This window comes from Lissotriton helveticus, chromosome 6 (assembly GCF_964261635.1).
Source record: "Lissotriton helveticus chromosome 6, aLisHel1.1, whole genome shotgun sequence".
Lineage (NCBI taxonomy): Eukaryota > Metazoa > Chordata > Amphibia > Caudata > Salamandridae > Lissotriton > Lissotriton helveticus.
Genome location: NC_136067.1, coordinates 1,711,106,655 through 1,711,250,833, shown reverse-complemented (window position 1 = coordinate 1,711,250,833; position 144,179 = coordinate 1,711,106,655).

Genomic DNA, 144,179 nt, shown 5'->3' with positions numbered 1-144,179 from the left:
CTTTCCTTGGGATTTCTTCCGCAATGAAAACTCCCCATATTTCCCTGGAACACTGTATTCTGTTAAACCTGGCAGGGTACCAGTGCTCTCATATGCTAACTTTCCTCATCTTGTTGAGCCATTACCCCAGGATAAACTGGTGATTTACAATGTTTCATGATAATGGAATGAAACACCATTTCAGAAATATAACTAAATTGTCTGCTCCTTTTCCCAAACTGTGGCGTAATGGTGAGACCTAGCAAGGCTATGGAAGATGAGGGTTTGACTGTACATCCTACTCTTAGAGAAATCTGACCAAAAACCTGTACCCAATATTCGGAGACTGCCTTGCACAACCAAAATGTATGCTCCCAATGAGAAATCTGACCAAAAACCTGTACCCAATATTCGGAGACTGCCTTGCACAACCAAAATGTATGCTCCCAATCTCCTAATCTATTGCATCTAGGGCATTTTTGTTCGTAGTTCTAAACATTTTATTAAGCCTCTCTGGTTTGTTATAAAACATCCTACCATTAAAAAACACAATTTTATTGTAATTTGCCTCTCTCAGGAGTGACAACTCATAGTCATATTATCTCAACCAAGTGTCCCTGTTAATCTCGATCCTTGTATGTAGCAGCCATTTTATGTTGATATCCTCAGTAGCCTGAAGATTATCCTAGAAAAATCGTAGACTACCCATTCGTGTAAGTCCTTGAGGTTTATAACCGGTCTCATCTTTTTGTCCTTTTTCTCTACTAAGAAGATGTTGCTGATGAAGCCAACCCCTGGATTGAGTGTCTCCCTGATGGCGCCTTTGGCTTGTAGGTCCTCTACTTCTTTTGTTACTAACTTTGATTGTTCTTGCCAAAAGGTAATTTCCCTTGGAGTTTTTGTTTGACTAGGTGTGTCTATGAATTCTATTTTGTATCCCCTGGCCGTTTGTAACATCCAAGGGTCTTGTATTACTAGGTTCCAGTTCCCACAGAACTGAGCTAGTCTCCTTCCCACCTGTATTGGGGAATCTAAAAGGTCTTTCATATGGCCTACTTGATGATAAGTTTTTTGGTCTCTGTCACCTCTGGTGCTTATAAAACAACCTCGTTGTCTTTGGGGGTAAAAAGTTTGAGTATGAGTTTCAGTATGAACAATATGTTGGTTGGAAAAATCTGTTGCCTCGTGCCATGAAGGATCTTGAGGAAGGTATACCTCAACCGGGGAACCCACCCCTTGTTCGCCCGGCCCTTCCAAAAACTGTGTTATGGAAAACCTCCCTTATCTCATTTTGAGATTTTTGGATTGAACTAAAAATGCCCACATACTTTGCCATCTCTTTTATAAAAAAGTCACCGAAAAGTTGGCCCTGGGAGGATGGCCCTCCTTCCTTATTGACAAGCTTTGGGATCGTGCTTCAGGAGGATACTTTTCCTTCTTTTATTTGAAAGAGCTGTTTTTGCATTTCCAAAAAGGCAAACTGCTCTCTGTGCCCATTTGCGAAATTCCTTTGGATCCACCAGTCTTTTGTTCAGGTAAGGGGTCTCGGCCATCTCGAAGATCTTGGTAAGAGGGCCAATGATGTCTGGCAGGACGTTAAACCTCTCTCTAGGCCTCTTCTAGGGTCTTTTCCCCCTTTGTTAATGAAGGTAACAACCCTTGGGTCTAATTCGGGTGTAACAGTTATTTTATCAGGGAGGGATGGAAGGGGGCATTCGGATCGTGGGTGAGACCTCACTTCTTTAGGAATTTCCCTTCCGAGCCAGAAGGTAATATATTCAGCAACAGCCTGAGAAGGGGTCCATTCAGATGACAGGGGATGCTTTATAAGGAGGGGATCAAACATATCATCCCCTAGTGGGTCTAGAATCCCCATCTTAGACCCAGAGGCCTTAGATGCCTCATCAGATGTCCCTTTTTTGTTCATGGAAGAGTCTTCATAGTCAGAGTCAAACTCTGAAGAGCAGGATATTTCCCGCTCTGGCTCAAATGATTCGTCATTGTCAGACTCAGAAGATATGGGGACAACCAGGCCTCTTTCATGCCCATCCACAGTGTTGTACACACTGGCTCCATCACCGGCTTCATCCGGTAAACCCTCATTTATTCCTTTTGATTTTCTACTTTTTTTGTGAGGGTCGTCACCTGATGATCTTTTTTTCTGGGGTTAGTTTGACCAAGAAGAACACCCAGGTTAATCGTTTCATTTGTTTTGTAAAAGGGTTTCTAATTTCCTATTGATGGTGTCATCCAACGACCCCATCAATTTCCCTAAAGCCCTGTTCACTATCTCCTTTAATTTTCCCTCAACTACAGAGTCTAACTGCTCTTCAGACTTTTTTGTTGTTGTTTTTTAAATGAATTATTAATAGTATAGTAGAAGAATGGGTTAAAAATAGAAATGGGTGTGTAAATTAGTTAATTCTAGGACTTAAGTAAGAATTAGGGTAGCAGGGGGCAGTCTCAGTGATCCTTCATCTAGAAAAGGCTTGGTAACTGTCATTTTATTGAAAAAAATGTATTTAAGGTGTACCAAGTAAATTGAAAGGGACTTTCCTCTAATGATAGGTAACGAGGTTTCACTTCCACGTTGACTTGAAGATTTCCCGGTGCGGTCACGTTTACAATTGCAGCCGCACCAGGATAGAGATCAGAAGTGTGGTGCCCTCCCTTCCAGAGTGAAGGAGTCAAGGAGGTGTGCAGATGAGCCTCCGGTGCCGCGGTAAGTGTTTCTTTGAATGCAGTGAGGCTCACTCGGCCGGCAGGGTTGCTGCCAGTCGCGTGAGCCTCATTGTGGAAGCTGCTAATAGCGTGCGCGATAGTGAGGGCGAGGCCCTGGTGATTTATTTGAATTCGGGCCCGGGCCCGTTGGCGGTGACCTAAAAAGTGATTTTGCGGTCTAAGAGAGACCTTCAGAATCAGGCTTAAAATCAAAGACAAGGACAATGGATAAAGAAATTATAAAAAACAACATGAAGGGAAAAACAGCTTAAATAAATTCATTAGGTAATGAACGGGAAAGGTACTAAGACGATAAAGTTTAACAATTTACATCTGTGGGCTGAAAAAGGGCTACAGATGTTCAAACAGTAATTTAAAGTATAATAGAAATACAATCAACCCGTAGGTCGCAGAAATAACAACTAAACAAGTAATTTTAGAGAAGTAAAATAAAGGATACTTATCTTGTGAGCAGCAGCAACAAAAGAAGGAAGATGGCTGCTTTTTGCTGTACCTTATAGATGATTAGAATGCTTTAAAAGTTCTAAATTCTTTTTAATTGTTGCTGCTGTGAGCTGGCAATAAAAGGAGATTGCATAATATTTCCTCAATATCTTAAATAGAAAATCCCAGTTCACAAGGTCAAAAGCTTTTTCAGCGTCCAACAACACAGTGCCCACTGGGATGTTGTCTGACATGAAAAGATCAATAAACTCATCCAGACAATATGTTCAAGCCCTCGGACTTCAGCCCTTTATAAAACAATTTTGATCAGGGTGGATCAAATTGTTCATACCGCTGATGATGATATTAGTTAACATTTGTCAACTTATAACCCATATTAAAAAGTGTTATAGGTCTTTAGACGACAGTTCAAATTAATTTAAAAAAAGTTTATTAATACTTCCAATAGGTTGGAATGGGTCCACGTGGAAAAATAGAATTAAACAGCTCTGCTAGAGGGATTGCTAGTAGAGAATAAAAAACGTATAAAACTCTGTCCCCTAACCATCTTCTTCTAGGACTTCGGAACCTAGCAATTCCTTTATGGCATTTTTAACTTCTGCGCAACTGATAGGTAATTTTAAAGAAGGGATAGGCTCCCCTTTAAACTCTAGAAGCTGCACTTCACATACGAAGTATTCTGCTAATGCAGGTGATGGAGCAAGGATTCAAGAAAACGAAACTTGCTCAGATCAATCTCTCATTAACAAGTACTAATTACCAGAAATGATAAAGAAGAGAAAAATAACATGGGCAGGACATTAACATATGGGGAAAAGAGCTTTATGCACGCTTAAATAACAAAAAATAGTTTGCAGCGCGACCAAATCCCGATTGAAACTGAAAACCGCTTTTGCGCATGTGCAAACCAGAACTACGTAGATAACCACGTGACTAACCCGTTTTAGAGAGAAAACTCTCACGCATGCGTAAGAGTTACTAACCTTAGGTCTTGAGGCACCGCATGTCTGGCATATGCTTGCCCGACCTTAAAAAGAGCTGTTGCTGCTAATGCTTTTGCTTAAAGAAAGAGAATTTAACATGAGAGTAGAAGTGGGTGGTGAACAGTGACAATCACATATTTGAGAAAGTAACATTTGTTTATGATTCTTTTATTAACAGTGTACGTTTGGGCCTAATGTGGTAGGCCAATGGGAAAGATGACGGTGAAGATGGACGCAAGCTAGAACATGTGCAGTGTGTGCGTAAGCGCAGCGCTCAATAAATGTCCCAATAATAATAATAATAATAATAATGAAGTGATCCACTGACCGTATTGATGACAGGCTGCCAAGAGCCAAGAACAAGCCGCTGTGTGAACCAACTTCTTGACTGTAGAACTGTATTCAAATGCATTTTGAATTGAAACACTGAATGGATGTGAAAATTAAATAAAACAAAATAATGAATGAGCTAAAGGGGAAAGGTTTGTTAGACAATAAGGTTTATCAAAGAAGCGAATATGCCAGCATGAGGTGATGACAAGTCCGCTGACCAATCACAGTCCGTGATCCATTGATATTTGCAACTTTTGAGGGTGGGACATGCAGAAATAAAGAGTATAACTAGAGTGACAAAAGAGTAGTAGAGAATGATTATTGAAGATCGATGCTGAGAGAGAGAGAGAGAGAGAGAGAGAGAGAGGCAAAAGCTGCTGCTAAGGAAAGGAGAGAACAGACTGGGAAGATTTACACCTGAATGACAACCTGATTAGATTGAAGATTCCGGAACAATATCGAGGAGGGAGAGAATGAAAGAGAGGGATGCATCCAGGTGCGTAGGATCTATAGAGAAGCTTAGTAAATATTGCCCTGTCCTGATCTTTGTCTTTGTCTCCTGATTCTTAATCTGGGGACCTCCATCAGTCATTTGGCCAGAGGGCTGATTTTCCCGTTATCACACGTATGAGAGTAGAGTGTGAGTGATAGCAGAGGGCCTGCCTGTGTAACCTTGGCCTTACCTAAAGGAGGAGTATCACTAGAGCAGTAACAGGCCCTCCCCGAGCTTAAGTGAAGGGTAAAAAGTTTTTTTTACTTGTAGTGACAGGAAGTACTTTCTCTGTGAAGCGAGTGAAGAAACTATCTATGGTTTAGAGGAGCCGACAGAGTTGCACTGTTTTTAAGTTGTTACTAACAAGAAATTTATAAAGAAAAGTTAGAAAATACATTGTCGTATTACCTTGCAAAAGGCGGGTCAGTAGCAGGAGCTATACTGATGTCACAGAGAGCTGCGCTGGTATTGGTTGAAGCAGCAGGCGTGAGAAAACTGCAGATTGTAAAGGTAGGGTCAGGAGCAGCACTGATGTCTGGCTCTTATTGGTCAGTAGGCAAGTATCGTGCCGGTATTGGTTGAAGAGAGGATACATAGTAAGTCCTGATTGGACTGTTGGTGTGAGTCACGCTGGTATAGGACGAGTGTTAACGAACAGGGTCTGTGAAAATATGGAAGAGTTTTTGGGATTTAACCGATTGAATTAGTTAAAGAATCGGAAGAATGAAAATGATTAATAAGATCAAGAATTTATTTAAGAAGGACAAGCATATAATAACTAGGGAGGGAGTTCTTATGCCACCTCCTAACACGCCTGCTTCCTTTATAATGATGGAAAGTGGATATCATATGTGTGTATGGTTAGAGAATTGGGTGGAGTATACAAAAGGTGATGGTGTTCTTAGCTTTTCTGGGTAAAAGCGGGGTTCCCTTGAACTGAACTTTAGAGAAATAGCAAAAACAATCTATACCAAAATGAAAAATTCTTAGACAAATCCACAAACTAATTAAGAAAAAAGGATCACAATTTATTATGTATACATACAATAAAATTCAATAAAATACAATGGATACTGGACAAAACAATGCTAGAAGCTAAATAAAAACATTTCAAAATAAATCATAATATTCAAAACATTCAATTATGACCCACATAATTGGTACACAAGGACAGAAACAGTAAGACATAGAAGTTGTACAATACTAATAGTATATTCAGACTCCTGGTTTCTAACATCGATGTTGTGTACTCAAATAATCGATGTATCTACAACGATGACAGAGTCTTGAATTATACAGGACAAGAAAGCGTTGACGCGTTTCGGTGGATTTCACAGATTTTGGCCACCTTTTTCAAGATTTTACACAATGTCTGTCGTAACCAGGGGGTCATTAAATTTTCCCCTTGTGTGAACAGTAATGAATGGGTTCCCAAACTGCGTTCCTCTATCTGCTGGTATATGGCGCAATGCACAGAACCGAGGCCTCTGACCTTAAATATGGTTCAAGGATGCTGCATCTGGTTAGTTTAAAATAGCCTCACCCTGCACGGAACAGTTAAGAATGTCTCGTTATATTTAAAATGAGCCAAGGGGTGACCTGTATAAATGGCTATGGGCGGATGATTTAAGGTGTGGAATCAAGCCGTGGAGATTGCTCCTCTTTCAACTGTTCAGCTATTCCTTCTCTGACACACGTTGCAGAGATCGACCGCTTTTCAATTCGATCTTAGCGCCCAGCTTCTATGTTTTCCGTGGCATGTACCCTTAGCTTTTCTGGAACATTTATTGTGAGGTACATTTATTGTGAGGATACTTCAGAGTTTGAGAACAGGAGGAATTCATTAGAACCAAAATCTAGGTTAACACAGTATGAGGCTTTGGAAGAATGGGAAGTTGAGGCATATGAACGGGAGAAGTACAGAGGGGGCAGAAGAATTAATAGCGGATTTATACACAGATACCCATTTGACACTCGAGTAGATCAGATGAAAAGATGGAGAAAGGCTGAAGTAGCGGAGGGTTTGTATCCTTTGTTAACCAACACAGGTAGAGAGGTTTGTTAGGGTTTCAAAGGTTTTGTTAAAGGATTTGGACGGCTTGTTTGAAATAGTAGTGCCCACGGATTTGTGCACAGAATGTAAAAATTACAGTTGAATGGCCTACTGAAGAGTATCCTAGAGACGCAAAGACATGTGCACCTTCAGAGGAAGTAATGAAAAAATATAATCAAGTGATTATCTCTCTGAAAGGGAAAATTGCCCCTAAAGAAACAGATGGGGTTAAAATAGACAGAACAACTCAAGAACCTAAGGAGTAAGTGCATGCATACTATGAAAGGTTGGTACAGGTGGTTAAGCAGTATAGTGGATTTGAGAACATTGGTGATAAAGATATGGGACATTTTGTATATAGGTTTGTGTATGGGCTAAGATCAGAAATTAGTCAGATGATTCAACAGCATATGCTTTGCTGGCAAAGCAAGCCAATCAATGACATTCTAAAGTACGCAAAGTACTGTAGTGATGACATTGATGCAAAACATAAAAAGTTGAAAGAGAAAATGATGTGGGCACAAGTGAAGTTGGTAGAACACCAAGAGGCAGCTTCTGGTTCTCAAAATGACAAGCAGAGGAATGTGCAGAATCAGAATAGTCAGGTATTGAATAGAAATAAGGGAAGAGGATGAATGAGTAGAGATGAAGCTAAAAAGAAATATCCTTGTCATGGATGCGGAAAGCTTGGACATTGGAAGAATGAGTGTAGAAATATTCAACAGAATAATTGGGTAAGTCAAATTTTAAATCCACAGATGCAGAATGAGGTGGTTGTGAACCAGAACAACCAGCAGCAGGTAGTTACGCCTCAGTTGCAGGTGCCACAAGCCCCTTTGCCCAACAATGTGAACGCTCAGGTACAGAGATACAGTGTGAACACCGGATTTTGTGAGAAGGTCATAAGAATACACTGACTGTTCAACAATATTGGATGCAAGGTAATGCGAGGGATTCAGAGATGTCCCAATGACGGTGCCTGTGGGGGGGGGGAGTGCGTGCTTCGCCCATCCTTGGCAGTACAGCAGTCAGGTCCTTTTGTTGATGGAAAGGTTGAAGGAAATTATAACACATTTCAAGTGGATACTGGCACTACATTTTTGAAAGCCACTTTTCTTTAAAGTGTACGATAAAATACCCCTAAGGTCGTGGTGGGGGGCGCGAACGTGTAGTCACACTTACGCCAAAGTTCAGCGCCCGCAGTTGACCTGCATAATTCCTTTCGCAGGACCCCTCAGATGTTGAAGCCATGATTACGAACCATAAGTGATACTGGTTCCAGACGCCACAGGTTAGGGTGTGCCTTAGAGAGCGCATACCTCCGTGGTGCCTTTTTTTGATTCTTTGGTCCTGAAGAAAGCCTCACAATTAGCGATCAGAGGCAGAAACATATTGACCACCTTTTTTCCTGTCCACTATTTATGCGTCTGGTCAATTTAGCCAGTCTGTGCATCACTCACTACACTGTTGTCAGTAGTGCACAGTTTACCGCAAATAAATTTTGTTTTTGGATGAACTGGTCACTTTTTAAATCACATTTCACTTAATCACGTTTGGATTACACTATAAGCTGCTCCGCTGTAACCATGTGTCGTAGCACACCAGGGAGGCATTAAGCCTCTCTGGTGGGTACCCAATGATGAAGCATGTCACCAACTAGGTTGGTGAGTGAGGGTTCTTTTAATCCACAAGAGTGATCCTTTTGCTATGTTTTAAAAAAAAAAAAATCTTTGTATTTCGGCCTCACTCTTCTGTTGTTTGATTCAGTTTATTGATAGGGTGTCCAAGAGTGACCCGACATCCCTCTCTCTCATGTTGATTATATATATGAAAGAGAATTGAGACCAACTTAAAGAAAAGGCTTTTGTACAAAGGGTAGATTTATTGAGAAATTAACAAGCAAAAAAAAGAAAAGATCGAAAAGGTGTAGGAACTGATTAAAAGCTGAAAGCCTTTGAAGTGTTTGATGACACAAAGATTTAACTTTTTACAAAAAAAATGTATTAAAGAGAAAATACATTTTAGAAATAAATTTTAGATACTAAAATGGCAGAAGTAAAAGTGACTGAACATCTGAAATCTAGCTCAAAACGGAGATATGTTAAATGTGTATGTAGTATTATAATACTATTGTTGATGTGGTTATTGCTAACAGTTGTGATACCTGTATTAAAGGTGACTAATAATCAAAATAACACAAATACTAGTGAACGAATGAATGTGGTTACTTAGAGAACTACTACTACAGATTTAGAATAAATGGATAAGAGCATGTATTATCATGACAAATCATATAGTGGTAGATAGGTAGAAAAGCTTTATTTGATTTCTACAAATGAGAATCTTAAAAGCACCTACGAAATAGTACATTAATATACACAATTTTTTTTTTAATTACAAGATCCCATTTTTTTCACAGCAACATCAAGTTATTAAAAAATCATGCCCACTTATATAATTATTGATTTCCTGCAGTTTACCACATTTTCAGAAAATGTATCAGACACCATATAACAAATTCATTATTTAAAGTTGCAATGTTAAAAACGCTGGTCGGCATCTTTTAAAATCAAATTTCTTTAAAATTGGTATTCGCCATTTTTTCATTTGCAAATTATAAAATGTACAAAAAAATACAGTATGGATTGTAGTCTGCTCTGAAATATCGTCACGGGGCATAATTGCATCACTCGCGTCCAGTCACTAATTTTTAGAAAACTAGTAATGTGATGGAAAATGTCGAGTCTAAATCTTGCTAACAGCAGTCTTTCATATTGGCTGGGTACAAGTATGAGGTAAGGTTGAATGCTACCGGTGTCATTATCATTTGATGGTGCACTACAGTGGGCTTGGCTAGTTCTTTAGATAAATGACGTGATTCTAGTAGTGCCACACATTTTCTTTTCAGCTCTTTCCTAGATATAACTCTCATTGTACTCGGTGCATTATAATAATTAGGGTAGCCTAAGTCATTCGAAAAATCCAAACATATCCTAGCCACTTCATATTCATCACATCTGCCATTCCCATGACATCCTTACATACCTCCTGGTTTACATGGGTTTCCTCATTTGTCCACAGCCTAGGCCAGAGCATGATTGGTTCTGTTTTTATTAAATCTGTTAAAAATGGGACGCCCAGTTCTGCATGGCAGATATATGATGATGTACTTCTAGGAAGGGCCAAAATGTATCTTAAAAATTGATTTTCTATCAACTTGAGTGGTTGAACATTACAATGTCCCCATAATCTTGAACCGTACATTGCTGTGAAAATACATTTGGCCCTATAGATTTGTAATAATATTTGCTGGGGCCTAGTACCCAATTTTTTTGAGAATTTAAACAGGGCTGCTGTTGCTCTTATAAGTGCAAGTATTTTCTTTTGCACCGCCTGGACCCAAGTGGTTTTGTGGTCGAATAGTATGCCTAAATAACTAAAAGTATTAACAAAGTTTATTCTGCGGTTGTCTATAAAGATCTCTCTACATTTTTTTTGCTTCCTAAGCCACATCTCATGATATATGTTTTTGTGGTGTTAACCCTTAAGCCCAGATCACGCATGAATGCCATATAGCCATCAAATAATCTTTGTAATCCCACTTGAGTACAACACATTAAAACAGCATCATCTGCGTACATTAGTGATGTAATAGCACGGCCATTAATTAGTGGAAAATCTTGCCCTGTTTTGATCAGTGCTTTTTATAAGCCATTTGTATAAAGGTTAACCCCCTTTTTTATTGGAAAGGAACCTGTACATTCTCCATTTTTACCATAACATACAGTGTCCTTGGCATTCTGGTAGGTATTTTTCAGAATGTGTATGATGGTATCGTTCACCCCCAGTCGTAAAGGACCCCCCACAGCCTATCATGTATCACACAGTCGAAGCCTGTGGTTAGGTCTACGAAAGCTTAAAATAGCCTTCCTTTTTTTAGGTTAATGTACTTTCCAATTAACATACTCAAGTTGTTCAACGGTTCCCAAATCTTTACAGAAACCGTATTGGAGATCTGACAGAATTTGTTTTTCCTCACCGCAGTCCTCTAATCTCTCTAGTATAATGCGCACTACAATTTCCGATGAAGAATCCAATAAAGATATCGGTCGATAACATTTCGGGTCTTGTCTATTTCCCTTTTTAAAAATTGGGACTAAAGTGGATTCAGTCCAAGTACTTGGAAGAGCAGTTGGCCTTTATTGTTTGAGTCAATATTGGGCCCCATAGGTCTACATTTGCCTTATATAGATCTACGGGAATCCCGTCGGGCCGGGCACCTTACCCCCCTTACTTGCCAGTATTGCCCTGTTACCCTCTTCTATGGTAATTTGGAGGTTATTTACATGTGTTCGTGGTGAAGAGTTACTTTTATCATCTCTCTTGTCTAAAATTTCTGTCAGATTTGTAGGTTCTTGATTGCTAAAAATTGTGATAAAATATGTTGGGAATATCCCCTAAGTCTAAAAAGGGTGCCTGTACAGCCCTCCAGAAAGCCGCCCCATCGTTGGACTTAGCCGCTTCTTGTAGGATTTGCCATAGTTCCTCTTTTAGCTCCCTCTTACGTTCTGTTATTTCATTCGTATAGGCCTTCCTTGACTCCCTTAGTGAAATAGGGTTCGTGGGAATATTATGGATCTCTTTTTTAAGTGCGGAATATGCTTTGGTACATTTAGAATCAAACCATCCTTTGTCTTTTCTTACCGGATTATTGTTGGTTTTCCATAGTGTTTCATTTATTACTCTTGTAATGTCTTGAAAAGATTCCAAGACTATTTTATGTGTTGTGTTTTCCTTTAAAATAGCTTCTATTGATAAAATACTTTTTACCACTACTTTTTTTGTTACTTCTAGAGGGTCTACCATCTGCCATTTTAGGGCATAGCCATTTTTTCTGTTCATTTTCAACAGTTTGGGGGGATGGGCAGTTTTATGATTCTGGTTAGTATTGGTGGTCAACAGACTCAATGATATACTCAGCGGAAAATGATCACTCAGTGTGATATCTTGTGTTACAAGACGGTCCGTCTTTGATGCTAGATTCAAGGAAACTAAAATATAATCTATAATTGTAGAACACCCTCTCCCGTTAAAAGTACTCTTAAAGGACATCGGGTTATTACTTAATTCGTTTGCATAGCCTAAATCAAGCCACACATATCATTTCATGTAGAACATTCCCATATTGCGTATGTGTAAAATGCGTTTCACATTCGCCGTCATCATTTATGATATCACAAACATTTGTTCAGTTTTTTGGGCACAGTGCAAGGTTAAAATCCCCCCCCCAAATGACACTACATAACCCCTCTATCTTCTCTTGACAGTCTTTCAAGAACATGTGATAGGTTTACAAGAATTCCAACTAACTTATCCGGGGTGCGTTATTATAACTATTTATCAATATCACTCTTTCCTTACTTCCCAAACACATCTCCATCAGTTGGTAATTTACATCCTCATATTTCAATGTGATTTTCACAATATTTAACTTATTAGACACATATATAGGTAAACCCCCCTCTGCCCTCACATGATTTCCTCCAACTGCGGGCATGTGATATGTGTGATATTCACTCGAATGTTTGGGCTCCTTCAGCCAGGTTTCTTGCAAACATATGATTTGGTACCCTTCTACAAATTTACACCACTCTGGGTTATCTATCTTAGTTTGTAGGCCTGCTACATTCCAAAAAGTCACATTTAGCAGCTTATTATCATCATTGTATGTTCCTTCTGGAGTGCTTTCCTCTATCACATGGTTGATAGGAATGGTCGTAAGATCAGTCACAGGATAATCCTTTGCCATTGTTATTGGGAAAGGAGCCTGTGTACATTGTATTTGTGAAGGTATATTGTCTACAAGTCAATCCTGCTCTTCCAGGCTAAACAGACTTTCAAACCTATTTGCAGTTTGTACGTTGTAATTCGAATTTATTTTAGTCGGGTAAGCCCAGTTCCTATTTTCTCGTTCATTTGGTGGTTTATAAAAATACCCTAATGGGACAACATTTATACATTGGGGGTTTATCAATGAGCTCCCAAGACGTTCCAATATTATTTGTACTAAGTATGTGGAGGCAAAGGTTAAAACTACACAATCCCCTACCAGAGCATTTTGAGATTTCCGCACCCAGGCCGTTCTTCTAGCCATTTTAAACTCTGAGAACAGCGCTCTGTCCAGGCCTATCCTAATATTTAGCAAATGTAGGGATTTATTTCTCAGGGTCTCCCAAGATTCACTTTCTTGTCCCATTAACTGCAGCACGTTTGTTAAAATTATAATATACGGGGTTGCTTCCAGAGGGAGATCTAGATAGTTAATACTTTATTCCTTTCTAATCTGTATTGGACGTGGGTAAGGTTGGCTTACATGGGGATAATATATAGTGCTTTAGCTCATTTGGGAACTCTGCGGATTGTTCCTTACTTCCCCTTGTCTCTTACTATATTGTGGTAGGAGGTCTAGACCAAGGAATTCCTGAGGCCTTATTACCTGTTGAATTATACTACCTTTCATATCCTGGGTCACCCCTTTCTCTCATATCTGCAGTGTTCTTACATTCCAAAGTGCTTGGTATTGCTACCGAACTCTTAGTTGTTAATTTAAGCGATCTTGATCTTCTCAAAGCCTCATTTTCACTAGTTTTCTGTTCACTGCATACCATATTTTCTCTTGGAGCTTCCCTAGAATTGATTCGATGTTTTTTAACCTATCATTCATCTTACACAGTACTTCATTTATCCTCGTTTCTAGGTCCTTTATAAAGGTAGGATTTTTTTTTGCCTCGCTCTTATTAGGATTTGACTCCTTCTGTGATGTTTTTTTTCCTATTTGTCCTAGTTGAGGCTGATTTATTAACTGTTTTCGCTTTAGCACCTTTTTCTATTGCCTTGAGCTTAGTGTGTTATTCACTAGGGGTTCCCTGTTTTTGGACCTATTTCCACCCTCAGGGTTTCTCACACGCTTTGATGGAGGTTGGTATCCTTCATTATCATCTTCACTAACCCACACTTGATCTGTTATTAACTTTATAAAGCCGTTTCTAAGGGGTGATTTTGCTGTGTGTATATTTTCTGTCCCCGTTATGCCTTGGGTGCTTACCATTGGTATTTGACCCCTAGCTTCTGCATTCAAAGTCTCTTCTACAGTGCTTATCTGCTTCTCTGTTGCCCCCACTGGGTCCATCGGGTAACTCAGCAATGAGGAACGATTTTGTGAGTCCTTTTTTGGATCCGGCTGCTTCCGTTGTGCTTTGCCGGATTCTGCCTTTCTTTTCCCCATTTTGATGTATAATGCAGTAGGTAGTGTAACAGTACTTTCCACAGTTCACCAGTGTAAACGTAACAAAGTTGCCAGAGGAGTTACTATGGATTCGGTGAGTCAAGTGCTCATAGAGCTGCCACGAAAGAACTTTCGGGCTAAGTGCATAAATTCTACTTCAGGTACTCACCGGAACAGCCCATTCACGACCAAGGGAAAGAACAACAGGACCAAGAGGGGTGGCCCAGTCCAGCCTCCTCCGGTCACTGACGGGCACAGACGGGCCCGCCCTTGGCCTTGCACACCTGCGCGCATCCCGCGGTGCGGGAACCCCTGGGCACCTTTAACCATGCCTCCTGGCGCTCCAGTGATGTCGGTGTGTGCGCGACGGCTCGATTTGCTGCAAAGGACCCTGGGGAGTGTGGTCCTCGTACTGGCTACACTCACGTTCCCGGTACCTTGATGGCAGTGGCCGAGAGAAAAGGCTGGCTTGCTTGCTAACTGTAATTGGGCTGGTTTCAGTATCAAAGGGCGTGATTTGTCATTAAATGTATTTACTAAACTCCTTGATCATTATGTAGATACGATGGATCTGAGTGATTGTTATGTCTGTATGTAACCTATCACCATCTTCCATTAACTTATGGCGTGACTTGTAGACCAACTTAAAGAAAAGGCTTTTGTACAAAGGGTAGATTTATTGAGAAATTAACAAGCAAAAAAAAGAAAAGATCGAAAAGGTGTAGGAACTGATTAAAAGCTGAAAGCCTTTGAAGTGTTTGATGACACAAAGATTTAACTTTTTACAAAAAAAATGTATTAAAGAGAAAATACATTTTAGAAATAAATTTTAGATACTAAAATGGCAGAAGTAAAAGTGACTGAACATCTGAAATCTAGCTCAAAACGGAGATATGTTAAATGTGTATGTAGTATTATAATACTATTGTTGATGTGGTTATTGCTAACAGTTGTGATACCTGTATTAAAGGTGACTAATAATCAAAATAACACAAATACTAGTGAACGAATGAATGTGGTTACTTAGAGAACTACTACTACAGATTTAGAATAAATGGATAAGAGCATGTATTATCATGACAAATCATATAGTGGTAGATAGGTAGAAAAGCTTTATTTGATTTCTACAAATGAGAATCTTAAAAGCACCTACGAAATAGTACATTAATATACACAATTTTTTTTTTAATTACAAGATCCCATTTTTTTCACAGCAACATCAAGTTATTAAAAAATCATGCCCACTTATATAATTATTGATTTCCTGCAGTTTACCACATTTTCAGAAAATGTATCAGACACCATATAACAAATTCATTATTTAAAGTTGCAATGTTAAAAACGCTGGTCGGCATCTTTTAAAATCAAATTTCTTTAAAATTGGTATTCGCCATTTTTTCATTTGCAAATTATAAAATGTACAAAAAAATACAGTATGGATTGTAGTCTGCTCTGAAATATCGTCACGGGGCATAATTGCATCACTCGCGTCCAGTCACTAATTTTTAGAAAACTAGTAATGTGATGGAAAATGTCGAGTCTAAATCTTGCTAACAGCAGTCTTTCATATTGGCTGGGTACAAGTATGAGGTAAGGTTGAATGCTACCGGTGTCATTATCATTTGATGGTGCACTACAGTGGGCTTGGCTAGTTCTTTAGATAAATGACGTGATTCTAGTAGTGCCACACATTTTCTTTTCAGCTCTTTCCTAGATATAACTCTCATTGTACTCGGTGCATTATAATAATTAGGGTAGCCTAAGTCATTCGAAAAATCCAAACATATCCTAGCCACTTCATATTCATCACATCTGCCATTCCCATGACATCCTTACATACCTCCTGGTTTACATGGGTTTCCTCATTTGTCCACAGCCTAGGCCAGAGCATGATTGGTTCTGTTTTTATTAAATCTGTTAAAAATGGGACGCCCAGTTCTGCATGGCAGATATATGATGATGTACTTCTAGGAAGGGCCAAAATGTATCTTAAAAATTGATTTTCTATCAACTTGAGTGGTTGAACATTACAATGTCCCCATAATCTTGAACCGTACATTGCTGTGAAAATACATTTGGCCCTATAGATTTGTAATAATATTTGCTGGGGCCTAGTACCCAATTTTTTTGAGAATTTAAACAGGGCTGCTGTTGCTCTTATAAGTGCAAGTATTTTCTTTTGCACCGCCTGGACCCAAGTGGTTTTGTGGTCGAATAGTATGCCTAAATAACTAAAAGTATTAACAAAGTTTATTCTGCGGTTGTCTATAAAGATCTCTCTACATTTTTTTTGCTTCCTAAGCCACATCTCATGATATATGTTTTTGTGGTGTTAACCCTTAAGCCCAGATCACGCATGAATGCCATATAGCCATCAAATAATCTTTGTAATCCCACTTGAGTACAACACATTAAAACAGCATCATCTGCGTACATTAGTGATGTAATAGCACGGCCATTAATTAGTGGAAAATCTTGCCCTGTTTTGATCAGTGCTTTTTATAAGCCATTTGTATAAAGGTTAACCCCCTTTTTTATTGGAAAGGAACCTGTACATTCTCCATTTTTACCATAACATACAGTGTCCTTGGCATTCTGGTAGGTATTTTTCAGAATGTGTATGATGGTATCGTTCACCCCCAGTCGTAAAGGACCCCCCACAGCCTATCATGTATCACACAGTCGAAGCCTGTGGTTAGGTCTACGAAAGCTTAAAATAGCCTTCCTTTTTTTAGGTTAATGTACTTTCCAATTAACATACTCAAGTTGTTCAACGGTTCCCAAATCTTTACAGAAACCGTATTGGAGATCTGACAGAATTTGTTTTTCCTCACCGCAGTCCTCTAATCTCTCTAGTATAATGCGCACTACAATTTCCGATGAAGAATCCAATAAAGATATCGGTCGATAACATTTCGGGTCTTGTCTATTTCCCTTTTTAAAAATTGGGACTAAAGTGGATTCAGTCCAAGTACTTGGAAGAACAGTTGGCCTTTATTGTTTGAGTCAATATTGGGCCCCATAGGTCTACATTTGCCTTATATAGATCTACGGGAATCCCGTCGGGCCGGGCACCTTACCCCCCTTACTTGCCAGTATTGCCCTGTTACCCTCTTCTATGGTAATTTGGAGGTTATTTACATGTGTTCGTGGTGAAGAGTTACTTTTATCATCTCTCTTGTCTAAAATTTCTGTCAGATTTGTAGGTTCTTGATTGCTAAAAATTGTGATAAAATATGTTGGGAATATCCCCTAAGTCTAAAAAGGGTGCCTGTACAGCCCTCCAGAAAGCCGCCCCATCGTTGGACTTAGCCGCTTCTTGTAGGATTTGCCATAGTTCCTCTTTTAGCTCCCTCTTACGTTCTGTTATTTCATTCGTATAGGCCTTCCTTGACTCCCTTAGTGAAATAGGGTTCGTGGGAATATTATGGATCTCTTTTTTAAGTGCGGAATATGCTTTGGTACATTTAGAATCAAACCATCCTTTGTCTTTTCTTACCGGATTATTGTTGGTTTTCCATAGTGTTTCATTTATTACTCTTGTAATCTCTTGAAAAGATTCCAAGACTATTTTATGTGTTGTGTTTTCCTTTAAAATAGCTTCTATTGATAAAATACTTTTTACCACTACTTTTTTTGTTACTTCTAGAGGGTCTACCATCTGCCATTTTAGGGCATAGCCATTTTTTCTGTTCATTTTCAACAGTTTGGGGGGATGGGCAGTTTTATGATTCTGGTTAGTATTGGTGGTCAACAGACTCAATGATATACTCAGCGGAAAATGATCACTCAGTGTGATATCTTGTGTTACAAGACGGTCCGTCTTTGATGCTAGATTCAAGGAAACTAAAATATAATCTATAATTGTAGAACACCCTCTCCCGTTAAAAGTACTCTTAAAGGACATCGGGTTATTACTTAATTCGTTTGCATAGCCTAAATCAAGCCACACATATCATTTCATGTAGAACATTCCCATATTGCGTATGTGTAAAATGCGTTTCACATTCGCCGTCATCATTTATGATATCACAAACATTTGTTCAGTTTTTTGGGCACAGTGCAAGGTTAAAATCCCCCCCCCAAATGACACTACATAACCCCTCTATCTTCTCTTGACAGTCTTTCAAGAACATGTGATAGGTTTACAAGAATTCCAACTAACTTATCCGGGGTGCGTTATTATAACTATTTATCAATATCACTCTTTCCTTACTTCCCAAACACATCTCCATCAGTTGGTAATTTACATCCTCATATTTCAATGTGATTTTCACAATATTTAACTTATTAGACACATATATAGGTAAACCCCCCTCTGCCCTCACATGATTTCCTCCAACTGCGGGCATGTGATATGTGTGATATTCACTCGAATGTTTGGGCTCCTTTAGCCAGGTTTCTTGCAAACATATGATTTGGTACCCTTCTACAAATTTACACCACTCTGGGTTATCTATCTTAGTTTGTAGGCCTGCTACATTCCAAAAAGTCACATTTAGCAGCTTATTATCATCATTGTATGTTCCTTCTGGAGTGCTTTCCTCTATCACATGGTTGATAGGAATGGTCGTAAGATCAGTCACAGGATAATCCTTTGCCATTGTTATTGGGAAAGGAGCCTGTGTACATTGTATTTGTGAAGGTATATTGTCTACAAGTCAATCCTGCTCTTCCAGGCTAAACAGACTTTCAAACCTATTTGCAGTTTGTACGTTGTAATTCGAATTTATTTTAGTCGGGTAAGCCCAGTTCCTATTTTCTCGTTCATTTGGTGGTTTATAAAAATACCCTAATGGGACAACATTTATACATTGGGGGTTTATCAATGAGCTCCCAAGACGTTCCAATATTATTTGTACTAAGTATGTGGAGGCAAAGGTTAAAACTACACAATCCCCTACCAGAGCATTTTGAGATTTCCGCACCCAGGCCGTTCTTCTAGCCATTTTAAACTCTGAGAACAGCGCTCTGTCCAGGCCTATCCTAATATTTAGCAAATGTAGGGATTTATTTCTCAGGGTCTCCCAAGATTCACTTTCTTGTCCCATTAACTGCAGCACGTTTGTTAAAATTATAATATACGGGGTTGCTTCCAGAGGGAGATCTAGATAGTTAATACTTTATTCCTTTCTAATCTGTATTGGACGTGGGTAAGGTTGGCTTACATGGGGATAATATATAGTGCTTTAGCTCATTTGGGAACTCTGCGGATTGTTCCTTACTTCCCCTTGTCTCTTACTATATTGTGGTAGGAGGTCTAGACCAAGGAATTCCTGAGGCCTTATTACCTGTTGAATTATACTACCTTTCATATCCTGGGTCACCCCTTTCTCTCATATCTGCAGTGTTCTTACATTCCAAAGTGCTTGGTATTGCTACCGAACTCTTAGTTGTTAATTTAAGCGATCTTGATCTTCTCAAAGCCTCATTTTCACTAGTTTTCTGTTCACTGCATACCATATTTTCTCTTGGAGCTTCCCTAGAATTGATTCGATGTTTTTTAACCTATCATTCATCTTACACAGTACTTCCTTTATCCTCGTTTCTAGGTCCTTTATAAAGGTAGGATTTTTTTTTGCCTCGCTCTTATTAGGATTTGACTCCTTCTGTGATGTTTTTTTTCCTATTTGTCCTAGTTGAGGCTGATTTATTAACTGTTTTCGCTTTAGCACCTTTTTCTATTGCCTTGAGCTTAGTGTGTTATTCACTAGGGGTTCCCTGTTTTTGGACCTATTTCCACCCTCAGGGTTTCTCACACGCTTTGATGGAGGTTGGTATCCTTCATTATCATCTTCACTAACCCACACTTGATCTGTTATTAACTTTATAAAGCCGTTTCTAAGGGGTGATTTTGCTGTGTGTATATTTTCTGTCCCCGTTATGCCTTGGGTGCTTACCATTGGTATTTGACCCCTAGCTTCTGCATTCAAAGTCTCTTCTACAGTGCTTATCTGCTTCTCTGTTGCCCCCACTGGGTCCATCGGGTAACTCAGCAATGAGGAACGATTTTGTGAGTCCTTTTTTGGATCCGGCTGCTTCCGTTGTGCTTTGCCGGATTCTGCCTTTCTTTTCCCCATTTTGATGTATAATGCAGTAGGTAGTGTAACAGTACTTTCCACAGTTCACCAGTGTAAACGTAACAAAGTTGCCAGAGGAGTTACTATGGATTCGGTGAGTCAAGTGCTCATAGAGCTGCCACGAAAGAACTTTCGGGCTAAGTGCATAAATTCTACTTCAGGTACTCACCGGAACAGCCCATTCACGACCAAGGGAAAGAACAACAGGACCAAGAGGGGTGGCCCAGTCCAGCCTCCTCCGGTTACTGACGGGCACAGACGGGCCCGCCCTTGGCCTTGCACACCTGCGCGCATCCCGCGGTGCGGGAACCCCTGGGCACCTTTAACCATGCCTCCTGGCGCTCCAGTGATGTCGGTGTGTGCGCGACGGCTCGATTTGCTGCAAAGGACCCTGGGGAGTGTGGTCCTCGTACTGGCTACACTCACGTTCCCGGTACCTTGATGGCAGTGGCCGAGAGAAAAGGCTGGCTTGCTTGCTAACTGTAATTGGGCTGGTTTCAGTATCAAAGGGCGTGATTTGTCATTAAATGTATTTACTAAACTCCTTGATCATTATGTAGATACGATGGATCTGAGTGATTGTTATGTCTGTATGTAACCTATCACCATCTTCCATTAACTTATGGCGTGACTTGTAGTGTCGTGTCTAGTTTGTTTTATGTTGCCGATAAGTTGTAGCACTACTATACTAACATGAATTTAGTCTTTTCAGAAATCCCTATTCGGAGAAATTTAAATCCTGTACTTAGTAGTAAGAATGCAGAGTTTATTGGTGGATTTTTCCTAACAATGAATCCAATAGACATAACACATGCTCATAAAATAACTTGACATGTCTTTTGCGTGATGAAGACAAAGATTTCCTAAACTAAGTAGAAGAAAGAAGGCAGGATTTCCAAAAGAAAGCTGTTGAGCAGAAGTCACATGTACCTCCATGGGCTACTTTAGAAGGGGACTATAAAAAAGGAGAGACTCATGCTGTAATGTCCCTAGACTTGTCAAAATTGGGGAAATTCTGTCTGCATAGACTGAAAACAGAGTATAACAGTATCTCCATTGGTACTAGTGAATGTGAACATACCTTCCTAATAATGGGGTGATGGGGACTAAAAGGAGGAACTGATCCTGTTTTCCCAAGGATGTATTATGTGTGTGCTACAAAATGCCTAGTATAGGTTGCCTTCACAATGGTATGGCAGTTTTTATATTGCCGTTGTATTTCCAAAGGTATACCACATCACTAAAATCAATGAAAGGGATGAAATAAGTAAGGGACTAACAAGAAACAAAAGAGCAAGTTTTTCAGAAATAGTAGGTGATATATTTGGTGCACTGATACTGTCAGTTGGGGTCGTATTGAATTCGCATTAGATACGTCAATTATTCACAGTAGTTGATCGGTTATCAACAGATAATGCTGGAGGGTTCTTAATGATGAACACCAAAATGGTTGCACTCAGATCTGTGGTTTGGCAAAATAGACTTGCCCTTGATATTTTATTAGCAAAAGAGGGTGGAGTCTATGGCATGTTGAAAGTTCAACACTGCTGTACATATATCCCAGACAAAAGTAAAGGTATTGAGGGATATATCAAGAATATTACGAAGATTCATAAAGATTTGACCCAACTGGAGATTGACGGTGTTTGGAAAAGACTCAGTAAAAGTATTTTGACAATAGGTAGCTGGTTTATCCCTGTTGGAAGTAGTTTATTAGGAAAAATAGTAATCCCTGTAATTTCAATAGCATTGGTAATATTGATGATAATAATGACCTTTAGATGTTGCAAGGGAAAATTGAGAACTGGATCAATGATTGAAATCAAAAATAGAAGGATGTGAAGAAAGAGAAAAAGGGATGGAATAGAGCTAGAAGAAATGAGAGACAATCTATATGGCAAAATGAAAGAAATGAACATAAAAGAGAGAAATAAAGAATGTGTAGACAATAAAGTAGATACCAAGATTAAATGATAAAGTTGGCACTTGGTAATGATGGGTATTCTATCATGGCTCTAAAATGCCATCAGAGTGGGGATTGATGGAGGAAGGATTCAAGAAAACGAAACTTGCTGCTCGAATCAATCTCTCATTAACAAGTATTAATCACTAGACATCAATCATCAATCAAAATAACCTTTATTCGGATATTACATTATCCATAAAAGTATACACATAATTACGTACATGGTCAAAGTTAAAATAAAGTAACTGTACTACATTTTCCTAAAATAAAAACCATAACAATAAAAGGTACAGGGCATCTGTCCATCAATTCTTATCTATTTCTATAACTCAATCTGATAAATATACATATACAAAGATCATTGTTAAGCTAGCAGCAGGATATACATAGAGCAAGCGATTAGCAGCATTATTTTAATCATAATTTTCTAAAGTGCATAGGGCATATGTCCAAATTATTGGACTATCTAGATAAAGTGCATTGTGTAATAGCAGCCATAAGTCAAGAGTGAACTATTATCTATGTCTCCATATTTACCGGATTACAGACAAAGAGAAAGGTAATTGACATATTTACAAATAAATTTAAAGTGCAAATGTGCAAAATACAAAAAGGCCTCCTTCCGATCTATTAAGGTGACATAGTGCATTAGAATAAAAATTAGTTCATAGAAATACGAGATCGAGTGGCCATTTTTAAAAAAGTACACACACGATATATTAATTCATCATCATTAAGCTGTAAAATAGATTTAAATGCCACATTAAAATCTTTTATGCCTTTAGCTCTAAAAAATGATATCAGGAGGGGCTTACTATATTTATGGTAGTAAGAGCAAAAGAATAAATAGTGCATTATTGTTTGCTTCCCAGAATTCTGACATGGGCAAACCAGATTCTCAATTCTATAATGGTAGCCCAGGGGAAAACACAGTAAATACTTTATGGATCCTGCTCGTAGGCGAAACAGAAAACTGCGCTCCCAGCAAGTAATTTCTTTAAGGAGGTAGCTAGCTGGTGTGGGCGTAGTAGATACAGTTTCGCCTTCTATTTGAATGTAGCCTTTCACAGAGGATTTTGCTATTTCAACATTCTATCTAGACTCCCCATAATGCCTATAGAGGGTATTCCGTATTAACTTCCCATTAATCCCCTCTAGTCCATTTGGGTTGTCAAATATGTGTTCGAGATTGATTGCTGCCAGGCTTTCCCGAACTTGGGCTAGCCATGGGATTTTAAGACCCTGATCGCATTTTAGGCAGTCATACAGGATTTCCCTTGTTAATGATGCTTATGGGTTTTTCCAAACTTTAATCCAAAATAACAGAGGGCGTGCCTTAATGTAATCCTCCAAGTAAAACAATTTAAATTCATTATGGCTTATAAAAGTGGAGGATGAGATTGGTAGACCCAAAAGCCTTCTGCAGAATCTGTTTTCTTCTGCCTGGGCATTTTTTAAGTTTGAGTATCCCCAGATTTCGGCCCCATAAGTCATGACAGAGGCGCATTGTGTCTTATAAATTTTTAATAAAGACTGGACCACCATAAATCTCTTAGGCTTCAGGAGAGACAATATGGAATTTATGGCCTTGATGAACTTAGACCGACCATAAGCCAAATGGGCGGTCCATGAGCCGTTATCGGCAAATTGTAAGCCCAGATATGGAAAAGAAATCTGATTTTTTATGCCTGCAAATAGTTCGATAAATGCTGTGACAACCGCAGGATTGGGGTCTGCCAAAACCAGGCACGTCTCCCATAAGGTTGGATATGTTTTTACCATTTTCGCAAAGATCTCCCTATAGTCCAGACCTCTCCATTTGACTCTCAAGGTGTCAGTGGAGAGCTGTAGATTGCTAGCACCAGGTTCTTTCCTAAAATTTGTAGGACGGGCCACCTTTAACAAAACAACTATGGGGTTATGGTCTCCAAAGGTAGACCGCTTTACCTCTGCCCCGAGGAGAAAACTTTGTAGTGAGGGTGATAAAATCACATAATCAATGACTGACCCTCATCCTGATCCTCTGTATGTGGGTATTAAATTCCCATTAATATTAATTGGGGCAATGTCCATTACATTCAGGAGGCTGGTGTTTACTAAGTGATCTATTAGCTCATACCCCCTTTTACATGGATTATGGGTATTGGGATCGGAAGGGAGTCCATTGACACCTCTTCCAATCTTTGCATTAAAATCACCCCCCAAGAAAATACCCGTCAAATTATATTTCCCTAATCGGTTATCTTGATCCATATGAAATCAAAAAGTTGAACAAAATTGGGATTCGGAGTTCTTAAAAATTCATTATTATAGAAGTTAATAAAACAAATAGAAGGTCCCCGTGTGTAAATTAGAGCTTGGAAGTTGGTATGACCGGTGGAGATTAATTTTGTTCTACCTCCTGAGGTGATTCTAATCCATATTGATAGTCCCCCTATCGGTCTACCATAACTCGGAGTGGCGGGGATGATATTAAAACATTCAAGATATAGCTCTTTAGGGGCCCAAGTCTCTTGAAACAAGAGAACATCATATTCTCTAATCATATTCACACACTCTATTGATTTTAACTTTGGAGCTAATCCTGCCACATTCCAACTTAAGACATTCAATGTGGAATCAGGAGTATCGGTTTTGCAGATGGGGGTGTTTTGGGGTTGGCAGAAGCAATCGCATCCTCATTTCCACACACAAGTGAACTATTAGAAATAGGTCGCTCAGAGGGTCAATCAAGTGTATCCAAATCAGAGAGGGGCAGATATAGGTTAGTGAGCTGGAGAGCAGGGGGGACTGAAGGTTGTGTTGATGGACGTTTATAAAAGAACCCAAGGGGTAAGGCACAGATGTTAGTTTGGGTAGGATTGATAGTTTCCCTGACTTCAAGTATTGATCCAGCAATCCTTGGGTGTGAAAAATTGATGACAATACAGTCCCCTGTGACAGTTTTTGGTGAGGGTCCTACCCAACCCACCCTACGGACCATTAGGATTTCACTCATGTCGGGCCTTTTGAACCTCTTGTGTTTAGCCAACCAATCCATACATTTGTTTCTAAGCTGAACCCAAGACTCAGATTTATTTTTCTGCAGGGTAGGGACCCCTGCAAGAACTAGAACATATGGGCATGATGGAGGTAGCAGGTTCAGAATATCTTTATTAGGTTCGTCAGGCCCTTTATCCGCAGCCACAGTTGTACTGGCATTATCTAACGACCTACTGTAGGTGGGGTTTGGACTGGGATTGCATGGTAAGCCAGGGCATGTAGGTTTATTGCAATCAATGGTAACTGACAAAGGTTTTGCTGCTTGAGTTGCTAAGGGTGCAGGGGTAGGCATTAATGTCTCTGATGGCTTGGGTACTACAACTTTAGGTACTAAGGGTTGAGGGATAGATAGTTGTTTTCCAGGCATAGGGGTTCTCGAGATGTTAGCAGGATTGGTATGTACATTATTTACCTTTTGTGGTGGTGGAGGTTTCAAGGTTAGACTTTCCAATCGATCTAATCGTTTCCACAACCTGTCAAAACTTAAATCTATCAACCTTTTAATACGATTGCAAACTGTATCAACAATAATATCGATTGCAGTATTCCCCAAAATAAAATCTGAAAAGCCGGTTTGTGTAAATTGTGATTCCTTAGAATTACATTGTATATCCTCCTCCAGTACAATGATTGGGACAGTACTATCGCTACATCTATTGTCAGTTGGAATTTGATCTGTGGAAGGTTCAGGATCAATGATAGTGGAATTGCTCTCAAGCCATCTATTTAAGGTTGCACATTTGGGTTTCAAGCAAGATGGCTGCTTTCTTTTAGGTTTTGGACAGGGCTGTTTTGATGCCTTCCTCTTCTTTTTGGTTCCACATATTTCTGGGTCAGGCGAGGTGGGTACATTCACTGTGGGTAAGTGATCAATTTGGCTTAGATCAGCTACAACATGCATAACCGGGCTAGTCAAATCCAGTCCTTCCAGGTCCAAGGATGTTTCTCCCATTACTGTCAGGGGTGCATGTACAGTTACTGTGTGGGACAATGATTGGGCAGTGCTAATGTCAGAGGTATCATGTAAGTCTATACCTAATTGTTTAGTGGGACCCACAGACAATCTCCTCTTTGCCATCTGAATTTCATTGCTTACCAAAGTCATAGCATGCTCCAGTGCGGTGTCAATGGCATTTAAATTGGTCGCAGTAGCTATTGCACCATTCTTCCCCATATCATGCAGCAGATGGGGGTATGAGCCCAGAACAAAATATGAGGGCACTCACCGGCCGTTTATCACAAGGTAGATGTCAGGGATATGGCCCAGCCCAGCCTCGTCCAGCCCCGGACGGCCACAGACGGCCCGCCCTTTGCCCGGGCTCAGCCCGGCGTCGCCCGCGCACGCGTCCCGCGACACGGAAGGTGCTGCTTTGTTTTATGCGCTTTCGTGCGCGGAAGTTCCCGGAAGCTGTCGGCGTCCCACGTCCAGCAGGGGTTGCTGGGAGTTGAAGTCCGCTGCCCGCCCTACTCGGCGACCGCGTTGGCTGTTGCGGTGGCGGGGGAGAGCTGCGAGGTCCAAGGAGCTCCCTCAGGTCGGTGACACTGCCGCTGTAATTTGCCCCCCGAGAGTGTTGTTAGCCTTGCTCCACCGGAGGTGCTGCTTTGTTTTATGCGCCTTCGTGCGCGGAAGTTCCCGGAAGCTGTCGGCGTCCCAAGTCCAGCAGGGGTTGCTGGGAGTTGAAGTCCACTGCTCGCCCCACTCGGCGACCGCGTTGGCTGTTGCAGTGGCGGGGGAGAGCTGCGAGGTCCAAGGAGCTCCCTCAGGTCGGTGACACTGCTGCTGAAATTTGCCCCCCGAGAGTGTTGTTATCACTAGACATGATAAAGAAGAGAAAAATAACACGTGTACAACATTCACATATGGGGAAAAGAGCTTTATGCATGCTTAAATAACAAAGAATAACTTGCCGCGCGACCATATCCCGCTTGAAACTGAAATCCGCTTTTGCGCATGTGCAAACCAGAACTACGTAGTTAACCACGTGACTAACCCGTTTGAGAGGGAAAACTCTCACGTATGCGTAAGAGTTACTAACCATTGGTCTTGAGGCACCGCATGTCTAGCATATGCATGCCCGAACTTTAAAAGAGCAGTTGCTGCTAATGCTTTTGCTTAAAGAAAGAGAATTTAACATGGGATAGAGTAGAAGTGGGTGGTGAACAGTGACAATCACATATTTGAGAAAGTAACATTTGTTTATGATTCCTTCATTAATAGTGTACGTTTGGGCCTAATGTGGTAGGCCAATGGAAAAGATGGCGGTGAAGATGGAAGCATGCTAGAACATGCGTATTGGGTGTTTAAGATGTGACCCGCTGACCATATTGCTGACAGGCTGCCAAGAGCCAAGGACAAGCCGCTGTGTGAATCATCTTCTTGACTGTAGAATTGTATTCAAATGCATTTTGAATTGAATGGATGTGAAAATGAAATAAAACAAAATAATGAATGAGCTAAAGGGGAAGGGTTTGTTAGGCAATAAGGTTTATTAAAGAAGCGAATATGACAACTCCCCTGCCCATGCCCAATCACAGTCCATGATTCACTGATATTTGCAACTTTTGAAGGTGGGGCATGCAGAAATAAAGAGTATAACTAGAGTGACAAAAGAGTAGTAGAGAATGATTATTGAAGATCGATGCTGAGAGAGAGAGAGAAAGAGAGGCGAGAGCTGCTGCTAAGGAAAGGAGAGAACAGACTGGGAAGATACACACCTGAATGACAACCTGATTAGATTGAAGATTCCGGAAGAAAATAGAGGAGGGAGAGAGTGGAAGAGAGGGATGCGTCCCGGTGCGTCGGGTCATACAGAAGCTTAGTAAGTATTGCCCTGTCCTGATCTTGTCCTATAATCTTTGTCTCCCGATTCTTAATCAGGGAACCTCCATCAGTCCTTTGGCCAGGGTCGATTTTCCCATTATCACCCTTGGGAAAATGTTATTCTGTCTTTAAATTTGCATATCTTTTGCAAATGAATGATTTATTATGCCTATTGTCTCTTTATCTATCCACTCCTAATGCATTGAATGGTTGAATGAGTCTCTGAATTGAATGTATTCGTTAAATGAAATTTTTATCTCCATGAAAGTTGATGGAGTTTGCACTGTGAATTTGTACTAATGAGCGTTCATTCATGTCTGAAATTTAAATAAAATGTATTGAATCCTACCCTAAGTCTGTGGTTATTTCATAAAGATCTGTAAGTTAGTTAGTTAATTGTTAATATCACCATCAACTACTCAACTCATGGTCCATTGACCAAAGCAAGAGTGTTGATCTGTGAAAGTTAGTTAGACATTGACATTGACTAATCAAGATCAAAGGGAACATAAAACGTGACCCCCAGCGAAACAGCCCGGGAAACTTGAATGTGTTCATGAGGCCATTTGAAATTATTTTTGACTGTGAAGTGTTTATCCCTGGCCTTTCACTGGATCACAGAATCCTGTGTCTCTACTCCCCCCTTATATAATGAGGCATAGTAGTCCAGAAACATTTTCCCAATATCTACACTTTATCTTTTGATTTTTGTATGGGGATCCCTGTGATCCTGTTTCGATTTCTTTTTTTCTTTGAACATCAACCCAAAAAGTGCCCCATCTTCATACACCTGACTGTTATAAGTGTGGCTATTAAGAACCTGCTTTTTCAGAAAGAAATCTTTAAATGCTTCCTTTTTATCCTGCCACTCATTTATGGCTTGATTAGATTGCTCTGCCTGAACCTTGTTTTAGTGTTCATCTGCTCTGTAGCTGTTTGCAAATGATCTTATTCTTCTTTACCTTTTGTTCATCGAAAATCAGACATCTATATCATACAACTTCTGATTGAGGCCTTAAAGACCTGCCATAATATTGCCTCATCCACCTCATATCGTTGATTATAAAAACATGCCTAATCTCCATTGATAGTGACTGAATGTGCATTTCTTGGTCCAAAAATGACCTATCCATAATCCACTTAACTGTACTTGGGTGAAGTAATGGAAAATTTAAAACAACAACTGTGTGATCTGAAAAAACCTTGCAAGATACTTATAAGACATTTTAGAGCTAGTTAAGGAAGCTAAAAATAATATCTATAATTAAAGCTAATCTATATTTCTTTGAATAACACAAATACTCTCTTGCAGTTGGATTTAATCTATGCCATGTATCTTGTACGCCTAGCCGAGTGCATAGATCATGAAAGATCTGTTCTACATATTTCTTATAATACGTTCAAGGTGAATTTAAGGAATCCAGACTTGGAGAAGCAAAATAAATGAAATATCCACCCAAAATTGGCATCCATGGGAGATTACACAACTCCTATTGCAGTGACTAAAGCGGTTAATGTTGTCAGGAATAGGACCGTAAGAGGAGATAATGTTGTATCTCACAATATGAGCCAATACAGGGACTATAACCCATAAACACCCACCTTCATCCATCACCAGCGGCAGACAGCTGAGCAATACTTTCTTACAAATAACCGCTGCAGTACCTCTATGCAATGTACTTGTTGATGGAAAAAAAACTGTTTCACTGAAGAATAGTCAACTTTGTTTCCATCTTTACCCCAGATAAATTGCGTCTCTTGCAAAAGAGTAATTGAAAGGTCATTTTGTAGCAAGCTCAAAAGAGCAGTATCGGTGTGGCATCGAGTATTCAAACCATTTATATTATGGCTAACTATACCTAATTCCATTTCACTCCTCCCGTTTTCCCTTTCTCTGAGTGTTTCAAAGCACAAAAGACAGTAAACATAAAACATTAAAAATGTCAACTCTACCTTCCCCTGCTTGAAATTACTGTATCCTTTTGCTGTACTCAAGCACACTTTCCCCATGTGATGGCCCCCCCAAACACCCAACACCCCCTTCCATAGCCCCCAACCTTCACCCGCCACACTATAATTTTCCCCTTCCTTTCCCACGTCACATGCTCCTAACTCCCATAAGTTAAGATCAGTCAATCCTGGATGGTGAGTTCTTCTTTCACTAACAGTGGTCCAAAGCTATCATTTCTCACCATTAGGGCTACCCCCATATGGCAGTAATTTCTCAGCATCAGCTTAGTTAGTAAGAATATAGAACTGTCCTCCCCCCTCCACAAAACCTTCAACTAGGCTGGATGTCACAGTTGTCACAGTTGTGACTGTGCACTCTTGGCTCTAAAGGTCCTGGATAAATGCTTCAGATCCCATCGACTTCCGAGGGTTTCATATGCTGAATCAGGAAGGATTTAAGGGAGCTTTTTTGAGGATCTACTCTCGAATTCTGAAATCATGCAACAAGACTAAAATAGTCTGTAGCTTTGCACCACACTTTGTTGAGTGAATGCTATGTGCTCTGGCAATTGAGAGATCTGAGTGTGAACCTTTCATTACATGTTTAGACAAGAGCTAAGGGACATATTCAAGGGCTTTTTCGCCCCTTTTTTGGCTTACAAAGCCAGAAAAGCTGAGATAAAACCAGTTCCCTATTTACAAGAGGGTGCTAACATGCAAAGTGGGCGTTACTGGGCGTACCCAAGATGGACTACCTTGCAAATATCGCTGATGTTTACATCACAATATTTACAAGGCAGCCCACATGATTTTAGCACACATTACATTTTGGCGAAAACTGCAGTTTTCACCAAAACCTAACGTCTGCTAAAATCCTGACTTACCCGTCCCTAACATAGGGGGTGGACTATGCTGATACGACCCTGTGGGTCAGATCAGCAAGGTTATCGCCCTTTTACAGGGAACATCGCTAGAAAACCAACGGTGTTCCCTGCAAAAGGGCGACAACCTCGCTATTTCTGGAATTTTTATCGCTCTGGAGTAACGCGTGGTTAATAACGCGCTACCAGGGCGATCAATACCAGGGATAGCCTGCGATAATATAATTATCGCTAAGCATGGCCAGCAATAATTATTGCTAGCTGTTGTTAATATAAGTAAGTCCTTGTTTTGGACAAAGTTTCCGGAAACCAGACGAGTCTTAAATTTCCTTGTCTGTATCTATTTTCTAAGTACTCTAATTTGGCTTTAACTTGCTGCATGTCCTTAAGAAGCTAAGATTTGGTTTCAGAGTGGGACTGCTGCGCTCCTCCAAATTGAAATCTTTTGTTCAACTTCTAAGCATCTAATGCTCAGGTTTTTCAAAGGTTTTTCAAGGTTTTTGAATCCAATTTACTTTCCATTTTTTCTACCATTTCCTTGTGTCCCATTTAATTTTTTGGATCTCCACCAGTAGCTGCTTGAGCAGGGCACAACTTGGAGAATTAGATTCCTCTAAAGCTTGCTCTGATGCCCCATTCTCCGCTTCCAACTCAAGGGTGTTTCCGTGTGACCTTTCAGTACATGTTTCCTTAATCAGGCTCTGGGCTCCATGTTGATCTATAATCAAGGGCATCACAATTTCAGAACCAAGCTCTGCTCCATAATCACTCTCAGCATTGCTTAATAATGTCAGGGCAGTCGCATGTCCACATGCAGTTTGTTTATTACTATATGTTGCTTTATTGCCCTTCTCAAGGGAGTGAACAAATTCCACTCCCTCGCTTTGGAGATCCAGAGGCAAATGCCTCACAAAAATTGGATATTGTGACAAGCTTGTTCAGTTACAATTTAAGGGAACACCAGGAATGGTTGAGTTCATATGTATGCCAGAGTGGACTTGAGCCCTCAATAAATTGTGATATGCAGCTATGAGGTTGTTTAGAAATATCCAGAATTACCAGGCGCACAACCAGAGTATCCGTTAAGTGAGTGTGGACAGTTATAAGTAGTGGGTATAGGCAATGAGGCGAACGGTAAATCCTCACAACCGTTCGGGGATGGACCAATACTGACCCATATAAAGCATGAAAACACAGCAATGCCCCTGCACTATACAAGTGGGTATTTGAAATATAAGGATGTTAGTATTGTCAATCAAACAAACATATAGAGCACCACTAAGAACAGTAAATATTGTCAGTATGCCATGAACAAGTTGACAAAAATAAAGTGGTAATGCGTTCCGTAGTTGGTGTGTTGATTCGGTTTATTGTTCCTACATATGGGCCAACACGTGTTTCATCGCAGGGAAACAGTCTGCGAATCTTCAGGGCTGGATAGAAACATAAGGATTACATTTGTGATCTTGTTTGTGTCGCAATTATATCAGAAGGTGACTTTGAAGTGTCACCCGTTGTGTAAAAAGCATGCCATTATGTGCCTATGTGGTAAAGTGCATCGAGAACATTGTTTTATTGACATTTGTGCGCTAGAGTTTCATCTAACTATTTTGGTTCAATACGTAGACAAAAGGACGTAAGATATAATACTAGTGACGTGTAAAGAAAGTGAAGAGTGTAGAAAGAAAACGAAATCCCACGTGACTGATAAAGTGTGTACTACGTCTCTGATAGCATTACAACATCATTATTCAGCGAGATATCACGATGGTCTACATCTGTATGACAGCGCTAATGCATATGTATTGGTACATTCGATTTAACTCAGGGGATTTAGAAGGAACCTAATTTTTTCTTGGCTCTCATTATATCGGTCTAAGGCGATCAAGAATAAAATGTTGTCTTCCTTGCTGTCCTTGTTTTGGTCTATTTAGTTGTCTATGTGTATTATTCGTTTTAAGTATGGCCTCTCATATTAGGGCTGAAAAATTGTTTGTAACATTTGTTATGTATTTGTAGGTCCATAAATCCAATTTAAAATTTGTCTACATTGAAGAGTAGCAATAAACTAAAGAAATAATTTTTTTTTTTTTTTTTAGAGATATAAACAAAACATTCTATTTCTGAGTACAAAAAACTCTGTCAAAAATTAGTGCTGATAATCACAAGAGAGGTCATTGGGAGTGAGAGATGTAATATATGAGGCAGCATCAGTGAAGTGAATGAAAGGTTGAAAGAAAGAATTGTTATTAAGACGTAAAAAACAAACGAAAACGAAAAAACGAAAAAATCAGTGGACTCACCCTCAAAGGTGAGGGGCATAAACTCATTGGTTTAGCCGTGATACGCGGTCATATTTCCTGAATTTTACCGCAGTAATCTTAGAGGAGACTTCGTAGACTTGATGAGTCTACAAGAAAATACAATTAAATTCATATTAAAGTATCTTAAGCTCATTAGATAAGTTGCTAACTGTTTTAGGAACCGTAACGACTATAAGGGAAACATACCTCTTAGTCACTTTTACGTAGTTTCTACCGGGAGGAGAGAAAACAGGTCGCACAGTAGTCACAACACTGTTTAATAAGAGGCAAGGCGGGTGCACCTATGTAAACAAAAGTGAGGGAGGAAATAGAGAGATATATTCAGAGGACTTGTTGGGCCAGAGTAATAAGTCTCTGAAGTACGTAGTTAAAGCTAACATGGAGCGCCGAACACGCATACCTTCTCTATGTTGAACTCCCTCTTGAGTTTCCCGGCGCCGTTTTCCATGGACGGTCACATGACCGGAAACTCAGCCGGAATATATACCGGTGAGCTTTTTCCTCTCATGAAAACGACTAGAACGTTAACAGACTGGAAGTCTATTAATTCTTCGGCCAGATCTAGAAGAAATATTACGTACTGACGAGTATTGTCAAGTATTTGGGCAAAAATCTCATATTTTCCTTAAAATGATAATTTATCCTTGTTATTATCTTCGTCTTCGCGTTTTGGAAGTGGGTGATCTCCAGTACCACAAATAGTCGATATTTGGTTTCTAAAGAAAAAATTGCGAGTTTCTTTGTTTCGTTAGGTCGATGGATGACAAAATATTCTGATTTATAAGCCGATATTAGGGGCAAATTATTAGCAAAAATGGTTTATGTGAATTTTTTCAGCTTTTAAATATCCATTTCAGGAGCAATTATTGGTAGTGTCTGAGATGGTGTTGTTCTGAAATCCTCTCATATAAGACACGTATGTCAAATATAAAGCCTATGTTACTCTCATTGTTAGGTTGATACCTGATGGTAGGAACCTAGTAGAGAATCTGTAAACAGGGGTCATACATAGTCTAGTTAATTTTCTTGGTTCTTTTTTTAAGGAATACTACCTCATATTAGCCTAGGGTATAAATTCTGGGAATTTTGCTGAGTGATAGTATTATTGACCATGGAACACAGATGATTGTATATTTACATATATAAGCAATTCGACATATGGCTAGAGAAAAAAAATCATTTGTTATTTGTTATGGTAAATTTCACTCTACACATAATTTATCATTTGTAATCAATACTTGATCAGTCCTTGCTAACTGTCGTACATAGATCATAGGAATACATTGAAAGAAAACCAATACCACGCAGTGAGAATACACCTAGTAGTTAATTTCCTAGAAAGAATTGCATCTCGGGATCATAATTCAAACCATGCTCAATACTTTGAAGACGCATAATACAAGTCGCTTCTTTGCGTCTAAGTATCAACTCTCTATTACCACCTCTAACATGCATAGGTACAGTCTCAATTCCGAAGAAAGAAACTGAGAAGTCCTCTGTGTCAGTTTGGCAGGCGGCCACATGTAAGGCCACTGGGTATTTTGGATCTTGCTTTTGTATGGCTCTCATGTGCTCGGAAATTCTTTCTTTCAGTGCTCTGATTGTGCTTCCGATGTATTGTTTGCCACAACGGCATTCTATTATGTATATCACATATTTCGTGACACAGTTAATGTTCACTCGTATGTCATATGTCTCTTGGTTTGGTCCATTGAAGTGTTTTGTTTTGTGCTTTGCCCATTTGCACATGGTGCAAGAGCCACATTTAAAAAAACCATTACTGCGTTGTGTTAGCCAGTTGGAGGTCATATCGCTGCGTGGAACTGTCGGACTGAGTCTATTTCTCAAGGTCCTCCCTTTGCGGAAGGTGATTTGTGGATATACAGGTATTATCTCCTTTAGTGTTGAATCGTCTCTTAGCAGACCCCAGTGTTTGGTCATACTGTGTCTGAGTGAACGATGAAGTGCATTGTATTCAGTGATCATTCTCACTGTTGAGTCTTTCGCCAGAGGTGAGTCTTTGGGTTTCAGCGTGTCACTTCTCTTTATTTTGGAGATTTTCTTTTTGGCTTGCGAAAGGATGACTTTAGGATACCCACCGATATAATGAGAGCCAAGAAAAAATTAGGTTCCTTCTAAATCCCCTGAGTTAAATCGAATGTACCAATACATATGCAATAGCGCTGTCATACAGATGTAGACCATCGTGATATCTCGCTGAATAATGATGTTGTAATGCTATCAGAGACGTAGTACACACTTTATCAGTCACGTGGGATTTCGTTTTCTTTCTACACTCTTCACTTTCTTTACACGTCACTAGTATTATATCTTACGTCCTTTTGTCTACGTATTGAACCAAAATAGTTAGATGAAACTCTAGCGCACAAATGTCACTAAAACAATGTTCTCGATGCACTTTACCACATAGGCACATAATGGCATGCTTTTTACACAAAGGGTGACACTTCAAAGTCACCTTCTGATATAATTGCGACACAAACAAGATCACAAATGTAATCCTTATGTTTCTATCCAGCCCTGAAGATTTGCAGACTGTTTCCCTGCGATGAAACACGTGTTGGCCCATATGTAGGAACAATAAACCGAATCAACACACCAACTACGGAACGCATTACCACTTTATTTTTGTCAACTTGTTCATGGCATACTGACAATATTTACTGTTCTTAGTGGTGCTCTATATGTTTGTTTGATTGACAATACTAACATCCTTATATTTCAAATACCCACTTGTATAGTGCAGGGGCATTGCTGTGTTTTCATGCTTTATATGGGTCAGTATTGGTCCATCCCCGAACGGTTGTGAGGATTTACTGTTCGCCTCATTGCCTATACCCACTACTTATAACTGTCCACACTCACTTAACGGATACTCTGGTTGTGCGCCTGGTAATTCTGGATATTTCTAAACAACCTCATAGCTGCATATCACTAATACTGGTTCCAGAGAAGGCTGCCCCACCATTTTATAAATTCTTGAGCTAGAGCTGCACATAGACCTTGGAGCACCTTATTCCACTACAAACTACTTCATCATGAACAGGGATAAAATAGCGGCAGATCTTTTTGAAAATCTAGCCAAGGGCATGCCGACACACACTGCCACGGCCATTTCTGGTCCCCCTCGTACTGAGGGCCTTAAAGACAAGTTTAAAAGATTAGAAAGACTAAAAAAGCAAGAGAGCTCGCGATGGAGGGATGCCACCACGCTCAAACAATACATGCGACTCAAACAGATCCCCAGAGGCTTACGCTCCCAAATTTTTCCCACCTACGACAACCTGGATGTTGATCTCCTTAAGAAATGGGAGGACTCTGTCACTAACAATTCTTTTGCGCTTATGGACATTCTAATAGAGAGTGCAGATCGCAAATCTACCAAACTACTAGAAGAAATTGCGATCCTCGAAAAGGAAATCACAGACCTCAATCTGCCAGAACTCACAGTGAAAAACTACACCATCTTAGATGAGTTTCTAGCTAAGCATCAGGATGAAATAAAAGAAAGGAAAGCTAGACCGATAAAGAGAGACGATGCAGACTACCGCAATGGTAGAATTTTTACTTATGATCGCAAATACGATGCGATGATTCGATCTACTAATCCCAAAAACTCCGGAGATAAAGCATCTGCCCCTAGCTCTGTCTCATCTAGCAATACTTCCCTGAACACTGCTAGTACAAGCGAACCAGAACTGGAAACAGGTGACACCCCAGACCCTAATAGCATTCCTTTTTTAGTGGAAATGGAACGCATTCGGAAAGGATACAGGGCCCTACCCCCAAGAGTCACCCCAAATCAAAGACCCACAGAGGTAGCAGGGGCGGCAAAAGAAGACTATCGCAAAAAACTCAGATCAGGAACAACAAAGAGGCAATGAACGAAAATACTGAGGTCCAAGTAATAAACCTTTCCTCTTTTCCACTAACTCCTGATATGACTAATCTTCTCTCGAAAGGCCTTAACTTCAACCCTTACTCCACAGGTGACATCTGTCAAATGAAAATAGACCTCTTTAAGTTTGTTCGTAATCTAAAACTCAAAAAACATTTTGCAGGCAAAACTCCTAGCAGTAAAAATGTAAAGAATATTCCTGATGTCTTGTCTAACGAAGAATTGACAATAAAAGATGTTCAAGCAATCCACTTATTGTTGTCCATTACTGAACGGGAAGACAGTCCCATGGAAATGGGGCAACTTCTAGAGGAAATGAATATTGACACAGACTTGGATGTTGTAAGTGGACTCAAAAGCAAATCTACATGGACACCGACATTACCAGGTGGGAATAGTATAGACACATTTTATAGACAAGTTCTAGAAGACCTAAACAAAATCAACACTAAAAAACACAATGACGTTTTCATATATAAAGACAACTTAACTAAAGGAGAGCGTCAGGCCCTCAGCACACTCACGCTAACTCCCTCCATCATCATTCGCGAAGCGGACAAGGGAGGAAATATTGTGGTTATGAACACAGAAGATTATAACAGAGAAATATTGAATCAATTAGCAGACAATTCTTGCTATGAACCAGTCACAAACAACCCTATGGGTGCTTTGACAATAACCATTAATGACCATCTACGCAAATGGAAAGAAGATGGTCTTCTAAATGACGATGAATTTTTGTATCTCAAAGTACTGAAACCAACATACCCATGGCTTTACACCCTCCCAAAAATTCACAAAGATCTCCCCTTTCCTCCAGGCAGACCAATTGTTTCTGGAATTGGAGGTCCCACCGAGAGACTGGCAGAATACGTGGATATGTTTCTTAACCCACTCGTAAAAAATCTGCCTTCTTACATACAAGATTCAAAGCATATACTTAGCATATTAAGCAACTTAGAATGGCAATCTAACACTATCCTGGTCACAATGGATGTTGTCGCACTTTATACCAGCATTAATCCTGCTCTAGGTATGAATGCATTAACTCGCATTCTCTCTAATCGACCAGCTTCTCTCTGGGCACATACACAAATGCTAATTACAATGATGAATCTAATCCTATCCAACAATTTTTTCATCTTCCACAAACAATGGTACCGCCAGAAACGTGGCGTAGCCATGGGTTCAAAATTTTCACCATCTTTCGCCAACCTTTTTATGGGTGCTTTTGAGGATGACCACATCTGGGGTAGCAAAGGCAGTCGATATACTGACTCCATTTTATTCTGGGGTCGCTATATAGATGACGCATTTTACTTTGGACTGGCACAGAGGAACTACTACAGACTTTTATGAACATCTCAACCATAACGATTGGGAATTAAATTTTACCATGAAATCTAGCAAGACACGCATAGAATTCTTAGACCTCGAATTCTATGTGAAGGACAATACAATACAAAGCGATTTGTACAGAAAGCCAACATCTTGCAACGCAATCTTGAGAGCAGATAGTTTCCATCCCTTACACCAAATTAGGTCAATACCTTTTGGTGAATTCCTCCGAGCCAGGCGTAATTGTAGTGATGACAAAAGCCTCGAAGCAACTATACAAGACATGGAAACAAGATTTGAGAAACGTGGGTATCCTAAAGTCATCCTTTCGCAAGCCAAAAAGAAAATCTCCAAAATAAAGAGAAGTGACACGCTGAAACCCAAAGACTCACCTCTGGCGAAAGACTCAACAGTGAGAATGATCACTGAATACAATGCACTTCATCGTTCACTCAGACACAGTATGACCAAACACTGGGGTTTGTTAAGAGACGATTCAACACTAAAGGAGATAATACCTGTATATCCACAAATCACCTTCCGCAAAGGGAGGACCTTGAGAAATAGACTCAATCCGACAGTTCCACGCAGCGATATGACCTCCAACTGGCTAACACAACGCAGTAATGGTTTTTTTAAATGTGGCTTTTGCACCATGTGCAAATGGGCAAAGCACAAAACAAAACACTTCAATGGACCAAACCAAGAGACATATGACATACGAGTGAACATTAACTGTGTCACGAAATATGTGATATACATAATAGAATGCCGTTGTGGCAAACAATACATCGGAAGCACAATCAGAGCACTGAAAGAAAGAATTTCCGAGCACATGAGAGCCATACAAAAGCAAGATCCAAAATACCCAGTGGCCTTACATGTGGCCGCCTGCCAAACTGACACAGAGGACTTCTCAGTTTCTTTCTTCGGAATTGAGACTGTACCTATGCATGTTAGAGGTGGTAATAGAGAGTTGATACTTAGACGCAAAGAAGCGACTTGGATTATGCGTCTTCAAAGTATTGAGCATGGTTTGAATTATGATCCCGAGATGCAATTCTTTCTAGGAAATTAACTACTAGGTGTATTCTCACTGCGTGGTATTGGTTTTCTTTCAATGTATTCCTATGATCTATGTACGACAGTTAGCAAGGACTGATCAAGTATTGATTACAAATGATAAATTATGTGTAGAGTGAAATTTACCATAACAAATAACAAATGATTTTTTTTCTCTAGCCATATGTCGAATTGCTTATATATGTAAATATACAATCATCTGTGTTCCATGGTCAATAATACTATCACTCAGCAAAATTCCCAGAATTTATACCCTAGGCTAATATGAGGTAGTATTCCTTAAAAAAAGAACCAAGAAAATTAACTAGACTATGTATGACCCCTGTTTACAGATTCTCTACTAGGTTCCTACCATCAGGTATCAACCTAACAATGAGAGTAACATAGGCTTTATATTTGACATACGTGTCTTATATGAGAGGATTTCAGAACAACACCATCTCAGACACTACCAATAACTGCTCCTGAAATGGATATTTAAAAGCTGAAAAAATTCACATAAACCATTTTTGCTAATAATTTGCCCCTAATATCGGCTTATAAATCAGAATATTTTGTCATCCATCGACCTAACGAAACAAAGAAACTCACAATTTTTTCTTTAGAAACCAAATATCGACTATTTGTGGTACTGGAGATCACCCACTTCCAAAACGCGAAGACGAAGATAATAACAAGGATAAATTATCATTTTAAGGAAAATATGAGATTTTTGCCCAAATACTTGACAATACTCGTCAGTACGTAATATTTCTTCTAGATCTGGCCGAAGAATTAATAGACTTCCAGTCTGTTAACGTTCTAGTCGTTTTCATGAGAGGAAAAAGCTCACCGGTATATATTCCGGCTGAGTTTCCGGTCATGTGACCGTCCATGGAAAACGGCGCCGGGAAACTCAAGAGGGAGTTCAACATAGAGAAGGTATGCGTGTTCGGCGCTCCATGTTAGCTTTAACTACGTACTTCAGAGACTTATTACTCTGGCCCAACAAGTCCTCTGAATATATCTCTCTATTTCCTCCCTCACTTTTGTTTACATAGGTGCACCCGCCTTGCCTCTTATTAAACAGTGTTGTGACTACTGTGCGACCTGTTTTCTCTCCTCCCGGTAGAAACTACGTAAAAGTGACTAAGAGGTATGTTTCCCTTATAGTCGTTACGGTTCCTAAAACAGTTAGCAACTTATCTAATGAGCTTAAGATACTTTAATATGAATTTAATTGTATTTTCTTGTAGACTCATCAAGTCTACGAAGTCTCCTCTAAGATTACTGCGGTAAAATTCAGGAAATATGACCGCGTATCACGGCTAAACCAATGAGTTTATGCCCCTCACCTTTGAGGGTGAGTCCACTGATTTTTTCGTTTTTTCGTTTTCGTTTGTTTTTTACGTCTTAATAACAATTCTTTCTTTCAACCTTTCATTCACTTCACTGATGCTGCCTCATATATTACATCTCTCACTCCCAATGACCTCTCTTGTGATTATCAGCACTAATTTTTGACAGAGTTTTTTGTACTCAGAAATAGAATGTTTTGTTTATATCTCTAAAAAAAAGAAAAAAAAAATTATTTCTTTAGTTTATTGCTACTCTTCAATGTAGACAAATTTTAAATTGGATTTATGGACCTACAAATACATAACAAATGTTACAAACAATTTTTCAGCCCTAATATGAGAGGCCATACTTAAAACGAATAATACACATAGACAACTAAATAGACCAAAACAAGGACAGCAAGGAAGACAACATTTTATTCTTGATCGCCTTAGACCGATATAATGAGAGCCAAGAAAAAATTAGGTTCCTTCTAAATCCCCTGAGTTAAATCGAATGTACCAATACATATGCAATAGCGCTGTCATACAGATGTAGACCATCGTGATATCTCGCTGAATAATGATGTTGTAATGCTATCAGAGACGTAGTACACACTTTATCAGTCACGTGGGATTTCGTTTTCTTTCTACACTCTTCACTTTCTTTACACGTCACTAGTATTATATCTTACGTCCTTTTGTCTACGTATTGAACCAAAATAGTTAGATGAAACTCTAGCGCACAAATGTCACTAAAACAATGTTCTCGATGCACTTTACCACATAGGCACATAATGGCATGCTTTTTACACAACGGGTGACACTTCAAAGTCACCTTCTGATATAATTGCGACACAAACAAGATCACAAATGTAATCCTTATGTTTCTATCCAGCCCTGAAGATTCGCAGACTGTTTCCCTGCGATGAAACACGTGTTGGCCCATATGTAGGAACAATAAACCGAATCAACACACCAACTACGGAACGCATTACCACTTTATTTTTGTCAACTTGTTCATGGCATACTGACAATATTTACTGTTCTTAGTGGTGCTCTATATGTTTGTTTGATTGACAATACTAACATCCTTATATTTCAAATACCCACTTGTATAGTGCAGGGGCATTGCTGTGTTTTCACCCTCAATAAATTGTCACTGGCACTTGTGCCCGTCCTGTTGCTCTACTCCAGAGACCATAGAACATTTCCTTTTCTTCTGTCCCGCGTATGTAAACTCAAGGAAATTATTGATCATTCCGGCTTGAAGACTGCTTTCCTTCTCACGCCTCTCTGATGCTTTACGCATATTAAGTTCAGACACAACAAAGTGGCTTGTCTTTGCAATATCAAGATAAATGCTCTATGCCTGGTGGCAGAGACTAAAAGTTGCAAGAATAACACTGTGAAAAAGGTTCACCTAAAAAGCAGGCCAAGTCGTTGGCATGGCTGTTCAATGGGTCATTGGGAAATGATGGGCACAGACTGTTTTAATAAATGAGCTTTTTAATTGATTGTATTGGTACATGGTGAAAACAAAAACTGTAATACTGTTTTAAATGCTGATATGACCAGTAAGGCCAATGCTGTTTTAAATTTGTGTTTAATGTTTTTATACAATACTGTGCACTGTGATTTCCCTCTGTATGATCATGTTATTGATCGAACAATAAATTATTATTAATTGTCACTGGCAATAACCTTACATTTACTATCTAAAGTTGACCTAGTTTGCGGCGGAGCAGACCTTTCAGTCCCCAGATGTTCAGAATGCTCAGAGTGCTCAATTTGATCCTCCACAGTCTTGATTGCCCTTTCAAAGGGCCCCTTTCAACCCTGTGATGGTGGTGGAGGTTCATCACAAGGCTGCTGTGACTTAACCATTCCTGATGCTGAGTGATGTTCCACCATCTTTTTTTCTGCATCTGCACCTTCTGGGTGTATTAAATGCAGTAGAAAAGTTAGGTGTCACCTCCCCCCTGAGTTGTAATCACTTTGCTGCAGTTCCACAAATTCATTTTTCCTTGCTTAAGGGGGTCTTGGCTCCCTCCCGGCTTGGTCTAGTATGTGGATTGGTAAGTGTTTTCAAACCACTCAATCCTCTGACTTTTCGCCCAGAATATGGCTTCATATTTCTATTTCCAAGTGCATGAAATAGTCCATCCAGACTCTGGAGAGGTCTATGGGTCTGCTATGCGGCAGTACCCCGAATAGCCACACTTCAGATAAATCCTTTATGGATACCTTACGAATTACGCTGAGAAGGCTGCTTAAATTGTGAGGGACTCACCCTTCATACTATTCACAGAAACCTTTAGTTATGATCTGTCATTTAACTCAATTATTCTGCAGCGTGCAATAGTTCCAAGACAACAATCCATAAAGAGAGCCAATCTTTCTCTTGTGCAGCCTGGCAAAATAAAGCATGGGAAAAAGGTCACAATGCTTTGTGCTCCCAATTCAGCTCAATGCCTCATGTCCATGTTCAGAATAGTAGCATATAATCATAGCACTGGAGAAGCTGCTGAAAGGATGATTGACAAAGCGCCTTCCTTTCCTCTCACGCCTCAGTCTCACCTCGCACCATGTCTCTCCTCGTTTTGCTGCAGCAGAGAAGACCCATGATGAAGGATGTGCGGTTTTGAGTTACCACTGAGCCTTTGAGATGCTGAGGTGTCTTTTTCAGAAATCACGAGTTGCACGTCTCAGAGAACCTAGTCGACCCCGACCTGAACTGCCAATCTATCGATCTTCTGCTCTCCCGGTTCGCCTGCTCTCCTGCTTTGGTTAATTGGTAGTTGCTCGCAAGATGGTGAGGGGATCCGTTAGCGTCTCTCGTCGGTTAGCTTCAGGCCGCCATGACGGGTGCAGCTGCCAGGTAGCTCTAAGCTCTCCCATTTTACTCCTCCTTGGACAACAATTTGTGATTAATGAAAATTAGGTTTTATATGTCAAATGTATACTCTAAAAAATGAATGGGTTTTTGCACTGGGCGATTTGTATATTTCTTTTATCGAAACACAGTAATGTATATATTTTACATCAATTTCTATATGAGAGCAACTAGCACAAAGCACGAGAAGCAGCAATGCCTGTATGATATTAATGTCTTAGATACTGCATATAATCTAATACCGCTGTAACTTATGACATTCTAGTGATGCAGATTCAATTCACCCAAGATACCAATATTGCTAGTCTTATTTTGGTCCAACTCAGAAATCTATTTCCAGATACACCACTCTGCGCGAGAATCACATGATGAATTAAAGGAGGGTTGGAATGTGTGGGACAAGCATTTCGATCAAAGGAACCAGACTGGGACAGAAAGAAATGTGCTCCTTGTTTCCCATGTTTATACAAGAGAATTCAGACCGTGGTTTGAAGATGTTTTTGTATCAGTATAAAGTCAGAGTGACAATCTCTAAAGCATATTTGCTCATAAAAATATCTTTACAGTCGAAAAAGTCAGGCTTTACAACTGCTAGGCATTCACAAAAGATGACCTAGTTGTTGTCACTACATTTATTCCTCTGTAATATTGCCTATAAATCCTCCACAATTGGTGTTGAGTGGGCTGTTTAAGGTGTGGTCTGTGAGCGAGCAGCCACAAACTCTTCTCGAACCATTTAACTATGAATAGACATCGTTTTACACTAATCAAGGGCTCTAATAAATCCCTTTTTGCGATAAGAAGGGACCCACAGACCTCGTGTATAAGGATATGAGTTTTTACATTGGTAACATCTTTTCCAAAAGAGAAAAAAAGGAGCAAAAAAAATACATAGGGAATGATGTTCCTCCACCCCCAATGCAGAAGTGTACTATGTCTGCAAGATAGGCCCGGAGGAGGGGAGGTACCACCCTACCAAGCCTTTGATGGATAGATGGAGGTTTCCCACATTTCAGGTCTGCGTGTCGGGCGTGTAACGTAAAGAGAGAGATAGTGCAGGACAGAGTGATAAAAGAAGTGATCTATGGGCGCATTGCAGAAGCATTAGCCACCCATATGGTAATGTTGATAATTTCACTACCAGTGCCTAACAAAGTGGGGCGCAAACTGAGTCACCGTTTGTCCTGTCCAGAAGAGGGGTCTCTGAATTATTTCACTGATTAGAGAAAATGCTTTGCACCCTATTCCAATTTAGAAAAGACCATGAAACAGTTGAAGGGTGCAGAAAAGAAGACCAAATGGGAATGGTGTACATTAGGTCAGAATTACACCTATTAACTGTACACGTAGGTGATTTGGGCATCCAATTTAAGGTCAGGTCTTTATAGGCAAGGTAATACATATGGGTTATTCCCTGACTTGCTCAGTTTTAAAATTCACTACGGTCTTGGAATGACTGGTGATAAAATACTGAGGTCTCAGCAGGTGCAGCACTATCTTGATTACTTTTTGATGTGTTGATGGTAGTGGGGGCAGGAGTAGAGAGAGAGTATAAACTACTGATGATATGTAAGGAAGTGGCTATGGTATTAGGTATTCTAGAGGTGTCAAAATAGAAAGTAAGAACCTGTACATGCTTAAGTTATTCGGGTTTTGAACTGAACTCATTGACTGTTGTTTCATGCCTTACACCTGACATACTGGGGAACCCAAAAGCTTTATTTCTGGAGGCAACTGAGTAACTGCAGTTCATGCATCAGACACTTGGCTGCCTGAATTTTGTAAAGTTGTGGACAAACTGGCCATTGTGCAGGCAATAGCATTTGCAATTCTAGGGCATTGAAAGCATACTGCAAGATTAGCATGACAGGCAGAGTGAGGAGGGGCACGGAGGTCTGATTGAGATTTTTAGACAATCGCAATGGAGTGACTTTGTTTGTAGTTCGAGCCTGGGCAGCGCATGCGCTGCTGCGAGGCATTCAGTAGTGTGTATGGATTTGAAGCCCCACCCACTCTCTGCCCATATTTTTAATTGGCTTGTGTCATTGTTTTACATAAACGCTGGCTTTTGAGTCATTATTAGGCTTGTTAGAACCTCCTTGGTACCGCCTTGTCTGCATTTGTTACCTCCCATAACGACTGGACCTTATACTGGTGTTGTTACATGGTCTGCTTTATAAGTCGGTGAGCACTATTTTATTTAATGCTCTTCCCCTATTCCACCCACTACCTCGCAGCACACACTGCTCGCTTTAAATTTTTAAATAATGGCGGTCCGCTTCAACTATAGTGGCTGCATTTTTATTTATTTATTTTAGTAGCATGGTCCACATTTAGCGGCTGTGCTTACTTATTTATTTTGTTTACTAGACAAACAACTTGACAAACAAACACTTTTTTTTGTCAAAGCCCCCATGCCGCGGTTTCCCTTTAATGTTCGACACACCCCTTTCTTTAGACGCAGCTTGTCTACACGACCTTCATGAATGTGAAAGTGCTGCATGGGCGCTAGTGAAAAAAAAAAATATTTGCAATGCAATAGGTCTCGCATTTGCGAGAATTTAAGATATTGCATTGCCAATAGCTTAAACTCTTATTAATGCAGGTTCTATTGCATTGCAAATGCTTGCTATTTCCTGATGTGTTGGGAACTGGACGTTTGTGGTTTTACTAGAAGGGATATTGGTGCAGCAAGAAGGGGCCCAGAGCATTAAGAGAAGAAGTAAAAGCAGCATAGTATAGATTTTTGGAATTTATTTTCTTGTGGTGCTGGCATTGAGTTGTTGGGATGAGAAACTCCAGAATAAGAATTCGATATTTGTAGTGGACCATAGAGTGGTGGTGCCTGTTGTGAATACTTTTTCTGTGATCAGAATGTGCCGTGCTTACTGCAGCTATTGGTATTATGGTGCGGGTTGTAATATTCTGTTTCAAGCATGGCACATATCTCTATTTAGCAAGAAAGTGGCAGATTCGCTCTCTCATTCAAATTGGGAAAGGCTCAGTGGTTTGGAACCAGAAGCAGGTTTGACAACAACAGAAGAGCCACATTGGATGTGGACAGTGAGGACATGACAGCTGGTTGTGAAGTCATTGGCAGCATCAACTAATAATTCATATTAACAGGCATGGAAATATTATTTGGACTCCGGAGTGCAGAAAAAGGAGAAGACAGATAGTTTGCTTGGAGAACAGGAGAAACAATATGGTCAGCTTTTTGATAAAACAGATTGAGAGGGGGTTACCGCCAGTTATGATATCAGAGAAACTGTCAGGCACTGTGTTCTATGGAAAACGCCTCTGGGGTTACGAGCTGAGTGTGAGTGGGGTAATGGATTGGCAGAAGGATTTTGGACGATTGGCCAGAGAAATCTATCAGAAACAGGCAAGATCTATGTATGCTTCAACCCGGGAATTTACGCTATTGATAGAGCGCGCAGGTCTCCCGACTATAATTTTATCAATGCACACTTGGGCCCATTATTCAGTTCTCCATATTTACTCAATCGGGTAACCTACACTCTACTACCAGTCTATTAAATACTACCGATTCCTATACCATTAACTTACCAATCCTTGTCACTGGTACCTATGACCTCAATGGATCAGGGAGCTAGTTGTAAAGATAAGCAAACCAATCAAAATTTACCGTAACATTTGCACTCTTTATAATAACCACAGACTCGAGAAGTTTTGAAAACCCTTTATCTAATATTCATCAAGCGTTGAGAGCCAAAAGTTTACAGCAAGCAAGGTATCAATAACCAGAATCATGAAAAGAGTATAACTATGCAAAAGATATATTATGCCAACCATTTAGAATTCTAAAGGGAAGGTAGGAACAGGGAACATACTGTAATGTACTCACAGAAATCAGACTTGAGATGTGTCTTCTAAAGGACGGGGTAAATAAGGGACATGCTATAAATCACAGTTTGATCGCTAATAACGAGGTGGGTAAGAAAAGGAACACAATTTATTATGGCGACACTGATTTAACCATGAAGCTAAGGGAAAGGTAAGAAATAGGAACACGCTAATAATTCAGATCAACCACTTTAGTTCGGCTAAAGGAGGGTAAAGAAAAGGAACATCTATATTTTCATGAACAGTTCTTTTTCTTTAATTCTAAAGGATAGGAGAAAAATGGGTCATGTTAAAAAGAGCCAGAATCACGATTTTATTTATTATACCAAAGGAGGGGGGGGGGGGAGAAAATGAACATATGCAATTATGATTTTAGGAAGATTAAAGGAGGGTAAGAAAAAGGACGCAAAAGTACTATTTGTTTCCCACGCAGATTTATATTTACCTAGAACGGTGTGAATACCAATCCTGGCCACGGGTCAGTGGAAAGGACAGAAGGAACCCCAAGGAATGCAGTTGCCTGTAGGCCAGCAGGTGCAGTATGGAAACCAGGACAGGGTAGACCAGATTTGATCAGAACAGGACCTCTGAAAGTTGAGACCAGCACCCGCAGTTCAGTTGCAACGCCTGCGCTACTCCCTTTCTGCAGCTATCATTCAAAACCCCGATTGGGTTATCGATTTCCCCAGCAAAGTGCTTCACCAGCACTTCAGGTCCCAAAACCCCAATTGGGTCAGCGAGTCTTCTGACAGAGTGCTCCGCAGCACCTCTGTTCTCAATCAGCTATTGAGTGCGTTAATAGTGAGTGAATGTGCATTTCTTGTTCCAAAAATGACCTATCCATAATCCACTTAACTGTTCTTGGGAGAAGCACAACAGAACAGTAAACATAAAACATAAAAAATTTCAACTCTACCTTCCCCTGCTTGAAATGACTGTATCCTTTTGCTGTACTCAAGCACACTTTCCCCATGTGAAGGTCACCCAAACACCCAATACCCCCTTCCATAGCCCCCGATCTTCACCCGCCACACTATAATTTTCCTAACTCCCATAAGTTAAGATCAGTCAATCCTGGATGGTGAGTTCTTCTTTCACTAACAGTGGTCCAAAGCTATCATTTCTCACCATTAAGGCTTCCCCCCATATGGCAGTAATTTCTCAGCATCAGCTTAGTTAGTAAGAATATAGAACTGTCCTCCCCCCTCCACAAAACCTTCAACTAGGCTGGATGTCACAGTTGTGACTGTGCACTCTTGGCTCTAAAGGTCATGGACAAATGCTTCAGTTCCCATCGACTTCCAAGGGTTTCATATGCTAAATCTGGAAGGATTTAAGGGAGCTTTTTTGAGGATCTACTCTCGAATTCTGAAATCATGAAAAAAGACTAAAATAGTCTGTGGCTTTGCACCATCTTTAGGAGTTGTTGAGGGAATGCTATGTGCTCTGGCAATTGAGAGATCAAACTGTGAACCTTTCAAAACATGTTTAGACAAGAGCTAAGGGGCATATTACAGCCAAAAAGCGGAGATAAAACCAGTGCCCTATGTACAAGAGGGTGCTAACATGCATAATCGCATGTTAGCACCCTTTATCCTTTATCAGCGCCAGGATACCCTTTGGGTGGCAGCCGCGCTTAATAAATAAATAAATACATACATACATACATACATTATCCCAACGCCTCACTTTGCATCTCCAATGAGATGCAAAGTGGGCGTTACTGGGCGTACCCAAGATGGACTACCTTGCAAATATCGCTGAAGTTTACATCGCGATATTTACAAGGCAGCCCACATGATTTTAGCACACATTAAATTTTGGCGAAAACTGCAGTTTTCACCAAAACCTAACGTCTGCTAAAATCCTGACTTACCCATCCCTAACATAGGGGGTGGACTATGCTGATACGACCGTGTGGGTCAGATCAGCAAGGTTATCGCCCTTTTGCAGGGAACATCGCTGGAAAACCAGCAGTGTTCCCTGCAAAAGGGCGATAACCTCGCTATCTCTGGAATTTTTATCGCACTGGAGTGACGCGTTGTTAATAACGCGCTACCAGGACGATCAATACCAGGGATAGCCTGCGATAACATAATTATCGCTAAGCACGGCCAGCGATAATTATTGCTAGCGGTTGTTAATATGCCCCTAAGTGACTTTTCAAGTAAGTCCTTGTTTTGGACAAAGTTTCCGGAAACCAGACGAGTCTTAAATTTCCTTGTCTGTATCTATTTTCTACGTACTCTAATTTGGCTTTAACTTGCTGCATGTCCTTAAGAAGCTCAGATTTGGTTTCAGAGTGGGAGTGCGCCTCCAAATTGAAATCATTTGTTCAACTTATGAGCATCTAATGCTCAGGTTTTTCAAAGGTTTTTCAAGGTTTTTGAATCCAATTTACTTTCCATTTTTTCCACCATTTCCTTGTGTCCAATTTAATTTCTTGGATCTCCACTAGCACCTGCTTGAGCAGGGCACAACGTGGAGATTTAGATTCCTCTGAAGCTTGCTCTGATGCCCCATTCTCCGCTTCCAACTCAAGGGTGTTTCCGTGTGACCTTTCAGTACATGTTTCCTTAATCAGGCTCTGGGCTCCATGTTGATCTATAATCAAGGGAATCACAATTTCAGAACCAAGCTTTGCTCCATAATCACTCTCAGCATTGCTTAATAATGTCAGGGCAGTCGCATGTCCACGTGCAGTTTGCTTATTACTATATGTTGCTTTATTGCCCTTCTCAAGGGAGTGAACAAATTCCACTCCCTCGCTTTGGAGATCCAGGGGCAAATGCCTCACAGAAATTGGATATTGTGGCAAGCTTGTTCATCTACAATTTAAGGGAACACCAGGCATGGTTGAGTTCATATCTATGCCAGAGTGGACTTGAGCCCTCAATGAATTGTCACTGGCACTTGTGCCCGTCCTGTTGCTCTACCCTAGAGACCATAGAACATTTCCTTTTCTTCTGTCCCGCGTATGTAAACTCAAGGAAATTATTGATCATTCTGGCTTGAAGACTGCTTTCTTTCTCACGCCTCTCTGATGCTTTACGCATATTTAGGTCAGACACAACAAAGTGGCTTGTCTTTGCAATATCAAGATAAATGCTCTATGCCTGGTGGCAGAGACTAAAAGTTGCAAGAATAACACTGTGAAAAAACGTTCACCTAAAAAGCAGGGCAAGTCGTTGGCATAGCTGTTCAATGGGTCATTGGGAAATGATGGGCACAGACTGTTTTAATAGATTAGCTTTTTAATTGATTTTATTGGTACATGGTGAAAACAAAAACTGTAATACTGTTTAACATGCTGATATGACCAGTAAGGCCAATGCTGTTTTAAATTTGTGTGATTTCCTGTGTATGATCATGTTATTGATCGAACAATAAATTATTATTAATTGTCACTGGCAATAACCTTACACTTATTATCTAAAGTTGACCTAGTTTGCGGCGGAGCAGACCTTTCAGACCCCAGATGTTCAGAATGCTCAGAGTGCTTGATCCTCCACAGTCTTGATTGCCCTTTCAAAGGGCCCCCTTTCCCCCTGTGATGGTGGTGGAGGTTCATCACAAGGCTGCTGTGACTTAACCATTCCTGATGCTGAGTAATGTACCACCATCTTTTTTTTCTGCATCTGCACCTTCTGGGTGTATTAAATGCAGTAGAAAAGTTAGGTGTCACCTCCCCCCTGAGTTGTAATCACTTTGCTGCAGTTCCACAATTTCATTTTTCCTTGCTTAGGGAGGTCTTGGCTCCCTCCCGGCTTGGTCTAGTATGTGGATCGGTAAGGGTTTTCAAACCACTCTGATTGATTTATTTATTTGTTGAATAATTAAAACCATTACAACAAAGAACAAAAATAAATACAAAGACAACACATTACCAGAATAAATATTCCAGGATACAATGCATATTGTTGACCACAATCAATTAACTTTTTCCAGATCGAGATAATTTAAAATTATTATTTCATTTTTAAAATAGACTATAGGGCGTGGCATTTTTCAGGGATAAAGTGCACGTGTATCGTTCAATAAAAATAATTATCATAATAAATAGAACATTATCTAAAAAGTAGTACTCTAAAAGCAAACTATTAATACATTAAAAAGAGCCATAGAATTAATTCATCATAACCTAAAAAAAAGCAGCATCCTCATTTCACAGCCGTAATAAATTTAACATATACTTTGGGTGTCAACCTTACATAATTTCATTTCCACTGTAAGCATAAATTTTACAAATTGGTGTATTGTATGGATGTTGACACCACTTAAGCAAAATATTAATGCCGATCTACATGTCCTAATTCCCATTTCTATAAAAATAGGTTTTAAAATTGTTTTCCGTTCCTTCATCATTTTTGGGCATAATGTTACCATATGCAGTAAGGTTTCATCATATTGCCCACATAGCCGACAAATATTTGATTCCCATTTGGACTTCCATTTGGGGGTTCCATCTTTGGTTGGATAAATTCCAAACCTTAATAACATGAATTTGTACTTAATTAAGGGTTTTTGATGAAAAAGTAAATAGGGTTGGACCATCATTTTGTCGAAGCCATTGGCAATGGTCCAAAAGTGTTTTTTTCCCCCAACTCATATTTATCCAACACTTCTGACAGCAAGGCAACGGTTGAATTAATACATTTTTTATAAACCATTTTACTCCTTGTTTCGTCTTCCAATTTGGGACATTTGAATTTTAGGAGACACTCGGCTAAATAGTCCTGCCAGCTTCTAGAATATTCGCTTGTTGAAATCTCGATCCAACACATATTGGCCAACGTGCCCTCCTCGGCTCGAGATAATGCCAATAGAGTTTTAACAAATGCAGCTTTACGTACCAGGAGCTGTTGCCGTAAGCCAAATTCCAATCTTAAATTGGCACGTGAAATCTGCCTAGGTATCCTAAATACTGATTTATATGTCCTTGCAACTATGTCCTCCGAAACTTTCACGTCTCTACCCTTAGAAATAATGGATCCATAGTCCAGGGAGGGGATAAGTTTTGCCTTCATGACTTTAAGTAGGTGGTCATAATTGGGGCATGCTAATTTATCTCTTAATTTACGAAATGCGAAAGCAAGTGAGGTACCTTTAGCCTGTAAGTTATTAAAATGCTGTCTAAATGATAGTCGATCATCAAATGTTATTCCCAAATATTTATAGGTTTTTACACAGTCCACAGACAAACCATTGATATTCAATTCCTTTACTCCAAGTTTGCCTTTCCCTATTAACATTATTTTTGTTTTTTTAATATTAATTGTTAAACCATTTTGGGTTACATATATATTAAAAGAATGTATTAATCTTTTTAGACCTATCATAGTTTGGCTAAGTAAAATAGTATCATCCGCATACTGTAAGTATTTGATTTCTTTACCCATTACGGAAGGGGAATGTGAATTTACATCATTAAAATGACTTGGGAGATCAGACATAAATAAAGTAAAAAGACAAGGGGCAAGCACACATCCTTGTTTTAAGCCTAGATTTGTTTTAAGGCGGCGGGTAGTATGTCTACCATCGCCTATTTTGACCTGAACCCAAGTATTTGAATACAATAATTTAATCATTTTTATTAGGGTTTCTGATATACCCCAATTCATTAGCTTTTTCCAAAGAATATTTCTGGGTACAGAATCAAATGCGGCTTTTAAATCAATAAAACAGATGTACAATTTTTGTTTCCTACATATGGCTCTTTCTCCTAATAAAGACAATAAAATCAGATTGGTAAGAGTCGATTCTCCCTTCCTAAATCCTGTTTGAAAGATTGGGATCAATTCTTCTCTTTCCGCCCAAGACTCTAACTCCTCTAACAGACAACTTGCGAATATTTTAGCATCTACGTCTGTTAGGGTAATTAATCGATAATTTGCAGGGTTCTCCTGGGGCCCACTTTTATAGATCGGCTGTATAATACTTCCCCTCCATGAATCCGGGATACAGCCAGTATTAAGAATTTCATTAAATAGGGCCGTTAATACCTCTGGCCAATGCTCAATTTTAGCTTTAAAAATAGCGTTCGGCATTCCGTTAGGACCAGGTGCTCCATTTGATCTAATTTTATATAAAACTTTTTTAACTTTGTCTACCAACCATAACTTAGTAGTCCTAGAGCCTGATGTATCCCTTGGGCCTGATGTATTCCTTGTGCTGGGAGGGCCGCACTCTTCACCTGGCTCCAATTCACACTTGGTGTCAGAACATTCAAGCTCCTTTATCATGTGGCTTTGGGAAGTTAATTTATTATTAAAAAAATGTATCCAACTTAATTCGTCTATATTAGCGCTTGTATGTCTAAAGTTACCATTTTCTAAGTTGTTAATTATACTCCAAAACATTCTTAAATTCTTAGACTTACATGCGAAATGGAGTTTGGCCCAGGTCGCTTCATAATACAATTGTTTAGCCCTCCAGATTTCATTCTTATAACTCCTCTTTAGATTTCTAATTTTAAGCGACGTTAAAAAGTAGGAAGATCCCTTTGCTTTTTTGTACACTAATCTTATTGATTTGTTAAGAGACCGTTTCAAATACAGTAAGTGGTGGGAGAACCAACCTGGGTTCCTAGGATTCAAAATTACAGCCCCAGATGGTTCCCTATTGGGAAATGTATTCAATAGGGAGCCGCATAAGGTGGGCCAAAGGGCAATCATTGGAGTTCCGTCAGAGTATTTGACCTGCGCATCAAGGATTAGAAGAGAGAAAAAGTCAATAATATCTTTCTCTGTTTTCTCATTCCAAATTAACCTTTTTAAATTAAAAGTGACCGGGCCCATTCCCAATATTTTAGTCTCTGGTAAATACTCGAAGGATAAATTGATCGCAATAACTTGCGGATTGTGGTCGCTCTCCATCCTTGGCACAATCTCATAACTTTGAACTTGTTCTGAGAGTTTATCTGACAATATCGTATAGTCGATTATAGAAAGACAGTCAGCTTTATTAAATGTTGGAAGGTGCTCTCTATCATATAACATCGTTAGATTGTATTTAATAAATTCACAATTAGACCATTGGGATAAAAGACCTGAATGGGTTGCCTGCTTTTTATACGATAAAAGATGAGTGTTAAAATCTCCCGAAATAATAATCTGGGCGTCCCTATTATCATAATATAGCACTTTCACCATTTCCCATAACTGGGTAAGTTGGAGTGATCGCACCTTTTTTTTCGAACTTAAATAAACATTTAAGATGATCAACGATTGACTAGCTATTAATGTAACACATTGAATCCATTTAACTTGGAGGTCTACTTCATAATGTTCAACATTAAGACTTAAAGAAACATAAATTGATAGTCCCCCACTAGGTCGACCATATGCAGCGTCCCTGCATGCTGCATTCAAATATTCGTAGTAGCCGATAAGCGGAGTGCTGATCAAATTCCACGTTTCTTGCAAAAGTAACAAATCAAACAATTTTAAAAAACCTACAACATTTACATCTTCTACAAGGGTGTTAAAACCATTAGTATTCCAAGAGCAAATTCTAACTGCTGTCGGTGCATTGGACGAAGTACCCCAGCATCAGTCCATCTTTGCTGTCGTTTTTCCAGATAGCGTAGCCGGGAGCCAACTCCAATCATCCGCTGCCGCATGAATCTCTTTTAGCTCCTCACACACTCGAGACCCTGGCTGACAGCTTTTGATTTTAATGCCACCTAGCCTATTTACAGCTAAAGATGGACCTGAAGCGCCTTTCAATACTCTAAATTGATTAGCATCGGTTTGTTTTGGAGTCTCCTTCTTCACTATGGGTATTAGTGGGGTCGGATATTGCAGACCGTGAAGTCTCCATACTTTAATTCCCCAACTTTCAAATTTGTTAGAGTTTGCTAATATTTTCTTTACAATATCATCCTTTAACCACGTCGTGATGGTTATCTCCCTATTATCACCCTCTAATTTAAACTCTACAGAGTCTAGGTCCTCAGTTGTAACATCTTTAAGATCAGGGGTTGCTTTTAGTAATTTCAAAATGTTCCCTCTGTTCAAAATATCATGTAAACCACGGGACGAGTATTGGGGACAGAAAGCCTCTTTTAGATTTTCAACCTGCAGTTTGGGGGATTCAATAATACTCCTAGGCCCTTCACTGGCTCAATCAGTATTATTCCTAAGCCCTGAATACGATCGATCCATATTCCCGGCAGACACCGACAGGGAGTTATCTTGCAGTTTGGGGGATTCAATATTACTCCTACGCCCTGGACCAGATCGATCAGTATAACTCCTAGGCCCTGAGTCAGATCGATCCATATTCCCAGCAGTCACCAGCAAGGGGTTATCCAGGCGATTAAAACGATCAGGTTGCTCTGATTTAGGTTGAGCCAGAATACTGGAATCCTTAACCTGTTCATTCTTGTTAGGATGGAAAGGGGAGGGATTTACTAATTTTCCATGAGACAGCTTCTGGTCTTGTACACAGAGCTGTGCTCCCTGACTAATTTGATCCTTATGTATAAGGGAAGGGTTTACAATTGTATCATTGGACATATATTGCTCTCCTTTTGAGACCACTCCATCATATCTAGACCTGACGGACCCTATTTTTTTAAATTCGGTGTGTTTATTATTATTGGACCCTATTAATTCTTGAACTGGGATAATCTCATTCTGGGAAAAGTTTTCGTTAAACTGATAAGAGTATAGATCTTGCATTGGCTTTTCCTGTTCTACCCTGTTTTCTCGGATCGGCTGAATCTGGTTTATTGGCCCCACATTAAGAATAGGCTCTTCCTTTGGCCCTTCACTTCCGGCTTTACCGCATGGCACAACCTTTTTATTAACTTGAGGTACAATCGAAGGTCTAAAAATTGGGAAAAGAGCTACTGGACCAGAATTCAAGTTTAATGGGCCGCTATTGTTTACTACCACGGTAACTATTTTTTTATCCCGGGCTGCCTTGTTATGAGCTTTTCTCAATCTTTTTCTCGCCCTTTTTGTTAAGACTTCAGGTACTCCTATTTCTTCAGTGGCCAGTGTTACTGTTGAGCTACTCGTATTTAACTCCCGATTTATCTTTAATTTAGGGGAGTGAGATGGCTCTAAAGGTACAAGGACCAGAGGATTTTTTTCTATAGTTCCAGTATTTCTTAATTCTTCACTCCTCCCAACTTCCCTAACGGATAATAGTTTTACTTCGTGGACCATAGAACCAACAATTGATGCCAGATCAGAGATTTTATCAATCAATTGAGCACACGTGCAGGATATTAACTGATTTTCTTTATCAGCTTGAACTTTAGAAATCAAATTAGTCAGTTGGAGAAGCTTCGCGTCAATTCCTGCAACGTGTGTTGATAAAGTATTTAGAATGTCTACCTGAATGTCTAACTTATCAGAATGGAAATTAAGAGCTTTTGTTATAGAATCCATTGTATTAAGCAAACAATCCAATACCCCATGCTCAGAATTACTACCAATATTTTCCAAGGTGTCTGGTTTTACCTGAAAATTTCCATGAAACTTTGTTAGAAAAGATAGATCTGCGGAGTTAAAGGAATTACAACGCTCATTAATATCCAACTTAACATTATTTCTCCTACTAGCCGCCCCTGGAATCAATACAGATTTATTGATACCAAAGCTATTTTCCAAAATTATACTAGATTTATCCAGATTAATAGGACGAGCCTCCCCAGTTGGGGAAAGATGATCAATCGGGCTTAATACTAAGTCGTCTCCGCCACTCTTAATAAGTGGCTTAAAAACATTATAATCAGCCTCTACGGCCCCATCACTGACATTATAATTCGAACCCGAAGAAATTTCAATTACCGAGCAGACAACAGATCTACTCTCTTTAGATCTTTTGTTCGCCTCTTCCATTCCTAGATTTTGTTGATTCTCCATCACAATTAAATCAGTAGGCTGGTCAGTTTGCTGATCCACCGTATTAGGACGGTGAATTTGTGCCTGCGTCTGCAACTTTCCGATGTATACTGGTAAGTTTTCCGACGGGTTAAGCGCTGGGTCTTGTATGTCTTTAACCTGCTTTGGAAGCTTTTCCTTAGGGCTACTCACTTCCGACGCCTTAATTTGACCCAAAATAGTTTGAGGATTTTTCAATGGGGATGAATGGCCAACAATTAGGTTTGGAACCAGAGAGATCGGCTCATCGCGGGGCCTTGGAAAAGACGAGGCAGATTTAGGCTCAGGGTCTTCCCCCAGTTGAGCACTATTTAAACCTGGTGACGATACAAAAGAAGTAAATGAAGATGATCTACACTCAACGCCAGAGTTGCCATTATCCTTCTTAAATTGAATTCTATTTTGCTTTTGGATATGGTACTTAAAAAAATAACTCTTAATTGACGGTTGAGCGTCGACGTTGGAAATCTTCTGCATCTTCCCAGGGGCTGCGGTGGGTAACGGTGATATACTCAGCTCAGCTGATTCAGTCAAGCAGTCCCTTGATGTAATAACCCCCTCATCTTTTCCATCTGACTTAGACTGTGATCCTGCTTTAGTTGAAGCATCAGGTCTCTGACGCTGTTTTAACTTCGGTGGAGCAACACGTTGGAGACCTGATCTCATCGTCAACCAGCACCTTAACGTAACTTCAGTAAGCTCAGTAGGATTTAACAACGTAGTAGATGAAGATTAAGTTATAATTAAGGATTAAAGAGTTAGGGGATCCTCACGCCCCCCCAAACAGGACCGGTTATTCCTTTGTTGCTCTTTGATGGTCTTTGCCCCCTCCTGTAAGTGACCAACACACAATTGCCGTTATTGACAGAACCTCCAATATGAAACAGGCAGGGCAAATTGCAATGGGCCGGGCACTGCGAACAGCAACCGTCGGAGGATGACGGATAAAGGCCTGCGGGCACTAATCTGGATATCCTAATCAGGAGGGCCAGGGTGATGTAGTGGATTTAAGCGCAAGTTTTTGTAGATGGGAAGAGAGGACAAAATGCAGCGTACTTGTGCTCTACTCTGCCCAGCTCTAGATAGCAAATCACTGGGCCCCTCTCTCTGGCTGGGCTCCCAGCCAGTCCCGTCGCATCCCCCAGTCCCTTCCGCAATGTAGAGATCAAATTTTGGTCAAAATGATCAAAACGCGAGAAAAGCGCCTTTATGCGCTGTTCCGACTCGCGTGATTCAAATAAAGAAAGCGGCTTGCAGGGAAGTTTTAATTCTGGAGCCCAAGAACTCGCTCCACGCCATGCACCACTCACCGCGCTCTGCTGCCAGCTGCTCCCGGTCCTGTGGGTGGGTGGCTGATGAGTTGAGGCAGCGACCGCTCGCCCTGAAGAGCGAGAAAGTGCGAGAAAAGCCCCTGGTGCCGGTATTTGCCGATATTTTGGCAGGATTTGTTGCCGATAAGCCGCCGCTTTCCCTTGCTCTGCTGCGTGTGCAGGTGCGGATGTGGGTGCGGCTGCAGTACTGCTTTCAGCTTCCCGAGTTTCGGCATCTCCGCTCTCTGATGAGTGGTAAGTCTGAGAAGTAATCTCTTCACCTCATTTCACCCAGCAGCTGTTGCTCCTGTTGCTGTTGCTCCTTTTTTTTTTTTTCACCCCTTTGCCCCTTTCAGAGGACGTACTTCCCCCAGCCTTCACCTCCGCCTTGGCCGCTTCGTCACCACTCCGCAATCGACGTATTGCCTCCCAGCCTGACTGCTCAGCTCAGCTCCCAAAGAGTGGAGGGAGAGCCGCAAAAACCGTCAAGCCGCCAGCCGCCAACCGCAACACAGGTGATGCAACGTTACGGTGACACGGCGGGGGCGGTCAGTGCCGGAGCACCAGAGCAGCAGCCATCAGGGAAGGCAGCCGTCGGCGCGGGAAGGCAGCCGTCGGCGCAGCAAGGAAGCAGCAGCGGCAGCGGGAGGTCTGGGGTGTCCGGGGGGTCCGTCAGCCGATGGTCCGCTGGTCTGATGGTCCGTTTGTCCAATAACTGCACGCAGGACTCGGACTCGGCTTACAGCGCGGCTCGGCTCGGCTCACAGTTCGCAGCCTGCTGCTGTGATACGTAGCTCCTCCTCCTCAAACCACTCAATCCTCTGACTTTTCTCCAAGAATATGGCTTCATATTTCTATTTCCAAGTCCATGAAATAGTCCATCCAGACTCTAGAGAGGTCTATGGGTCTGCTATGCGGCAGTACCCCGAATAGCCACACTTCAGATAAATCCTTTATGGATCCCTTACGAATTACATTGAGAAGGCTGCTTAAATTGTGAGGGACTCACCCATCATACTATTCACAGAAGCCTTTAGTTGTGATCTGTAATTTAACTCAATTATTCTGCAGCGTGCAATAGTTCCAAGACAACAATCCATAACGAGAGGCAATCTTTCTCTTGTGCAGCCTGGCAAAATAAAGCAGGGGAAAAAGGCCCCAATGCTTTGTGCTCCCAATTCAACTCAATGCCTCATGTCCATGTTCAGAATAGCACCATAGAACCATAGCACTGGAGAAGCTGCTGAAAGGATGATTGCCAAGGCGCCTTCCTCTCGTCTCACGCCTCCCTCTCACCTCACACCATGTCTCTCCTCGCTTTGCTGCAGCAGAGAAGACCCATGGTGGAGGATGTGCGGTTTTGAGTTACCACTGAGCCTTTGAGCTGCTGAGGTGTCTTTTTCAGAAATCACGAGTTGCACGTCTCAGGGAACCTAGTCGACCCCGACCTGAACTGCCAATCTATCGATCCTTCTGCTCTTCCGGTTCGCCTGCTCTCCTGCTTTGGTCCTGGGCGGCTCTAGGCTCATGGCAGCCCTGTGCTGGCAGCGCAGGAGGGGGCCCCCGGAAGAGGGGGTCCGGGCAGGGCGGAGCGTGGAGGCCAGTGAAGAGGTCAGGGTGTTTGGAAGTGAAACAGAGCCGGAGGCCGCCAAATCCCTGCCAGGGGCCGCCACGCATATATGTATCCATCCTCAGAGGATTATTATATTAAGAATATATTGTGGTGGTGGCCCTTGGGGTTTGGTAGTCCTGTGCAGGTGCACAGCTTGCACATGCCTAAGGCTGCCCCTGCTTTGGTTAATTGGTAGTTGCTCGCAAGGGGGTGAGGGGATCCGTAAGCGTCTCTCCTCTGTTAGCTTCAGGCCGCCATGACGGGTGCAGACAGTGTGCCTGCCAGGTAGCTCTCCCATTTTTACTCCTCCTTTGACAACTATTTGTGATTAATGAAAATTAGGTTTTATATGTCAAATGTATACTCTTAAAAATGAATGGGTTTTTGCACTGGGTGATTTGTATATTTCTTTTATCGAAACGCAGTAATGTATATATTTTACATCAATTTCTATATGAGAGCAACTAGCACAAAGCACGAGAAGCAGCAATGCCTGTATGATATTAATGTCTTAGATACTGCATATAATCTAATACCGCTGTAACTTATGACATTCTAGTGATGCAGATTCAATTCACCCAAGATACCAATATTGCTAGTCTTATTTTGGTCCAACTCAGAAATCTATTTCCAGATACACCACTCTGCGCGAAAATCACATGATGAATTAAAGGAGGGTTGGAATGTATGGGGCAAGCATTTCGATCAAAGAAACCAGACTGAGACAGAAAGAAATGTGCTCCTTGTTTCCCATGTTTACACAAGAGAATTCAGACCGTGGTTTGAAGATGTTTTTGGATCCATATAAAGTCAGAGTGACAATCTCTAAAGCATATTTGCTCATAAAAATATCTTTACAGTCGAAAAAGTCAGTCTTTACAACTGCTAGGCATTCACAAAAGATGATCTAGTTGTTGTCACTACATTTATTCCTCTGTAATATTGCCTATAAATCCTGCACAATTGGTGTTGAGTGGGCTGTTCAAGGCGTGGTCTGTGAGCGAGCAGCCACAAACTCTTCTCGAACCATTTAACTATGAATAGACATCGTTTTACACTAATCAAGGGCTCTAATAAATCCCTTTTTGCGATAAGAAGGGACCCACAGACCTCGTGTATAAGGATATGAGTTTTTACATTGGTAACATCTTTTCCAAAAGAGAAAAAAAGGAGCAAAGAAAATACATAGGAAATGATTTTTCTCCACCCCCAATGCAGAAGTGTACTATGTCTGCAAGATAGGCCCCGGAGGAGGGGAGGTACCATCCTCCCAGCCTTTGAAGGATAGATGGAGGCAGGTGATGTGTTGTCACTATGGTTATGTCCCAGTTTCCCCACATTTCAGGTCTGCGTGTAGGGCGTGTAACACAAAGAGAGAGATAGTGCAGGACAGAGTGATAAAAGAAGGGATCTATGGGCGCATTGCAGAAGCATTAGCCACCCCATATGGTAATGTTGATAATTTCACTACCAGCGCCTAACAAAGTGGGGCGCAAACTGAGTCACCGTTTGTCCTGGCCAGAAGAGGGGTCTCTGAATTATTTCACTGATTAGAGAAAATGCTTTGCACCCTATTCCAATTTAGAAAAGACCATGAAACAGTTGAAGGGTGCAGAAAAGAAGACCAAACGGGAATGGTGTACATTAGGTCAGAATTACACCTATTAACTGTACACGTAGGTGATTTGGGCATCCAATTTAAGGTCAGGTCTTTATAGGCAAGGTAATACATATGGGTTATTCCCTGACTTGCTCAGTTTTAAAATTCACTACGGTCTTGGAATGACTGGTGATAAAATACTGAGGTCTCAGCAGGTGCAGCACTATCTTGATTACTTTTTGATGTGTTGATGGTAGTGGGGGCAGGAGTAGAGAGAGAGTGTAAACTACTGATGATATGTAAGGAAGGGGCTATGGTATTAGGTATTCTAGAGGTGTCAAAATAGAAAGTAAGAACCTGAACATGCTTAAGTTATTCGGGTTTTGAACTGAACTCATTGACTGTTGTTTCATGCATTACACCTGACATACTGGGGAACCCAAAAGCTTTATTTCTGGAGGCAACTGAGTAACTGCAGTTCATGCATCAGACACTTGGCTGCCTGAACTTTGTAAAGTTGTGGTGCAACGCTGGCCATTCTGCAGGCAATAGCATTTGCAATTCTAGGGCATTGAAAGCATACTGCAAGATTAGCATTACAGGCAGAGTGAGGAGGGGCACGGAGGTCTGATTGAGATTTTTAGACAATTGCAATGGAGTGACTTTGTAGTTCGAGCCTGGGCAGCGCATGCGCTGCTGCGAGGCATGCAGTAGTGTGTATGGATTTGATGCCCCACCCACTCTCTGCCCATATTTTTAATTGGCTTGTGTCATTGTTTTACATAAACGCTGGCTTTTGAGTCATTATGAGGCTTGTTAGTACCTCCTTGGTACTGCTTTGCCTGCATTTGTTACCTCCCATAACGACTGGACCTTTTACTGGTGTTGTTACATGGTCTGCATTATAAGTCGGTGAGCACTATTTTATTTAATGCTCTTCCCCTATTCCACCCACTACCTCGCAGCACACACTGCTCGCTTTAAATTTTTAACCCCTTCGGCGCTGAGTTGCGCCGCTCGCACGCTGATGACGAGCTGAGCTCGTGCTGTAACGCGGCTTTTGGAAAAAAGCAGCGTAGCGCAAAAATAGCCGCAGCGCGCATGCGGTTAAATAATGGTGGTCTGCTTCAACTACAGTGGCTGTATTTTTATTTATTTATTTTAGTAGCATGGTCCACATTTAGCGGATGTGCTTACTTATTTATTTTGTTTGCTAGACAAACAACTTGCCAAACAAATGCTTTTTTTTGTCAAAGCCCCCATGCCGCGGTTTCACTTTAATGTTCAACACACCCCTTTCTTTAGAAGCAGCTTGTCTACACGACCTTCATGAATGTGAAAGTGCTGCATGGGCGCTAGTAAAAAAATGAATATTTGCAATGCAATAGGTCTCGCATTTGCGAGAATTTAAGATATTGCATAGCCAATAGCTTAAACTCTTGTTAATGCAGGTTCTATTGCATTGCAAATGCTTGCTATTTCCTGATGTGTTGGAAACTGGAAGTTTGTGGTTTTACTAGAGGGGATGCTGGTGTAGCAAGAAGGGGCCCAGAGCATTAAAAGCAGAAGTAAAAGCAGCATAGTATAGATTTTTGGAATTTATTTTCTTGTGGTGCTGGCATTGAGTTATTGGGATGAGAAACTACAGAATAAGGGGTTGATTAGGATGCGGAAAATCCGCTGCGGACCCACCAAAGACCCACCGCCAAATTAGGATGGCTGGTGGGTCTTGGTTTCAGTCCGCCGCTTTTCCGTCGCGGTCGGCTTACATCCACGGCGGAAAAGCTCTAATATGGTGGCGGTGTCTCTCAGACACCGCCAGACATATTAGGATGGCTTCCCAGACATGCTTTTCCGCCGTGCAAAAGCATACGGATCTTCTGGGTGAAGAGAGGTGGGGGATGCACATGGGGGGTACCTATGGTGCCTGCCGCTTTGTGCATGTAAATGTAATGCATGCGTTTTTAACATTGCGGCGGGTGCAGCTTGAAGCCGCACCCGCCGTAATGTTAAAAATAGAGGATGTGACCGCCAGGGTGGCGTTCACATCCTAATTGCGTAGGAGAGAACGCCGCAGCACATGCGGACGTTCCCTCCTACTCAGGGCTCGCGATCGTAATGAGCCCCTAAGAATTTGATGTTTGTAGTGGACCATGGAGTGGTGGTGCCTGTTGTGAATACGTTTTCTGTGATCAGAATGTGCTGTGCTTACTGGAGCTATTGGTATTATGGTGCGGGTTGTAATATTCTGTTTCAAGCATGGCACATATCTCTATTTAGCAAGAAAGTGGCAGATTCGCTCTCTTATTCAAATTGGGAAAGGCTCAGTGGTTTGGAACCAGAAGCAGGTTTGACAGCAACAGAGGAGCCACATTGGATGTGGACAGTGAGGACATGACAGCTGGTTGTGAAGTCATTGGCAGCATCAACTAATAATTCATATTAACAGGCATGGAAATATTATTTGGACTCCGGAGTGCAGAAAAAGGAGAAGACAGATAGTTGGCTTGGAGAACAGGAGAAACAATATGGTCAGCTTTTTGATAAAACAGATTGAGAGGGGGTTAGCGTGGGTGGGGTAATGGATTGGCAGAAGGATTTTGGACGATTGGCTAGAGAAATTTATCAGAAACAGGCAAGATCTGTGTATGCTTCAACCCGGGAAGTTACGCTATTTAGGGTGATTTTCACAGTTTTCTTTTTGAGACATTTTAGGTGTCATAAGTTTTCAGTGCAAAGGAGTGTGGAAGTTTTAAGGCTGAGAAATTCTGGATAAGAGGTGGCAGGATGTGAGTGTGGGTACTGAAATGTAAAACAGATCAAAGGACAATGAGCACTGGAGGTTGTATCAGATCATCGAGCCAGGCAGCAGTGTGCTAAATTAGGTCTGGTAGACATTTTTTGTTTGTGAAAGGTGAGAAAAGTGGGTTTGTTGCTGCACAGGCTGCACAAGGACAGGAGGACATGACAGCTACACAGGTAGTGCTGTTGCTTAGGTTGCACCTAAACAAGTGACCTGGGAAGCAAACAGATTTGGCACCCATTCCTTCAGGATTGGGTTGGCCACTGGAGGGTTTAGGCTAGGTTTGAAAGGAAGCAACTTGAAACCTCTGTGGAGATGGACGAATGACTGTATTTAGGGTTATGTGTGCCCTGAAGTTTGGACTGCAAGAGATAGAAAATGATAATTAACTTTTGTTTGATATATTATGTAGCTAAGAGTGATAGGAAGGGGGAAAATGGCTTTGTGGTCATTTTGTTGCTAGAGTATGAATTTACCTTGAAAAAACTAAAGACAAGAGGCACTTGTCACAAAAGGAACAGTTGGTGTAATTAAACTCTTCGGCCGGGAAGTATCCACAGAAACAGATCTGAGGACTATCTCAACATAGATTAATTCTGAGTGCCATTACATACAATCTTTGGAGCATCATAAAGTAATTTAGATCCTATTTCAGAGAAAGGAATGCAGACCCAGTCATGGGGTTGTAAATCAGGCAGCCTGATATTGAATGCAGGTGGGTCTCAACCATGCGTGGACACAATTAGGGCCAGTGGGTGGTGTCCAGATGTCTGGTATGAAGAGCACGTGATCGCTGTGTGTACTGTGAGGGCTGTGCTCTGACTGGCTGAGTGTTCCTAACTTCACGTGGCATCTAACTTTCTGGTGTTTTGGAAACGGATGTAGCCCTCGGGCCATGTGTGATATATTGGGCCAATTGCCTGGGAACATTGTGGTGTTGCTGCCTATCTGTGGGACTAATCTGTGTTTTTCCGGTTTGCGTGTTTGTCTGGCTGGTTACATGCCACTCCACCTGTGATCTGTCAATCACTCGCCTCAGACCTAGGCCACAGGGCCTGCTTGACTACGTATTTCTTACTCAGGGTAGATGGATAGGTAATCTCGAGAGATTTCGACAATAGTGTCTTGATCTTGTTTTTGAATACACATGTATCATTGCGTAAATTGACATCAATATTATCATTTTCATCATGAAGTAGGCTAGTGGCAGGCACACGGCCAATGTTTTTGGACGCAACTGTGGCAAGACTTTGATAAGGTAGGTGGTCCATTGGTTTTGTTTGGGAGGTATTAGGTCAAGACAGTTGATGCTCACCTTGTGGGTACTTAGAGGGAAGTGGCTGCATCCAGTGTTAGAGAAAATTACCTGGTACAATCCAATAGGATACAATTAATTAAGATGACAAATCAAGACTTGGTGGCAGTGAGAGAAAGGTGGGGTAATGTGTCACTAATTCAGCAATGGTCAACAGGGAGCTGTCTGGTTATTGCATAACAAAGGGAATTCAAGCGATTAGGCACAAAGATGTTGCTTTTGATTGTCTGGTGATTTGACATTGTACAGTACATCTGTCCTTACTTGGGGAATGGGTTTAGAGCAGACAATTAAGGTTCCAGAGGGTTGGTGGGACAAGCAAGAATTCATTGGCCATGGAGGGAGAGAAAGAATCTCATAAGAGAGTTTTTCTGGGGCTCGTGCGCAGAATCAAATAGAGTATTGGTTAAAAGGTAAAGGGAAGAACAGGAGTTATATGGAGAGGGAGAGAGGGATAGGTGAACTGGGAGGGTGATCTGCTACTGAAGAAGGTAGGCCCAGCAAGCAATGAGAGGCCTTGCGAAGCAAGAGTAGGTTTAAGGGGGTAGTACGGCAAGAGGTTTAATTGGACTTTGTGATGGATAAGGGAAGGGGGTTGGTTGGAGCTTTGGGGATATGATTTCTATTGGAGTGGCAATATGTTATTGCTTATTTGTATAGCGCCTATCACCGCCGGTCTCTAAGCGCTTAGAAACAGAACAACACAACACACTGTTAACCCAAGTCCCTCAGGCTACCCAGCGACTATGCTGGAGTCATTGCCCTTTTAAATAGATGCATATGCAAATATGTATCTTTCTTCATTGTTATGATGCTGTGTAGAACATTATAGAGTGTGTTACAGCTGAAGGTCTGTAAATGTGAATTCAAAATGTTCCCTATCAAAAGTGACCTTTTACATAATTCCAGGTGCTCCTGTGGTATCTACTATTCCAATTTCGCTTTGAGAGAATATCAACCTGTAAAAATGTTGCACAAATTGCAGGAGTATGCCTGGAAAATGGCAACTATGCAGCTTCCCAGACATTTCGTGTCTCGGGTACATAATTTATATGCATAGACATAACGTGTGTATAATATATGTCAAAGCGTTTTGCAAATCCTTTTGTGAATCAAATCGTGTGTTATCGGCAGAAAGCATAATCAGTAAAGATGAACAAGAGACAAGTCATAACAGGTAAATATACCCGTCAGTTTTATATCAGATTGGCTTCTGAATTAAGTGCAATATGGGATCCTGACACTTTCATTCTATTATCTTGTAAAATCGAAGAATGAATTATTAAATTCTGTGATCAAGCATTTAAATCGAAATATGATTGAAAAAAAGTATATCCGTAAAGACTGTTCCGCCTAATGTTAATTTTTAAATCACTAATACCTCAGTGACACGTTGATATCTTTTGGCATCTGCTTCTTCGGTAAGCACTGATTGTATGAAGTCTGTCTTTCAACTGTCCAATGAAGTTTTTCACAGTATTCAATGTGTTTTCTGACTGTTTCTGCATTAAAGTGTGTTAAGCTGAGTTATATTTAAAGTGTCCGAATACTAATTTGGGCGAGAAATACATACTTTTTAAAAATATATTTGTTTAACCTTTATTGCGCATTCACTAATGAATCATTAGTGCAATGAATAATAACGTATTTCTGGATTATTATCATAAAGTAGAGGCAATCCATAGCAGAAGCGTGCAGGCTCTGAGAAACGTAGCCCTTTTCCAGCTTTTTACCATCAGACCGTTCAACATGTATCAAATACCAAAGACATCACAAGGTCTTAAACCTTGAGGCCCAGATAAAACAGCCCACGGTTTGGGCACCCTGATCTCATTAAGTGCTCACCAATGGCCTGATTTACAAAATGTCTGAAAACTTCTGAGATCCATCCTAAATATGAGTCTATTTCGGAAATTTCCGAAATTCACAAAGAATCCCTGGGGCATGTACAGAAATTACCGGAAGTTGTATATTTCTATGCACACTAATATTTCACCATGAGCACTCTGGACAACCTACCGGAGTATGTTTGTCGGAAATGCCCGTTAGTGCAAATTCGTTTTACGTTTTTTCTCTGTAAAGAAACGCAACTCCCCACACTCATGTGGCTTATGAGGATTTTCCCTTACCACCCTGGAAAAGAAAGCTAGTAAGATCAAGTCGTAGCAACATTTTCTATGTTTGTACTTTGTTTAGATAGTCCATAAGGTTTTACTAGAAGAAAGACACTGGGCCTTATTTATGAAGCCATGCGTCAGTTTTGCGGTGCTGTTGCGTCACTTTTTGTGACGCAACGGCAGCGCAAAACATCCCCCCTGTTGCATTCTATTTACAAAGTGACGCATCTAAGCAGATGCGTCACTTTGTTAACCCCTGCGCTACATTATTCCTGCGGTATAATGTATGCAAGGGGGGTGTTTCCACGCAAGTAAGCCTCGTAGAAGTGACGCAGTGAAATTTATGAGATTTTACTGCGTCACTTCTAGGACGCCATTGCGTAAATATCTTACGCCTGCCTCACAGCAGGCATAAGACTGAGTCAGACCCTTTCACATGGGGCTTGCCCCATGTGGAAAGACACATTGCTGAAGTTGCTGCACTTTTGTGACACACTCCAGCAATGCGTCATTTTTGCACCTACAGAAACGTCATATCTGTAACTCGACGCATATACTGTAAATATGACGCATCCAGCATGTCACAAGGACGGCGCAATGAAAAGTTACGCAGGGCTGTTTTCACGCAGCGATGCGTCACTTTTCATAAATGAGGCCCTTTATTCCTAGTCACCAACAGGGCCCGACTGGCCATAGCGGGCATTGGGCAATACCCCAGTGCGCCGCACGGAGGGGGCCATTTTTGTTACAGGGCCGTTTTTGCAGCATAGCTGCAAAATCGGCCATGTACAAAAATCGGCCGAAAACCGGCCCCGGCAAAGAGTTCGGCGGCACCTCCAAACCCCCCCCCCCACCGAGTGGGTAGGGGGGGCCGGCCAAGCACTTTGCCAGAACCGGTTTGTGGTTCCCAGTCCGGCCCTGCTCACCAAGGTAAATCGGTCGTAAAATCGAATTACGACATACAATACCTCAGGAGTTTACAAAGGCAGCTATACATGAATTTTCTACTACTGCTGTTTCTGCCATCAACGAGGAGACATCCACATTAGTAAATCCCCCCCTCACAGATCTGCCGGTGGTGTAGAGGAAGGGCTTTCTCCATAGGGGAAATTGTTTCCTGCAGAAAATTGCATTTGCACAGGAGACTCCATTCCTCCTGTGTAGAGTTCTACGCTGTGTAGAACTGAGCACAGAGGTATGGTAGCCCATGGGGCTTGTCTCGTGACATTCGCAGTGGAATGCTGGGATACCTCCTGCAGTTTCCTGCTGGGAATGTTTGTGAATAACTTAAAGACATACAAGTATGTCCATGTAGAGATGTAAATCTACAATCTTACTTTTATGTTTTTTTTATGAATAATGCCAATGAAGTGCATTGAGATGTCAGAAGGAGAGCAACATGCTACAATTGCTCTCGCTCTGTCAGTACTGTAATGATATTTTTTTAAAGGTGAAATGTGACAAATAAACATATAATAGTGTAGAATTCACTTTCGATGTGTGGCCAGAAATTGTTACTTCAAGAGTGTTGCTAATATACCAATATTTACAATGTTCACACTGAGAGTTATTCCTTCTTTGAAATATTACATTCTAGCTCTGCAATTGTGTAGCGTAAATGCAGCTGATAATTATGAAATATATTATTGTTGAAATATACCTTTTACTAGAGAGGGCTAGGCGTCTAAAACAGCACAGTGTGTTCCACTTACCTTGCAAGAAATATATAATCATTTGTTTCTGCAACGATACTTTTAAATATTTTATTGGGAACACGTCCATGTATTTCCCTGGTCACTGAAATATTTATCTGAATGGTCCTTCTGGTGTAATATCACATTCACATATTTCTCGATAGTCTAATTTCATGTTGACATGGCAATACATTATTTATGTACATGTATTTACAAGTGCAATGTTTTATACATTTAATATAAATTATTTTAACAATATAACAAAGCATTTGCAAAGCCAATAGGTGTGGCTTGCATTTTGAGTCCCGAATAAAACTTTACAAAATCCTGCTGCAATGTAAAAACAAAACAAAAAACAATTGCTCTCTGTATACATTGAAGCTGTGAGATTTAATGTGTGATGACCAATGTTCCCTCTAATGTTATTCCTCTGTTTGCAGCAATGACTGATCTGTGTGCACCACAGCCACGGTTGTGTGCACCGAAGGCGTTTTAAAACCCAATTGTGCTTGGGATGAGTCAGTCGCATATGAGGCTATGCCTAGCACTGTATCTGTGGTACAAAAGGGGGTGGTGATGGACGGAGCATCTGAACCAATCAAACACTCACACCCAGTCAACAGATCTGGGTTTAATCTATCACCATTCTTTAGCCCACTCTGTCACCCCAGTTCAGACATGGCCATATGCAAATCAGCCTGACCCTGTGCCTCATGGGAACAGTCCAGACCGAACTGCCAAGCCATGCCTTCCCTGGACCGGAAACAAGCTTCCGAGGACCGGTTTCTGGCATTTCAGCCGTCTTCAGGCCAGCTTGCTTGAATCCAGTGGCAAAGTGAGCAAGGGACTCACGTCTGAGCATACCCTGCCAACTTATGGCGAACAAAGTGGTACAAAAGGGGGTGGTGATGGACGAAGCATCTGAACCAATCAAACACTCACACCCAGTCAACAGATCTGGGTTAATCCATCAACATTCTTTAGCCCACTCTGCCACCCCAGTTCAGACATAGCCATATGCAAATCAGCCTGACCCTGTGCCCCTATTCGCAAGGACTTAACTCTGATTTATCTCCACCTAAACGCATCAAAAGTGGAGATAGATTTAACACCCCATTCACAATCTGGTGCAAACTGCAGACATCTCCTGTATTCCCGCGATAGCTGCCCCAAATGTATCTCCTCGGTGGATACCACCAACTCACCCGAATGAGATGCAGAGTAAGCGTTCCCGTGCAAAAACACACGAAAAAAACAAAACAACACATTCACAACGAACTGCAAGATCTGCGAAGCGCCACAAAAACATGCGATAAGCCGCAATAGCACCAGGGATTTAACACCTGCCTATTGCTGGTGCTAAGCAGGATGACTACCCACATCATGAAAGGGAGCCCAGCCAAGAGCCACACCTGAAGACCCACAGATGCCATAGAGACAATGATCATGCAGCTTCGACCTCCATGAAGGCCACAACATCCCCCACCACCACCCCCAGCCCCCCTGCCTCCCTGCAGACATGCACATACTGTGCACAACACAAGAGCCACAAAAAACATATTATGACGCACATTGCCAAAATAAATACACACATGTGTGGCCAGAAGAACGAGAAACAGTCACACAGCACCGAAGTAACACTCAAAAACTTTATTGAAACACAACACAAAGCACCAATGCGGAAGACACCTGTCGGGTCCGTCAGGGACAATCTCGAGGTCACAACCTGGAAAATAAAGCACAAAATCAGGACGTGTGTCTTGCGCACTTCAAAGGAGCGAGACACAGAGAAGCAGAGAAGGAAAGTGAGCAAGAGAGAGAAAGTGAGGGAAGGGAAGGAAGAGAGAGAGAGAGAGAGAGAGAGAGAGAGAGAGAGAGAGGGAAGGGAGAGAGAGTGAGTGAGTGAGAGAAAAGGAAATGAAGGGAGCGAGAGAGAGAGAGAAGTGAGAGAGAGTGTGTGAGAGAGAAGGAAAGGAAGGGAGAGCGAGAGAGACACCACAGCCCCCGCGCACACAGGCCCTACTGTTCACCTGCTGCTAATGGTGTGTCCATCAGTAGGCACACCACGTGCCCGTGCAAGCTACAGGCCCCGGTCACGCCACCATGACATGGTCCACATCATGCGGGCCCACCCAGCGGCCCAGCAGGTCCCACACATGACGCTGAGTCCTGAGTCATCAATGGCGGAGATCACCTCAGTGCACACATCATCATCGCAGGCTGCACACCCGCTCAGCTATTTCTAGTGCCACTAACCTTGTGCAATGCCAGTCAGCGCCACGTGGTGGTAGGCCTGTGACAGCTGCAAGGCTTCGGGTGCCACTAACCCTGTGCGCAACAACTCATGGGCCCTTTATGATTGAGCACCGTGGAGCATCCGTCATCCAGTCACCACCAGCAGAGGGGAATGTGACATTGTCGCTCCCTTATATTTGCGGGGTCACATGGCCTGTGACACCTGTGCCGGATGGGTGTGGTGTGTGTGCAAACCTGCCCTCAGGGAGAGACCGTGTCATGCTGACAACTAGACCAGTGACCCGCACACCACCAGCGAATACGCCTGCGACAGGTAGCTATGTGGGCCCCACTCAGACATAAGCAGAGTGGTCTGGCCTGGCGTACGCCGGACCAGAGCAGGGCTTGCAACAATGACTCAGGGGCTCGGTGCGTGGTTCAGTCCATGTCCGGACAAGGAAGTGACTAATGCGTGTGTCCCTGTGTTAGTGTCCTCAGCACGCGGAACACAATAGGCAATGTAGCATACGGTGACTGGCATCCCACTAGATCAGCATCATTGATGCAAGGGAAATCACTGTCCCTACATTCATCCACACATTCATATATGAATGATGAAAGACATGACACAGCAATGTGTTACTGGATTTTTATTGCACATACAGTGGAGTTTTGCAGCTGGAGCATTACAGGGCCATGCCAAGCACACCACACAATATGGACCAGTGGAGGGCCAGCCAGAGTCCATCCGGGGATGACAACTACTGCGGAAGAGGAAGGGTACAGTCCGCAGTATAGTCGCCGTGTCATTGGTCATCAAACAGCATATCAGCAACAGAAAAGAAAACCCTGCCGCTTTTCAAATGGCCCTGTTAAGGGTCCTTAATATATATATATATACACACCCTAGTAGACCAGTGTTCACAACCCAGTCGAAAATCACAGCATAGTTGTTATATTTATTTACTTTTATTTATTCATTTTCTTAGGTATAAATTTTAAAACATGTACATATATTTTGTTCTTTTTTTCAAGACAATTAGATATAACTTATTTCATATAAAGCTGTATTTCTTATTCTGCGTCATGATTCACTACAGTAAGGTCCCACACATAACCCACACATTTCTCATAAACTCTCAGTCACATTCCATTCATTTATCATCATTCATACTTCTCTTGCACACATATAAATACAATGACACCAGGGTACAATAACAGCCCGAAAAGAAGAAAGTGTGGAAATCGCTTCTTTCGACGGGAAAGGGGGAGATCAGATGGAAAGTAATAATCCTAATTGGTGGAAGAAGGATCGCTGTCTCCAATGCTTGTAACGCCTACTCGCGTTTCGGTGAGAAGGCCAGGTCAGGCCACACCTTCGTCAGGGCGAAGAGGTACCATGCGAGTGACGTCCTCGAACGAATCCGTACATGGCATGGCGACCGCTTGAATTCCCAACTTAAACCTAATTAATTGCACCCCCACGGCCTTGTGCAGGGGGGTGAAAAAGAGAAGAGGAATCCTGAACCTTCGGCTTCCCGTCTATTTCGGAGAGGAACCCTATGCGTTGCAGTACATACAGATCGTATTTCCCCTGATACCGAGAAAAAGAGAAGAAGAATTTTGGATTAACGACCTCCCTTTCACCCCAGAGAGCTTCTCTCTGCTGTGCATTTCAAACAGAACCCGCGACCACTGGACATACGATGCTTTGAAACCCCTACTCCAGCTAATGACAGAGGATCCCGATAAAGCTATCTATTTCGCAGACCGGAAGCGCTATACTTAAAGAAAGCCCCGGTGAAGCTTTGAAGCTCGGTTAGTCCAGCCTGCCTAATCCAGAATACTCCTGTGCTCCCCTGAGAATAGGTCCAGAGGAAAACGTCCACCTATAGTGCTGTCCCCCACCCCACGGTACCTCTTCGCCCTGACGAAGGTGTGGCCTGACCTGGCCTTCTCACCGAAACGCGCGTAGGTGTTACAAGCATTGGAGAAAGCGATCCTTCTTCCACCATTTAGGATTATTACTTTCCATCTGATCTCCCCCTTCCCTTCGAAAGAAGCAATTTCCACACTGTCTTCTTTTCGGGCTGTTTATGTACCCTGGTGTCATTGTATTTATATGTGTGCAAGAGAAGTATGAATGATGATAAATGGATGGAATGTGACTGAGAGTTTATGAGAAATGTGTGGGTTATGTGTGGGACCTCACTGTAGTGAATCATGACGCAGAATAAGAAATACAGCTTTATATGAAATAAGTTATATCTAATTGTCTTGAAGAAAAGAAGAAACTATATGTACATGTTTTAAAATGTATACCTAAGAAAAAGATAAAAATGAATAAATAAAAGTTTCTACTGGGTTGTAAACACTGGTCTACTAGGGTGTGTATATATATATATTAAGGACCCTTAACAGGGCCATTTGAAAAGCGGCAGGGTTTTCTTTTCTGTTGCTGTTCTAACCCCTTCTTTCCTGCCTTTATCCTAGTGTCCCACGGGGAACCCCCTTCTATTTTGTTGTGTTGTCATCAAACAGGATATGACAGTCCATGTCGCGCTCCAGGGTGAGTGCAGAGAAGTGTATCGGGGGTCAGTGGAAGGTCAAGAGGCCATGTGCGGCACCAAGCAGAAACAGGCCAGGTAGCGGAAATGAATGCTTGTGTCTCCTTCTGACAACAATCCCATCCACATCCTCGGATGTGTTCTCTGCCCACCTGTGGTTGTTGCAGTACCGGCTGCGGCACTGTGTGCTACTGACAAATCGGGGCAGGAGGAGGATTGTCGGCCGCACGGTGTGGCAGTGACACATCAGGTGCCTGAGTGGATATGCCTTCCGCACTGTGAGGCACTGACACACCAGGGGGCGGAGATGTGGATGGTGTGGGGGCAGCAGCATTCATCAGCGCCACGCCTTGGGGCAGCAATGCCATGATGAGGATCTGAAGGGCATGGTAGATCCCAGCAACATTTCGCTGATGTGCAGTAGTGGCTTCCATCCTTTCCGCCTCCATCTGCACCTTGTCCTCCATGAGCCTCCGCATGTGTGCCAGCTCACGGCTAGAATTGCTGGAGCCGGTCTGAGCGGACAGGTGTTCTTCTCTCCACATCATGACTCCAGCGATGTCAGTCAGGGTCCGTTGGAGAACATGGAGCGGGCAGTGGGTGTCCGTTAGGGACTGGAGCTGGTCCCTGATGGGACCTAGACACCCATGGATGGCGTCTAGTTTGGTAGCCATGAGGCTGAACCCCACCCGCACCTGCTCAGCCGTCTCCCTCTGGCCCTCCAGCACACGGCGTTGGAAGGCCATGGTTTGTTACTGGGGGTCTTGGGTGACTGCCAGGGCTGTAGGCGCCTCCTGCTGGGTGGTTTGGGTAGTGGGTGGGGTCTCCTTGATGCAGCTGGGTTGCCCTGATCCTGAAGGTGAGTTGCGGATAATGTCCATGATGTGCTAGAGAGCTTGGGTGTCGATGCTGGTGGTGTCCTCCTTGTCATCAGTGAAGAGTGGCTGGGACTGCTGTGCAGAAGGTGGTGACGGTGCCGCTGCAATGTGATGGGGCGATGGTGTATTACAATGTGTCCACATGTATGTAGCCGCATGGTACATGTTGGCATACAGACAGCATGGCATTGTACATTGTGACAGTGTGTAGATCAGGGCCATGACCTAGAGTCATTGTGGGTGTGCACTGTGCTCTGCTTGATTGTGTATGTGTGCCATTGCGGCCCTCTCCACCCTTCCCGCCAGTACCTGGTGGTCACTCACGCTGTTGCGGTTGTGTTGTGTCCTGTCGAGCAGTGTCTGGTCCCCTGACTCCGGCCACAGTCTCCAAATTGATGACTGTCGACACAAGCTCCTCCATGTCATCCAGCACAAGGTGTGGGCTGGGCTCCCACCTCCAGTCTGCATTGCTGCCTTCTGGTTCGCTGCGAGTTTCTCCTTGGTCTTTTGCTTGATGTCAATCCATCGCCTGTTGGCCTCATCCTTTGACCTCTTGTGCTCTCCGACGGCATTCACCTTGTCCACGATGTCCCGCCAAATCCCATTTTCGGTTCCCAATGACACGTTGGAGATGACGAACAGTTGTTGATGGTGTTCCATTACCTCCGTAATCAGGATCCTGTTTTCCTGCGGACTGAACTTTGTCTTCCTCTTCTTCTTGTCCTTCCCTGTCCCCGAGGTCCCAGGCTGGTCGTCCGGGGTGCTTTTGGGGTTGCACCCGTCCTCTGCACCTGCTCCATCTGCCTCTACGGTGCTGGGGTGTTGGTCAGTTTGTGTTTGGTTGTTTTTTCTACTTTTATAGTGATTTTTCCCGCCTGCCATGTGTGTATTGGAGGCCTGGCGCTGCTTATCGCTAATTTCCTCATCGCGCTTTGACCCATTGCATGTTTTTTCGCATTGAGGTTTGTGTTTTTATCTCCGTCGAGGTGGTTGTATCGCGGACATTGGCCGCGGTTTCGCATGGTACCCCCTTGTTGTGAATTCCACGTTAACACAGGGTTATTTTCCCGCGGTAGGCTGCAATGTGTAAAGGTGCATTAGCATTTTTGGTGATGTTTAGCACACGTTCTTGTGATATACCCCCTAGAGTCCAACACCTCAGGACTGTGGCGGGTCGGGGGAGCAGAGGGGGAAGGGGGTTGATGGCAATGAGAAGGCAAGCATCAGAAAAATAACCCCAGGCTATTTGTGAATGAAGTGGCATTAGTTGGGAGTAGCCTTTCCAATCTCTCACAAGACCCATGCATATTCATCTCCTCGACTTTCGAACCACAGCAGGTGTAACTCCAGATGATATGCAGGGTCATATCACACCGCTTTAAACAATTTTTCAATTGGGACCAGATGTGCAGCAAGATAGTTACCGTAAATGTCAGTCATACCAAGGTAGCCATCAAAGGGAGACTTCCATGCTGAGGCGAAGGCCATCCAGTGCCACACGCCTGCCTAAACAAAGGACGTCAGTTTTGATGTCAGGAAGCGGAACCACCTTTGAGGAATCAGATATGGAAAATTTGTTAGAATATGTAAGTACTGGGGCAGGCACAATATTTTAAAAACTTCAATGTGTCCCATCGCATTAAAGGGCTGACGACTCCACTTACGCAAGTCCCTGTCTAGAGCTGTTGCAAGAGGATGAAGTTGAGGAACTAGGCCAATTCCGGAAACCATAAGATTTTGATGAACTGGAATTTCGGGGCACCAGTGGTGTGCCGTAGCTTCTACAACCACCGCCACCAAGATGGACTCATGTGCATTGACCTGCAGACTGGAGTCCTTTTTATAGAGGTTGAGATTTTTCAGACACCTGGGGTCTCAGACCTATGGGCCACTAAGGAAGAGTAGTACATCATCTGCATAAATGGAAATGTGGTCTTCAACACCCCCTCCCAGTGACAGCCCCAAATCAGATCTGCCAGGGGAGATAAAGGGTATTCCTGATGTGTACCTATGCGGATCCGAAAGTATGAAGACAGAACTCCATTGACCCGGACCTGGGCCGTGAGGGTGTTATACAAGAGGCTCACCATTTTCCAGTAGGATAGTCAAAAGCCTAATCAATGGAGCACAGCCTCGCAAAATGACCATGAGACAGAGTTGAATGGCTCTGGCAATGAACCAGTAGAAGGCCTAGGTCATGATTCAGGCAATGTGATTGAGAGATTGCAAGTTGACCTCTACGAATGCAGTTTTGGTTTCTTCTACCCGGCATTAAACCGCATTGATCAGGATGTATAGATGGGACAATATCCTATTCAACCTAGTCGCCAAGGCTTTAGCGAAGATTTTGATGTCAACATTGATAAGAGAGATCGGTTAGTAGAAGGAGCATCTGTCTGGTAGGAAGAAACCTTGGGTCAACGCCTCCTTATAGAGAGCCAACAGGTGGGGTACCAGCAAATAACAAAAGCATTTAAAGTGTTCGGTGCGAAAGCCATATGGGCCCAAAGTCCTGCCTGACCGGAGACCAGGCTAGAGTGGGAGGGATTGAAGGTACAGGTATATCCCAAGAAAGGGATTCTCGATGTATAGGGAGGACGTATTGTCTTATAAAGATCTTGGTACAATGTTGTCAATGTTTGAGCAATCCCAGATGATTCCTCACAGAGATTTTCCAGAGGAATCTCTATTGGCTGGCAAAATCCTGTTGGAGATATCCCGGGTTGCCAGCGATTGTATTAGCTTGCCTGATTTATCTTCTGATTCCTAAACCCTTTGGGTCAACACTCTCCAACACTGTTTTGCCTCTTCCAGGGAGACCTCCCTTCATTTACGATCTCCCTTCATTTAGACCATACCGTCGCTAATATACGACCTACTTCGCCCTGGTCAGGAGCACCTACCCTACGTTCCAATGTGAGAATCTTGGCTTCCAATTCCATTATTTGTGCCTGCTGCATTAGTTTCTTCTGGCACACATACCCCTTGAGGAGGCCCCATTGAGTACGCTTACTCGCCTGCCACAACTTCTCGGCCAAAGACACCTATTTTGCATTGATCTGGAAGAAGGTTTGTGTTTCCTCCTCTGCAAATTCGGCACATTCCTGATCCAGGAGATGCCATGCGTAGAACCTCCACATCGGATTAAGGGCACGCGGTTGAGCACCCCACACAAAAATAAGGGGGGCATGATTGGATATACCCTCCAGTGGGATTTGAACGTACTATAGTGATAGAAGCCTCACCAGCTGGTATCTTGAAGAGGTCAATTCTAATTAGGTGTGTTGGCTGCATACAGCTGGGTATAGGATCATTGCGAGGGGTTCCATACATGCTACGCATCCGCGAGGCCCATGAAGTCTGCCAAGGAGACTAAGCACGTGGAATGCACCCATCACCCGGGATGTGGCCTATCAGAGGTGTCTCTCACAGGATTTGGGAACACATTAAAGTCTTCACCTATCAGGGTCATTCCCGGGGGAGGACCACTATTAGGCATTGGATCACCTGTAAAGTTGGTTGTAGGAGCTGTTGAGGAACGTAGCAGGTGATACACATATAGTGCTTGCTGCCATGTGCCCTTCAATCCCCACATACTTCCCTTGAGGGTCTTCAAACACTGTAACTGTCATTGGAAGGGTTTTGTGCAACAAGATCACAACTCCCCTCAAGCCCCTGGTGAATCCTGCATGGTAGATACAACCATACCGAAACAAACCCAGGAAGGGGCACTGAGAACCCAAGAGATACATTTCATGAAATAGGACCACATCCGGTTGGTATCATTTGATATGACACAACACTGCCGATCTTTTAATACAGTACAGGAGACTGCTCATATATCAGGAAAATATTTAAACCATTGGAGAGGATTGTTAGATAGGGGTGTGGTAGAGTTAGGTCCCACAGTGGAGGGGGTCGGTCAGTATGTGGCACCCAGAGCTGAACCCAGAAGATACGATAAACACAGTGGGGAGTTTGTACAGGGAATAGCTGAAAGAAAACACATCAGAACAACAAAAACATGAGATAACAAACTCTGCGGTAAAACTCAGACGGTATCTTCCGTCACTCATGTAAAGGACCACTGTGCCTGACAGCAGTATTAAGTATAGATATTGAGGAAAAAGGCAAAACAAAGGGAGGGGGAGACAGAGAGAGAGAGAGAGAGGGGAAAGATGAGCCAACAAACACATAGATCATCAAGAAAGGAACCAATATGCTCTCCCCTCCCCCTACAATCGAAGAGTTTGGCAGTGGGGCATATTTACCACTCCTCGTAAACATGTTTAGGTATGGCCCCTTAAGTCATGGGTACTGCCGTCCACTCAGAGCAGCGAGGATTGGATCAAGTCAGAGTATCGGGCGCACTGTCCGAGGATCCGAATAGCTGTGGGGTATCAGTGAGATGTATGTCCGGCTCTGCTTTAAATGGGTTCTCCTCGGTACTCCAATGCCTGTCTCCCTCCCCGGCCCAATCTGAGCAGCTTTGTTCTGCAATGTTTCCCCCGGGGCCCTTGGCTGGGGAGGTGCAGGGGGCACCTCCCCAGCTACAAATTCACCTGAACCTCCACTTCAGGGAGTCGCAGCAGCCACCGCTCTATCGCGAATCCCAGGCCTGCTCAGGGTGTCAAAAAAGTGGGTTGCTGAATAAAAAATGACCTTGAGACAGGCTGGGAACAGAAGCATATAGATGATGTTAAGTATATGGAGCTTCTATTTAACGTCCTCAAAGGAGCGCCTCTTCTGCTGGATTGCCCTTGTTTATCCTTGGAAACTCAGGATTTTAGTGTTAACGTGTCATATATCTTGATGGTTCCGAGCTTTACGCAAGATAGTATCACGTCTCGGAAATTCAGGTTGCGCACTATGACAGGATGAGAAGGCGCCCCAAGTAGAGGTCTCTTATGGCGAGATGTGCCCTCTCCACTACAAAGCAGCACAACAATTTATCCATTGGGTTCCAGGAATGGAACCTATCTTCCAGAGAGTCACTAACCCCAGAGCCTTCCACCCCAGCCGGGAGTTCAATTAGGTGTAGGTTATTACACCTGGAGCAGTTTTCAGCATCCTCCGCCCTCCCATCTCGGGTTTGTCACTGTGGACATCAGTTTAGATGCCTGGTGCCTAAGAGATACCACATCATCTTCCTTTGCTGAGATTTTATTTCAGTCTAAGTCACTTTTTCGGCAACTTTGTGTAGGTCGTGACGCAGGAGGGAGAGGCCAATTCGGATACCATAAACCTTGGCTTCCACCACCTCCCTAGAATCCTGAATCACTTTAAGGACACCCTATAAGTCTGTGGGTGGCTGAAGTGGAATTGCAGATGGGATTCCCGTCACCCCCTCTATTGTCAGATGTTGGGATAGTGTATTGGCCCATTTTAGTCTGAGTCTTCATTCGCGGGGGTGGTCTGCCATGTCCCATCTCCGGATTGAGGATGGTGAAAGAGGACAGGAAGTAGGAAACCAGGGAGCAGGTCCGCTTGCCCTAAGCCAGCACAAGCAGTCTGTCTCAGTGAGTCTCAAGTCCTTCAGAAGAGTGCTGTCGCGATGTACAGGATGGCAGCAAGGCCAAGGGAACTCATAGATGGGGCAGGCCTGGCAGTCCAGTGGCTCTGTCCCACTTACCTCCTGGCAGCACAAGAAGTCGGCAGCCCAACTCCACCCAGGAGGGATAAGATAACCCACACAATGGGATCAGGGGCCGGCTACTATATATCGGCCGGAGTAGATGTGTTTCCCACACCCCTTTAGGTCCCCCAGCAGCTCTAGAGACAATAGTATTTGAGTCACAGACTGCCAGAGGGGCTCCCTTCGAGTCAACAGTGGTTTACAAACAAATACGAATCTACAGCAAGTGAATCCAAGGAGGTCGAGGACAGTACACTAATATCAAGGTCACTGCACAGTTTGCCAGTGTTCACCACCAAGGATGGATTCTGGCCTGCTGTCCTTTAGATCCCCAAAGTGCGCACTCTTCAGAGTGCAGAGATGATTTGTATGGTGGGGGAACCACAGAACCCTCTCAACGGGCCCTCAAAGGTCACCACAGGGGTCCCACACACCCTCCATTGCTCAAGGGAATATATCCAACATCAGTGCGGCAGGTATTATCAATGAGCCCTGTGGCCCACAGCCGCAACACCTCCTCCATCACCAGACAGCCCTTTTGGGCCCAGTTAGTCCTCGTGCAATCCATACCATTAGGCAGGGAAGACCAGGCCCATCACACCACCCGCAGAAAAAGGAGCTCAGGTGAGCCAGGCAAGTGTTGCTGCAAACACAGAGAATGCCCTACCTCCTCAGGTTCATTTATTCCCCGGAGCAGGCTCCTTAAGTTGTGCAGTCCCGCACACCAATCCTCACCTCTTAGGGTTAAGCATAAACCAGGCCACTGCCTCCGTCCAGTGCCGCCCGGGTCTCTCCGCCTCCAATCGCATCCAATTTGCTTGTACACCACACCTCACCACTCGAGGCTCAAGCAAGCCGTATTGCTGCCTCTGTCCAGTTTGACCCAGGCACTACTGCCACCGATCATGACCAATCTGCGTGTGCACTGGCTTCAGCTCCTCATCTCCGGTGCTTCCTTGCCAGCCTCATTGCCAGAACTTTGATGGAGCTTTACTACCATCTTCAGGGCACGTACAGGGGACTCTGCTCACTACACCAGCCCCCTGAGTCGCAGGAGGAACTTGGACACCTTAAGGCGGGGCAGACTTCACGAGCCATCTTGGGCCCACAATTAAAATCCCCTCAGCCACCATTTGCTGAGGCAAAGCCCAGCCTAGAGAAACGCCATCTGTAGTTTGTCGGGCACAAAATGGAGGGTTCAAAAGGGGGTACTCCCTAAGCACCAGGGGACAGCGGGCCGCCATGGTGCACCATATTCACACTTTCACGCAGGATGAAGAAAGGTCCCGGTCGGGCACACAGCTAAAGCTCGACTGCCAAGTTGGCCTCCTAGGCCACGCCCCACAAGTACCCGTTTTTAAGGATTGAGCACAAACAGTAGTAACTGGGGTTTATTTAGAAGAAAGGTAAATTGAAAAATTGTTTTCAATAATTGTAAGTGAGATTTGTTTATAGACAAAGGCATCTTGTTTTACAATGAAGAGCAATACACCCTTCATGCTTTGCAACCTTACTAGAATGGGATTTGGCGAGCACTAAGAGCATCTTCTCTGTTGGCAGATTTACTTTTTATATATTCAGCTGTGATTAGAAGTGAAAAGACTAAAAACCAAACCCAGGATTCGATTAGTAGACATTGGTGGTTTCTCTGGAACAGTGAAATGCAACCATATCTCCACTAGCATCAAATGAAATAAATATGTAAGGCCCAAGAAAAGAAGGTGGGAGTTTATAATGTTGTAGGAAGCTGGCTCTGTATATACTATGCCAAAATGAGGTATAGTGTGTACAGAGTCCAGTGGAACCCCAAAGGTATGCAGAGGTAAAAGTAGATTGCACCTTACTCTCTATTTGTGATAGTGTGGGCGAGCAGTAAGGCTTTATCAGAGGGTAGTGTTAACCATTTGTTGTACACACTCAAGCAGCAAATGATGTCACCCACTCAAAGACTGAACTCAGACCAATTGGTTTGTATCAAAAATATTATTTTCTTATTTTATTTCTAGAACCAAGCCAAGCCTGATGCAGGTAAGTGAAATAAATGCTTTGCAAAATCTTAAGCAGAGTTTTACAAGTGAATGCAGGTTCAAATGAAGATAGTTAAATTACAGGTAAGTCAACATTTCGGAATTACTTTTTAGTTACTTTACAGATTACTATGCACGTTACTTTTCAGATTAATTTTGCAAATTAGTGTGATAGGCCTCTCCTAGACAAAAGGTGAGCAATTCACTTTTAGTACATATGCAGTTTTTCAATATTCCATACAAACCATCTCCACACTTTTTCAAGAAAAGCAGTCAATGCAATCCTATGGGAGGAAAAAAGAATTACTGGTTTACAGGTAAGTAGTTATTTGTAGGAGTTTGTATTCTAGAGTTAGAACCAGGGTTCCCCCAGGGTCAAGGATGCACTCTTGAAACACCCTCAGCGGCACTAGGGCGGCCGGATCCAGGTTGCTGAGGCCCAATGTTATCCAATTGGGGATAGGGGGCCTCCGGTTGGTGGCTGCTCACAAGCAGGCCACAGGGTTGTGGGAGCAAAGTGTTAGCTCAGGACAAAGGGGGTCTGAGTTAGCACCCACAGTATACCCGCAGCAACGCAGGGGCAGCTAGGTGCAGGGTGATGTTTTGGCATTAGGTGCCCGTTGATTTAAATGGGGATTCTTTGGTTGCAACCAAGACTGCAGGCTTGGGGATGAAGATCTTCTGGAGGTGACCACTGGTTGGAGAGGTAAGTTGGGTTGACTGGGATGCTGGGACACCGTCAGTTGGGCCTCCCAAGGCTGTGGGACGTTGTGTGCAGGAGTGTCTTTAGGCATCGGGTTTTCTTACTAGCTCCGGTCGCGGTCGGGGGGATCCTTCATAAAGAGGCTGCAGGCTTTGCTTGGAGATTCGAGGCAGGTCATAAATCACCAGACCTCAGATCAGGATTGCTGGGAAGACCTCCTTGTGGTGTTAGACCACTTGAACTCGGGCCCTGGGCGTTGGTTGCAGAGTGGTGCAGACTCGCAGTTTTGACTGGGGCCTGAGTCTGTGGGTGAGCAAATCCAGTGCTCAGGGGAGACAAAGTCTTTGCCTTGGAAGGCAGGGCAGGTCCTTTGGGTTCTTGAGGCTGCTGGCTGCAGGACACACCCGGATGTTGCTGGAGCAGGTTCCAGGTGGAGACAGGCCGGTAGGGCTGGGGCCAAGTCATTGGGCGTCCTCCTCTTCTTAGTTTCAGCATGTCTTCTTCAGTCCTTCTTCTTCTCTTCTTCTTGTCAATTCTTGTTTGAAAAGACAAGGTTCAGGGCTGCCCCTAAATACTAGATTTACAGGAAAGTAAAGGTTGGGACCAATAGGTCCCTTCCTTGGGGTGGGTGCAACCCCTTTCATGCCACCCTCCAGTGGGAGGGGGGCATTTGCCTCTCTCTGGTTGGCTAGTACCCCCATCTGCAAGATGGCGGGGACTGAGAGTTGTGATTCACCTCGCCTCCCCCACCTGAGGGGTGGGATTGGCAAAGGTGGGCACACCTCCATTCCTCACTTAGTTTTTACGACAATAGTACCTCCCAAAGTAGAGGACAGAACTGGTGAGGGCCAGTTCCTGGAAGCAGAAAAGGCCTGGAGTAGCCCACAAAAGTGGCAATCCTATCAAGCTTCCCCTTTGTTGGCCCTGCCCAGCCTGGTGAAGGAGGCTTGGCACCTCATTTTAGGATGTGCATTGTTTCAGACCCCCGAGAGCAGCAGTCTCTCGACCCAAGGGTCCTGAAACATGTCTTGTGGTGGCAACTGGCGAGCAGCCACTCAGCCAGGACACTAGAGTTAGGTTGTTTTTCAGAGGGCATCTATAAGATGCCCTCAATCTATGAGGATAGGATCTATAAGATGGCCTCTGAGTGCATTTTTCATTAAATCCCACACTGGCATCAGTGCTGAGACGTTTGATACCAAACTTCCCAGTTTTCAGTAACGCCATTGTGGTGCTGTGGAGTTAGTAATGACAACTCCCAGCACCATGTACTCTTAATGACATTACTGCACTTCCAATGTCTAAGAATTGGCTTACAATGTAAAGGTAAACACCCAGGCTATCAGTTCAACACAAACCAGCTATGTATTCGACTAAAAAATTCCCAAAGTTGGAAACTTAAACCATAACACAAACAAACATAATGATATCAAAAATAGTATTTTTTAATAAAAACAAAGATAAATTTATACAATGCAAATATACACTTATAATAGATTATTGGTGCAAAAATGATGAGTTTCCTAGTTGAAGAAAACATAAATTTAAAACATATTTGGATAGACACTGATACATATCCTTTCTACAGTTATCATGGCTGTTGAGTTCGAGTCAACGCGTTTCGACACGTCGTGGTGTCTTCCTCAGGACAGTTTTATACGTTCAGCCAATATGTCTACAAAGAACAAAATACTATTAGTTCTTGTATATTTGTTTAAAAATCCAATGTTATAGTTTACAGTTTCATATTAGAATATAAAAATTAATGATTGATAGCAGTAAGCCTAAAAGTCATTATCCATTTAATTTTATCATATCTGGTTCATTTCAACTTAACATGGGAATATTGATTGCATTCACTGTTTGGCTTTCAGTACGTTTTAATACATAGCATAGCACGGTACATTTTAATCTATATTTGTACATCGAGGGTAACGTTGGGAGAAACAGCCTAGACAATTGCAATTTTCATGATATTGAGTGTTTTGTCTAAGATTTATAATTATTTTGTTGTTGATACTCAGAGAGCTGATTCCCATTTTGATTTGATGACAATGATTTTTTCCTTCTATTTCAGGTAGGCAAGAGGTGCCCAAATTCAAATTTAGGAAAAGAATAGATAAGTAAAAGAAACCTATAGAGAGAAGGTAACCACAAGAATTAATCATTTATTTCTTATAAGGGTTTCAGTATTAATTTGGACCACATTTAAGGACTGGTGTCCTAGTTTCTCTGCGCTCATGCATCTGGTACTTCATCCCTATCTACAATAGTACCTTTTTATGTCTCAACTCCTCAAGAGTGGATACCTCTTTTCTTTCGCCTAGATAATAGATGTACTATAGTTTTACCTGACTGCGATCTTTCTTCAGGATTTGTCAGCCAAAACTTTCATTTAAAACCAGAATGATTGAGGCACCGTTATTTTCATTTCCTAAAATTCGGCATGTGTAACCTGCAAGAGAGATAATTGCATATTTCTTAAACACCCTTTTATTTAATACTTTATGTCTTGAGCAACCTAAAGAGCCACATATGCTCCTTACAGGGTATTTTATCTACCTTATTTTTGAGGGTTCACTGCTTCCATCTCAATCAGGCTGTTTTCCTATACCCCTATATGATTATCTTCATAAAATCGAGTCCGCTCCAAGCTATAAATAAAACCAACTAGTCGTCATAATACGTCATAGAGGTTTCCTAGTGGTACAAAACTTAACTAACAGTCACATCTTTCCTCACCTTATTTGTGAAAAGAAGGCATTGAAAGTGCAGTTAAAAGTCCATCTCGTAGTTGCTTGGTAATTATAAGCCCAGAACTGACATGTGTTCAGGAGATTCGCGCTTTCAGCGTCAAGCGGCAACTATTTGAAGCAGATGAGATCATGATAATCATTATCTCCAACAGCAGGAACCTTCAATGGTCCGCTTGTAGGAAACAAGAGTCCTTTAAGGTACGAAAGTATGGATATAGGCCATGCTCCCTGACCCAATCAGATTTTATTAATGGAGGGCTGTAAAAATACCTGTTTCAAAATACAACTAAGTGTAATTTCTCATCTGCTTCAAATAGTTGCCGCTCGACGCTGAAAGCGCGAATCTCCTGAACACATGTCAGTTCTGGGCTTATAATTACCAAGCAACTACGAGATGGACTTTTAACTGCACTTTCAATGCCTTCTTTTCACAAATAAGGTGAGGAAAGATGTGACTGTTAGTTAAGTTTTGTACCACTAGGAAACCTCTATGACGTATTATGACGACTAGTTGGTTTTATTTATAGCTTGGAGCGGACTCGATTTTATGAATATAATCATATAGGGGTATAGGAAAACAGCCTGATTGAGATGGAAGCAGTGAACCCTCAAAAATAAGGTAGATAAAATACCCTGTAAGGAGCATATGTGGCTCTTTAGGTTGCTCAAGACATAAAGTATTAAATAAAAGGGTGTTTAAGAAATATGCAATTATCTCTCTTGCAGGTTACACATGCCGAATTTTAGGAAATGAAAATAACGGTGCCTCAATCATTCTGGTTTTAAATGAAAGTTTTGGCTGACAAATCCTGAAGAAAGATCGCAGTCAGGTAAAACTATAGTACATCTATTATCTAGGCGAAAGAAAAGAGGTATCCACTCTTGAGGAGTTGAGACATAAAAAGGTACTATTGTAGATAGGGATGAAGTACCAGATGCATGAGCGCAGAGAAACTAGGACACCAGTCCTTAAATGTGGTCCAAATTAATACTGAAACCCTTATAAGAAATAAATGATTAATTCTTGTGGTTACCTTCTCTCTATAGGTTTCTTTTACTTATCTATTCTTTTCCTAAATTTGAATTTGGGCACCTCTTGCCTACCTGAAATAGAAGGAAAAAATCATTGTCATCAAATCAAAATGGGAATCAGCTCTCTGAGTATCAACAACAAAATAATTATAAATCTTAGACAAAACACTCAATATCATGAAAATTGCAATTGTCTAGGCTGTTTCTCCCAACGTTACCCTCGATGTACAAATATAGATTAAAATGTACCGTGCTATGCTATGTATTAAAACGTACTGAAAGCCAAACAGTGAATGCAATCAATATTCCCATGTTAAGTTGAAATGAACCAGATATGATAAAATTAAATGGATAATGACTTTTAGGCTTACTGCTATCAATCATTAATTTTTATATTCTAATATGAAACTGTAAACTATAACATTGGATTTTTAAACAAATATACAAGAACTAATAGTATTTTGTTCTTTGTAGACATATTGGCTGAACGTATAAAACTGTCCTGAGGAAGACACCACGACGTGTCGAAACGCGTTGACTCGAACTCAACAGCCATGATAACTGTAGAAAGGATATGTATCAGTGTCTATCCAAATATGTTTTAAATTTATGTTTTCTTCAACTAGGAAACTCATCATTTTTGCACCAATAATCTATTATAAGTGTATATTTGCATTGTATAAATGTATCTTTGTTTTTATTAAAAAATACTATTTTTGATATCATTATGTTTGTTTGTGTTATGGTTTAAGTTTCCAACTTTGGGAATTTTTTAGTCGAATACATAGCTGGTTTGTGTTGAACTGATAGCCTGGGTGTTTACCTTTACATTGTTTGTTTTCCCTGACCCAGGATCTCTATCCTAACCAGGGGGCCCTTGTTACTTTACAAAATAAGAATTGGCTTAGACACTTTGGTGAAACTTGTTGACACGCCTGGTGTGTGTGTCACTGTAAGAACAACTCGTGCAAATAGTATGGAAAGGCCACCTGCACTGTTGTGGATATTTGAGTTGAAATTAATTGACCGGCCAGGTGTGCGTGTCACCGTTAAATCCACCACTTTGTGACACTTTGATTTATGCTGATTGACTGTGTGCTTTACCTGCTTCACGTACGCTTCCAGTCCGCAGGTCAGACAGCGCACCAGTCTTTGTTGTAAGCTCATGCGTGGGGGGCCTCCAGGATTCAGATTTGCGGTGCGAGGACAACGCATAGGATTCCAAGTGCAAGGTACACCGATGAACTGGCAAAAATGCACAAAAATTATCAGAGTCTCACTGCAACCTTCGACAAGGATGCAGTTTTGAGGATGGCACTCTCAATCTTCAGCAGGCAGATCGGAGACACTTGGGAAATTCACTTCACGAGGTTCACCAAACATCATGGGGTTCAGACGTCGCCTCGAAGTGGCAGAACAAACACAACATCCAGCAACATGCGGTGAGGAAGACTGGGAACCAGACAACTTGTCCCCACTGAAAAGAAGACGACAAGCAGGTAGGTTTGCTAAGCTTCTTTAATCCAGTCCAGTCACACAGATGCCCCGGCAGCAACTGCCGAAACCCCGCATTCCATGTTCCACGCAAGGAACACACAGAGAGAAATGCACACAAGAGATCCCAAGGAATGTGCACGAGAGATCCCAACAACATTGTAGGGATACAGGGCTCATGCACCGGTACCCTCACCCCTGGTATGTGCACCCAGCTAGAGAGATGGCTGACCTATGCCAGGGCAGTGGGTTGTAGTCATGGCACACATGGGCAACCATGCAATAAGAGGGCACTTTCTTACAAACGTCATTGCAAGTATTTTTGTGGCTTGGTGAAGAATGAATTAATACCTAAAGAGGCTGCATTCTCTCATCTAATGACAGTCCAACTATTTCTTCTGTTACTGTGACGAGCCACAACAGACGTCTAAAATCTCCTTATTGCAGCAGTAACTTTCCTTTCAGAAGATATATTTCAATGCAACTGGCACCCAAAAGTAAAGTGCGTCTGCTTTAGGTGTCCAACCATTGCTCAGCCTTCTACATCCAGTCACACATTTTCGGGGTTTCAAATTTATGATGTATATATCAAACCAGTATTTGAAATCTGCCTTCTTGGTTTGAGGAAACTGGACTTGAGGAAGTTGTTGCTCATTTCTCTTAGGCACACTGGAAGTACATACAGACAAAGATACACATCTTTTGCTGTCAATTTACAACAGCCTTTTCTACCTTCGGTTGGAGGTTTAAAGTGCAATTATACAGATGAGGTTTCAGTGAGCTTTTAATTGCTTTTGTTATATAGTGTGTCATTGCGTGGTGTGGCCTCTAGTTATTTCATTTTTGTCAATGCCTCCACTCCTAAAGATAAATAAAAGTCCTGTCCCAATGCGTTGGTGACCAAAATTCTATGTTTAATTTAAAATAACTTATTCGAAGCAAATAAAACCACATATAAATGCATCAATTTAAATCATTTAAATTGTAGGTTGTTTTACTTTCAGATATCACTAGGGTTCTCATGTATTACATATCCTGTTGTGCAGTGGTCATGTAGTATACCTTGCTTATCATCTCAAATATGAAGTGCCTTTACCAGGGGAGTAACACAGGCCCAAAGCCAATGCATATTTGTGAGATATGGGAGACTCAGGGGTCCCTCTTCACATTCTACAGGGGAGACTTTCAGGATTATATTCTTTGAATGTCCAATCACACTTGGCGTTGGGTACGACTCACACTTCAGCGAAATTGTCTTGCAAGTGTTACTCTGCATATCAGCCTTTATTAGGAGCTTAGGCAATGCCTAATGTGTGAGTAAGGGCATCACTGTTTCATGGTTATACTGCAGAGAGCCTCAAATAAGACAGTTATATTTTCCTGGACACCTGGGATATTCCAATTCGTTGAAGAATGAAACATAGGTATCCACCATCCTATTTATACTTTACACTAAGCCCCTGGTTTGCATTGTAATCAATTGTCTCTTTCCTGAGAAAGGAAGAAAAATATATCTATCACTCAAATGCTCCTCTCCCCCGTAAATAAGTGTTGCTCATTCCTGTTGACCATTAAGAATAAAATTATGGATACGACTAAATTACTTATTTATTAATGTCACTTTATATAGCCTGAACACGGCCTAAGGGTGTTAGAGCGCTTTACAATAATAGCCCAGAATTGCCAGAATGGAAAAGAAATTATACATTAGCTATTAAGTGATATCAGAACAAAGTAATACAATCAAAAAACAATTACTATTGAAGAAGGAGAAGGAATGTTAAGCACTGAATAAGCATACTTCTGAGAAACAGCTGCAGGAATCATCAGGATGCAACAGAAACCAATGAAATCAACAATTAAAGCCAGACATTACAGCATTAATAGCTGAACAGGCGTTTTTAGATAAATGCAAAACAATATAGTTAAAATATATTTGTGATATTCACGTGCAGACTTAAAATGAACGAGATGCATATTTTGTAATAGCAAATGTAATAACTAGCCATACTTACACATACCAGGCCTTAAAACTCTTTAAAGTAACATTGCTTTGAAAGTGGTTTGACTAAAATGTTCTGATGTCGCTTTGAATATGTAATTCTTGACCTTTCATGATCATGTTTTATTAAATAAATGTTACAGATAGCCCTGCAAAATATTTCTTATTATACCAAGAAGAGTTGAAAATGCCTGTTTTGAATGTATCATTTGGAAGAATTATGACGAATAATCACATAGAATGTAGAACATACATTAAATGTACTTTCTTTCTAAGGATAAAATCTTGAAGAAAATGTTCTTTAGTTATTGTAGATGTTTTTGTTTTTTACAGCCTATTGTTAGCTAACACCTCGCTTGCATCATTAGAAGAAAAGAAATGTAAACCCATTCATGGGAAAGGATGTTTAGAATAAAGAAGCCTTATGTCTAGTTGGATTTGAAATAACATAGTTGCATACTCGAAGGTTACTCTCTGAGCACTATTGTGTTCTGTGTGAGAAGATGAAGAGTGAACTTGTTCCCAGGAATATCCTGAAAGATGACTGGACGAGAAGAGAAGATGAAACATTAACTGCTACATTGTTTCACCTGTTGATAATATTATGTGTTCCTAGAGTAGGCAGAGACGCCAGACTCCCCGACTCTTCTGCCATCCTATTGATTGTGGTTGCTTCGTCTACTGCACATTTTCACCTGCTTTATTTTCTTTGTTTTGCGACTCTACGGAGTTGCGTGAACGTCTGGGAAGTTCTGCTTTGATTGATTGATGACCTTTGGATATATTTTTGAGCTTGATGCATGATCCCATTCTCTTTTGAGCTTGAACTCTTTATGGATACCAACTGACACCTTTCACCCCATTCTTAGAATAGGGATTTTCTTCATTTATGGAACATGCTTGATGTATTGTTTTTTAATTGAATTAACCATTATTTCTTTATCAATTCTGTAAAAGATTATTTGCGACTAATATGAGTAAAACTTATGAATTTGAATAAAGACGATTTACTTGATCTTGAAATCATAAAGCCCTTAAAAAATCCTAAATAACTCTCATTATTGAGTGAACTTAGACAGAAATTGTAAATAATACTTATATAATGATCTGCTCCTGATCTTCCCAACCACAGTAAAGCCCTAAAAACATGGCACCTCTCTTCTTGCTAATTTTCCTTTCCTGTTGGTGGTTTCCTTTGATAACTCAGCTAGTGCCAAGACGCCTTTTGGTATTTGAGCACTCTATAAAAATATATACCATAACATAACAATGGCCAAGGTCTGTCAAGCTGTTGGGTCGCAGCTTTGTGTGCTTGTGGTGGTAAACCAGAGTTTTATTTAACTGGTTCCTGCTTTAGCATAGGAAAGTAGGAATCATCAATGTATGTAATAAAATATAAAATATGTTTTAGAATGTCCGCTTAGGACACAAGAGACAGAGAAGAAGAAGAAGACGGAAAAGCCACTTGTAAGTGTAAAAGAAGTGAGAATGGTGTGGAGTGTCAAAGATCATAAGAAAACTGCTGAGGCCAGATTGGAAGTGACTTTAGAAAAGAAGGATTTAAGGTCTGCCGTGAACATTGCCAGTGACTAAGTTACAAATCAGGAGGTGCCAGGAGAAATGTTTCTGCGCTGTGTAAAACCTATTGAACTTCTGACAATCTCAGCTTGTTATTTTAGCAAAGAGGGAATATCTGAGTGAATAACATTGTGAGTGATGCAGAATGTCTTTGAGAAGGATCTAGCTTCAATGGGAACCCACTGAAGCATTAATCAGATAGGTTAACTATAATCAAATGCTTAATTTCCAGTGACAATATGAGTGACCACATTCAGAACTGCTTTCAGACAGACAGGTATGCTTTCACCTTCGTTTTATCGATAAGGTTAATTTGTTTGGCATCCAGAAGGTGAGGCAAGCCAGTTCAACACGTTTCACTTCCTGTTCAAATAATTTAACAGTTCTTCTGATTGATTACTGGTAGGATCTGAGAATGTGCAAGATGAAGGAGGATCACTGAGAGCTGTGTCCACTGATTTTTGTGGAATCAATAAGTGATTTAATGTGGGTGGCCTTTGCAATAAATACAGGTCTCAAACATCGCTTTCTTTCTGACACATGGAGGTTCTGGTTAGAGAGGGAGGGAGAATGTTTCCGTTTACTCTTCTGTGATCTTAATAATTTTCTTTCCAGAGAGATTTCTGTGGAAGATGAAGGAGAAGCATGTCTTTTCTTTTATTTTTGAGATAAGCTACAGCTTGAAAGGATTTTCAGGCAAGCATTCATTGTAGTGGTAGGGTTAGATGTTGACATTTTGGCTGAGAATTATGGGAGAGAGTTTAGTCAAATCAGGTACCACCAGGGTAAAAATATCAATGTTATTGATGTTGTGATTTCAAGTTATCTCCTTATTTAGGTTGTCTATTTAGGCTGTATAAAGGAACTGCTGTGTGTAAAGATCAGAGAGGGAAATAATTGTAAATGATCTGACCAATCTATGAGCATAGAGTCTTCAAAAGTGAGCAAGTCATCTTTGGAGATAACTATGTCCAGGATGCCAATTTTACACAAAGGAATTAGAAAACAATTCCTGAAAGCGTAACCCTATTAATCAAGAACCTCTCACAACTTCAAAGTTACTCATGATAAGGGCAAAAACAGGGACTGTGATATCCCCCGTCTCAGGAAAAGTCTGCATAAATAAACCTATCACTCTTAATCAGTGATGTAGTTCAAATGCCAAAATGAAGACCGACCGAATCTAAACCCACGAATCAAGAACCCTTTTCTCCATCACAACCCAATACCATGTTAGCTGTCAAATATGCTTCGACTCTATGCTGCATAGTATCAATGTCTAAAGGCTTTGATTGCACATTGAACAATGAGCCATCTAAATACCTTCTGGACAAGGTCAATGTAACTACATCCACTCAGCCATAACGTCACAAGGACAGACACCTGACCTATGTAGCCAGTGTAAGGCGGGACTACTTACCTTGCATCAGCTGGCTCACTCATTGTAACTGACAGATCATGTACCTATCAAATGCTACTACCGTTGCTCTTACATGCTCATGCTATGTCCATTATCAGCAGTAATTACCCTTTGCAGTGTGTGCAATATAAACAAAATTAACATAACTATTGTGAGAGAAGGTGTAGCTTTGTCTATAAACGTTTTTAAAATGTTTGAATCTTGGGTATGTTTAAAAGAGGGTGGGCCTGCAGCACTGACAGTGCCAGCCACTTACGTAGACCTTTAAACATATCTCGGGTCTGCTATTGCAGAATGTATGCACAGTTTTAAACTGCCATTTTGACTTGTCAAAGTGAACTTCTTGCCAGAACGAAACCTTCCTTTTAAATATATATAGGTTAACCCCTCGGGTAGGTCCTGGATAGCCCAGAGAAAAGAGTGATAAGTATTTAAAAATTAGGGCATAAACTTGTATGTTCCACATGTCCTGATAGTGAAAAACTCTTACATTTGTTTTTCAATATTGCAATCCTACCTCTCCCATAGAATAACATAGGAGTACCTTATTGCATTTAATAAGCTGTAATTTCCCAATGGGAATCATGTTTGGTGTCTTTGGATTGTAATAAAAAATCCTCGCTTATGGTAAAGATAGATTTTAAATGAAAATTTTGAAAATGTATGTACATGGCCTCTTTTGAAGAGGACTTCATTTTAAACGACTCCAAACCATACCATGAAAATCTATGCTTCTGTAAGAGGTTTTATAAATGATGTAATCATCTTCTGGCGAGGCAATGTGGATACATGTAACAATTTCTGCGTGTGGATTAATACTTTGAATCCATACCTCAAATTCACAAGTTCCATTTCAGACAACCAAATTCCGTTCCTTAATCTCTTGATAAGGCTAGATAAGAATGGTACCTTGAGCACAACAGTATATAGGAAGCCAACGGATCGCAACAGCCTTCTACTGTTGAGTAGTTGCCATCCGTGTGCCCTTAAAGAGAATCTCCCTGTGGGACAGTTTCGGAGACTCCGCAGAAATTGTAGCCAACTGGAGGACTATAAAACAGAAGCAGAAACATTGGCAAAAGTCTTGCGCAACGTGAATATCCCGCATGCAGAATTGCCCTTTCAAACAAACGCGCAAGACACAATAACAGGGAGGCTCTATTAGAACCTAGACAAAAAGCAGAAACAGAGATGTTGAGATGTGTAACAACATATACTCCAGCCTTTAATAGGATAAAAAATGTCATCAGGAAACATTGGGTCATATTAAATACTGGGAGCATGACCCTTGAACAACCGCACTTTGCCTTCAAACAATCAAAGAATCTGAAAGACGTACTGATTCATACCAGGCCTCAGACATCAACGGTCAACACACAAAGATAGTTGTGGGACCTTCCGCCTGTTCAGGGTCACTACCCGTGCAGCACTTATACAGTCTGCGCCCTCACAACTGTGACTAAGAGTATCATCTTCAATGCAACCTTCACATGGGAATTGCATAAACAAGACAAATTGCATTTATATGATTACGTGTCCCTGCAATCTTAGATACATAGGGATGACGACACGTCCGGTCAAAGTAAGAATCACGGAACATCACAGTAATTTACGGTGTCATAAAGTGAATACCAAAATGTGCACACATTTCTTCAACACGAAACATTCACCAGACTCTTTTTGTTGGATTATTCCTGAAACATTCACTAAAATCAGCAAAGAAGCTTTGCTTTACAAAGAACATAGATGGGCGCATCGTCTGTCTTATGACAGACAAGGACTAAATGAGGACATTCCTTGGAGCGCTTTACGCACTTAAAAACTACCTTGGAATAGCATCTTATCACTGCATCACTGACACCAATTGCCCTTCATTAGACCCAGAACACTAAGACTCACATTTATGTGATATTACATATTGTGACCTTTACTCCACTCCAAAATGGCCCCAAGCTTTCCAAAGATTACAAAATGGCCCCCATCCTCCTTTTCTTCTCTTCACCATGAATGGAGGACGTTCCAATCTCCTGATGGTTGCCAACCAAGATTACCCTTATAAACTTGACACATAACTTATTAGGTTACTCTCCTATCTGCATTTCTCATAGTGCGGGGCAGAACAATATATATTTTTAGTAGCCTCACATCCGCCTACCATGTATATACTTTTTATTTAAAATAAGGTGGCGGCTCGGGCGGTTGAGTGCTTTATTAATTCCACAACCTCCAAAACCCTGTACCTGATTGGGGTTATTTCCATAGCCTTAAGATGTAAATACTGACTACCTGCTCAAGTTAGGGTACCCACTCCAAGATGGCGCCTGCAGTAGAGAGAACAGCACAATGGCTGTCCTCACTCACGCAAGCGATCCAGCTGGTAGCAATCAGGAGTTAACGAGGAGGAGCAGCGGGCATATAAACCTGGCTTTTTCACTACACCATACCTCCCGGTCACGGCAGGAGTGGGTAGGTCCTTGGACACATTGCATACTGCGCAAACGTGAGTACTGTGTTAACCTTCATGGTCTGTTAATGTTCCGCACCCAACCCCTGTTAATGGGTTTCCCAGCCAGTTTAAAACATTCAACTAGGTAGATACACTTTCCCTATCGCCTCTCCCTTTTTTTTAGCCCAACTTCAGTAACAAATATGAAGCCTGTGTTATTCCACCATAGCTGTGGGCAATGTTAATGAACTACCCCTGAATGATGTGCAGATGGCGTGATGTAGGAGCATGTCACTATGGGCTAGATGTAGGTAAATTCAATTTACCGACTCATAAATACCGAATTTTACCGATTCGGTATTTATGAATCGGTGAATTAGAAGGAGGGAGATGTAGGTAAATTCTTTATTTGAATTACCGATTCTGTAAAAATCGGTATTTACCGAATCGGTAAATACCGATTCGGTATTGCCCATTGATTCCTATGGGCCTTGAAGCCCATAGGAATCAAAGGGCAATACCGAATCGGTATTTACCGATTCGGTAAATACCGATTTCTGCAAGGGTTCATGGGGTGTCACTTTGACACCCTCTAGCACCCCAAATACAGGCATGTGTAACATGTGGCACACATACATGCCCTAAGGGCATGTCTGTGTGTCACATTGCACAGGTGTGCATGCACAGATGTGCATGCACACCTGTATTCGGTATTTTACCATCCAATAAGATTGGGTGGTAAAATACCGACTCTTAAGGGCCTGTGGCACTCTGTGAAGTGCCACCTACATCTCATTTACAGAATCGGTAAATTTACCAATTCGGTATTTTACCGATTCTGTATATTTACAGAATCGGTAAATTTACCGATTCTGTAAATGAGATGTCCCCTACATGCCAAATCCTAAATACCGGTCAGTAACGGCCGAAATCGGCCGTTACCGACCGGTATTTGGGCTCCTACATCTGGCCCTATATGTTCTAAGGAGACCCACATATCCAATCCTCTAGTTTAGTCAATTAAAATGCTACTAACTTTGAAAGCTGGCAGCTTTTACCTGTTCCTTTTTATCTGCACACCCCTGTAGGATATGGGTAAGTTCCTCATATTTTGATCTGCCGGGAATTGATGAAGCAGTAGTATATCCCAATTAGGGTGAGTCTTGTGCTCTTTCTGCAGTTTTTGTTTTTTAATACACAGATTTGGTCACTACACACATGAGCAATAATGTGACCACTTCAATATGTGGCACCTGGTGCTTATATGCTGTAACACCTCACCACTGTGTGCTGTGATTTAGACACAGAGATAATAGGACAGTAGTGTTTGATACTGTGATATTTGTTTGACATTATACATTAATATGTGATTTTCTCTCCATAATAGGTAGAACCAGTACTACCAGCCATTAGACAGAGTAAGTCAAGGTGGCTTAAATTCCAAACATTAATTCATTATTGTTTTCCAGTCCACCTTAGTGTAGATGGTTTTTTAACTGTAGGTCCTGACGAATCGCCTCTAGACTTGTAGAATTGCAAAGAAACATGTTGACCAAGCACACGGAAGAGCGCCACACCTGAGACATTAACTTATCATTGCGCCTTTCCTCTTTATTTTGATCAGGGTAAGAGACCCCACATTGAAGTGATTTTTGCTGGTGCTCCCAACCCTGTTTTGACTCACATAAACATCACACACCATTTATTAATCTACACCCACTAAACTTCTCACCCCCACAGCACCAACCGGCTATTTTTAAAAGATCTCAGCCAAAGTTTCCTTCACCGGGGGCCTGTCAGGCATTGCAGTGGCGGCTAGACGAGGAGCAGCCCGATGATGAAGCATGACACTCAACTGGGTGTGTTAGGGCAAAGAATGGATTCCCATCTCTTTGATTCTGTAGCCTACTGTCCTTTGTATAGTGCTAAATTCTAGATCATTCAGGAACAGCACCCTTTTAATTTTCATATTTCAAGTTTGAAAATGTCCCTTTTAGAAAGTTGGCATTTTTCTGCTTCAGCCGTTTAGCGCTTGTAGCCTGTCTCTGTGTCACATGACTGGCTGCATCTGACAGTTAGGCTTTGTATATTATACAATACAATACAATACGTTTTTATTGTTGAATTAATAAAAATCCTTACAATAAGAAAAGTGAAATTAGCCAAGATTTACATCACAAATTATAAAAAACAACACAAAGACTATCAAAATTAAAAGAAGTTAAAACTGGAGCTCTATTCGGAACCCACCCCATCTTACAACATAGGGATTTAGAAAGTATACTTGGGATCAGTGACTAAAAGGATGGGGACATGGCAATACATTGGATGACCATTGGGAGACCTCTAACTGCTTACTAATTTCCTTCATAAATTTGAGGCCCCGACAGGTCAGGATTGGGGATGAACCTCCCAGCCAGAAAATAACGGCCTGGCGACATGATCTTATATTCAAATTGTTCAATATGTCCCGTATTAGCCGTCTTCTGGATACCATGAGGGCTGGGCATACACAAAACAAATGAACTAGAGATTCAGTTTGATATCCACAGAGTCTGCATTTTGGACAATCGTCGTGGGGTTTTCAGGAAGATCTTAAATCCTTGGATTCATGAAGGCCCATACGAAGATTGATAAGGTTTTTTTTTAAATGCTGGCTAAAATGAATTGCCAAGTAAGCCTGAGGTTGTTGGAGTGAATAGGAAGAAATGACTGTCCAGGCATGACGTCGGTGGGACAATGTTTGTTTTTCTTCTAGTAAAGACTTCCTTTTGGCATTAGAATTTACAATTTTGCAGAAACTAAGTTGATCAATTTTTTTAATCCATGCTACTGGCAAATCGAGGTCCGTAAGGCATTTCTCCAAATGGGTGGCCAGGGGCTGAGTTGGTTCTGTATTAATTGCTTGCCAACAAAGGTTATTTAAAGAGTCTGGGTCGGCGGCACGAAGTTTATGGCAAAATTTAAAGAATATTGACTTGGACCTAAAGATTTGATTTTGGAGTCCGAATTCTAATCTCACCTGGGCTAGTGAGGAGCATTTAGGCAGTTTGAATACTTCTTTGTAAATTTTGTTTTGTAGAGTGTTTAGCATACCAGCCTCCCCTCCAAGCCATGTTACCAGCCCGTACGATAGTGTAGGTAGAACCTGAGCGGCCATTACTTTTAATAGATGGATGTAATTTGGACCGTCCAGTTTTTTCAAGAGTCGCCTGTATCCGTAAACTAGCATCTGGGACTTGGATTTTAACACCGCAGAGTGTTCTTTTTTTGAATTTTCTTTGCCGATGGTTATCCCCAGATACCGATAATGCGGCTGATCCCCTATTGCGAGATGGTTACATGTCCAACTGTATTTGATTGGTTTACGCTCTATAAGACGGATTACTTTTGTCTTTTCTCTATTCAGTTCCAGATGTACTTTGTCTAAGTAGAGTTCGAGAGCATTTATCAGCCTTTGCAGCCCGATTGGAGTTTGGCTCAAGAGGACAATGTCGTCTGCAAACTGAATGATTGTCTTTGGGGTGTTGCAGAGATTCGGAGCGTGACTTACAACTTGGCCGAGTTTTTTCCCCAGATGGGCGAGGTATAGATTAAATAAGCATGGAGCCAGGACACAGCCCTGTTTCGGTCCGTCCTCAGTTGGAATTTTTGACGTGAGGCTTGAGCCCTGTCCTTGTTTAACCCTTGCCCAAGTATCCGTGTAGAGGAGCATTAGTGAGTTGAGAAGGTTTGGAGACAGCCCCCACTCCTTGAGTTTTGCCCAAAGTCTCCCCCTACTGACTCGGTCAAAGGCGGCTCTGATGTCAATAAAGCAGCCATATAACCGGGTGTTCTTTGTTTTGGCTCTTTCCATCAGGAGTGCCAGGGCTGTGAGATTTGTTATTGTCCCTGACCCTTTTCGAAAACCTGTTTGGTAACTGGGGATTAGATTGTTATTATCCACCCATTCCTGTATCTCCTCCAGAATACATGAAGCGTATAGTTTGGCTTCCACATCTATCAAAGATATTACACGATAGTTCTGTGGCAATCTCCTGTCTCCCTTTTTAAAAATAGGGTGGATGATATTACCATTCCATGATGGAAGCTGCTGTTTACGGGCAAAAACTTTGTTAAACAGGGCAGAGAGCTGAAGGGCCCAAAAATCAGCGTCATATTTAAATACTGCGTTGGGAAGACCGTTAGGTCCTGGTGCCCCTTCTGTTTTAAGTTTGTTAATGAACCTATTCACTCTGTCGCTGGAGAATAGGTCCGGCTGTATCGATAGGTAATTGGTCCTTCCAGTATCTAGATGATTTGTTTGATTTTCTACTGTTCCTTTCAGGTGGATTAAGTTCGGAGTTGGATTGGAACAACAAGGATTATCAGAAGAGGATGAATCCATTTTGAAATAGAGTTTTTTTACATCGTCTTCTCAGCTTTGTTTGCTAATGCCTGGGTCCTGCGATATTATTTCTGCGTTGTTTAGTTTATTAATAATTCCCCAAAAGTCCCTTGTGTTACGCTTTTTACTGGCTAGTAGCAATTTCGCCCCCGTCTCTTCCTTCTGTTTGGTCTTTGCTTTCCACACCATTTTACGATACTTTTTTCTCATACTCCTAACGAGAGAGTAGATTAGTGAGGAGCGGTGGATGTTATTCCTTATTACCTTCCGTTGTACCTGGGCTAATTTTTTCTTTTCCTGTCTTATTTTGTTGTTAAACCATGGTTCCCGTGTAACTGATGAGACTTTGTGCAGAGCAAGGGGATCCGAGTGTTCAATGAACAGGTTCTCTAATAGATTTTCCCAGGTTGAAAGCTGGTCTTCATTTTGATCGTTTTCGTATAGAGCAAAGAAATCACTTCCGGATTCGTGGATGGCTTTAGTTCCGCTGCCCCTCCAACGCAATCTTTGTAAATTAAACTTCTCTGTGTGGTGAGAGAGGGCAGTTAGTTGGGCGGACTCCCGCGCCCCTATATGAATCCAAGCGATTTGAGGAAAATGATCACTTTCAGTTCTCATTACTGTTTCGTAGCCCTCCATTGAGTCAAGCAATTTGTTAGTAATTAAGGTAAAATCAATCGTTGAAAAAACCTTGCCACTCATATATGTTGGAGCAGGTGTCGATCCGCCTGAAGTTTCGTGCTTTAAGATTGTTAGTCCCAGCGTTGTCAGTTGTCTCAAGATTGATATGGTGGGCTCTGCCCGAGTGTTTTGTCTTGAGATATGAATATTTGGATCATCGTGAATTAGGTTAAGGTTAAAGTCTCCTGATAGTATCAGTAAACTTTGAGAATTTGTTTTCTGAAGAGTTTCTATGAGTTCAGTAAGCACGGCCAATTTCTCTTTTTTTTTAGTTCGATCAGGGTGAATGTAAATATTTATTAGTAGCAGTTGGTGGCGGGGTTTTATAGAGATCTTGGTTACCTGGACCCAGCTTAGACCCACATCCTGTATTTCCGACTCTCAATTGAATTTCTGCGAGATATATGTGGATAACCCACCACTGGGATGCCCAAACTTAGATGTTCTCTCGGCAAGGATATGATACTCGGTGAAGCCAGGAATGGCGGGGGATACCAGATTCCAGGTCTCTTGTAATAGTAGGATGCCATGTTTAAGATCAAACAATTGGGTCTCGCTGTCTTGGTCCAAGCTGCTAAATACATGAATGTTCCAACTGCAAATGCCTATTTTGGGCATTTTGACCCGTCATTGAATACGTGTTTTGGCCGTGTGCATTGGTTATGAAAGTTCATTATTCTTAGGTATACTTTAGGTTAAGGGTTAACGGAATCCATGACCAGTCCTGGATTGGGGACCCACCGAGACAAGGTTGCGTTTGGAATGCGTCCCGACCACCGTCCTCTTGGGCTAGCGTAGCTGAGAGGGCACCGTGGAGGCACGAAGTTTGCTTGCGGCTTTGTTTATTCTTCCTAGACAGCCACACACAATAATGACCTTAGGTTTGCCTGGATGTGCCATTAACCAGCAGGATGGGAGGGCGGAGCTGAAGATAGCCCTATTTACACTAGAATAGGCTGTGTCCTGCCTCCACACAAAGGGCTGCAACCCCCAATAGTTAGTCTGGAGCCAAAATAGGAAAGGCAGGAAGCCTGGGCACTTCAAAGATAATTTTTAAAAGCTTCTCCCAGCTTCTAGAGTAAGAGCACAAGGTATAAATATTGAACCTTAGAAACCCCTTCTTTGATAAACTTCGGGCCTTTGGATACTTTGCTAGGAAGAAGGTCTGGTGTGATGCTGAAAGGACTGACACTCTGCTGGACTGTTGCCATGCTGTACTCACTTAGTGCCTCTTGTCTGGGTGAGAAGGACTGGACCTGCTTCTGTTAAACTCTGGACCCGAAAGTGATTCTAAGGGCTATTTGTCAGACCTCGTGACTAGAGCCTCAGGGACGGGAGGCTCCAACGACCTTGAACCCAGCACCTGGACTCTGCTATCTGTGAGTCCTACCCTACCATATGGTATCACCTCAGTCATGAACCCTCGGAAGTGGGCCTGAAGGCTCACTGCCAGGCCATCTGTGGACCAAGAAAAACGGACACATTCCCTTTGCTGTGTGGTGCAAACCCAAGAAGAACTGACGCACTCCTCTGCTGCCCAGATTTTCATGATGCAAATGACTCCCAAATGACCTTACAATCTGTATCAGAACCACTGCTTCTGCAAAGCTTTCCTTATGCAGGCCCTCGCATCGCAAATCTCTTGTAGACGATAGCCTCGACAGCGATGCAGGTTCTCAAATCGCAGCTTCACAGTTCTTCTGAACCGACACATCATCTCAACTGTGCGACCCATCCTTGACACTGGACTTTGTATCTCAAGCTGTCGTCGACAGGATCCTTGGCGATGATGCAGGACCTCGCTTAGCAGCCCCTCGGAACCCACACATCACCTTGGAGCGGGACCTTGGTTTCACAACTGTGATCTGTGTTCCTGTGTTCAGCAGGCCTAACCGAGACCCTATAGCTGTCCCATGCTCCATTGCAGTCGGCCTGAACTTGTGACTTTGATCCAGTCGGGTGCGACCAGATAGCCACAGCTTATGCTTTGTGCTTTTTGGCGCCATTTTCACGGAAATCTTCAAAATAGCATATCTCCAATTCCACAGAATTGATTTTTGTTGTTTTGTTCTTGTTCTGGTGTGGATCTTTTGGTGGTATGTTTTCATTGCGTTACTGTTTGAGGTGTTGCACAAATACTTTAAAGATTGCCAGTAATGCCTGACTTCTCTGTGCCAAACTACCCAGGGGTTGAGCACACGTTAATTTAGGGCTTGCTTGTGACCTCACCCTGACAAGGATTGTGGTTTATACTTGAACCCTCTTCAACCAGCAACCCAATTTCTTACTCTACTCACTCCTTACACTGTGCTTCTTCACTTTTACTGGCGGTTTCTAGAATTCACTGGCTGAAGGTCATGAATTCTCCTACCTTGGAATTAAATACTGGAATTACCTCCATCTTTACTTCCATGTACAAGACAACCACCGTGTTTTATGAAACATCTCTATACATTTTTCTCCCTATTCTACTCTTTTTTCTTTTATTATAACCTATATTGGGCTAGCACCAGCAACCCTTCGGGGATAATCACGTGCTTTACAAAACCCCTTCATCATCATCACCTCCGGAAGTTGCTTGTCAATTTTAATAGAATGGGGAGCTTTTAGGAGGAATGAAGGAGCATATCAAATCTGATATTACTATACGTTGGAGAGTTTTCCCAATTTGTAATTCTCCTAAGATGCAGAGTAGGGTAGGACAGTCCGTGAGCAGATCCTTGCACAGTATAGAAGGTGGGATGATGTGGTAAAACAAATATGAAGGGATCCACCAGGGTAGAAATCTCCACCGCCCTTAAAGAAGAGATGAAGACGGAAAATTTCCAAAGATTTGGGAAGGGAGAAAGACCAGTTCTGGTATGCGCACCTGCCAGGAGTTTGAGTGGCCCCTAACTTACATTTCTGTAAGTCTCTCTTTTGTGGTCTGCTCCAAAGGACCACTTTCAAGGGACCAATGAGTAATTGACCTGTTGGGCCTGTTGTGTAGGTGGGCTAACCCTGCTGCACCTTTTGGACCTGTAGTGTTGTAAATTGACAGCGATCAATGTTAGCATTTAGCTGAAGCCATCTTGGTTCCGGCAGCCCTCTTGTCTGCCATGTGCTCTGTCCTTCTTTACTGTCTTTTACCCTTGTGTTCTGCTCATGGAAGTACTATATTTAGGCTTGGCTACTCTGCACTTGTGCAGAAGACACTGTAACTGTTCGTACACATGTTTTAGTTTGTAACTGTCAGGATATTTTTACCGGAATTAGCAAACTGCTAAGCTCCTCCCTACTGTTGACTGTGCATTTCTGTATGACCTTTTATGTATGTAAACCTTCTTCTGTGTACTTGTACCACCTTCTTTGAGGCCCTGTGTGGGTATAAAAGGTCCATGTTCCTTCTATTCAGTGTGCTACTTCATACACTACCGAAGGGTGTTGTGTGAATGTATTTCCACTTCATGTGGTTTAATAAAGTACTCTGTTTTATATTCCAATTTCCGTGCCAACTTCTATTCTATTGGTCTAAGGACTTGTGCAGAGAAGGGCGAACCCTTAGCACTGGTAGGTCTAGCTGAGGCCCACCACGACAAATTGGCGCCCAACCAGTGGGGCTCATCGGCGACTCGGATGCCCGAAGGAGTGGTCGAAACGAAGGATTGGAATCTCGCTGCGGACGATCAATGCCCGAGGAGACCCGTGACTTGGCACCCACTGCGTTTTTCCTCTCTTTCTGATCTGACACTCCAGGTGGTGCCAGTCCTAGACTGAGATCTCTCCTGTTGTTCGCTGTGCAGTGACCATTTGGTCGATTCAGGACTTGGCAGTTGGAATCTGGAGACTTGTAATTGGTAAGGTCGATTGATGCGACGCTTTTGGAATTGTATATGCATTGGCCAATGATTTGGATTTGACAATATATAAATTGCAATTTATATAGGCAGGTAATGAGGAGAATTTGTTCTACTTTGTAAAAGAATTGAACAGCACATCGTGATTTAAGTGCTACTTTGCATCTAAAATTGCATATATTGCACTATTTTCGGCATGCCTGTTTTTAGCACACTTCGTAGAATGTGTTGCTTTTGTAGTGGTAACTAACACAAAAGTGTCTATGGGTCTAGCATGGATATAATGCCATTTAGTGATACAAATCAAGTCAATAAACAAGAATGAAAGCAGAAGAGAATAAAGGAGATGGAATCATGTGATCCTGGCCTAGCCTAAACAGTTAAGGATACCCATCAGTCACCACTCAGATCCGCCCTTCATCATTTGGGACTCCTTCTGGACCATATATTGACGAGCCACAAGTGATACATGAGGATAAGGTGGAACATCCTCCATCATCTTGATAACCTGCTCGATGGTCTAAGTACTGTTGGTCAGTAGTCTATATGATAATGGGTGACTGATTTGCAAAGCAAGTGAAGGTGAAAATGTGTATTAAAATTGGGTGAGGGAGCAACATGTAATTTTATTCTTGTTTCTGCTCACTCCTCCAATGTTAAAAACAGAACAAAGCAAAGCAGTTTTAAACAAATAACTGCCTAGATGAAAATATAGGTCAACATGTTTCAGCAAATATCATGGACAGAGAAGTCCTTGCCTTCTTCAGGACCTAGAAAATGCTCGTGCTACTGCAAAGTGCAAACTCAGATGTGCAAACAGAAAGTGCCAATGAAGTGCAAAATCATAATATAAAAAGGAACATGATCACCTGTACTCCTAGGTGTCTGCTATCTTCCTGTGTGTGGTTCTTACGTGCCACTAATAATAAACAAGGAAACAAAAATGTAGACAGACAAGTATGCATCAACACTGGTATCCAAGCACAGTCAACGTTGAAAACTAAACCAGACGCTAAATATCAGATTGTAATATTGAAACCAAATCAAGGGTAGACTAATTGTTTGGTACATAAAGGGAACACACTATCACTTTAATGTAAGTATACTCCAGCTTACCAGTTGCACAGGAGAAATTGGCCTCACCCCACCTGGCAGCAGCGCAGGAAATAAGGAAAGCACCTCTCTAAAAAGAAGAAGAGCAGAAACACGAACCAACAGGTCAATGTTACCTGTCCTAGTTTAAAACAGTGTACACTTTCGAAAAAGAAAAATATGTATGTAGTAGAAGAAAGGGGGAGTTCCTATTGATAAAGCCGAGAAAAGATGTTACAGCTATAGATTTTGCTTCATCCTATGGGCTATATAAGCGCTCGTATATTAGAGGAATAGGTTAAGTTTGTCTCATGTAGGGTGAGATGACTAAAACACAACAGTGACCGTGTATTAGCGCTAGTTGTTTGAAAAATAAAACTCTAAGTTGTCAACGCCATCTCGAGCAAAACTTGCTTTCAAAATCCGGCAAGATGCGGTAATCGAGTAGGAGAACTAACTCAATCTAACAACTGACAAGTGGAGAACAGCTCACCTTTCCATCGGTACTTCTTGCCGGCATTCGTGCCAACTGGGGAGGTACCGATGCGGAATACGAGCCTCCATTTTATGCAGCTCAATGATTAGCTGCCCTAGCGTCATGTGGTCAGGGTCACATGGTTGCAATGTTGTCACTGTATCCACATAACCACGAAGGATAGAGAGGCACCAATAGTTCTTGAGTAGGTGCTCCCCCAAGGTATACAACGTTTACAACGCAATTTTTACAACGCACTACCATTACAACAAAACTTTTACAACGCAACATCCATTACAACGCATACATTTACAACACAGTCATTACAACGCATGACACTACAACGCACACCACTACCATGCATACCATTACAACGCAGTCATTACAACGCATACTATTACAACGCAAAACTTACCATCCAACACTTACCCTACTGTTGCACCCCCTGGAGTTAGAATAGTAATTTTAACCCCTACACTATCCAAAACTTTCCCTACTGTTGCACCCCCTGGAGTTAGAATAGTAATTTTAACCCCTACACTATCCAACACTTACCTTATATGCAATGTAATGTAATGCGTTGTAATGGTATGCGTTGTAAATGTAGTATGCGTTGTAGTGGAATGCGTTGTAAAGGTATTTTTTAAGAATTTGTTGTAATGGTATGCGTTGTAATGGTGTGCGTTGTAATGGATGTTGCGGTGTAAAAAATGCGTTGTAAAGGTATGCGTTGTAAAAGTGTGCGTTGTAACGTCATACATCCCTCCCCCAAGCCTGATTCGTGATACTGGTTGATTTGAAAAAGGTTATTTGTCATTGAACGAGTCCTGCGTAACAACCCGCAAAAACGGTATGGCAACCCAAAAGATCATGCGGGTGGTCTTACGCACAGTATGATGGGGGTTGTAGTCAGGAGTACAAAGGCTAAACGCAGTCAAGTAGAGACAGGACTTCATTACACCAAGACCCCATGAGGAGTCAAATGAAGGGCTCACGTGATCGTTATTGTCAAGCGAGAGGATGCATTTGAAAACCAACTATGCGGCAGCCTGCGCGAGTGATGGGCAGTGAGCCCTGGTGAGAAGAAGTGAATCATGGGAGTAGTAGTTGTGCGCAGACCACTGACGCACTGGAGCTCACAGAATTATTCAAAGGATTTTGGTAACAGAGTACGAGCAACCACTCATTACGCATAGTTCAATTATTTAGCTAATTTAACAGTGGAACCTGCATGATGCTTGCTAACATGCAGAGATGTTAACAAAAGATTGTAGTATAAAAGGACCGTCGCGCATCACATCGCGCACAAAGTCACTAATGGCCCATGAATAAAAGGGGTAATAGTTTTAAGAAAAACAACAGACCACTGGGGCAGAAATGAACAGACTCTAACACGACAATAAGGACTTAGCACCACAACAGAGCTACCTAACCCAAAATACAGTGAGGAAATGTGATGTGACTCACATAGTGCAATATGACTCACATAGTATGGGGAGTCATCATAGGAGGTGGATTCATTGTTGGGGATTAGGACTCATATGGGTACTACTGGTAAAGATCAGTTAAAGAGCATTTGGACATAAGGCCTGCGTGTAAGGCTAGTCATCTCATTACTCAGGCAAAGAAATAGCATTGTTAATGTATAGCCCATAGGATGAAGCAATATCTATAGCTGTAACATCTTTTCCTGGCTTTATCAATGGGAACTCCCCCTTTCTTCCACTACATACATATTGTACACTGTTTTAAACTAGGACAGGTAACATTGACCTGTTGGTTCGTGTTTCTGCTCTTCTTCTTTTTAGAGCAGTGCTTCCCTAATTTCCTGAGCTGCTGCCAGGTGGGGTGAGGCCAATTTCTCCTGTGCAACTGGTAAGATGGGGTATACTTACAGTGGCGTAATGAACCTTGAGGGGGCCCCCTGCAGGGTAAGTGAAGGGGCCCCTCCAGACTCAATCTAGAGCACCCCAGCAGAAGTGCGGAGCTGACGGGGCCCCCTGAAGGGTGAGGGCCCCCCTGCACTGCGGGGGCTGCAGGGGCCTGTGTTACGCCCCTGTATACTTACATTAAAGTGATAGTGTGTTCCCTTAATGTACCAAACAATTAGTCTACCCATGATTTGGTTTCAATATTACAATCTGATATTTAGCGTCTGGTTTAGTTTTCAACGCCGACTGTGCTTGGATACCAGTGTTGATGCATGCTTGTCTGTCTACATTTTTGTTTCCTTGTTTATTATTAGTGGCACGTAAGAATCACACACAGGAAGATAGCAGACACCTAGGAGTACAGGTGATCATGTTCCTTTTTATATTATGATTTTGCACTTCATTGGCACTTTCTGTTTGTACATTTGAGTTTGCACCTTGCAGTAGCACAAGCATTTTCTAGGTCCTGAAGAAGGCAAGGACTACTCTGTCCATTATATTTGCTGAAACATGTTGACCTATATTTCCATCTAGGCAGTTATTTGTTTAAAACTGCTTTGCTTTTGTTCTGTTTCTAACATTGGAGGAGTGAGCAGAAACAAGAATAAAATTACTTGTTGCTCCCTCACCCAATTTTAATACACATTTTCACCTTCACTTGCACTGCAAATCAGTCACCCATTATCATATAGACTACTGACCAACAGTACTTAGACCATCGAGTGGGTTATCAAGATGATGGAGGTTGTTCCACCTTATCCTAATGCATCACTTGTGGCTCGTCAATATATGGTCCAGAAGGAGTCCCAAATGATGAAGGGCGGATCGGAGTGGTGACTGATGGGTATCCTTAACTGTTTAGGCTAGGCTAGGATCACATGATTCCACCTCCTTTATTCTCTTCTGGTTTCATTCTTGTTTATTGACTTGGTTTGTATCACTAAATGGCATTATATCCACGCTAGACCCATAGACAATTTTGTGTTAGTTACTACAGTTAGGGAGTGTGTGGTAATCAACCTTTACAATTAAACTTTTACAACGCACTACCATTACAACGCGGTCATTACAACGCAAACCATTACAACGCATTGCGCTGGAGGGCGCTCTAGGATAGGGAATAGGTTAATTTACTATCCAATAACCTTCCCTAGTGTCCACGGGGACTGGAGTTGGAATAGTAAATTAAACTATTCACTATCCAACCCCCAAAAGCACTATGCGTTGTAATGGATTGCGATGTAAAAACCGCGTTGTAAAGGCAGGCGTTGTAATAGCCTGCGTTGTAACATCATACATCCGAGTGTGTCTATGCTTGGTCTCTTAAATTTTCCCTAGGGCTCCCATCCACCTTAGTGTTGTTGTTGCTTTTGAAGTGGTACCAGTTTGGAACTTGACAAGAATCAACCGGCTCCCCCGGAGGGAACGCCTAATAGGGATATGTATATTAAACATGGTATTGCTTCTATAATGTACAGCACGTTCTGGAATAAATATACTAGCAACGATCCTGAGTTGAGTTGGCCTATGCATGGGTCATTTGATCTTCAAAAGGTTCAGTATGTGGAACAATGTATGTTTAAGCGAAAGACTAGGCAAGACATGTTTGACTGTGTACGAATGTGGGAGAAAGAAGTGCGTGAACGAATGAGACGAAAGCAAGCTTTGCTCGATAAGGAACAACAAAAAAGTATTCATGCCAAAGCTTTAGATTGAAAAAATAAAGAAATGACGGAAATAAAAGAGAGAGAAGATAGGGGGCGTCATTTACAGGTAACTTCCCAATACCCTTTCGGCGGCCCCTCTATCCTATCCTTAATAAACCACAGGTTGATTCCCTTTTGCTAGACCTTTCTCCGCCTCCATATACTTTTCCCTCTTCTCCTGCCCATGATTCAGGGGATGAAGATTCTTCTTCAGATCAGGACAAGTTGCGAGAAACTCGCTCAATGCTGACCGCTTAGCGTGGGGATAATCTTAGATCTCTTGCCGGTAAAGTTGCCCGTAATAATGTCATCTCTGCTCCTGATCTCTTAGATGACGTGCAAAAATGGCAGGACAAAGAGCAAATATATTTTACAGACGTACTTCCCACAGAGGTAATTGAACGGTTTCGGAAGCATTCTGAAGAGTTGGAACCTGATGATATAGCAAAGGATTATAAACAATTGCGTGACGGTCTTTTTCCCTCCTCTCAGGTGACTGACTCAATCAGACGTTTGGTTAAACTGCGTACTGATGCAGTCCGTTAGCGGGAAGAGAAAAAGGCAGCTGCCGCAGCTGGACAAGCACCACAGATTGTCGAGTTGCATGCTGACGTGTCCAGAACAGATAAGAATGTTGTAGTTCATGCGAAACCTATGCAGGAAGCCGCACCTTTGTATGTCCCTCCTAAATGTAGGGGAACGGATGATGATAAGACCTTGACTGACGCGAAGGGTTATTTTATTTATAATTGGGTTTACACTCCTTGGAATAGAGTGGATGTTATGGCTCTTAAAGCTGCTTTGCCCGATCCACGGAAAACTCCAGCCACTTTTTATGAGGAAGATGAGGGAGCCATTATTCTTGTACAATGACTGTGCCTGATATCAATGTGTTTTTCGGGTTGATATTACCCCCTGATATGTGGAGAACTTTGGGGTGGTATGGAAAGATTTAGAACAGATGGATGTAGAAAGGGAACCCGCAAAGAAACCATGCCAGCTAATTTTAGACCTTCCCGCAGCTATATTAGTTAAGTTGAAAACAATTATTCCTCCAATCCTGGTAAAGGGACATGAACTCCTACAGGAGGGTTTGCTACACTAACCACAACTTTTGAAGTTTTGCAAATGGATTATATTCAACTTGAATGCTGTAACAACTTGAAGTATGTTCTAGTGGTGGTATGCATAACACACAACATGATGGACGGAATGTTGCACAATGGCAAAACATTCACCCCCAGTCAGAGATCTGGGTTTAATCCGTCGTTATTTTGATCACCTAGCCACCCCAGTTCAGACATGGCCATATGCAAATCAGTCTTGATCCTGTACCTCATGGGAACAGTCCAGCCCGAACTGCCAAGTCATGTCTTCCCTGGACCAGAATCAAGCATCCTAGGACTGGTTTCTGGCTATCAGCCGTCTTCAGCCAGGATAGCTTGACTCCAGTGGTGTAGTGAGCATGGTACCCACGTCTGGGGATACCCTTCCCACGTAAGGTGAACAGCAAAACACACAACATGATGGAAGGAATGTTGCACAATGGCAAAACATTCACCCCCAGTCACAGATCTGGGTTTAATCCATTGTTTTTTTGCTCTCCAAGCCACCCCAGTTCAGACATGGGTATATGCAAATCAGTCTTGACCTAGTGCCTCATGGCAACCGTCCAGCCCGTACTGCCAAGCCATGTCTTCCCTGGACCGGAATCAAGCATCCTAGGACCGGTTTCAGGCTATCAGCCATCTTCAGCCAGGATAACTTGACTCCAGTGACGTAGTGAGCACGGGACTCACGTCTGGGCATACCATTCCCACATAGGGTGAACAGCAAAACACACAAAACATGATGGATGGAATGTTGCACAATGGCAAAACATTAACCCCCTGTCACAGATCTGGGTTAGATCCATCGTTATTTTGCTCACCAAGCCACCCCAGTTCAGACATGGATATATGCAAATCAGTCTTGACCCTGTGCCTCATGGGAACAGTCCAGCCCGAAGTGCCAAGCCATGTCTTCCCTGGACCGGAATCATGCATCCTAGGACCGTTTTCTGGCTATCAGCAATCTTCAGCCAGGATAGCTTGACTCCAGTGGCGTAGTGAGCCCGGGACCCACGGCTGGGCGTACCTTTCCCACATGGGGTGAACAGCAAAACACACAACATGATGGACGGAATGTTGCACAATGGCAAAACATTCACCCCCAGTCACAGATCTGGGTTTAATCCATTGTTATTTTGCTCACCAAGCCACCCCAGTTCAGACATGGCCATATGCAAATCAGTCTTGACCCTGTGCCTCATGGGATCAGTCCAGCCCGAACTGCCAACCCATGTCTTCCCTGGACCGGAAGCAAGCATCCTAGGACTGGTTTCTGGCTATCAGCAGTCTTCAGCCAGGATAGCTTGACTCCAGTGGCGTAGTGAGCGTGGGACCCGCGTCTGGGCATACCCTTCCCACATAGGGTGAACAGCAAAACACACAACATGATGGACGGAATGTTGCACAATGGCAAAGCATTCATCCCCAGTCACAGATCTGGGTTTAATCCATCGTTATTTTGCTCACCAAGCCACCACAGTTCAGACATGGCCATATGGAAATCACTCTTGACCCTGTGCCTCATGGGAACAGTCCAGCCCGAACTACCAAGTCTTGTCTTCCCTGGACCGGAATCAAGCATCCTAGGACCGGTTTCTGGCTATCAGCCGTCTTCAGCAGGGGTAGCTTGACTCCAGTGGCGCAGTGAGCGCGGGACCCACGGCTGGGCATACCCTTCCCACATAGCGTGAACAGCAAAACACACAACATGATGGACGGAATGTTGCACAATGGCAAAACATTCACCCCCATTCACAGATCTTGGTTTAATCCATCGTTATTTTGCTCACCAAGCCACCCCAGTTCAGACATGGGCATATGCAAATCAGTCTTGACCCTGTGCCTCATGGGAACAGTCCAGCCCGAACTACCAAGCTATGTCTTCCCTGGACCGGAAGCAAGCATCCTAGGACCGGTTTCTGGCTATCAGCCGTCTTCAGCCAGGATAGCTTGACTCCAGTGGCGTAGTGAGCGCGGGACCCTTGTCTGGGCATACCCTTCCCACATAGGGTGAACAGCAAAACACACAACATGATGGACGGAATGTTGCACAATGGCAAAACCTTCACCCCCAGTCACAGATCTGGGTTTAATCCATCGTTATTTTGCTCATCAAGCCACCCTAGTTCAGACATGGCCATGTGGAAATCAGTCTTGACCCTGTGCCTCATGGGAACAGTCCAGCCCGAACTGCCAAGCCATGTCTTCCCTGGCCCGGAATCAAGCATCCTAGGACCGGTTTCTGGGTATCAGCCGTCTTCAGCCAGGACAGCTTGACTCCAGTGGCGTAGTGAGCGCAGGACCCACGTCTGGGCATACCCTTCCCACATAGGGTGAACAGCAAAACACACAACATGATGGACGGAATGTTGCACAATGGCAAAACATTCACCCCAGTCAAAGATCTTGGTTTAGTCCATCGTTATTTTGCTCACCAAGCCACCCCAGTTCAGACATGGGCATATGCAAATCAGTCTTGACCCTGTGCCTCATGGGAACAGTCCAGCCCGAACTACCAAGCTATGTCTTCCCTGGACCGGAAGCAAGCATCCTAGGACCGGTTTCTGGCTATCAGCCGTCTTCAGCCAGGATAGCTTGACTCCAGTGGCGTAGTGAGCACGGGACCCTTGTCTGGGCATACCCTTCCCACATAGGGTGAACAGCAAAACACACAACATGATGGACGGAATGTTGCAAATTGGCAAAACATTCACCCCCAGTCACAGATCTGGGTTTAATCCATCGTTATTTTGCTCATCAAGCCACCCTAGTTCAGACATGGCCATGTGGAAATCAGTCTTGACCCTGTGCCTCATGGGAACAGTCCAGCCCGAACTGCCAAGCCATGTCTTCCCTGGCCCGGAATCAAGCATCCTAGGACCGGTTTCTGGGTATCAGCCGTCTTCAGCCAGGACAGCTTGACTCCAGTGGCGTAGTGAGCGCAGGACCCACGTCTGGGCATACCCTTCCCACATAGGGTGAACAGCAAAACACACAACATGATGGACGGAATGTTGCACAATGGCAAAACATTCACCCCAGTCAAAGATCTTGGTTTAGTCCATCGTTATTTTGCTCACCAAGCCACCCCAGTTCAGACATGGGCATATGCAAATCAGTCTTGACCCTGTGCCTCATGGGAATAGTCCAGCCCGAACTGCCAAGCTATGTCTTCCCTGGACCGGTAGCAAGCATCCTAGGACCAGTTCCTGGCTATCAGCTGTCTTCAGCCAGGATAGCTTGACTCCAGTGGCGTAGTGAGCGCGGGACCCTTGTCTGGGCATACCCTTCCCACATAGGGTGAACAGCAAAACACACAACATGATGGACGGAATGTTGCACAATGGCAAAACATTCACCCCCAGTCACAGATCTGGGTTTAATCCATCGTTATTTTGCTCATCAAGCCACCCTAGTTCAGACATATCCATGTGGAAATCAGTCTTGACCCTGTGCCTCATGGGAACAGTCCAGCCCGAACTGCCAAGCCATGTCTTCCCTGGCCCGGAATCAAGCATCCTAGGACCGGTTTCTGGCTATCAGCAATCTTCAGCCAGGACAGCTTGACTCCAGTGGCGTAGTGAGCATGGGACCCACATCTGGGCATACCCTTCCCACATAGGGTGAACAGCAAAACACACAACATGATGGACGGAATGTTGCACAATGGCAAAACATTTACCCCCAGTCACAGATCTGGGTTTAATCCATTGTTATTTTGCTCACCAAGCCACCCCAATACAGACATGGCCATATGAAAATCAGTCCTGACCCTGTGCCTCATGGGAACAGTCCAGCCCGAACTGCCAAGCCATGTCTTCCCTGGACCGGAATCAAGCATCCTGGGACCGGTTTCTGGCTATCGGCCATCTTCAGCCAGGATAGCTTGACTCCAGTGGCGTAGTGAGCGCAGGACCCACGTCTGGGCATACCCTTCCCACATAGGGTGAACAGCAAAACACACAACATGATGGACGGAATGTTGCACAATGGCAAAACATTCACCCCAGACAAAGATCTTGGTTTAATCCATCGTTATTTTGCTCACCAAGCCACCCGAGTTCAGACATGGCCAAATGCAAATCAGTCTTGACCCTGTGCCTCATGGGAACAGTCCAGCCTGAACTGCCAAGCCATGTCTTCCCTGGACCGGAATCAAGCATTCTAGGACCGGTTTCTGGCTATCAGCCGTCTTGAGCCAGGATAGCTTGACTCCAGTGGCGTAGTGAGCACGGGACCCACGGCTTGGCAAACCCTTCCCACACAGCGTGAACAGCAAAACACACAACATGATGGACGGAATGTTGCACAATGGCAAAACATTCAGTGGTGGTATGTGGTGGTATGTGCCTTCAGTAAATGGATAGAGGCATACCCTACGACGGATAATACAGCTCTCACCACAGCAAAGGTGCTTTTGAAAGAATTTCCCCCCAGATTTGGTGTTTGCAAACTTTTATGGAGTGACAACGGACCTTATTTTATTGGGCGAGTTGTCGAGTACATCCTGAAAGGACTAGGGATCAAACAGAAGTTTCATGCAGTCATTCATCCACAATCAGCAGGACTAGTGGAGAGATACAATGCTACTCTAAAGTTGAAACTAGTGAAAATACCAGGCTTCCACGTCTTTGAAATGGTCTGATGCGCTGCCCTTGGCATTGTTGTCCATTAGATCAGTACCACACTCATGATCTGGGCTTACACCATATGAGGTGGTATTTGGGAGACCTATGGACATTTGGGGAGTTCCTAAGCCACGCCCCATACATGATGTACCATGCGTTCTGATGAGTGACTACTTATCACAGTTGACTGACAGTTTGATTTCTATTCATCAACAGGTTCAAGAGGCTCTTCCTGACAGGTCCACAGGTGAGGCCCATGAATTCTGCCCCGGCGACCACGTAATGGTCAAGGTCTTCGAGAGGTCGAGCAGCTTGGAGCCCAGGTGGCGAGGACCAGAGCAGGTGCTCCTAGCCACGAGGACTGCGGTTTGAGTGATGAACAGAAAGAACTGGGTGCACAGCACCCATTGCAAGAAGGTGCCGTCTACCTTGGTGGAACCTGCTGCGCTGACCTATCATCAAGATATTCTGGAAATGGAGAAAGGCCAAGCCATATCACCTGATGAATCTGAGGAAGTCTTCCCGGACCAGAGGATCCCTGGAGTATCTTGATACCAACTGAGACCCCGGAAGGAGTCTGCATTGTTGAAAAAGACTGGTTGAGCTACTGTCCTGGGTTTGTGAAAGGGAGCTGATGTGGCAAGGCGGGGGATCAGTCCTACATAGTGACACCCGTCTTGACCGTCAGTGAAGAAACCAACGACTTCCCCGGACTTTAGAGCTCCAACAATTGATTCAACGACGAAGCGATCATGTCTGAAGGAAAATCAACTGTTGCTAAGATATGTAAAAAAAAGACCATATGTGTTGTAGGATTTGTTATTGTCATGGTTGCTATAGCAGTGACGACTTGGGTTGTCGAGGAAGTGGCTCCTGCTCGTCAACTGCTGATCGCCACTACCCCAGTGCCAGCTGAACATCATTACGTTTCTCTTCCATACCATGAGCAAAAGCATCGACAATCCTATTTAAATAATACATTTATTCAGATGTTGCATCTCACTCACAATGCCACAAACACTACTGACTGTTGGGCGTGTGGAATGATACCTGCTCACCAGAAAAGGGAGGAACGCCTTTTATTCCTATTACCTTCTCTCACAATGGTTCTTGTCAAGCTTGGTTTGCGCTTTTAATTGCTGCTGGAAAAGCTAACATTACTAGTATGACTGTAGGGAAAATAAACTATCACCTCAATAAAGTATGTTATCCAGATGAAGATAGTTACCCCCGAGCTGAAGGGACTAAATGGGAATGGGAGGAGTATCGGCCTGGAAATATTTCTACACCTTGTATCTTCCCAAACATGCAAATTATTAAGAATAATGGACCATTTGTAATTTCTGTTACTAGAGCCAAAGCAGACTTGTGTATAAGCAGTGTTGGGAAAATTCCAGTAGGAAGAAGTAAGTGTACTCTGGTTCTGACCATTGAGGGTGCAAATAACAGCAATTTCATATCCTCGCATAATACCTACTTTGTCTGCGGTAACAAGGGATATTACCATCTATCTGTTGGATGGTCCAGAGTATGCTATGTGTCCTTTCTGTTGCCTCCTGTGTTCTTGGCACCAACATCATACCACAAGGACTACAAACTGTTTAATGACATCTCCAAGAACAGATATAAGAGAACAACGAGCACTGAGTGACACTGCATTACAACAATATGTTGATTTTAATTTGGGATTGTTCTTCTTTGTTGGTGCTGCACTAAATAGCAGAAAAATCCAACAATTGACTCGTGTTGTGGAAGCTGTTACCAACCGGACAGCTATGGCACTTGGGAACATTACAGAAGAACTGCAAATTGCAAGGATTGTAGCGCTCCAAAATCGTAATGGTTCTAGATGTGATTTTGGCTGATCGAGGTGGTGCATGTCGCATCATCGGGAGTAGTTGTTGTGTCTACATTCCAGATCACTCTCCTTCGGTTTTCGATGCAATCTCCAAACTGCACAAGATCACTGCTGAAATTCACCCAGACACTGGGACATGGACTTTTGCCAGCTAGTTTTGGACATTGTTTGTCACCTGGGGCTGGAAGCTATTAACCATCCTGTGTATAATACTTGTAATCTTATTTACATGCTGTGTATGTATACAATGTGGTCCAATGCTTTGCTCTGTCTGTATCACTGCCTGTACACCTGCTAAACAAAATGTTGCAGAAATACATGCCCAACACATGCTGAATAAAGAGATTAATGAGATGATGCGGATAAATATCCAGGATGCGTGTTTAGATTATCATAAATAAACGAATGTCAGCTAATGTTAAAAGGGTTGTCTGTTGTAAATTGGCAGCGATCAAAGTTAGCATTTAGCTGAAGTCATCTTGGTTCCGACAGCCATCTTGTCTGCCATGTGCTCACCATGTGCTCTGTCCTTCTTTACTGTTGTTCACCCTTGTGCTCTGCTCATTGACTGACTATATTTAGGCTTTGCTACTCTGCACTTTCGCAGAAGCCACTGGAACTGTTCGTACACATGTTTTAGTTTGTAACAGTCGGGATATTTTTCCCGGAATTAGCAAACCGCTAAGCTCCTCCCTACTGTAGACTGTGCATTTCTGTATGACCTTTTATGTATGTAAACCTTCTTCTGTGTACTTGTACCACCTTCTTTTGAGCCCCTGTGGGTACAAAAGGTCCATGTTCCTTCTATTCAGTGTGCTACTTCATACACTATCAAAGGGTGTTGTGTGAATGTAGTTCCACCTCATGAGGTTTAATAAAGTACTCTGTTTTATATTCCAGTTTCAGTGCCAACTTCTATTCTATTGGTCTAAGGACTTGTACAGAGAAGGGCGAACCCCTGGCACTGGTAGGCCTAGCTGAGGCCCACCACAACAATAGTGCCCTTGACATAAGCCTTCTCTACTGAACTCTTGCATAGTAGACACTATGGTCTACTTCAGCTTTGCACGGCTACCCATGAGGTGTGTGTAGGCCTAGGCGCTGAGAGAATGCTGACATTGAGTGCGGTCTGTTTTTGAAGTCCTGATGGGTGCTACATTTGAGTTAAAGCCACCCCGGGTCTGGAGACCACCAGGATTCTCCAAGCAGGCAAGACCAAAGCCCTTAAAGAGCACATACTGTTATCAGGAGGAAACATTTGTGGCCCAGGTGCTGCACAGGAATGAAGGGCTTTCCAAGTATGAGGCACTGAAGGGAAGGAGCAGTGTTTGCCTTGACTTTGGAGAACCTCCATAATTGCTGGTTTAGGAAGCCCCTACCTGCTCTTTCTAGTGACTGGGAAGTATTCACCTTAGCTGAGCACTGATAATTAATTTGAAAGCTGTGCAAGGGAGCCAAGATATTGAATTTTAAAAATGCTGCTGCCTTCTCTTCCAGTGGGTGCCCTAAGGTTTTGGGCACCCATTGTCACCGGAAATCTTATGCACAGCCGCACAGTGCAAAAATATTGGCCTTGGAGAGTGCAGTCTCAGAAAAGTCCCTAGCTTAAACTTATATTTTCAAGATAGGAAATATGTTAACTAACCACATTGAGCAGTCACACAAAGATAATCCTCTTCTAATAGAGAGACCCTGTTGAGAAGGACAATGTTGAAAAGGTTGATATAACGCTCAGCAGTGTTTGATGGCCTGCACTTTCGGTTCCCCAGCATGCAAGTGCACCACCCAACCCCATCCTCTTGTGTTCTGCTTACCATCAAGTGTTTGAAGGTAAACCAATAGGAAAGCCTCTGTGAAACTAGCAGCCTGTGTGCAGGAGACAGGAGTGGGCAGGTTGGAGGTAGTATTTGGTGACCACAAACTTCATTTTATCTACCTGCTTCACAGAGTATCTGTTGTCTTCAGTGGGAAAAAGAAAACAATACAAAATGAAGTTGAAATAGCAAGCATTTTCTTAGTAGATGGACAACCGATTAAACATAGCAGGAGCTGAGGAGACCTTACTGTTCCCACAGAGTAAAAATTGAGTCTGACTAAATTCAGTTTGGGCTTTTCAGTGTGAGACCTACTTCTAATTTTTTATTACTTGAATGTTGACACTCTGGTAAAACCTGTAGGCATATATTTTGTTTGATGGAATCTCACAAATTAACATAGTGGGCAGGGGTTTTGATGCTGATCAACCCCCATGACAAACCTTTAACGTAGACGATTTGCATAATGTTAAATCTTGTTAAAAAACTGAACAGGGTTGTACATTGCTTTGTCACCTGTAACAGTGTGTACATTTGTAGGTTTGTTCATAGTATTTGTATTCTTCTATTTTCTGAAGCAGAATTGCTAGTTGAACATTGATGTATTAAAAGTTATTAGTGTATGTTGATGAGTCTGAGTTTTTATCCCACAGCTCCTATCCGAGTTAGCCTTAGACTGCTCTGCCTCTTTACCCTGTAAGTCAACTTTTAAATGGTATACTTAATTTTCTGTTGAAGGACGCACAGTAGGGAAGCCCCAGGACACCACATGTAGATTTCCATTTCATTGTCAACATTTATTATGTGTGTACTTCTATAGCCTTAGTGACATGAATCCTTATTATACCGTCTTTGTATTGTTCATATATATGTTGATGTTTCCAAATATTATTCATTGTGTAGAATACACCTATAAATAGTCCTGTTGCCCCTCTGGCAAACAAAAGTTGAGGACTGTTTACTAGTTTACAGTCCATTAATTCCTCTGATTTAATCCTGAATTTCTTGTCTTATGCAGGGACTCCTCCCGCTATAATGCTTGACGTATTTCGACCCGTAATTAGTCAGGGCCTCCATTGGTCATCACACAAGGACATATAGGACCTGATTTACATCTTGATGTAGTCCTGCTGTCCCGCGGCGGTGCCTAGTACTCTGTCAAGCTGATGGCAAACCGTAAATGGGATTTAGATTATGCGGGCTGACTCGCAGCCGCCACCAACAGAGTAGTTCCCGTGGCGGCCGAGGCACACCACAACAGACACGGTGGAATCCAATGTTGGCGATTAGTACTCTATCGCCACCAGTGCGGCGGGGTTGAACCATGCCTATTTAGATAATACAGTTGGCATGGTGGTCTCATAATGACGGTTTGCCAACAGAGTGAGTCAGTGGCGGGACACAGTGAGCATTGCACTGCTTCTGTGGCTATAGTGGTGATGCTAGCATCACACCCCTGATGTTAATTGTACAATTGTGAACACCTGCCTACTACACTGTAAAAAACACACCCAATTTCAGGACACAATCCTTTGCCATTCTACAGCACCACGATACTGAAGCTGATTCCCGGAAGTTGAACAGGTTTCTTCTACCTCTGTTATTAACTTTGATGTGTTCCCTTGTATATATTTAATATAATTTAAGTATATAATTTTCTCCATAAAACCTGGCACCAAAAATCCCGCTTTGCAGAGGGAGAATTTTCAGTCATGGTGGATGATATCATAAAAGTAGAGCCACAATTGTTTAGAGCACAAGTCCAAAATACACCCCTGTCTCTGAAAAGGATAATGTGGGCCAGACTAGTTGACAGAGTGAATGCTATTGCTAACAATCTGCGTACACAGGAGGTAATTAGGAAGTGATGGAACGACCTGCATTGGAGATTTCTTTCCTTGGCCTCCAAGCAGCACAAAGGACTAGTGGTGGTTCTCCCAGCCCTCATTAAATCTCATTCCCTGGGATAAGAAGGCCTTGTCCTTTTCCACATCCTGAAGGCTTGAATAAATCCCTGGTGGAGTGGACACTGGTAAGTAATACCTTTTAATGTGTAACCAAACAGAAATCTCATATTTGCTTTGACGTTAGCTGTTGCTAATGTGTCATGCATACATTTTTTGACATAGAAACCTAAATATATCAGTAACATCTTCTTTGTGTAATTGTAATGAGTTCCATTTAAGGTAACAGCTTTCAATAGCCATCACATTTCTCATGATGGTATGGTGCTTGTAAGTATTTATACTCCAAATAACATAGATATGTTTCCCATAGAAACTGTTTGTTCTCTTACTACTGCAGATTTACACAAGGTATGTGCATGTTACAATTTTGCAAGTGTTATGAATGTTGATACAACTACCATGATGCCTTGTTTCTGTGTAGGGAAAAACATGTTGTTATTTAATATAGCTCATTCTATCCTTTTTTAACAAATGTCCCCATATGCCAAAGTGCCATTCAGTAATCAATCCCTATTTTATGCCCTCTTAAAAAAATTGTTTGTGGTGTTGTTAGGATCATGTCATTTTCTTGTCATGTAAGTGAATTGAGGTCAATAGTACCACAAAACAACGTTTGTTGACCATATCAATATATGCCATCTAACATTTAATGTGGAATACAATTGGCATATCATAAAACTGAACTATGCACTATTCATGTGAGGAGTAATGCTAAACATCTCTATGAGTTGTGAAAATGTTGGTCCTTTAGCCTGCTAGGCCTTTAAGTGGTGAATTTCACAATTCTCACTCTTACTATGTTGTGTTGAATGGTTGCTTCACTTCCAGTATACTTACTAATGCTTCATTTCCCATTTTAGTTCATCTACACACCTGTTAATTACAAGTACTTGTATATGAAACATAACTGTTTGTGTACTAAAGAAAGTTTCATACTGAAAGGTTCAATCAGGATATGCAAGGCTTTTTCCCGTTTAGGTTTCTACGTTATAGTTTCTCACAACTCATTGGATGTGTAATCCACACTTTTACTGACACATTTTCTCTTACATTCCTGATAGGCCCAACTGCCACAGCACGTGGCCAAACATCTGCTACTCCGGATGACTCCACTCCAGGCCACGAGCAAACCTCCAGGGAAGTCTCCAATGCAGACAGTTCAGATGTACACGATGTGCCTGGTCCTTTGCATTAGCCTGGGCACACCGCTCCAGTGAGTCTCACTAGGCCCACAACTACATCTACCACCTCAACTGTACCAATACCACAGCCAATAGATCCCTCCACTTCCTGTGGACAAAGTGCAGGAAGCACCATCCTGTGCCCCCAGTCCTGTTTGGTGGTGAGACAGCAACACGCCCACCAACATCACATCCAGTCTAGACAGAAACCAATGGAATGGGGCACACTGTACGAAGGCCACAGGTTAGTGGGGTTAGGGGTAGTGGGATTGGGATTGGGTCTGCGGGCCAGCATAGTGAGGCCACTGGGGTCAGTATCACCCAAGACAACATCACCCAGTTCTTTGGATCATTATATCAGTCCAAAGAAATTAAGTGCCAGATCCAGTCCGGGGTGCAGGAGAGGACACAGTTGCAGAGGGAGCACAATGTAGAGATGCAGAATGTAAATTCCAATGTGGGTTCCCTGACTGGAGTGCTGCAGGACATTTATACCCCTCTGTGCAGAGCTTTTCCTGCATCTGGTCATCCTCCATCATCCTCTGCCATAGAAAGGGAGGCCCTGTCACCAGAGACAACACCTGCATCCACATCAGTCCCTGCAATTGTTGATCCACCAACTGCCTTCAGGCACACACTACACAACCAACTGCCTGCAGGCACACACTACATCTGAACCTCCAGGAGAGGATGGTAAGACCCCCATCAACAGCAAGAAACTGCGATCCAAATTAAAACCAGTGTGTGACTACCCTTCACTCTATGGACTATTTCTGGTCACATAAACCTTTCTGAGGACATGTGTATTTTAGACATTGGACTACAAATAATTTTGACTTGACAATTACGGTTTCACTCACCATGACTGACTTTATATTATTTTGTTTGCTCCATCCCCATTTTGTATTCATTTCCCTTTAAGCAATAAACGTAAACATTAGAAAATAGAAGACTGGTTTTGTAGTTATTGTTTTATATTCATGCTAGTTATACATTCCATCATCCTATTATAAATGTGTACAATGAAAGGTTTGTGTATTAATGAGTGAATTGCAAGTAGGTAAGGTTTCTCACCAGTTTCTTCCATGACAACAAAGTACAAATAACAAAAAATCCTCACCTAGTATGTCTTTAAATGTTTTAACAGATTGTTTTGTCAAATCTTTAATAAACATAACAAACTCATACATAGCACAAATACAGGCATTTGAACCCTTTGAGAGTTAGGAGACAATGGCCTTAAGTGTACCACCCATTTTCAGACCTGGCCACCATTCAGGAAAGGGATATAATACTGGTTAACATAGTATGTGATGGCAATTTGTTGTAGGTGCAGGCTTTCATCCTAGTAAGGGCCACATGCACCAACTAATTGATGTTGAACATTTATTTTTCTAAATATGTTTATTTGACCTTGATTCCTGCTCAGTAAGAGCCCATATGCATTACATCTTATCAACAATTGTGATTATTGTATTGGGATATGGTACAGGACTTGAAGTAGACAAAGGACAAAGTTCCATGGGTGTATATGTTGCATACTTCCAAATTATAACTGACATTGATATTAGTGCTAATGTATACAGTAAAGGCTCCAGCTTGTTTAGTGCAAATTATACATCATGTTACATTGCACTTCTCCCAGTGTGTGTTGCATATGTTTTTTAAATACAGGTTTGCAATTAAAAAAAAACACCTGTATGTACTTTTAAAATATTTTGGTTTGTTATCCTTTTTTGTGCAAATGTAAATTTGTTTGAAGGCAAACCTGCACTAAATATTTATGTACAATGTACTAATTTAAGTATTTCTTTCAATTTCTCAACTATCAACATTTCAGTCATATGCATTGCACATTGGTATGCTATTGCTGTAAATCCGCTTTTCTGAAACATGATTACAGCACTTCAGTTCTGTGGCAATCAAAAAGGTAACAGGTAAATGTGTTGCTTACCGTTGATTCTGTTGATTTTTTTCATCCTCGACCAGCAGGATCAGGGGCACCTACTGGTAGATTGGGCTCATGGTTGTGAAGGAGAGTACATTAAAGGTGAGTTTGTGCCTTCTGTTAATCGGAATGGTGAGTGGCAACATTAATCTTCTTTGCTACTTTTGCCGTGATTTATTCTAACTTGCAGCTGCAAGTGTGAAACTCCAAGGGATGCATACAATTCGTTGATGTTCGAGTTACATGTTGCCTGGTTAATATAATGTATAAATCTGCTCCAACTGTCAATTGTGATTTTGTCTGATTTATCGCCTTTCTGCTAATTTATCATAGGTGTCATCAAGTGGATGTCAAGACCATTTTGTAGATAGGTACCTACCGAACAGTAATCTTTTTCCGACACTAAATCCTAGTGTTTGTTATACTAAATGGATTTTTCGAGGTCTATTCACTACTGTGACTGATTTGTAATATAGGCATTGCATTACAATCATAATGTTCTGCCTTTATTATATGTTCTTGCAATCTCAATTGTTTGCTGTAATACCTGCCATTTGCCATACTAATGTGATGTATGGACAAAAGCAAAACACTTTAATAAACAGATAAAAATGGTGAGTTTGTGCCTTATATCTATCCCAAACCGCCAACTCAGGTGCGGTGGCTTGACCGCCACAGTCACATCAGCGGGAAGGCACATCGTGATAGTTTGGCAGTGAATGTGACAGTCTGCCCTCTGACAGCTACTTCTACCCATTGCACCGTCGACGTGTGCGAACATCCCTGGTGGAGTCGGCGGGACCAGAACAATCTTTAGTCTGTCAAACCGTCAGCATTGTAATAGAGCGGGCGGGCCACCAGGTAGATCGGCAAAAAACTCCATATCTAAGCTGTCCCGCGAACATCTAAATCAGGCCTATAGTATTCATCACACCCAAAGCAACCTATATTTGCGTAAAATATTACTTGAAATTATTGGGCAGATTTACAACCACCTTGCGCCACTTTTGCGTCATTTTTAACATGGGAAAATTGACGTAAGGGTGGCGCAAGGGGCTTGTAAATAAGCCCCTATGTATCTACTGTTGTTTCACACCTCAGCTTGTCTCCAGAGTGGCCAACTATCTCTATATTGCCTTTTCATGTGTTGTTCAACCACCATTAAATTAGAACCATCAATTATAAGAATTAGTTCATTATAATCAACATCAAGGTATGATATGTACACGTGAACCCACTTATTGGGTTCCTAGAAAATGCTAATGCCAGATCCAAAGTGCAGCTCCACAGTGGTGCAAAACTCTTTGCTTCACGTCTCAGTGACTTGTACAGGACAGTGTAGATCGATTATAGCACTGCTTAATGGTGGTTTGCAGGGTTGTATGACTGATTGAGGTCTTTTTGACCTGCCTTGTCTGACTTCAATAAGCCACAGAGCTCTTGCTCTATTTCTCTCCAAAGATCGGATTCAACCCAGAAGGAGCTTTAAAATATGCGAAGGACATCATGCCAGCAGAGATCACACTGGCAAGAAGGAAGAGACAGATAGCAGCACCAGAGAAATGTTTTACCCTTAGTGCCCTTGAAGTAAATCTGAGCAAAGCATAGGTTTCAGTATTTGAGCTAAATGGCTTGGGGATGACTTGAGACAGAACAGGCATTCCCTGATAGGATTCAAGGAGTACAGCCGGGTTGGTCTCCTGTTCTCTTCGACTTTGATTTGAATACCATCTACTAATGTGTGTATTGCTAAAGCCAAACCCATTATAAATGTTCTAATTTTTGAGAGCACTATCTGGTGTTGTGAGCTCATCCCGGGAAGAAGTGTGGCGCAGCGGCCAGGGCGCTGGGGATCACGGTTCGATCCCCGGCACCGGCGACAGGGGTCTGCCCAGCACCATGTGACTCTGGGCAATAGCTTGCTTAATCTTCCCGACGGCCCCCAGCGCCGGGAAACCTAGGGTAGCTGTGCCCTTTACAAATACAGAATTATTATCATCCTTTGTGCAATAAGCCTGAAGTTCGTTTTCTCGCGCCATAAGCCATAGGGTTTGGACATTCCAACACCAGCTGTGTCATTCTCCTCGAATGAAAGCTCAGCCCTGCTCAGCTGATATCTGAAATACAAATGGCCACATGGGAGTAGCGTCTTAAGGTAAGAAGCAACTCTGAGCTGTCTAATATTTTAATGCATAGTCCTCAATAAGTACAGACTCTAACAACAGCAATAATCTTGACAAACAAAATCAAAGTATGATAAAAAGTGGAAACAAGTTGCCTTGGAACAAGATCTGTCTTTGGTTAATGGTCAGAGGAGCTCTCCCTGCACTCAGGATGCAGTCCTGCTTCTGGAATGGGAAGGTCGCTGAAGGTTCTACCACATCCTGGGCTTGAGCTTAGGTTGGGGCAGGCTCCAGTGGGCCAGGGCTACGCCACGAGCTCTTTCTTTATAAATGCACCACTGCTGCAGGCGGTGTGGTACCTTTACACGAAAACTGAGTCAGCCTTTTACCTTAAATGTCCTGCATTTGAAAAAAGCAGGGCTGTGTGGCCCGTCGAAGCCGAAAATGTACATTTGGAAACACGTACACTAGATTAGTGGGTAAGAGTAGCAACATTTGTGAATTAATTTAATTATGATACAGTAGCAGGCTTTTAATGTTTGAACGTACTTAATGAAATTTCGTGTTATATGTCTCGTTTTTCTGTTATTTTGAAGAACAACGTGGTTATGTTGGCTGTGGCTTTGTAGTTTTAATATTCCAGAAGTTTTTGGGGGGCATCAGATGAGAAAAATATGCTTTATTGTTGTATTTTATTGTGATCTTTATTGTCTGTACTACATTTACCTTTAAAGTTTCCGCCACAGATCTTTTTGAAACTGAATTAAGTTTCACTCCGAGTAAATAGCTCCTCTTATAGATAAACGCCGACAGGTGCCCAGACAGGATTATTGACACCACCAGATGACAACGCAGCATCCCAGAAGGTAAATTAAATCTTAACATGCAGAATTGTAGTACACACATTAGGATATATGCTTTAGGGCTAGGCCAGCCACGCTCTGCTCCGTCCCTGCGCTCTCACTATACTATACAATAGAACAATGCCAGAAGGCCAACAGCACGCGCCTTGCGGCTCTTCCTCTGATACACAAGTGAGGCAGATGAATGGTGGAGAATGAGCCAGAGGGCTCGCGCTGACAGCTCTGGGCCTCTGTGGACCACCGCAGGTGGCACAACAAAGAGCACGCGTCACAAAGGAGAGGATAATAACATTCTGTTGCTGCACAGGTCTAAAGTTAACCACAGATGCATGGAGGCAACAAACGAATACAGCACACACTTTTTAACCTTCCTTTTTGTCATCTGTCACTGAAGACCATGAAATACTGTATTTAATATTATTTGTGAAGAGACTTCTCCTTTAAGTTAACCATGAAGCTTAGTGTTGTAACCTAGTTCTGGTTTCCCCCCGGGACCCTATGACAAGTGGTGTGTGCCAGCTCTCCTGCGCGAGAGCATCCCTTGCCCCCCACCCTTCCCATTGGTTCTCCAACATTCCATCCTGTCCAGGTTCCGTTCCCCTGCCACCCACTGCCATTATTATTCTGACTAACTGACCTTCGCACCGCCTTAAGGTGTGGGGCTGATTTAATAAACTTCTACTTCATACTTCACCTTGACCCTGACTTTCATTTCAACAGTGGCGACGAGGACCTCAGCCCCTCACCACGAACCCACTGCCTTCCAATTTGAATGCGGAAGCAACCTCTTCTAAAGGCACGGTGCAACAGATCAAGAGCTAAGGAAAGCTCCGTAATTCCGGCTAGTCGACTTTTGAGCGGGTCGAGTGTGAAATAGCCTTCGACTTGTGAGTAAGTCGAATGTGAAAGGAGCGAGGAACAGCTCTGTGATTTCGGCAAGCCGGCTTTTGAGCAAGTCGAGCGTGAAAGAAGCAAGGAACAGCTCTGTGATTTCGGCAAGCCGGCTTTTGAGCAAGTCGAGCGTGAAAGGAGCCATCGACTTTTGAGTGGGTCGAATGTGAATTCATCCATGGACTCATAGCAGATTTATGCTACCAGTGAGTGGTGAGCCGTGAAGTACAGTGAGGAAACTGAGCAGCCTCCATCAATCTCGGCAAGTGTAATTGAATAGTGACAGCGGTGAATGAACCGTGGATTTTCTAAAAAGTAAATGTAACCGGCGATTACTAATGAAACTCTGGGCGCTTTTGTGGAGCTAGTAAAGCAAAGACCCGAAGCGGATGATCACTGGATCCTGAACAAGTCTTAGAGGTGAGCCTGGGCAGCCGGGTGGTGGTGATTTAAGCTGCGCGTTAGCGTGTGTAGTGAGATCTTCTTCGCATACAGCGCAAACCCAAGCCAAACGAGACAACGCTGTGTGAAAGACAGAGAATTGCCAGTTGATAAGCGTTGAAAGGAGTTAGTGTGCAAAGTTCTCCACAAGACTGAAAATCAGTGCAGCGCTTGTCTAATGAGCAGCGTCTTACGTTAAAGTAAAGTGCGTTTCGGTGAAAGGGAGGTGCGGCGCAAATCCGTAAGTTGTAACTGTCCGAATGAAAAAAGGGTGATACCTTGTGAAGCCTTCCCGCTTATGAATTAAAATGGACATTCTGTGGTGGAATAATGATGAAGACATCACTCACTGAGGCCGGAGGTGTGTGCCGATCCTCTGCGGTGTGAGAACCTGCCGGTGTCAACTTCTGGTGCCGAGGTTTGAGTGCCTCGAGTTGTGGATGCCTAAGTTGGACCACAGTCATCGATGAAATTTTCCCTGTCGGCCGAACCTTCGCTTCATGCGCATATTCCCTGAGGCAAATTCCAGTCAGCTGTTTTCGCGCTTCTTCCTCAAGCCAATCTGCGCATGCTCAACTGCGTGTGACGTCACTGGAACGCAGCGCTGGAGGCCATTTCGAGCAATAAGTAAACAAGGGCGTCCCACTCACGCCTCCCATGAGTCAGTGTTCAATCCTGTCAATGTTGTGATTGCGAACTGTGCACTAATTAAATACAAAAAGCTACTAATACTACAAGCATAACGTGAAAGTTCTAGATGGGTAACACCAACTGAAATAACACACGTCTCTGCTGCAATTACACGGATCGTGTTGCTCCCCTTCCTAGACTTAACCTCCCCCAATGTGAATTGAGGGTAAATCGCGAAAGGTAATCTACTCCACCTGGTGACACTTCATGAACTCGTTGGTCATCAAGATGATCGTGTGCATAAGCATTTAAAGGATCCCAATGCATAGAGTTCTCCACAGCGTCAAAGATTAGTGCCTCTCACAACTGTTTAGCCGTGTCCTAAGTGATTTGAAGTGCGACGGTGTAAACCCATGATTGTTTAATAGTTCAGCAGCACATGGTGAAGAGACCTTTCTGCACCAGTATGCGTCAGCCCCTTCTGGCCTTCCTGTACAAGTCTGACTGAAGAAAATCCTGTCAGGGGATTTTCGCGCCATAAACGCCCCTCCTGTGTACCCGTCTGCGCATGCGCCAAGGCGTGCCACGTCACTGGAACGCAGTGTAAGGCGCCATACGGTGTGAAACTTTCCGTGATAAAACACACAAAAGAGAAATTATACAAGTCTAATAGGTTTGCAACTGCAACATGGATAAAAACCTAATGTGCATTTTACCCCCACCAGGAAAAGAAACCAAGAAGGAAGCGAACAGTAATGTTTTTAAGGAGGTGATGGATGACTTAAGTGAACATTTCAAACAAAAACTATTGGCCAACACACAAAATGTCACAATGCACCGAGAAAATGGTGTTTGCAAAAATGAATGTAACATGAGTGGAACCAAACCTGAGAGTACCATAGACATAAATGGAGTTGGGATTGACGTTATCGCTGATTCAGGTTCGATCTGCACATTGATAAACATGAATATATGGAAAAGTAAATTGTCTGTGACACAAGGCAATGAATTGATGGAAACTGAAATGTCCCCGATAACATACACAGGAGAAAACATCAACCTAACAGGGGGTAGTGTAACGAAATTGAGCTATATGAAGAGAAGCACATGGAGTACGATTTATGTTTCAGAAGAAGGACCCTCGGTACTGGGGTGGGAAGAACAGAAGAAATGTAACAAAATGATAGATTCCAACCGTATTGAACCTTTGAATAGGCTGGCACAAATCAACAACAATCTCAGTTCAAGCTCCATGACGTTAAGTGAGGAGAAGCCATCTTCCATGACCAAAAGGGGATGGACAAAGGCTGCATGGAGTAAGAAAAGGAAAAATGAAGCAGTCACTGACAAATTCAAAACTAAACATAATGCATTCACGAGTTATGAGGTAAAGGACAATATAAGTGAAGAAGTCCTGGAAGATAAAAGCGAACTGACCCATGGAGGAAGGTGTATGGTATCTCTGTCCACGGTACCAGTGGAGTACAATTGTAAATCTACCCGCCACCAAGATGTGGAAGTGTCGCACTCTACAGCAAGAATCAAGTCAACACCCGTCACAAGAAGGAATGACGCTGACGACCGTCACCTAGAAGAAAATGATGGTCAGTGTCTGGTAGAGTCGAAATGCAACATGCAAGGAGAGTATTATGACTGGTTATATGATGTAGAGCCAGAGAATGGAAGTAAAAACGCACACAAACACGTACTAGATCCTCACCCCAAAGCACAGATAAGGATTAACAAGAGGCTTGTGGAACGCTGGGGTGAATGTAAATTTAGAGACACAGATGACACAACCACATCCTTTAGGGGAACTCACGTGATGAAATTAGAGGAAGAACAGGTCCTTGCGGATGCAAGTATCGAAGGCATGAGAGTTGCTGGAAAAGAAAATACAAGTGACACTGGTACAGAGTACTACAAGAGATGTGATGTCAGAACCATCCCTGAGAGTGACAACGTGAGGGATACCCGTGGTATGAGTAAGTGTAAGCGCAGACGCGGCACATTATGGTCCTGGAAATATCCCAAGAAAAAGGATTCCAAAGCCGTGGTCCCTCACCAGGGTGGAGAAGTCAGTTCTAGTAACAGCAGACAGGAGCACTATACTATAAGGGAGTGCCATGGTGGAGAGAACGATGAGGAATCAGAAAAAGGGAACAAGAGGGCACTCAGACCAGTACCATGCCCACACCTTGTGGTAAACATAAGTACGGACTAGATGCATACAGGTCCTGCGGGCCAGCATAATACCTGTGGATAACAAGACCCAGCGAGCCCTTACGGAAGCTCACCATCCACGTTAGGAATGTGACTGTACTGTGTGAGGCCCTGCCACGATGAATGATGCAAAGTCTGATGATGTGGAATGGGTCACACCAAACACCTACATTGTTTCCACCCTGAAGGTTCCATGCTATGATATGTGAGTTGAGGACGACAACCAAGCTGGACACTGTCCCACACCCATAAACACAGCTCACGCCATCTCCCACCTGCCACTGACTCAGCTGACTGTCAACCACTCAGACCAGTCCCTGGGGGCCATCCCACGCACTCCGTTCACCAAACGGAGCTGTACGGCAACTCCCACTCTGTCTCTGAAGCCAGCTTGGCGGTCACTGCTTCAGCGTTGGGTGGGCAGAATCCACACGGAATCCCAGACTGACACACAGTGCGTTCCTCATCTCCCGTGGCAAATAGAACATCAGGGAGAGTCTTCCTGATCCCTAATGTTTTAAAACTGTTTTGTGACCAATGTTTACCAGTTCACTCACCCCTAAAGTTCTTCCTGCCACACGTTGGACATACCTGTCAAAACCCTCAAGAGAGGAAGATGTGTTGTAACCTAGTTCTGGTTTCCCCCCGGGACCCTATGACAAGTGGTGTGTGCCAGCTCTCCTGCGCGAGAGCATCCCTTGCCCCCCACCCTTCCCATTGGTTCTCCAACATTCCATCCTGTCCAGGTTCCGTTCCCCTGCCACCCACTGCCATTATTATTCTGACTAACTGACCTTCGCACCGCCTTAAGGTGTGGGGCTGATTTAATAAACTTCTACTTCATACTTCACCTTGACCCTGACTTTCATTTCAACACTTAGACAGTCAATGAAGGCCTCCCATGTGGACACACCTATTGATTGGCGATTTTCTTTTTTAAAAGGTTGAGCTCTATACGTTTACGCCTGAAATAACTAAATTTACGCCTGCCAGGAATTCACAAAAGGATTCTTGGCAGGTGTAGAGGGGTTTATTATTGCAGATTACCCCCTGTCCGTGCAGAGGAATCAAGTTGTAAATCTCACTCAAGGGAGGGGATGGGAAGGGAATGGGATGCGTCAATGCGTGGTTTCCCTGGGAAGTTTGGGGGTTCGCTGATAGAATATCGATGACATAAATATCGATGATCAAAATATTGAAAAAAATATAGACTACAAAAATATCGACTCCCATACCTAAACAGGTAAGTACAAAAATATTGAATCAAAAATATTGATGTAAAAATTATAAATGTAAAAAAAATCGATTTTAATATATATATATATATATATACTACTATTATAAAGGAAGAACTTTGAACCTTTGAGGCGGGTAAACTCGGGAACCATAGCGCCAATCCACACGCGAGGAGGAGCGGCGGACATGAGCGCGGGGAGGAGCAGCGGAAAGGCGGGGTGGAGCGATGAGGAGCTGCCGACAGGAGCTACGGACAGGCTGGGAGGAGCGGAGAGGAGCGGCGGACAGGAAAGGAGGAGCGGCGAGGAGCGGCGGACCAGTATACTCAGGAGCGCGGAGAGGTGCGGCGGATGAGGTAAGGCTCCGGGGGACCCACGGACAATGTCGCGGCGGGCGGGGGCCCTAAAGCCAAGGTCGGGACGGGCTGCTACTCTGGGGGACCCACGGACAATGTCGGGGCGGGCGGGGGCCCTGAAGCCTGATTGCTAGCGGCGGACCGGTGAACTCAGGATCGCGGGGAGGTAATGTCGATGCGGGCGGGGGCCCTGAAGCCAAGGTCGGGACGGGCTGCTACTCCGGGGGACCCACGGACAATGTCGGTGCGGGCGGGGGCCCTGAAGCCAAGGTCGGGATGGGCTGCTACTCCGGGGGGCCCACAGACAATGTCGGGGCGGGCGGGGCCGGGGCGGGCGGGGGCCCTGAAGCCTGATTGCTCCCGGACAAGGTAAGGACGGGCTGCTAGTATATATATAAATATATATTCACTGAAAAAACCATAGGTTTCAGGCCTTGTATAGTTAGGAATTTGCATTTAAAAAACCTTGCAAATTCACTGAAAAAACCATAGGTTTCAGGCCTTATATAGTTAGGAATTAGCATTTTAAAAACCTTGCAAATTCACTGAAAAAAACATAGGTTTCAGGCCTTATATAGTTAGGAATTAGCTTTTATGCACACATAACAGAAAACATTTTTCAAATTATCTTCAAGTGTACAACATAGTTCCCCTTACAAATTAACAACTCACCTTTTTAAAAGTAGGAGAAGTGTTAGTACTGTGTAAATCAAACACCAGAAATTCACCACCAAAAATTCCTCACAAATGTACCTCAGACAGTAGTATCACAAAATGGCTGTGGTTTCCTCTCATTTGAGATATATACATAACCAATTAACTTTCATCACACACAAATACAAAACCAAAGTAACATTTTAATTGGTTCTAAATTTCAACACTTTCAAATGTGTTTTCCCCATGCAATTTTCCATAGGACATTTACATACGTCTACAGCCTGAATGGCTGAACGGAATTACACCACACTTGGCAAAATGGTACTTCAAACCTAAGAGGTCAGGAAGGATCTACTATGCCCCCTTATGGTCATTTGCCCCTTCGCTTTGACCTCCTCTTGTCTCTCGATCCTACCGAGAGACAAGATGGCGGCCGCTACGGACTGTTTGGAATGTTTACAGACGCCGGAGAACCAATCAGCTTCGCAAAGCTCCGTAACGCGAAAAGTACGCGAAGCGGAGCGCTGTTACAGATATATATCTTTTTTTGAACGTTAATTTCTCAAAATCCACTGGAGCACATATATTGAGACCTAGCAAAGGCACATCGGGCTACCAGTCCCTAATATTTTGCCAAGTTTCGTGCAAATCCATTCAGCCGTTCGATTATTATTATTATTTTTTTTTTTTTGCCCCGCGGGGCCCTTTTAAAACCTCCACATCAAACCTAGGGGGTCAGCGAGGATCTACTATGCCCCCTTATGGTCATTTGCCCCTTCGCTTTGGCCTCCTCTTGTCTCTCGATCCTACCGAGAGACAAGATGGCGGCCGCTACGGACTGTTTGGAATGTTCACAGACGCCGGAGAACCAATCAGCTTCGCTTCACAAAGCTCCGTTCCGCGAAAAGTCCGCGAACCGGAGCGCTGCCCGGTCCGCTGTTACAGATATATATCTTTTTTTGAACGTTAATTTCTCAAAATCCACTGAAGCACATATATTGAGACCTAGCAAAGGCACATCGGGCTACCAGTCCCTACAATTTTGCCAAGTTTCGTGCAAATCCATTCAGCCGTTCGGGCTAAAAGTGAGGCCAACCGCCCTATGGGAAACTCAATGTTAAAAACACGTTTTGGGACCCCCCTTTTTTCTCGGCCCCCCCTTGACGAAACCCCCCCAAATTTTCAGGGGCTGCTCAGAAACAAAATGTTCCATTCTCCTGAAAATTTGAGCCAATTCCGTCCACAAACGCCAAAGTTATTAGACATAGAATTTTCAAAAATTCCATAGAAAAAAAATCCTAACTATATATACCTACTGGCGACCGCCAGTAGGTAATATATATATATATATATATATATATGTATGTATGTATGTATGTATGTATGTATGTATGTATGTATGTACATATATATATATATATATATATATATATATATATATATATATATATATATATATATATATATATATAATAAAATAAAAACAAAATAATATATAAAATAAAATATTATATATTAAATAATAATATGAATTATAACAAAATAAATTACATTTATTATACATTTTAACAAAATATTACAATGAACCTTAAATAAAAAAGATAAACACACAAACATAATAATTCACACATATATATATATATATATATATATACTTTCAAATAATTCATAAACTATTATCGTTATTTATTTTAAGCTGAAAAATTATATAAAAATAAAATATGTATATATATATATCAATAATTTAAAATATAAAAAAATGTTATATTAAATTAAAACATTAAACTATTAAAAAATATTTAAACTTACATTTCCCAAGTGTTAGATAGCAAAATATTTACATTTACTATTCCAACTCCAGTCAGTGCAACAGTAGGGAAAGTGTTGGATAGCAGAGGGATAACAATTACTATTCCTACTCCAATGAGAGCAACAGTAGGGAAAGTGTTGAATAGCGGAGGGCTAAAAATTACTATTCTCACTCCAGTGAGAACAACAGTAGGTGAACAACAGTAGAAAAAAGTGTTGGATAGCGGAGGTGAAAAAATTACTATTCCCACTCCAGTAGGAGCAACAGTAGGGTCTAATAGTGTTCTATCGAGTGGCGTAGAATACAGTGTTCTAGACTGGAGTGGCGTACAGTGAAATAGCATAATGTTTAATTTAGTGGCATAGAGTGCAATGACAGAGGGAGGAGTGACATAGAGTGGAGCACCATAGAGTGCAGTGTCATGCAGTGGAGTAACATGGATTGTAGGAGCGTAGAGCGCAGTGGCATAGAATGAAGTGATGTATAGTCTAATAGTATACAGTGGATTGTCGTAGATTGGAATGGCGTATAGTGTAGTGGCGCATAGTAAAGTGGTATACAATAGTTGGCATTCAGTGGAGAAGCGTACATCAGAATGCAGTACAGTGCTGTGGTGTACACTGACATGGCATACTGTGGAATGGCATAGAATAGAATAGCATAGAGTCTAGTATCGTGGAGTGGAGTTGCGTACAGTGGAATAGCATACAGTGGAGTAGTGTATAGTGGCGGTGCCTACAGTGGAGTGTGATGGTATGAAATGGCGTAGGTGTAAAAGTGTACAGGGGAGAGTTGTTGAGTGGATGGGATGGAGTGGAGCACTGTGGAATAGTGTACAGTGGAGTAACATACAGTGAAGGGGCGTACAGTTGAGTGGCCTAGACTGGAGTGTCATAGAATGAAGTGGCATACCGTGTAATAGCATACAGTGGAGTTTTGTAGACTGGAGTGGCATAGAGCAGAGTAGAGTAGAGTGAAGTGACGTACAGTGGATTAATGTAGAGTGGAGTGCCATTGAATGGAGTGGGGTACAGTGGAATAGTGTAGAGTGGAGTGGTGTAGAGTGGAGTGGCATAGAGTGGAGTGGTATACAGTTGAGTAGGGTACAGATGAAAACCATACTGTGGATTGGTGTACAGTGTAATAGGGTAGGGCGGTATAGAGTGGAGAGCCGTAGTATTTTATTTTTATTTTTATTTATAAAGTTTTATATAGCGCAAACTTGATCCCGAAGGATATCAGAGCGCTTTACAATTTGAGGCAAAGGTAACATGTGGACTGATGTGCATTTCTCTATAAAACACATTTCAAATGCTAGTATAATAAATCAATTATAATTGCCTAATTCATTGAAATAATTGGTCACGATGTGTATCCTCCGTCTTATCTCATGTTGGAGGAGAAGCCCCTCTTCATGGAGTGGTGTGGCTCACTGGTTAGAGGCGGCAGACCCGGGAGCAGAGGACGGCCTCGGACCAGGGTTCAATTCCCAATGCGGCAGGGTCTTGGACCAGGGTCAATGGACTCGATAATTCTCACCTTGGTGCCTACTCTAACTAGGGATCACACTCGGCAACTCTGGGCATTAGCTTGCCTCATCTCCACAACGGCCCCCCACATACGCCAGGGATGCCTGGTTTCACCTTGGAGATACCCAGAAGGGACCATCTCACAGGGAAAGCCAGGATGGGTTCCCCAGCGGTCTACAGCGCAGAGATACTCCTTCGGGAGTCGATTCTAGCGCTTTAGAAACCCACAATCAATCAATCAATCAATCAATGGGGGTCCGCTCGCGCCAGCGGCGCATGATGCACAGGGAACTGACTAGACACATTCAACCTGTGCTCTCCATCTGCACACGCAAGGCCGGACGCAACCCCCTCCCACTGTAACTCCACCAACCTCTGTCTATCGCTCCCTCCAGCCTCCCCCCGCAACCACGCCTGAGCCCCTCCCTCTCCCCTAGCTCCCTCCCCCTCCATTGGCATGACGGTGAAATTGACCAGGAATTTATATTTTGGTGTTCAGAGTAACACAAAACAGTGAATTGCACTTCTTTGCATTTCTCAACCTTTACCAAGGAACACAAGGTCACACATGGTGGCCTTGTGGTGCTTTCTAAATCTGACTTAAGTAATGCATTACGTCTGCAACACCATGGATAGTGCAATACCAATTTACCATAGTACTGTGGTACTACTTAGTAAGTAGATAAGTTTCCTTTATTTTTGCAAAATTATTATTGTTATGCAGTAATTTCTACGTATTACTACAGTACTGCAAAGTTTGTTTTTTAAATAATTAAATATGTTAAAAATTGTAAATACACTGCAGCACACTGAATTTGACAAATGAAGTGTATTACAGTGTTTTTACAATTTTAAACCATATTTATTTTTGTTAAATTTATTTTTGATACTGCGGTACTTCTAAGTCAGTTCCGCGGTTCTCCATTAATTTTTTGAAAAATATATAGAAACTATATACAATTTTTGGCTACTTATTATCACTTTATCTAAGAGGTAATAGGTAAGGAAAAATGATAAAACATACTACTTGACTTGATTTAAAGCCCTAAAACAGCCACTACAAAACATTGCACCATCCACCAATGCAGAAGGGGCAGTAGGTTTACTAATTTGATTGTTAATGGACACAAATCTAAGGAATTCCTATCTATGGTATCCCTAACTACAACTATAGAGGTGGCTACCACCACTCTATACATATTCACTGAAAAACTAAAGGTTACAGGTTCATTATAGTTAGGAAATAGAATTTTTTTAAAACTTTAAAATTCATTGAAAAAAACAAAGGTTATAGTTAGGCTCAGATTCAAAGGTACAATACCAGTGAAATTCTGCAATTATTGTTAGCTGAGCTAACTATCACTTACGCCCCGCAGTGCACTGCTCATGACCTCACATATTACATCATTCATGAAATGGTCGGTGACATCAGTGATGACATCTCAAATGTCATTACTGATTACATTATCCAGAGAGTATGAGTGTGTTTTAAAATATTATGAGTGTTAAACATATATGAAAAACACACAAAAAAAGAGACAAGTGACTGAGGCTTCTCTAACTCCCTTACTCACAATGTAAACGACGTTGAGGACTGACAGTGGGAGCCAAGACTGGGGGATTCCTGTGACTATGTGACGGCGGGAACCTAGCTCCACGCCGTCCCGGGTTCAGAGAAGTGCTTATGAACTCGTGAATTTGTTCCCTCACAGATATCCTGGAGAGGAGCAGCTATAAGAGATATTATCTACAGACCAAAAGACTAAGGTAATAGATACCCAACTTGGGGAAGCAATTGGAAGATAGGGACCAACACCCTGATTAAAGCCAGTGCCACCCTGATGGGGGCTTTCTAGTGGCGGAAACATGTTGGTAAATGCAGTGGAGCTATAGGGATCGTTACCTTCCCTCTATACCCCAAAATATACACTTTTAATCCTTCCAGGGGTCTACAGACAGAATAAAAGGATTATTGAGGCAATACACAAAATCAGCAGGCATTGTGAGTTTTGTAGCAAATCTTTATTTTCCAAAAATCCTGTGTACACATGTGAAAAATAGCCAACGTGTTTCTCCCCTCACAAGGGTTTCTCAGGGCAAAGGTAAGATGGGCAGATATGCGTGTCAGTTTATAGAATCCAGCAATAAGTGTTATTGTAAAACGTCCCTGTTAGTGGACGTTGTCTCCACACATGAGGCCTAAATCCAGTATTGAGAACCCTTGTATCCTCAGTCCAATTAGAACGTACGTCGTCTCTGATGGCGAAGAACTAAGTCCTGTGTCCAGCAGCAGCCTGCTCTGATTACACACGTGGATTTACTCAAGTACTCTATCTGACTAAACTGGAGGCTTAATAATGCCCATTAGGATGGCGGGCACACTTTGTCCGCCCGCCATCCTGACGTAAAACGGGACCGCCCGCCATAAGGGCGGCGATCCCGTGGGGGCCATTAGGATGCACCCGCTACACTGGCGGGCGCATCCTGCATTTTTAACATTTCGACTGGTGGTGCTGAAAGTACCGCCTGCCGCAATGCTAAAAATGCACATTGTGCACTTCAATGCACAACGTGACAGGCACCGTGCGGTGCATGTCACGTTGTACAGTGAATTGCAGGGGGTACCATAGGTACCCCCCATGTGCACCCTCCTCGCCCCAGAGTCCCTAGGGGCCCGCCACGGTCCCCCACAAGACATTCCCGCATGCCTTTCCGTGGCGGCATGTCTCCGCCTTCACCCTAATATGGATGGCGGTGTCTAACAGACACCACCACCATATGAAACCCTTTTCCACCTGGTCAACTCCTTAACCGGGCGGAAAAGAGGCAGACAGTCTTTCCGTCCACCGCGGTCCCCCCGCCATAGTAATATGGCGGGGGGGAAATGGGTGGCGGGCGGGGAAGGATGTCGGGCGGATTGCCACCGCCTGCATGGTGGTGGCGATCCGCCCGACATCCTAATGGGGCCCTTAGTACTTCGCCATCAGAGACGACATACTTTCTAATTGGACTGAGGATACAAGGGTACTCATTACTGGCTTTAAAACAGTCTTATTTCTAACCATATCGTAGCAAGATGGGAGCTTGAAAGTATTCAAACTCTCCGTTAAATATGATCTCTATGGGCTGGTAGACTCTTTCTTGTTTATTTCTTGCCAGTACATATATTCAAGAGATTCAGGATACAATAAATAGAGTGAAAATACACATTTTACAAATGCAGCTTGCCTCGCCAATGTTTGGTTTAACAAACCAAACTCCATTCTAACAAAAGCGTGTCCAACATTTTTGGGGATCTTAAAAATTGATTTGAAAACCTTTATTTGTAATTTGACCGAAAGTTGGCTATCTTTTCCCCTAAAAATGATTGAACTATATGTAAGCTAGGAGATGAGTTTCACATTACCTCCAATAAATACTTGTAACTTTGGCATAATAGTTTATCTCGCAGAAATCAATAAACAAAAGACAATGAAGTTGCTTTGGCCATTTAGTTATCAAAATTTAGTTTAAAAGTCATTCTGTCATCAAGTGTAACTCCCAAATATTTATACCGTTTCAATAGAAAGTCCATTCATTTTCCATAATGTCTTATCTGATTTAGTTGGTCCTATTATCATAATTTTAGTTTTTTAATATTTATTTGTGAACCATTCACTAATATATATATATTGATCAAATGACTCTATCAATCTTTGCACCCCTATTTGCATGTGACTTAATAGAATCTGCATATTGCAAATATTTTATACTTTGGCCTGCAAGGATTGGAGAGTGTGCATTGACATTGTGTAGATGATGTGATAAGTCAGCCATAAAAAGGTTTAAAAGACATGGGGCAGGTACGCAGTCCTGTTTGAGGCCAATATGTTTTTCAAGGCGGCAAGAGGTACAGCTTCCATCTCCCACTTTGCCCTGCACCCACATATTTGTATACAACAATACAATCATATCCAGCAGATTTTTTTGATACTCCCCATGTTAATAGTGGCCTTTAGATCTACATAACAGATACATATTTTTTGCTTTTTGTATTTGGCTTTCTCAGTCAAAAAGGTAAGTAACAGCAGGTTCATAATTGTTGACTGTCCCATGCAAAATCCGGTTTGAAAAATTGGAATAACTTTCCTTGTTGTTGCCCATTCCTCTAGATCTTTAAGTAATAATGTTACAAACATTTTCGCCTCTACATCCGTTAGGACAATTAGCCTATCATTTGCTGGGTTGTCGGGAAGGCCACTTTTATAAATTGGATGTATTATTTTCTGCCTTTATTAAAGTGGTAATAGGTAGGGAAAAATATTAATCAGTTTATGTATATTTGAAAGAAATTATGGAATACTACGGTACTATAGCGGTACCAAAAAAATTCATCTACATGTTGAAAAACACTTTAAGACACACTATTTTGTAACTATAGTGTGCTAAACTGTATTTTCCAATTTTAACATATTTAAATATGTAGAAGAAGGGCACAGTGCAACATGTTAATTACTAAAAATGACTGCTCTACTTAAAATAAGCGGTACAAAAGGGGGTGGTGATGGACGGAGCATCTGAATCAATCAAACACTCACACCCAGTCAAAAGATCTGGATTTAATCCATCACCGTTCTTTAGCCCACTCTGCCACCCCAGTTCAGACATGGCTATATGCAAATCAGTCTGACCCTGCGCCTCATGGGAACAGTCCAACCCGAACTGCCAAGCCTGTCTTCCCTGGGCCGGAAACAAGCTTCCGAGGACCGGTTTCTGGCATTCCAGCCGTCTTCAGCCCAGCTTGCTTGAATCCAGTGGCAAAGTGAGCAAGGGACTCACGTCTGAGCATACCCTGCCACACCCATGGCGGCCAAAAGCGGTACAAAAGGGGGTGGTGATGGACGGAGCATCTGAATCAATCAAACACTCACACCCAGTCAAAAGATCTGGGTTTAATCCATCACCGTTCTTTAGCCCACTCTGCCACCCCAGTTCAGACATGGCTATATGCAAATCAGTCTGACCTTGCGCCTCATGGGAACAGTCCAGCCCGAACTGCCAAGCCATGTCTTCCCTGGACCGGAAACAAGCTTCCGAGGACCGGTTTCTGGCATTCCAGCCGTCTTCAGTCCGGCTTGCTTGAATCCAGTGGCAAAGTGAGCAAGGGACTCACGTCTGAGCATACCCTGCCACACCCATGGCGGGCGAAAAGCGGTACAAAAGGGGGTGGTGATGGACGGAGCATCTGAATCAATCAAACACTCACACCCAGTCAAAAGATCTGGGTTTAATCCATCACTGTTCTTTAGCCCACTCTGCCACCCCAGTTCAGACATGGCTATATGCAAATCAGTTTGACCCTGCGCCTCATGGGAACAGTCCAGCCCAAACTGCCAAGCCATATCTTCCCTGGACCGGAAACAAGCTTCCGAGGACCGGTTTCTGGCATTCCAGCCGTCTTCAACCCGGCTTGCTTGAATCCAGTGGCAAAGTGAGCAAGGGACTCACGTCTGAGCATACCCTGCCACACCCATGGTGGCCAAAAGCGGTACAAAAGGGGGTGGTGATGGACGGAGCATCTGAATCAATCAAGCACTCACACCCAGTCAAAAGATCTGGGTTTTAATCCATCACTGTTCTTTAGCCCACTCTGCCACCCCAGTTCAGACATGGCTATATGCAAATCAATCTGACCCTGCGCCTCATGGGAACAGTCCAGCCCGAACTGCCAAGCCATGTCTTCCCTGGACCGGAAACAAGCTTCCAAGGACCGGTTTCTGGCATTCCAGCCGTCTTCAGCCCTGCCTTGCTTGAATCCAGTGGCAAAGTGAGCAAGGGACTCACGTCTGAGCATACCCTGCCACACCCATGGCGGCCAAAAGCGGTACAAAAGGGGGTGGTGATGGACGGAGCA